The 114,461-nt window shown below is 44.4% G+C and overlaps 4 protein-coding genes and 3 non-coding genes across 7 annotated transcripts; 1 reads left to right on the forward strand and 6 right to left on the reverse strand.

Annotated features, from left to right (window-relative positions):
* Positions 1–2,130: 2,130 nt before the first annotated feature.
* On the forward strand, positions 2,131–6,633 carry LOC149366400 (uncharacterized). Its single transcript, XM_089550554.1, has 4 exons — positions 2,131–2,274; positions 2,624–2,833; positions 2,926–3,139; positions 6,181–6,633. The coding sequence occupies exons 1-3, from the start codon at positions 2,230–2,232 to the stop codon at positions 3,037–3,039; spliced, it is 369 nt and encodes a 122-aa protein (XP_089406680.1). The 5' UTR covers positions 2,131–2,229; the 3' UTR covers positions 3,040–3,139; positions 6,181–6,633.
* A 10,548-nt stretch (positions 6,634–17,181) lies between these two features.
* Positions 17,182–26,290, reverse strand: LOC149366401 (uncharacterized). The gene is made up of 2 exons (XM_089550544.1): positions 21,935–26,290; positions 17,182–17,566 (listed from the first exon to the last, which is right to left on the reverse strand). Exons 1-2 carry the CDS (start codon positions 22,467–22,469, stop codon positions 17,553–17,555), a joined length of 549 nt encoding a protein of 182 aa, XP_089406670.1. The 5' UTR covers positions 22,470–26,290; the 3' UTR covers positions 17,182–17,552.
* Positions 26,291–37,357: 11,067 nt separating this feature from the next.
* On the reverse strand, positions 37,358–70,121 carry LOC149366402 (uncharacterized). The gene is made up of 3 exons (XM_089550694.1): positions 65,080–70,121; positions 52,714–53,062; positions 37,358–41,372 (listed from the first exon to the last, which is right to left on the reverse strand). The coding sequence occupies exons 1-3, from the start codon at positions 65,682–65,684 to the stop codon at positions 40,863–40,865; spliced, it is 1,464 nt and encodes a 487-aa protein (XP_089406820.1). The 5' UTR covers positions 65,685–70,121; the 3' UTR covers positions 37,358–40,862.
* A 7,465-nt stretch (positions 70,122–77,586) lies between these two features.
* LOC149366403 (uncharacterized) lies at positions 77,587–84,492 on the reverse strand. Its single transcript, XM_089550564.1, has 2 exons — positions 79,189–84,492; positions 77,587–79,087 (listed from the first exon to the last, which is right to left on the reverse strand). The coding sequence occupies exons 1-2, from the start codon at positions 79,243–79,245 to the stop codon at positions 78,494–78,496; spliced, it is 651 nt and encodes a 216-aa protein (XP_089406690.1). The 5' UTR covers positions 79,246–84,492; the 3' UTR covers positions 77,587–78,493.
* On the reverse strand, positions 83,945–84,018 carry TRNAN-GUU (transfer RNA asparagine (anticodon GUU)). The gene has a single exon. It is a non-coding gene; the product is annotated as a tRNA-Asn (tRNA).
* A 288-nt stretch (positions 84,493–84,780) lies between the features above and the next one.
* On the reverse strand, positions 84,781–84,854 carry TRNAN-GUU (transfer RNA asparagine (anticodon GUU)). The gene has a single exon. It is a non-coding gene; the product is annotated as a tRNA-Asn (tRNA).
* A 207-nt stretch (positions 84,855–85,061) lies between these two features.
* Positions 85,062–85,135, reverse strand: TRNAN-GUU (transfer RNA asparagine (anticodon GUU)). The gene has a single exon. It is a non-coding gene; the product is annotated as a tRNA-Asn (tRNA).
* Between the last annotated feature and the right edge of the window lie 29,326 nt (positions 85,136–114,461).

Genomic DNA, 114,461 nt, shown 5'->3' on the forward strand with positions numbered 1-114,461 from the left:
TTCACGTGGGTAGTTTAGACCACAAATAGTGCCTTTTTGGTCCTAACCTACCGCCTTCCCCATCGCCGGCCATTGGGTGCCTTCCCCTGCAAAAATTTCTGTCGACGCCCTTGCCTAGAGCACTGCAGCTTTTCCCATTTATCCTTTACATACGTTTTCCCCAGAAAATTGCAAGCAGCAATGTGATGCCACAAACAAATACATGCACAAGGAATGCAACAATGACTGAAAGAAAGCCGCAGCAAGGCACATTTACCCCGAACGAGTAAGACAGAACGCTTGCAGAATAATGGAATAGCTTGAATCTAACTTTCTTAAGCAGCCATATGGGTGCATTCTGGTGCATATTAATGAGTAATTACTCTCTAATTGGAATATATTCCAGTTTCAGGGTTCACACTAAATGCATTGGACTATGGTCAACACATTAGGATCAAAGGATACACGGTTTAACAGGATACGAGCATCAACCTATGGGTCTCCTGATGTTGACAGCAGTTCCCCTTGGAAGATTCTCCAGGCATTTTGCAGTCCTCGTCTTCTCAACATCCTTTATGAATAAACACCTGTGAGATGCAGTCCAAATCCGATGGAAGTGTAGCATGAGTTTGTTCTAGCTGGGTGCAGACTATTAAAGCGCTTAATTGTTAATGCTTGAATGATTCTATAACAGCAGAGTGCGGTGGTTTCTTTGAAATCAATATTGACATGCTCTTTTTTTCAACAAGTGGGCGCGATCAGTAGGCTACAAATACCCCCATCTACATCACCTACATCGGGCCCCAGAATATACAGCAGCGCTTCACGCACGGTATCACAGTTTCTCGGGTGTCTAGGCGCATATGAACCATACCTTTTATGGCTACAATAGTCCTCGAGAAAGCAAACACACCACGACAATTGGAGAATTGCACTCACACAGCGATTAAAGGCAGAATGGACCGCATAAACCTCAGAACGAAGTAAATGACGCATCGACTGCAGTAACACCCGCCAGAGCTGAAAGCAGCTACGAAAGGCTCTCTCACAACTGTGTCAGCAAGACTGTCACATAAGAACACAGAGATCCATTCAATTTTTAGCTGCTAGCCAGTGCAAATCGGCACCTTAGCACTTGTTGCGTTTACTTACCCGTGGGTGCACGCGACGAATTATCCACTTCGAACGGCAAAGTACTTCAACCTACATCAAAGGTAACTGATTTAACTCTGGTCACCCGAGTAGCTTTTACTGCGGCAAAATGATTTGCAGCTGTGGCTAGACATTTCCAAAGCTTTGGCTTTGCTCCGACAGGTAAAATCGCCAACGAGTCGGAAACCCGCCAAGCACGCGCAAAGACAAAGCACGATTTCTATATGACATGCTGCGGTTTGACATGCAGTGAGCCGCATGAAGCCAGACAAGCAGTATAATCACAAAAAAAAGACGTGTTTGAGCAGCACAAATTTGCAAACGCCCGAGTTTACTTTCCATATAACAGCACCTGGTCGCACTCGAGGTTGTTGCCATTGTTGATGCTCATGGCGATGCAGCTTTCTTTTCTACGTCATCCTTGCCAGCATTTTGCCAATGTGGCTTGGCTTATGGTGTTTAACGTCCCAAAGCGACTTAGCGAGTTGTTCTAGTAACGTTGATATTAACTCTATGAAAGACGCCGTAGTGAAGTCTCAGGTAAAGGTGGGCGTCGAGACGTCGGCGCGCCGCCAACGACGTTTTGACTCGGCGTGCCACCGCGGCTCACAGCCATCGTTTGGTCATTGAAACCGAAACCAAAACAGCATGTACAAGAAATTCAATTATAAATTATTTAGCGCACCAATGCGAATGCCACGCGGTGGTCCATGTACTCTAATGTCTAATGCACCATTTAACAGCAGAAAACATGCACTTAAATTTGTGCCTATAGTCCTTTAACAGCCTCCAGTGATCCGGCAGACGGGCTGACCCCAGGAACCATAGAGTTAATATAACCAGCCAGGAACCTTCCCGCTTCAGCCGGGAGCACCTTTCTCTCCCAATCTAGCGCCGCGCTTTGACAAGCCTTCGCACAAACACACGCACACACACGATGCCACGTGGCACTGAACATGCTCGGGCGCGTCGTGCGGCGCCGCGTTGAAAGGAGCCCCGGCCTTCGGTGCGTTCAGAGCACGCTGCGCGCGTCTTCCCATCAATCGCCATTACGACTTGAGGGCTGTCGACAGTGTGGTTGCAGGTGGAAACGGCGATATGTGTGAAGACTGCATCAGCGCTGGAGATGCATCTTGCAGCGAGGTAGGAATTTCTGGCCCTGATGTGTTTAAGATGCTGGTTGGAAGTTTTTCGCATTATTCCGCTGCATTCGAAAGTGAAATGTAGTTTTGTTTGGAAACATTTTGGGCACTTAACATACCTTACTGGGGGAAAGCACAAGATAGCTGGAACTGACTCCTACTGTGAAAGCTGTTTGGCTAAGTCATCAGAGGAGGACGACTCAAAGCCTTAAAGCGCTTTTTATTCTTTATGGAACTACTTTACTAGGCCGTACTGCCATTTCATTGTGAGAATTTTAATATACACCTGTTTCCTCCACAGCTGCAAGGTAAAACGCTACGCTATTACAGTAAGCACGTCGAACATGCAGAGACACTTGATGGACGCTCACAAGCTACAAGACGACTGCAAGAAGGGGGCAGCCAACACAGCCGCGACAGTTAAGGATGATTTCCAGATGGTTCCCAGGTGCAAGACAACAAGTACATTGTCAAGAAAGAGCTTGCTCACCAGAGATTCTGTCCTTTTGATCGCCAGAGACCTGCTGCCTTTTAACATAGTGAAGGAAGAGGGGTTTCAGGTGGGTTATGACTATAACGCAGTCTAAGCATTTGCATTTCTTTTGTGATATTATAAGTGTGAACACAGAGTTAGTTTATTTCTCTTCTGTAGGATTTCTTTATAAAATATGGAGTGATCAGAGAGCAAGAGCTCCCTGACCGAACGACCTTGTTGAGGGCAGCCCTGGATGATGTGTACCGTATCGTGTCATGCACGGACAAGTGAAGAAGATGGTTACTGAGGGGTCGAGGTTCTGTGCCGTATCTGTGGACCGACAGCTACAGGAGGCGAGCCTACATCACGTTCACTTGTCACCATATTGACGGTATGTTTAGCATGCTGTTTTTAGAGTACTGATAGCAACAAGCGCGTGCCTGTACCCATGTGTCAACTTGCAGCGCGTGCTTGCCCTATACTTTTCTAAAGTTCTTATTTTCTTTAAAATTGCGTGAGCTTTTGAGAACAAGGCTAATACAGAAAAAAAGCCCTCATGCTTCGTTCTTGCTTCTATATTGAAGCCCGTATGCTTCATTCTTGCTTCTATCTTGTTAACATACATTTATCACGTCACAAAAGCATTATGATTGCATTAATACTGGGCAAATGTAGCGAACGCTGAAAAAATGGTCAACTTTAATTGGGAGGAGAGAGGGCCGGGTTCTGACAGAGAGTGACAGAAATGAGAAGAGGCCAATTCATGTAAGAATCCTGAATTAGAATATTTTTATCTTATCCGAAGAAGATAGCGTTGAATATATATATATATCCGAAGAAGATAGCCTCGATGTTGCCGCCTACCTTCAATGGGCCGAAGAAGCTCGAAGACTCTCCCGATTATGGACCAAAGACCAGCAGCGGACCGACGCCGGATGCTACAACCTACGACAACGCAGAGAGCTTTGGAAAGAAAAATGATGGATGTAACGGTAAAGGACCGGAAGTGGGCAGTTTGTCTGAGAAAACAAATGCGAGTTAATGACATTCTAGTCGAAATCAAGAGGAAGAAATGGGCTTGGGCAGGGCATGTAATGTGAAGGCAAGATGACCGCTGGTCCTTGAGCATAACGAAGTGGATTCCAAGAAAAGGCAACCATAGCAGGGGGCGGCAGAAAGGTGGGAAGATGAAATTAAGAAGTTTGCGGGGATACGGTGGTCGCAACTGGCAAAGGACAGGGTTAATTGGAAAGACGTGGCCGATGCTTTTGCCCCGCAGTGGGCGTAGTCAGGCTGATGATGATGCTGAACTTGCCCAGTCTACATTTCTGCTTCTTCAGCAAACTTCTTCTACAAGAATCCCTCTGTTCTCCGGCCCTCCAGCCCAAGGACAACTGTGCTACGAGCAGCGTCGTCGTCACTACTGTCAAGATGTCTCAACCTCTCATGTTGCACTTCTGCATAACGAGGATAAGCGAGCAAACTTGTTTCTTGTGACTATCGACAGGTGGCCATTTAGTCTTTTATTGTTTTCAAATACTGAAGGCCGTTCTTTGCCAAGACGAAAACGCCAAACGTGCAGACATGCACACACAAATTATTTTAAGTGTTCTCGATCCAGAAAGAAGGAGATGCTTGCACTCACATTCCATTTATAGCACTGAGAAAAAAAGGAAAACAGGTTTCTTGGAGGGTTGGTCAAATATTTAGGGGAATCCCCCAAGGTGGAGTACTGCTTGGTTTTGTTTTATTTCTTTGACCCGTTGACCGCGTATACACTCCATCTAAGCATGGGTTAATTCACGATTTGTATTTATTTTTACTTCTGTGTATTCTAGCACCATACTTTTCATCCTATAAATTTAAAAATGCAATAGAGCGATCAGTTGTTAGTCAGCGCATGTCCGTGTCATGTATGTGTCATGTCCGCAATGTGCTTTCACTGCCACCATGTGTAAAGGCAGCTGCATTGTCAAGCTGCCTAAAGCATAAGCCCAAAGCATCCTTGTAATTTGAATCGATGACAAGAAAATTTGATTGATTTGGTCACAAAACATGCAAACTGTTACAGCACACATTTAAAACTAATAAAACACTCTCAAGCAGCAAGTAAACTAAAAATAAGCAGAGCATATCATCACGAGGCTGGGCTTTGCTTCCCTGCTCTTGCATCACAATGATAGAGCCACAATGCAAGCATGGAGAGAACAATAAGACAGCATGCTTCTCTGGTGGTATGACACTCAGAAAAGAGCACAGAACTTCTTGGACATCATTACGTCAATTCGTTAGCTAGTGCCAAGCGTTTTAGTATAAAACATATGCACGTTGTAACAACACCAAGAAATTGTTTTCTTCTTCAAAAGCTCCTTTTTTGGACTAAGGCATCAGAAATTATGTAATACATATAGATCCACAAATTTTAGACTTGCTGCTAAAAACCTCATTCTAGAAAGTGATTTATTTTATTTATTTAAACATTTGTCTAAAAGAAACAGCAATGTTGGACAGATGAGGGAACACAAAAATGAATGCACTCATAAAAATAAGAAATAAAAAGGGGGCGAGAAATGATTATTGTGACGTACCTGAAAAAACATCCAGGTTTTGTGAAACATATTCACCTATTGGCTTTCAGAGTTAAATGAAGTCCTGCTCACAAGAATATATCATCTTCTTGAACTGCAACCAGAATTCATGCACACCATTCAACACACTGAAACTAGTAAAATGATGACATCTGCACATGTCACAATTTAAGTCCTGTTCATGACAGCAGCAGTTTGCTTAGTTCAGGTTTCTTACAGAGGAGGGAAAGCAACCAAAGAATTGCCCCATGCTGATGCACTTTGAAATCATGGAAATTTGCATATTTTATCCCAACCTGACCAATTAAAATATGAGACTGGTTAGCCAGCAATTATTTCGGTATCTAAAGTTGGGACAACGCATGAAAATGTTAAGGAACTGTGGTTTTTGAAGCATGTTGACTTTTTTCATGGCGTTTTAAATGGTGTTTTTCTTTGAATGCCAATATGCAGAACTGACACTGATACGGTTTTTCACTTTTATGTGTTCGCACATGCCTTGCAAGGACTGATCTCTGTTTAAAGACCATGGGGCAGAGGTGGCACTCGAAAGGATTCTCACCCGTGTGGATGCGAAGGTGTGCCACCAGATTGCTTCTTTTAGCAAAGCTGTTCCCACAGTGATCACACTTGCATGGACGCTCACCCGTGTGGGTACGGATGTGTTTGACCAAGTGAGACTTCTGTACACATCTCAATCCACAGTGGTCACACTGGTAGCGACAGTCACTGGTGTGGAGGTGATGGTGCTGTTCTAAGTAGCTTTTCTTCATGAAGCCCTTACTGCAGTGGCTACAATGATACAACTGCTTGTTCCCATGTCCATCCTGGTGGTTTTCAACAGTGTTACAAAGACTTGGCATAGAGTGCTGCATATGGGTGTTGTCATCCTGCAAGTTTTCCCCAGGCAGCACACCCTGGTCAGGATCAGCTTTGACCAGGCCTGCACCAATGAAAGACAGGGAGTTTTCAATGGAATACTGAACAAGACATGTCAAAGCTCATTTGGTAACGTGACCAGACACCTGTATATCTAGAAGGCAACGTACGAGCCAATAGGTTGACCCTGAAAAAAAAAAGTTTTTTTTTGAACAAAATTTTCTATTCCTATATTTGTATGGAGGGATAATGTTTTAACTTCTGAAGGAATACTGAGAGCAATGAGCATACTCTGCAGCAAACCTAAGAGCCAGAGCGGTAAGGCAAAGTGTTCGCATCATTGGCAGGACACTTGCAAGTCATGCTGAAGAGAATTTCATCAATAAAAGAAAGTCAAAGAACTTTGATCAATGACACAGTACACTGCTAATGACTGCATTCCCTCTGTCTATTAAAGCTTTAAACTTAATTACCCTGCACATTTCACGGAAACCTTGTTCACGCTGGTGGACAAAAACTGCTGAAGGACTTGTTTCCTGTCTAGAAATGTAGCCAAGTGTTCAATAGTGAGTTCGAAATAGTCTGTTAAGACCAAAATCAAAGTAATTAGCAGAAATTCACTTTTACACATTACACCATCTCGGGTATCATTTGAGAGAGTACATGTCTGGGAGCCACCATGTTGAATGGTTTATCGTACTAAAAAAGCAAGTCACTCCACAGCTTTTCTGCAGAAATTGGGAGGGAGCAATTTTCTTTGTGCAGCCGCACAAAAAGACAACAGTCCCCGACTCAAAGTTTGATGGGGGTTGATAGCACCATCTCGAAATGCAACGAATACATAGTCAAAACATACACATCAGTTTTGAATCTAACAGAAAAAAAACTCAAAATAAATGCTTTCCTAATCAATCTAGCATGATATGGCCGGCTGCTCTGAAAAAAAAAATCAGGAACAAAAGTCAGGTCACAGTCAAAAACTACATGGACACAACCAAATAAGCATGAATCATTAATATTAAGGGAAGCACTACCAGGCTGGACAATTTTTTCTTACAGCAGATAGAATCAGAAGCATATACATGCACTGCAAGCTCCTGTACACATCAGGTCAAAAAAATTCAGGTTGAAGAGGCAGTCTACAAACTTCTTTCAACAAAATTTTTTGTGGATATCAAAAATTTCTTTCTCAAATGAACGAACATCCAGCTGTAGCACTGAAGAACAGAGCAGAACAATTTAAAGCCTAATATGTTCCACATGGCAGTCTCACTTGCTCGTGGCAGATTGCTTCTGTGAACCCTGATATCAGAGAGCGGACAGGGATATCGGAAAGTAGCCAATGTAGTCAGTGCAGTGACTATGCAACTTACGGACACGATGGGACACACTTCTTGGATGGTCAGCACTGTGCACCACATGACCCCCGTGCAGGTGTGGTATTTTGTTTCTTTTTACTTTTATTTTTGAGCAGCCAGCGCCATCTCGAAAAGGTTTCCGAATTGTCGGTCAGGTGTGGATGGTGGAAAAGCTAAAGAGGTGTGAGACCCGTGTGGGTGTTGACCGGAGTGGATGGGAAAGGTTGTATCTCCTAAAAACAAGATATAGCTGTTGTCCTCCAGTGTGCATCTTATAATTGTTTATTATTGCTCTTAGGAGAGCCTGATACTCTGTACCATTTGCAAATAAAATATTTTGAGTTTCACTATTGGTTTCCATTATGTGCTATGTATTTTTAATGAATGCAAAGTTTAAAATTTGTTTGATTTTCCAGTGCCTGCTTTTCTTGTGTTGGCTCGTATCGTTTTGTCCGCCCACATATTCACCTCGTAATCTAACCACGGCCACGGCCACGGTGCTTACTCTGCCCATGAGACGTTCAGCGCCTTGAAGTGGGCAAACGTGCCTCAAGAGGCTACAGCTGTAATACAACCTCAGTGGTAGCCTTCACTAATGCAATTCTAATGCCACCTGTAAAACAGAGGAGCACCCTTGTATTTAAAACCGCAGACGAATGCATAGCAGAATATGACTCATTTGTGAGAATGCATTTACAGTAGGCATTCTCTCTAGAAGCCAGCAATCTTCTAGAAAGATATACATTTTAGCTGCCCATGTGCAAAATGAATGGGAAGTCAACTTTTGAATCGTTTCCCCTTCATAAATGTGTGTGTGCCTAGGTGACATGGCATGCTAATTTGAATGCACATGTTCTCAGCAACGCACTGCAAAGCCAATTGAAAGGTGTCCGAAGCCTCCACAGAGAGCTGCATATCTGTCAGCAGAGCATTTGCCATAGTGTTGTGACCACAATGCAGAGATTGTGATATGAAAGCTATTACAGTTGGAAGGATGATGCGATTTGCAGCAAGCTCGCTATGTAATTCCAATATAAGTTAAGACATCAATGATGACCACCTCACCAAAAAGAAAGAAAGCAGACAAACTAGCAAAAGCAAAGAATAACAAAATCTTGAAATTACTGCGAACGTGCAACGCATTTGAGCCCAATAGAATCCATCAGCCGCACTGACGATTCGAAAAACATTTTCGAGAATGGAGGAAAAACAACTCATGAGAGAGCAAGAACTCACACGGCCAGCCTTCGCAAGCCAAGCGCTTATAAAGTAGTTCCCTCCACCAAGTTTTGCTCTCATTCCAATTTCGGTGCTGGCAGGTTTTAGTGTACGCATCTACGCAGCCCATTGTGCAAGCGTCTACAGCAGTGAGGTTGGTCTACAGTTAGTCTGCCACAGTGGTCCGTGCATGCGTGTGCTTAGCAGCGATAGATATCACTCTCCTTTTCACTTTTTATGACTGATCTTGAAGTTTGTCACCAGATGCTCCCTCCCGAGTTTTTTTTTCCTTCGTGTTTTCTAGAGGCAGTGCTGGCTACCCAAAAATAAAAATTAAAAAATGGTGGATGACTTAGCGTGGTCAGGACACGCTAATTAGATGTGCTAATGCCCATATATGCGGAAGTGGTCATTCTCTGCATTCACAGATAGCTGGGAATCCTCATACCACTACTGGTGCAGTGCCTAAGCGATGCGCCACTTTCCTTGCGATGGCAGGTGCTGTCACCGGTGGGGTTACCAAGGCCCAACTTGCTCTTCTCGAGCAACCTCTCACGACCGATCATTAACTGAACTGCCATCCGCCACGGTGTGCAGTCTGCTCACAATCCAGTGGTCAGGTTGTGACCATGTCACATGACCTGGGTGGCCCACCTTGGCCAGGTTGCCCTCAACCCGGTGGGCAGAGGGACACCACAGTCAACGGCTGAGTGGCGGAATGGAAGATCTTGCGTCAATGCACTAAAACAAGCGTAAAAGCTGACAGCTACAATGGGGGCCACGTAATGCGCACTGCCCGATACTCTGAAAAGTCTCTCCCAGGCACGATGCACTGTGCGTCACATAGGTACGAGTTACATTGTATTTTAACTATTGTTACCACACTGTACTGCTGGTGACTGCTTTTTCTGTCTCACCGTGACCATCTGTTATCTAGTTAGTGTAATCTGCATTTTGTCAAGTTTACTCTTGAGCGGCTTTTATTCCCATACACCTGACATGTTTGCAAGCATGCTTGTTTGAAATAAATTCAGTTCAATTCATTCATTAACTGAGATGCATAACTTGTATTAAATCTACAGTTGAGAGCACTAGGGTGGTTATATATATATATATATTGCCACGTAACAATATACTATCAATAAAACAACATTGGCAACATCCATCACAGATGCCAGTATCACCTTTTTCGGTCAGCCGTCCCACTGATGGCAGCACCACTGCAAGCATAGCAGCATGGTCGGCTGTGTGATTTGTTCTTTTTTTCAAAAACATTTTAAAAGATGAGCAATCAAGCTTAAAGAATAAAAGTCGCTGCAGTTTACTGAAAGAGCAAATAACCACGCTGCATTAATTTTATATAAACTAAAATACCTGTGTCTGTAGGAAGCTAGGGCATAATCAGGAAATGCTGTACATTTACTACAGGCGCACACCACGCTAGCCGTAACGAGAGAACGCAGCTTGGTGCTACCATCCGATCGGACCCAAATTTCTTTTCCAATTTAAGATACATAATGTTGTGCATAAATCACAAGATCTGTCGATGTTATTGCCACCAAAGGGCAAAATCTACCACACCGATACTTTTACGCTCAGTTTTGATAAAACGTCCCTTCAAGATTCATCCCAGAATACACAACAGCATAACAATAAAATGTAACAGAATTTCAGGGCTCATTTTGCAAAAAGATAGCACATAGTAGCACAAATAAAACAATAAGCAGCAAAATAATGAGACAAAAGAAATAAATTGTAAGATGGCAGAACCATAGTGAAAAGCCAAGACTCAAACTGGAGAGACAACAGCACAGAAAGCGAGATAAAGTGTGATCAACAAAAAAACAGGCACATAACAGGCAATTTTTTTATTCCTCTACATGTTTTTTTGTTACTGTTAATTACAGAGGAATTTAGAGAAAAAAGTGCAACTTGCATTGCAGTGTGCTGAATCTCAAGGTTTCCTACGACTTGTGCTTCACTCATGTACAATATCATACGTAGAATGTTCACGATATACACTGTTCATGTTGCAATTCTGTGCTCTTTGCGATAACTAGGTAGGGTATGCTACGCCCAAATTAGTGCACTGCCACCACAGTCCAAGATCACTGGATACGCCATTTCATAAACATCAAGCCGTTCCGCCGGCAAATTCTGGTTACAGAGGTTTTCGAAGATTCGCCTTCAGGTAGCGTGTGTATTTTGCTAGCCAATATTGGTTTCAATGCCTGCAAAATGAAGGAGAGCATACAACTTGATTATAATAAAAACCAACAGTCGGTCACAAGCTGCAGCACTTCGTTAAAGGGACAGTCTGCTCGCTTTTATTAATTTTTTTTTTATGAAAGAGCAAGCTCTTTGTTGTATGAGCAAATACGAGGCTGTGGCACTGAGAAACACAGCAGATTAATTTAAAACCTAATTTTTTCATACGGTAGTCTATCTCATGGTAGATGGTAAACCTTGACATTGGGCACGCAATATGTAGTTGATACAGTAACTATATGCAACTTTGTGGACATGACTGCACCACCGCTTAGAGGCCGTGCAGTGGCAATGACAGGTGCGGTGGTTTTGAAATTAATATCGATAAACCAGTACACCTGATACCATCACAGACACCGGAAAGCACTTTTGCCAGCAGGAGAACAGAGCCAGTGGCAGCATTGTAGCAGTCATCATTTCTAAATATGTTACAAGAGATGATGAGAAAGCATAGAAAGAAAGAATAATCGTGCATAATTAAACCATCCTGGAAATGGTAACAAGTTGCAAGAGGAAAAAATTACCCTTTCTGAAGTTTTTCCAGAAAAAATATATCACCTATATGTGTTCAAGGGCAGCACCCATGATTGGGCCACTTCCATGAACTTGGGAGCCAACAATAATAAAACAGCTGAAATCAACTGTTCTACACGTGTGCATGCATTTGCCGAGGTGCTGTCAGATGACGACAGTTGCGTGTTTCTATCATCATAGCAATTTTTCAGAATGCATGGCTGTGGAGGTGAGTGCTATGATTTTCATCTATTTATTTATAATATTCATAATAATATTCATTCATTGATTTATTTATTTGCGCTTCATCTTAAGCCCTCCGTTTTGATAATCTGCCACAAGTGCCGGTTTCCAGTGCAAAATAGATGCTAGACAGTGCATGATGTAGCTGTCAAGCTCAGAGTTGTAGAATGCACCGAACTGCATGGAAAGCCACTGAGTGCTTGACGAACTGTCTCTTGACTGATGGCAAGATTCAGATGCCTCTACTCCGAATGATTGGCAACGGCCAACCACAAACTGACGCCAACCAGACGACTTAAAAGAACGTCACTTGAGCTCGTGTTCTCCTGCCTGCCTCATGCGAGTTCAATTGATCTTTTATGACACAGCCATCGTTCAACTGTTACAACTGAAATACGAGAAAAGTTTATTTACTATCTATTCAGCTGGCATTGGTGAATTCCATGTAGTGAAAGATGTATTCTGCTGTCTTGCGCACTATTCAAAAGAGAAAACATATGCCCAAAAATTTGCTCTCTGAAATCCATCATGTGCAACAGTAGGCATAAAAGTCTTTTCTGCTGCCATGGCATCTAAAGAAGCACAGAAATGAATTTGGTAGGAGGGATAAAATGTTTGGTTGGAAACTATTTCGACTCTCCACTGGGACCTGTTACTTTATTCAGCTTACCTCTTAAGGTCCGATTTCCACAGTTTTACAGAGGAAAGATGTAGCATACAGTGAAAAATTAAATAAAAGTGACAAAAAGCACAATAAAATATGGCAGATTAAATGAAGTGTGCAAAGCCTGAACACAAAACATATGAGAATGAGAGAAACAAATTAACAGGTGCAGCAGTCTAAACCGTGCAAGCAAACCGAAAAGAACAAGGAATTTAGTTTCTAAACGCAATAACAAAATCTGAAGGTATAAAAGGACGCCAATAATTTAGAAATGAAATGAACAGAACAGTTTATTCTTATAAAGCCACTTAAATCCAGCAATGTTCCTCACACACAGTTCAGATTAGTAGACACATGCTGGCACACAAACATGATGAAGAAAGAAGTAACAAACAAAATGAATTTTAATATCACTACATATTCAATCGTGAAATTTGAATGCACTGGTTAAGTGGCAATGTGTGATGGTATCTGCTCCCTTAGGTGATACTGTGAGGCATAAATGTGCAAGGAAAGGAAGACGAACAACAGATGGTGCACTGAACTTTGTGCGGCTGGCCGAAGATGACTGAAAAAAAGAGCGGTGGAGTAATGAGTGGAACAGTAATTGATGTCTATGTGTTAGCATGTCATAAAAGTTTACAGCAATAAGAAAAGCCTTCTAATGCAGCAGGTTTTTTTTAACCTTTTGACATATGATGTGAGCAGTCTCAAAAAATAAAATGTGCAGCACGCTTCTGCAAGCAGTGAGTATTCACTTGAGGTAGGCCTGGTGTGGATTCCAAATGACAAATGTGCACTGAAACTGTAGGCGAATTAGGGCGACTTAGGCAAGTTTCTTAAAATGTGCAGAGCCCTGTTTGAGGTTTTATTCTGCGAGGCCAATTGAGTGGTTAGCGTAAGTAGATACAGAAGCACTTACAATTAAAAGTGAACCTTGTAACAAACACTAACAAAGAGAATTACCAGGTTAATATGGTCATGCATTATTTGTTCAGTTTCTGTAAAGAGAAGAGAGATGCAAAATATGACATGATACAACTTATAGTGAAAGTTTTCTGTCTCTGTGTGGCACAAAAGTTTCCGAGCACAAGAAATCTTGAACCACATTCATCTGAAAATTTGAATTGCCGGTTCCAGAATTATGTTCAAATATCAGTCTAGTGCTATCTCCGGGACAAAAGGTTGTGAGCAAGGCACGCTGCCTAATAAGGGTGGCTTAGGAATGCCTATTAGCTTCTTATTACATATGCAAAATTTTGGCTCTCTAGGTGTGACGATTCTCAAGAAAAATGTAGGGCATATACATCCCACTGCCCTGTGAAAGCACCTAAAAAAGTGGGTCTTATGTGTCCCACTGACCATTGAAAGACAGCGGCTTCTTGAAAAAAAAAAAGCATTTTTAACATCTGATGTGAACTAAGTGCAAACATTCAACAACAAATGAGAGAACATAAAAATCCTACTTTCTATGACAAAATAGTCAAGATATGTTCATGCAACATCCACTTGCTACCGACATTCCCTGGCTTCGACAGAATGACTCAGCAAAATTAGATGTTCAAAAAACAGTGCTGGCATAATTATAATCTTCCAGCAAAGGACATGCCATGATGCAAAGTGGAACCAGCGAAAACGGACGCTTGACAAGACAGAGGAGGCACACACGTATACAACGTCGCTGGTGTTGTGTGCCTCCTCCATCCTGTCCAGCATCCATTTTCGTTGGTTTCACCTTCTGTGCATTATGAACCAACTACAGTCATACAACTCAAGAACGAATTGGCAGATACCCTTCAAAGGAGACCCTCCAGGCAGTCCCGTTGTTCAATTTTCATGACACAACGGTTAATCCGATTAAGCCGTGGTTAATGCCCTTTCATCTGTCACCCCCTGCGATTTCACACTAGCAGCTCAAAGGGAATTAACCACGACGTCATCAGAATCAGCCGACGCTATTGACTGGGGAGCCCCCTTTGAGGGTCATTTGCCACTTCGTTCCTGAGTTGTATTCGACCATCGCCCAACATTTCATGCTCTTGGACGTGCCGTGACAACGTGCAATTGTATTTAACTTCAAGCCTCTGGTTTTCTGGCATCGAGTTGATCTATGATTGAGAAGAGTTGTTAAATGGTAGTAGTGTGCGTTCAAGGGTTGGCACCTCACAAACCCTCGAAGCCTTCTTCCGGGTCTTTTTTTTTTTTTGTTTGGTTCTGGCGAACGTTATAACAGTGCACGAGACAGACTCCGACAGGTGCGACTCTCAATTCTGGCCATCTTTATTTAAAAAACAAAAAGGAAATAAGTAAAACACATGGAGAAATGCCCACCGCTGCCACTTTCTTAAAACTGCCGGGCACATTAGAAAATTGCAAATGTCCTTTAAACCATATCTGAGCCACAAGTCCTTTGAGCCAAAAATAAAGGAACAAGAAGAGCGTGAATACAGAACAAAACGTGTTGCTGTTCAAATTCTGTAGAAATAGTACTACCGCTGAAATAGAATCTTTAACCGGCACAGCGCAGGCTTTAGATGCGATGAAAGCTACAAAACATAAATCTATACTCAGTACTAAAGGTCTGCACGGGCCGGTATTTACACTCTTTAGACTGGGTCTGGCCCAACCTGCCACCACTTAGGTCAGGACCCGAACACAATCCGCTATAGATTTGTAATGACAGGCCCGGCCTGGCCTGGCAAGTCCCGGTGTTCATTCGGACAGCTCGTACAGGTCTGTCTGCTTTTCATGATGAAACTTCACTCTTGAAAGAAAAGTAGAGAGAAACATGAAGCAGTAAACAAACACCTGTGTAGCAGCTGAAAAAGTTGTTTGAAACAAGAAGCGCAACCACGGATTTGTACCAGCAACGAGTGCCTACTCAAGCTGGCCCAACCAAAGAAATATTGGGTAACAAAATGAGCATTCCTTGCCATCCTTTCCAGTGGCTCGGGAGGCGACACTTATTTCTAAAAACGACGGCTTTAGCACAAGCGTAACCTGTTCCCCTCATAAGCACAGTAGGGTGCTTATATAGCCTAGAGTATGAGCGCATTGTCACGGACTTTGGGTTTGATTCAGCTAGCGGGTCAGGGGAGCAGCAGATAAACAGCGTTTTTGCTTCGAGGTGCACACAGCTTTACTTACGTGGCGAGGAGACTTCGTACAGGAGTGAGAAATATGGAATCATATCATTCTGATATAAAGAGAATGCTCCCCTTTCAGCTGGGCTGGCAGCTTTATAAAGTCTAAACTATCCCAGCCCTCTCCCAATTAGAGGAAATCGCAGCCTCAAAGACCACATCCACATGGGTTACTCAAAGGTTGTCTGAAAATGTACAGTACATTCAGTCTTTCACGTTTTCGTAGGTCACGAACGCAGACGATGTACCATTCTACACAAATAGAAAGCATCTACCCTTAAACAATGCAGCGCACAAAAGAACTGTGCACATATGCAGGGTTGTAGCTGGTTAGCTGGACAGTAAAGGCCTTTCCCTACGGGACATTTCAGAGCCTTCTCTTGTCAACTATCCAACTGACTACCCATAGTTAACCGGGCTTCTGCTGATGGCAACGGCTTTCTCAGTATTTCGGGTTATAGATGCACATGTGGGCACATGTTAGGTAAGGCTGTTGGGTGGGTTTCATTGCAGAAAATAATAAAAAATGGGGATGTGGTGTTATTCTGAATTGTGTGCAACTGTGGTAATGTGGCACATGTACACATCTTGTCATCCCATGCCGGTACATAAGGAAGACGGAAATAAACACGACAGTGTTCTGCCTCTCGGCTCCACGTTAGCATGTCTGATTGTTCCCATAAGTTGCGCCATGCCCTAGACATGACATATCGTGCCAAAATCCTTTCTAAAACACATGCAACACATGCAAGCGGAATGGTTTTTTTAAATACGTGTATGTGATGCCAGTGGGAGAATATTGTTAAAACAAAAGCAGAAAAGCTTGATTGGGCAACCACAAGCTGGCGCTAGAACTATCAAAGTAATCGATGCAGTAGCTTTAGGCTCACAACTCAAAACATCACAATGAAAAAAAGTAAAACATACTGTATTTACATGATTGCAAGTCAACTGATATGCAAGTAGACCACACCCCGATATCGCAGGTCGGCAAAAAAAAGAAACTAGGTGTTGCTTGAAGGTGCTGTGAAGAGGAATCTGAACTCGTCTTTTTGCCACGGGAACTCGATCTACACGTTCCGAGCATTCTTAGAAACTTTGACTTATTGCCCTGTGCGGCCTATTTCCTTAATTAAATCGAATTAACGTCCGGCTCCTGCCTTTTTTTCTGAATTCTTCCCTGTACAGTGGGCGGAGTCGACCAACGCGTAGAGTGCCTTTCATCCAGTCCCGTGGCGGCTTGCCACTCTGCCATCGGCGGAGTAATACGCAGTAATCCGTAGAAGCAAATAGTCCGCGCGTATTTTTATTTTTGCGGGCTTATTTTGTGGCTATATTATCTGCGAATTAAACTATATAGTCACGGAGACATAAAAAACAAAATAAAGCGAAAGCAAAGCCTCCACGGAGCTGGCTGAAAGGCACTCCACACGTTGGTCGACTCCGCCCACCGTACGGGGAGAATTAAAAAAATAAAGGTGGGAGCCAGACGCTACTTCAATTTAATTAGGGAAATCGGCCACAAAGGGCAATAAGTCGAAGTTTCTAAGAATGCTCGGAACGTGTAGATCGAGTTCCCGCAGCAAAAAGACGAGTTCAGATTCCTCTTCAGTGCACCTTTAAGCTTCGCCTTTAAAGGGGCTCTGACACACCTTTGATAAGAGCACATCAACTCGCTCAATAATTGCACTGTGTTGTCATGAAAATCTGAGCAAAATAATACACTTCTATAGGCTGCAGAGGGCCCAAAATCTGGCAAGCCCTCCTTGGCAACTTTTTCGTGCTCGCACCCTCCTCTGTCGCTCGCACATGCGTAAACAAGTTGAGAGGTGGCTGTGGTTAGGTTCTTTCAGACAGGCAGCTATCGTGGCTGAAGCCGATAAGCTGCATAGCTGCGGCGGGTCAGGAAGCTCTGCTCCTGGTGGTGGGGTCACTGGAGGAGCGCTGACATTCCAGCATGCGAAAGATGATGAGACGAGAGGGAAAGGAGCAATGATGCTGAAGTTCAAATTTTCACTACAGACAACTCAGCTTCTACCAGCGCATTTAAAAAAATTCTTGCTGGACAATAATCATAAAGCGGCGTGCTTTAACATTCGAGGCATTCCATGACCTTATTAGAGCCCCTTTCAGAGTAGAACGCGATAGTGTTATTCAGCCACCGCCGCTTATCGTCAGCCGCTAGTGGGCACCTTCCAAAACGAAAATGTATTAGTCACTGGACTACTCGTCCACATTTGCATGCTTGCACCATCGTCCACACCAGCGCTGCTGTCGTCATCACTGCTGCGGTCCTGCAGCACATCGTTCTAATGTCGTTGTCCACCAAAATCCCCCACTTAGCAAACAACCACAGCACGCCGTCGTCTCACAAAATCCTGCACTTTGAAAATAGCCGCACCACGACACCACGTGGAACCGCAGAAAATATTGCCTCACTGCAGCCGCCAAACTTGTGTCACCCGTTCCGAGATGTCAAACTGGCGTCCCGGCGCACAGTTCATTTTTTCGGTGCAAAGAATGACAGCCATCTTGAATGTAGCCGCGAACTAGCGCCGGACACTTACCAGACCCGGGGCACCAATGAAGATAGACGAAATTCTACATTAATAACTGGTAAAATGCTGCCAGCAGCCGTCAAATGCGTGAGCGGCGTCAGCTCTGTCATCAGCTACCAAAACAACCCTCAGAAGCACTGCCGTTCCGAGTGGCAGCACTTCTTTTCCCTCCATGAACGGTGCAACCACGATTCAAACAGCGGCCCATCCATCAACTATCGACACTCTCTTGAGTGCCGAGTGTGCATTTGAAATTAAACAAGAAAAAATGAAAAATCCTTTAACTGAATGCTACTGGGCAGAGACATGGAGCAAACATCAAATTGCAACCACGCTATAACATTGCTCATATTCATTTGTCTTGCCTTTATTTTTTATTTATGATGCCCAGCTGCGGTTTCGACTGCAAGTGGACCGCTGAACTTCGGATTTTCAAATAAAAAAAGTGAAGGTCGACCTACAATCGCACAACTACAGTATGTGTCCCGTTTTCCCACAAAGGAACAAATGTTCTGCATTTAAAAAGAAGGAAATGCTTGCGTTGTTTGTGCTAGTTTTTGTTTTGGTCTCAGCCATATCTCCTCTGTATCTGAGCCAGGGTTAATCCGTGATTTGTATTTGTGTCTAAATCACCTGTGTATGTTTGGGCCATCTTTCAAACCATAAATTTCAGAACACTGTAAGTAAAGTGATCAGTTGTTAGTCAGCACATGTCTATGTCTTGTCCGTAATGTGCTTTTGCTGCCAACATGTGCAAAGGCAGTTGCTTTGCCAAGATGCCAATAGCTTCAACTTTCTGCAGGCACTCCATCCTTGTGCATTGTATGAATGAAAAGAAAATTTTATTGATCTCGTCACAAATGCTGGAAACTACAACACACAACTACTACTGACAGAACAATCTAAAGCAGCAAGTAAATAATTTGCAAACTAACCAGCATCAAGAAAAAAACTAATGTTATATTGGAGCTCAAAGTTGAGAGAGTGACAGAATCCCGTTGTGGGGGGGTTACATTTGAAAACAAAGACACCAAACAGCAAAAAAAGATCTTTCTTGACATACCAGCTGCCAGCATGGGGGCTGCGTTCGCAATGAAGATATCGTAAAAAGTGGTTTATTTTAAAAAGCCTTAAAAAATATCACCAGAAGGAGCATGTGCATAAAGGGTCTAGATTTCCATCGTTTCGAATCAGCTTGTGTGATGTGTTCTGCATATGGTTAGAGATTCCATATGCAGCCGTGATGCTGTCATTTTTTTTCTTGCAACGATCCTTGCCTTGTGCAATCAGTCTTTTGGCCATCCATTACTGAGTGCTGCTTAAGCATTGTTATGAATGCTTTTATTTTTCACATCATGAGGGTACTGCTGCAATCGCTTTTTATAGCATCTTGATTCCTCCAAGTACATTCGGTTACGGTTTATGCAGGGGACTGCGTCTTTGCTGTGAACAACAACCCTGTGCTGGGAGCAGAAACATCAAGAAAGACCTTTTTTGGCTGGTTGGTGTCTCTGTTTTCCAAAGTATTAAAGCTCACAACACACAGCTATGTCTTCAAAAGGATGGAGTAAATGTTCCTTAAAGGGACACTGAGAAGAAATTGAAGATGGCTTATATCTAATCTATAGAATACCAACTTGTAAACACGAAAACACCACTCTTTTTGATAATAGAGCTCTTGTAAGGTAGAAAAGAGCAAGACCTAAAATACAGGAATCGCCGCCACAGACCAATCTCGCAAGTACAAGCATGATGATGAAATAAGAGAAAAGGCTCCACAGGTCTCAGAGGCTGGCAAACGTGCATGAAGGATAGGTTTTTGATCGATACTGAAGTATACAAGTTTTGTTTCAAGCCACTAAAGCACTTTTATCCAGGAGGAAGACAGAAAAAAGACAACTTGAATGTTGAAAGTCAAAGAAAGCCTGAAATTAGAGGCGATACAGGCGGCCAGCTCAGTTCTGGTTTGCTATGGCGTGCATCATGGCTATGCGTTCTGCGTGCCCATATGGTTTTATTATGCATCTTGTTTTAAAAGGGAAGACCAGCAAGTGCTCCTTGGACGAAGTTCGTGCAATGGCATGCAACTGTGACAAGAAAAAAGACCTATGTGTAGCCAATGTTCATCGTGCCTCTGCATTAGCAAACGCACCATTCGGTGCATTTGCTTCGTCAAAGTAACAAGACACTAGCCTGCATAACCAACCTTATAAGGATTATTATGACAGAATTTCAATATGCCCACGCGTACCAGTTGCTACACATCAGTCGTGACGGTGACTCGATGGTGACAGCGATGCTGCCGACTCCTCACTACTAGGACTTCCTTGCAAGACTTACCAGCGCAGCCCTCCGCCTCAGCCCTGTGTGGGGTTGAGCTTGCTAAACACATGCCTCGGTTCTCTGCGGAAACTTCGTAGCCGGAATTAGGAAAGGGATCCATCATAACGTTGGTGAAAACATAAATGAAGAGACGACGGGTGATAGATGCCTTCAAGGTCAGGCCGGCAGTGGTTTTCATTTCGGCTGCAGCGCTCCCGCAGCCAGCAGTCACGGAGTCACTGTTCTCCTATTTCATCATCAGAGGATCCTGAGTCTGAACTGTAGCAGCAGGAAAAAGGTTTTCAACTTCGAATCCAAAGCTCTTGGCAATAAATGTACCTTTCACTCCAGGACAAATGGCAACAATGCTACAAAGTGTCGAACTATCGAATTTTACTGACAGAAAAAATTTGATAGCATCATCCTCAGTGTCCCTCATTGGTTTTCAACAAACGGAACTCCACAAGCTTTTATAAATAGTAATAATTTTTATGTCAATGGTCTACTTATGTCAATATTTATGTCAATGCAGTTGCCAAAGCAAGTTCACTTGAATTTCCATAACCACAACACAATATGCAAGGGCTTGCTATAGAAATGCTTAAATACCTCGAAACCATTACCACAAAATGGACTGAGAACAACAACTGCTGTTGAGACAGTGATGATTTTCCTCCAAATCTACAGCATATTTGTAAAGACTGACAATGCTGAAAACATAATTTGCAATGAAAACATGCCACATGCAAAGATAGCGGATTTTTGGACAAAAGTTAATGCACAGGAATCTAGTGCAGTAAAGCATTCATTTTTTAAAACCAGGAGAGTGCTCCAAAGACTTGCAAAAAAAAGCAAGCAATGTTTATCATCAGGAGCCTGGGCATTGTTTCTCTGCTCTTTTGTCCCAATAATAAAGCCACAACGCAAGGATGGAAGCAATAATAAAACAGCATGCCTCTCTGGTGGCATTACATTCACTTTAAAAAAAAACACAAAACTGCTCTGATGTGAGTATGTCAGTTTGCAACCTAGTGCCAAGCACTGCAGTCACTGTTCACACACATCACTCAATGCACTGAAACTAAACTAGTAAAGTACCAGCCTGGTATAATCAGGTTTATTATGAAGGAAAAGAAACTGAAGAATTGCTTTGTACTTTGAAGGCAGGTAAAGTCGCATATTTTTTCCCCAAAACAGCAACATAAAACTGAGAAAGATTAGCTAGCAACTGTATTGACATTCTTCAACGAACTGTGATATTTGAAGCATGTTTCCTGATTTGATGCAGCTTTAAACTGTACTTTTCTTTAAGCGGCACTGTGCACAACTCACACTGAATTGGATTTTCTCTTGTGGGCTCGCACATGCTTTGCAAGGTTTGAACTCCGTGTAAAGACCATTGGGCAGAGATGGCATTTGTATGGACGCTCACCCGTGTGGGTGCGAAGATGTCGCACTAGGTGACCCCTTCTAGCAAACTCGCGCCTGCAGTGGTCACACTTGTATGGACGTTCACCCGTGTGAGTACGAAGATGCTCCACCAGGCTGTTCTTCGCAGCAAAGCTGCTCCCGCAGTGGTCACACTTGTGAGGACGCTCGCCCGTGTGGGTGCGAACATGCTCAATCAGGTGCCTCCTTCGAGCAAAGCTGCTCTCGCAGTGGTCACACTTGTATGGGCGCTCACCCATGTGGGTACTAACATGCGCAATCAGGTTCCTCCTTCGAGCAAAGCTGCTCTCGCAGAGGTCACACTTGTATGGGCGCTCACCCGTGTGAGTACGAAGATGCTCCACCAGGGTGGCCTTCACAGTAAAGCTCTTCCCACAGTGGTCGCACTGGAACGGACGGTCACACGTTTTGGTGACAAGGTGCGACTCTTGGGGGCTTTCCTTCATGAAGCTTCCACTGCAGAGGGAGGACGTGTGCAGCTGCTTACTGGTGTTTTCCCCAGGCGAGACTCTGAGCATGCGATCAGCTGCGACCAGGCCTGCACCAAGAAAATCAAGAGTATTTATAGTGTGTTACAGCCCGTCTGGAGGGGCGGCCAGTAACCTGTAAGTGAAGAAGGCAATCTTACACAACATTTAGGCTAACATTTCATTTGAGGAAAATGAGTTGTTCGTGAAAAAAAGTTTTTAAACCGCACTTATAAATTGCCATGGATTTGGACGAATTATGTCTTAGTTTTTGAACAATTACTGGGCATACTCTGCAGCCAACTTAAGAGTCAGAGCAAATTAGACAAAGTGCTCATATAATGCCTGGCTTCTTGGGAGGGATCGCGTAAGTCTGTGCAAGTTCTTCACAAATTAGAGAATGTCTGTGAGCTTTCAGTCATGACACAGTACACTGCTAATAAGTGATTTAATTTGGCTATTAAATCTTCAATGTTCATTTCCCGGCATCTTGCAAATAAACCTTGAACAAACTATTGGAGAAGAACCGCTAGAAGACTGATTCCCTTTCGCTAAATGTAGCCAAATGCTCTATATCTAAGCTGACCTGTCATGACAGAAAACAACACAGTAATTAGCCCATTCGCCTCTGCACACAGCACCATCTCGGGTATCATTTTACAGTGTGCATGTCTGGCAGCTACCATAATCAGTTTATTGCACCAACAAAGCATGAACCTCTTCAGCTGTTCTGCGAACGTCGTAAGCAATTTTTTCCTGTAGCCTAAAAAAACAAGGCTTCGTGACTAAAAATAGCTGCAGGTTGATATCACCAAACTGAATTCTAGTGAAAAAATAATTATAACATACACAGGAGTTCTGAATGTTAAGAGAGCAAAATAAAAAATCAATAACGAAAACAAAACATCTATACTAAACCTAGCATAATCAGGCGCGATGGTCACAAAAAGTAAATTCAAAACTGAAGCAGTCACATTGCAAACCATAAGGATAAAACCAGTACTGTCAGCAGTGACACCAATGTAATACATAGCACTAAAGTAAGCATGAATCAATATCAAGCCAAAATGAATCAGACTAGATAATATTTTCTAACACCAAATAGAATCAGAAGCACATGCACTACAAGCTCCTGTAGACAACAGGTAAAACACTGCAGATTTAAATTCACCCGAAAACATCTGACAGCATAACAAGAAGTTATTACTACAGCTTTTTAGTGCTCAAGTTATAAGGACTTTGCTCGCAGAAGAATACAGAAAACAATAAGCCATAAAATCATGAGACATGGAAGCTCACAGGGCAGTAGAACCACAATGAAAACCGAGAGCTACACTGGTGAGTCTAAAGCACAAAAAGCAAGGCCAAGTATGATGCACAAAAAGCACAGCCACACAAACACAGCCACTTTTCTACTGCAGGTATTTTTTTCTTTTACTGTGTACTCTCCAGCTTGTACTCTGTTCAGAAAAAGGTATACAGAACAAAGAACATAGAGAAGTGCATTTGTAATGTGTAAGATAACAAGGTTTCCTCTGCACTCAAGCACGAAATCATACATAGATTGTTTCACAATATCCACTGTTAATGATGCAATGATGGTTGGTTGATGTATCAAGTTTGACGTCGCAAAAGAACTAAGGCTATGAGGAGTACCGTAGTGGAGGGGTTCTGGTAATTAAGACCACCTGGGGTTCATTAACGTGCACAGACATCGCAATGTACATGGGCCTCCTAACATTTTGCCTGCATCAAAATGCGACCACCTCGGCTGGGATCGAACCCACATCTTTCGGATGAGCAGCCGAGCAACGTAACCACTGACACTGTGGCTCGTTGTTGCAATGATGGTTGTGGTCTAGGCGTCAACAAGGCAGGGACTAATACGGCTCATTCTGATGCACCACCAGAACAGTATGGGTTCACTGGCTATGCTATTTCACGTTAAGAACATCAGGCAGTTCATCCTGAAAATGCTGGAAGCAGTGGTTTTGGAAGATGGTCCTTTGGGCAGCTTGTGTACACGTGGGTTGCCAGTATTGGTTTCAATGCCTGCAAAATGAAACAGAGCAGAGAAGTCGATTAGAACAGGCACTGCAAGCTGCAGTATTTTGTTAAAGAGATAGCCTGCTGACTTTCACTTATTCTTTTTTGTAGCAATCGAGAGCTCCTTGTCCAGATAAGCAAATCTACACTTTGGCTCTGTGATACGCAGCAGAACCATTTGAAATCGAATATTTTCATTATCATAGTCTCGTTTTCTCATGGCAGACTGTGTCCAAAAACCCCAACATCACGGAGAGAATATACACGTATAGTAACTCTATGTAACTGTGGATCCGACTAGCGTGCCAAGCAGCATGCAGTGGCAGTAATGAGTGTGACATTATATGAGATGCACGAATTTTATCAAACTACAGTTAAAAACACTAAAGCTGTCTTAAAGACACTACAAATAAATTAATGCTGCTGAAATTGCCGCGAATCATCATACTGCGTGTTTATTGATGCTCAAAGCCGCCAATGCGCAGCTTCATCATTTTGTCTGTGATGCGAGATGCCACCGGATATATGTTGATTAATCACAACCACACGGAACTGCTTCCACATTTTTCCAGATTGTTGTAGTTACCTTTGGTTCCTAAGCTCAAATGTTACTTGCAAAGCTTTAAATTGAGTGTGCACAAGACCTGCAGTCGTTCTGGTCGACAAACGCCAAGCAGGCTTGTTGCTACGCTGCCACCGAATCATTCAGTTCTTTGAGGGCACAGATCTGGCCAGCCAAGTTCCGTTTGGAAGCGTTTTGCCGACATCTTCCTCATCGGACTGCCGTTCCCACTATGTGACAATATCTAAAAACAGATACCAGCAACTGCTTCTGCCAACAGCAGCGCGACACCACCGGCAGTAAATGGCGGCAGTCTGTCTCTTTGAAAATGTTAGAAGAAATGACAAGAAAGTATGGCTAAGCCATGCTATAAATGCTGACTATTTGCAAGAGAAAAAGTAAAAACGTCCAAGCTTCTTCTAGAAAAATTAACAAAAATATAGCCATTTACTACTCTGAGTCCTATTCATAAAGTGTAGCATATTGACTCAAGTTGCACACAAACATTTTAAACTAGCAAAGAACAGACATACACATATTCATATAAAATTACTAACGACAAAAAGAAATTACAACACAACTGCATCTTAAATCATGAAATATGGATGCCTTGAATCCTTGGATGGATGAAAATGTAGAACTGCAGAGTTAACAACACAACAGCTGCAACAGGTCAGTTTTAATGCGACAGAGTTCAGGGCATCGTGTCACAGAAAAGCAGCATCATTGTTGACGTCACTGGTTGTGAGTAAAAAATTCATGAAAAATCCACAGAGAAGCAACCTAAGTCACGTGAAACCATCATAACCTGTCTATCAGATTGCAAGCAAACTGCCCACCATGGCAAGTAGCAGTTTAATTATTGATTGGTCACAAGCGGTTGCTTGGGAAAAGCAACTAGGGTTGTACAATACCCACCAGTGGCGACACCTGCCATCGCAGAGCAGTGTCGCATTGTTTAACCACTGCACTAGGAGAGGTATGAGGACTCCCAGGGGTTTATGAATGTTAAGTAGAGCATCACCACATCTCCATATACGGGCATTAACCTATCAACACTATCAGGCCATATACCCTTTAGGCGGATCTTAAGTGTCTCCTCCAGCTTTAGTGCGAAACCACCACTCCATGCGTACTAACCCCCAGCAAGAACTTAGTCTTGTGCGGAGGAGGGCGTCGTGCCACCTAGTGCATGTAACCTTGTGGCATCATCACAGCCGCCGAGGTGGCTCTGTGGTTACGGCGCTTGGCTGCTGACCTGAAAGACGCGAGTTTGATCCCGGCCACGGTGGTCACATTTCGATGGAGATGAAATTCTACAGGCCAGTGTACTGCACGGTATCAGTGCACATTAAAGAACTGCAGATGGTCAAAATTTCTGGAGCCCTTCACTACGGCATGCCTCATAGTCTGAGTCACTTTGGGACGTTAAACCCGATAAACCAAACCAAACCACAACCTGCCCACCGGATTGTGAGTAAACTGACCACCGCGGCAGGTGGAAGTTATGATTTATGGGGGTTTAATATCCAAAAGTGATTCAGGCTATGATGGACGCTGTATTGAAAAGCTCCGGAATTTTCAACCACCTAGTTATTTACCATGCATTGATTCGCACAGCAAATAGGCCTCTAGAATTTTGCCTCCATCAAAATTCAACCACCACAGCAGGGATCAAACCCGGGCCTTTCGGGTCAGCAGCCGAGGCCCATAACCGCTGTGCCACTGCGGTGGCTGGCAGGTGGCAGTTAAATAATTTATTGGTCGCAAGCGGTTGCTCAGAAAGAGCTACATGGTCGCACAGTCACTACCGTGGAGGGGCTTATCACTTAACCGCTGCACCACTGCACTAGTATTAGTATCAAGACTCCCCACAATCTATGAAGTTAGTAGACGATGACCGATTCTGCATATATGGACATTAACCCAGTAAAGCTGTCACGTATTAAGTGTACCCTCCAACTGAAGCATAAACACATGCTTTTGCACATCTACTCAGCTTAATTAAGTTAAACCCCTACCACTTTATTTAGTGCTGGAGATTGAATATCCTAGAGCCATGGGCGCCTAGAGGGAGGGTTGCCCCCCTCCCGAATTTTGGAAATTATGTATGCACTAGCAGAAAACAACTACACAGCTTGATTAGCATGCTTAGGTGATAGTAACTTTTCGTACTTTCTTTATTAAGATTAATTCTTTATTAATTAATTCATTTTATTCATTAATTTATTCATTAATTTATTCAGCACTGGGTTGCTGTTTCTAATTTTTGTTTCATGTGGGTAGTTTAGACTACAAATAGTGCCTTTTTGGTCCTAACCTACCGCCTCCACTATCGCCGGCCATTGGGTGCCTTCCCCTGCAAAAATTTCTGTGGACGCCCTTGCCTAGACAACTGCAGCCTTTCCCATTTATCCTTTACATACGTTTTCCCCAGAAAATTGCAAGCAGCAATGTGATGCCACAAACTAATACATGCACAAGGAATGCAACAATGACTGAAAGAAAGCCGCAGCAAGGCACATTTACCCCGAACGAGTAAGACAGAACGCTTGCAGAATAATGGAATAGCTTGAATCTAACTTTCTTAAGCAGCCATACAGGTGCATTCTGGTGCATATTAATGAGTAATTACTCTCTAGCTTGAATATATTCCTGTTTCAGGGTTCACCCCGAATACGCTGGACTACGGTCAACACATTCAGTTCAAAGGATACACGGTTTTACAGGATACGAGCATCAACCTATGGGTCTCTTGACGTTGGCAGCACTTCCCCTTGGAAGATTCTCCTGGCAATTTGCAATCCTCATCTTCTCAGTCCTCATCTTCTCAGCATCATTTATGACACCTGTGAGATGCAGTCCAAATGAGATGCAGCCCGAATCCGATGGAAGTGTATCATGAGTTTGTTCTAGCTGGGTGCAGACTATTAAAGCGCTTAATTGTTAATGCTTGAATGATTCTATAACAGCAGAGTGCGGTGGTTTCTTTGCCACACACACAAAAAAAGAATCAAAATTGATATGCTTGTTTTTTCCACTTGTCGGCGCGATCAGTTGGCTAAAAGTACCGCCACCTGCACCACCTACATCGAGCCCCAGAATAGACAGCAGCGCTTCACGCACGGTATCAGTTTCTCAGGTGTCTAGGCGCATATGAACCATATCTTTCATGGCTACAATAGTCCTCGAGAAAGCAAACACACCACGACAATCGGAGAATTGCACTCACTCAGCGATTAAAGGCAGAATGGACCGCATAAACCTCAGAACGAAGTAAATGGCGCATCGACTTTAGTCACGCCCGCTAGAGCTGAAAGCAGCTACGAAAAGCTCTCTAACGACAGTGTCAGCAAGACTGTCACAGAAGAACAGAGATGCATTTAATTTTCAGCTGCTAGCCAGTGCAAATCGGCACCTTAGCACTTGTTGCGTTTACTTGCACGCGGGTGCACGCGATGAATTCTCCACTTCGAATGGCAAAGTACTTCAACCTGCACCAAAGTTAACTGCTTTAACACTGGTTACCCGAGTAGCTTTGACTGCGCAAAATGATTTGCATCTGTGGCTAGACATTTGCAAAGCTTCGGCTTTGCTCCGACCGGTAAAAGCGCCGAGTCGGAAAAGCGCCATGCACGCGCAAAGACAAAACACGACTTCAATATCACATGCTGCGGCTTGACATGCGTTGAGCCACATAAAGCCAGACCAGCAGTATAATCACAAAAAAAGACGTATTTGAGGAGCACAAATTTGCAAACGCCTGAGTTTACTTGCCATATGACAGCACCTGGCCGCACTCGTTGTTGTTGCCATTGTTGATGCGCATAGCGATGCAGCTTTTTTTTTATGTCAACCTGGATGGATGGATGATAATGGCTTATTTTTTGTACCGGGCGGTAGTTTTCGCCACCTAGCTGATACTTCCCCCATTGTTAATTTATTTTTATTTTCCCTTTCTTTCCCTTTCGCTCTTACAATGTCTAGTCTGGCTATCTTTTCCCCTCCAAATTCACCCCTCCCTTGATTTCCGCCACCAATCCTCCAACCTCCCCTTCGTAACCGTGCAGTTCAACAGTTAACTTTCATGCAGGTTTGAGGTTCTTTCCATTCGAAGCCAGCTAAGTTGCTAAAAACTGAATGGATCTCTGTGTTCTTCTGTGACTCTAGCTGACACAGTCGTGAGTGGGCTTTCCGTAACTGCTTGCAGCTCTAGAGGGCGTAGCCACAGGTATTCGATGCGCCATTCACCTTATTCTAAGGTTTATGCCATCCATATATTCTGTTTTTATAATCGCAAAACGATTCTCCGATTGTGGTGGTGTATGCTTTCGTGAGGTGATTCGCAAAATTTAGTACATCAATATCACCAAATACTGTATATGGCAGCAACAAAAAATACTCTTTTCACCTTCAAGCAACATCGAATTCTCTGTACTATAATTGCTGCTAAACTCGGGAAGAAAAATTTTCCAAACACTCATGGTATTGAGCTCTGCCAGATTCGTTTCAGCGGAAGAGAATCAAGGCAAGTAAAGTTTGCGAGCACGTGACAGCGACACGTTGATCAGGAGGAACTAAAAGCTCCACAGCCTGATCCATGCCCAAAATAATATCCGACGCTTTCCCCAGTATCAATCCTTCATTCTTCGTGCACAAATACTGCAAGTTGAAGAACGTGCTGTAGGCCACCGGTGAAGTCGCCCTAGGGAAAATTTGGCCCATGAAATCTGCCAGCTGGCTGCCAGTTTCCATTGAACTCGTTGGGTCACAATGGTCACAGCTAAAGCGGTGTTGGATCACACACTACACAAAAGTTGGGCAATAATTTACATGTTAGTAAATTTACATGTTAGTAAAGGGCTCCAGAAATTTCGACCATCTGGAGTTCTTTCGCACAGAACACGGGCCTCTAGAATTTCGCCTCCTTTGAAATTTTACTGCCACGGCCGGGATCAAACCCTCGTCTTACGGGTCTGTAGCCGAGCACCATAACCACTGAGCCACTGCGGCGGACCTAACTAACATCCTCTGTGTACAGGTATGTCTAATCACCATTTTGCTCTTTTTCAACCATCAAGAACATGTGGATTCCAAACTAAATTAGCAACACCACCTAAATAATGCTGCCACCCCACAGAGGTGTATGATTTCAGCCTTCTGCATGCAGTGTTGAGCATACTTCACTCGAATTCTCCGGTAGTTGTGCTTTTTGTTTTCACGTCACATGAGGTTGCAGTATAGACTCACTTTCTCTCTCACACACACGCACGCACGCACGCACGCACACACACACACACACACACACACACCATAAAAAAACATGGTTGTTTTTTCTTCTCCTTTCTAATTCATTATGTTTGAGTGAAAATAATCATGCACTATTAATTTAAAAAAAATAGAAACATTGAGTCACTCTTGCCTTTTGTTGTGTGCACTAGCGCGCACGCACGCACGCGCACACACACACACAATCACACACACAGATACTGGTAATTAAAACAGGCTTAAAAGTTTTGCTGTTCACAATGCAGCCTTCCCCATTAGTGATGAACCAACTTGCCCAACGAGACGGCTAATGAAGAGGGCTCAACTTAGGTTAAGGACAATGCAATGAGTTATGGAAAGAAAAATGATGGGTGTAACATAACGAGACCAGGTGTGGGCAGATTGGCTGAGAGAACAAACACGGGATAATGAGATCCTAGTCGAATTCAGGAGGAAGAAATTGGCATGGGCAGGGCATGTAATGCGAAGGCAAGATAACCGCAGGTCCTTAAGGGTAACATAGTGGATTTCAAGAGAAAACAACCGTAGCAGGGGGCGGTAGAAAGTTTGCGGGGATTCAGTGGCCGCAACTGGCAAAGGACAGTTGGAGAGACGTGGGAGAGGCCACTGCCCCGCAGTGGGCGTAGTCAGGCTGATCACGATGATGACCTTGCCCAGTCTACATCCCTGCTGCTTCAGCAAACTTCTTCTACAAGAATCTCTGTTATCTGGCTGTCCGGCCCAAGCACAACTCAGCCATCAGCAGCATCATCCTCACTACTTTCAAGACGTCTCAACCTCTCGTCTTGTACTTCTGCACAACGAGTATAAGTGAACACACTTGTTCTTTGAAACGATCAACAGGTAGCCATTTGGTGATTCACTATTCCCAAATACTGAACGCCATTCCTTGCCAAGACGAAGACGCCGAATGTGCAGACGTGTGCACACAAATTATTTTAAGTGTTCTCGATCCATAAAGAAGGAAATGCTTGCACTCACATTCCATGCATAACACAGAGAAAAAAGAAAGACGGGTCTGTTGGAGGGCTGGTCAAATATTTAGGGGAATCCCCGAAGGCAGAGACTGCTTGTTTTTGTTTTAGTTCTTTGCCCCATTGAACGCGTATACGCTCCATCTAAGCACGGGTTAATTCATGATTTCTATTTCTTTTTAGTTCTTCTGTGTATTCTAGCACCATATTTTTCAGCCTATAAATTTGAACACGCAATAAATAGAGCAATCGGTCGTTAGTCAGCGCACGTTTGTGTCATGTCTGTAATGTACTTTCACTGCCACCATGTGTAAAGGCAGCAGCATTGTCAAGCTGCCCAAAGCATAAGCTTTCTGCGTGTACTCCTTCCTTGTACTTTCAATAGATGACAAAACTTTATTGATTTGGTCACAAATCCTGGAAACCGTTACAGCACACAATTACACTGATAAAGCACTCTCAAGCAGCAAGTAAACCAAAAATAAGCATAGTATATCATCAAAAGGCTGGGCTTTGCTTCCCTGCTCTTGCATCGCATTGATAGAGCCACAACACAAGCATGGAAAGAACAATAAGACAGCATGCTTCTCTGGTGGTATGGCACTCAGAAAAGAACACAGAACTTCTCGGACATTAGTATGTCAGTTTGTTAGCCAGCGCCACACATTCTAGTACAAAACATATGCACATTGTAACAACACCGAGACCTTGTTTTCTTCTCCTTCAAAAGCTTTTTTTTTATTAAGGCATAAGAAATTATGCGAGTACTTCATATCGATGCACAAATTTTATATTTGCTGCTAAGAACCTCATTCCGGAAAGTGATTTATTTTATTTCTTTAAACAATTGTCTGAAAGAAATGGCAAAGTTGAACAGATGAGGGGACACAGAAATGAATGCACAGATAAAAATAAGAAATAGAAAGGGTGCGAGAAAATATTATTGTGACGCACCTGAAAAAACACCCAGGTTTTATGAACCATATTTACCTATTGGCTATTTCAGCAGAGTTAAACGAAGTCCTGCTCACAAGAATATATGATCTTCTTGAACTGCAACCAGAATTCATGCACGTCACTCAACACACTGAAACTAGTAAAATGATGACATCTGCACATGCCACAATTTAAGTCCCGTTCATGACAGCAGCAGTTTGCTTGGTTCAGGTTTCTTACAGTCGAGGGAAAACAAACCGAAGAATTGCCCCATGCCGACCCTCTTTAAAATCATGTAAATTTGAATAATGTATCACAACCTGACCCATTAAAAGTGAGACAGGTTAGCCAGCAACTATTTCGGTATCTAAAGTTGGGAAAACGCATGAAAACTTTAAGGAACAGTGGTTTTTGAAGAATGTTGACTTTTTTCATGGCGTTTTAGACGGTATTTTTCTTTGAACGCCGATGTGCAGAACTCACACTGATATGGTTTCTCACTCTTATGGGCTTGCACATGCCTTGCAAGGTTTGAACTCTGTGTAAAGGCCATGGGGCAGAGCTGGCACTGGAATGGCTTCTCACCCGTGTGGGTGCGAAGGTGGGTCACCAGATGGCCTCTTTCAGCAAAGCTGTTCCCACAGTAGTCGCATTTGTATGGACGCTCACCCGTGTGGGTACGGATGTGTGTGACCAAGTCACACTTTTGTACACATCTCTTTCCACAGTGGTCACACTGGTAGCGATGGTCACCGGTGTGGAGGCGAAGGTGCAGTTCTAGGTGGCTTTTCTTCATGAAGCCCTTACTGCAGTGGCTACAGTGATACAACTGCTTGTTCACATGTCCATCCTGGTGGTTCCCAACAGTGTTACAAAGAGTTGGCATAGAGTGCTGCATACGGGTGTTGTCATCCTGCATGTTTTCCCCAGGCGGCACACCCTGGTCAGGATCAGCTTTGACCAGGCCTGCATCAATGAAAGACAGGGAGTTTTCAATGGAATGCGGAATAAGACATGTCACAGTTCATTTGGTATGGAGGGATAATGTTTTAGCTTCTGAAGAATTACTGAGAGCAATGAGCATACTCTGCAGGAAACTTAAGAGCCAGAGCTGCTTAGACAAAGTGCTCGTATCATCGGCAGGAAACTTGCAAGTAATGCTGAAGAGAATTTCATCAATAAATAAAGTCAATAAGCTTTGATCAAACCCACAGTACACTCCTAATGACTGTATTCCTCCTGTCTGCTGAAGCTTTAAAATTAATTACTCTGCACATTTCAAGGAAACCTTGTTCACGCTGCTGGAGAAAAACTGCCGAAGGACTACTTCCCTGCCTAGAAACGTAGCCAAGTGTTCAATAGTGAGTTTGAGATAATCTGTTATGACCAAAAATAAAGTAGTACCTAGCAAAAAATTCTTCAAGCATACCACGAAGGTTGTCTGTGTGCTTTGTTTTTTCAAAAACATTTTAAAAGATGAGCAATCAAGCTTAAAGAATAAAAGTCACTGTAATTTACTGAAAGAGCACATAACTGCACTGCCTTAATTTTATATAAACTAAAATACCTGTGTCTACAGGAAGCTGGGGCATAATCAGGAAATGCCGGATATTTACTAAAAGCGTATACCATATCAGACGCGACGAGAGAACACAGCTTGATGCGGACCTGAATTTCTTTTCCAATTTAAAATACATAAAGTTGTGCCTAAACCACAAGTTCTGCATATATTACTGCCACCAACAGACAAAATCTACCACGCTGATACTTTTACGCTCAGCTTTGACAAATGTCCCTTCAAGATTAATCCCAGAATCTAAAACAGCATAACAGTAAAATGTAACTGATTTTGAGAGTTCATTTTGCAAGGAAATAGCACACAGAAGCACAAATAAAATAATAAGCAGCAAAATAATGAGACAAAAATACTGAATTCCAGGACGACAGAACCACAGTGAAAAGCCAGGACTCAAACTGGAGAGACAACAGCACAGAAAGTAAGATGAAGTGTGACGCGCAAAAGACACAGGCACATAAAGGGCAATTTTTCTAATCCCCTCCATGTTTTTTCATTGCTGCTAATTACAGAGGAGTTCAGAGAAAAAGTGCAACTTGCACTGCAGTGTGCTGGATCACAAGGTATCCTATGACTCGTGCTGCACTCATGTACAATGTCAGAAGTGGAATGTTTCACGATATACATTGTTCATGTTGCAATGCTGTGCTCTTTACGCTAACAAGGACGGGTATGCTATGCCCAAATTTTTACATCGCCACCACGATCCAAGATCACTGGATATGCCATTTCTTAACCGTCAAGATGTTCCACCGGCAAATGCGGGTAGCAGAGGTTTTCGAAGATTCGCCTTCAAGTAGATTGTGCACTCTTTGGCTTGGCATTACTGGTTCAAATGCCTGAAAAGTGAAAGAGAGCAAGAAACTTGATTATCATAAGAACCGACGGTCGCAGGCTGCAGCACTCTGTTAAAGGGCTAGTCTGCTCGCTTCTATTTTTTTTTTTATGAAAGGCAAATGCTTCTTTGTTGTATAAGCGAATACGTGGCTGTGGCACTGAGACTCGCAGCAGGTTAATTTAATACCGCATTTTTTTCATACGGTACTCTATCTCATGGCAAATGGTGTCCATAAACCTCGACATTGGGCACGCATGATGTAGTTGATAGAGCAACTATATTCAACTTTGAGGACATGACTGCACCCTTGCTTAGAGGTTGTACAGTGGCAATGATGAGTGTGGTGGTTTTGAAATTAATATCAATAAACAGCACACCTGATACCATCACAGACACCAGCAAGCACTTTTTCCAGCAGGAGCGCAGAGCCAGTGGCAGTATTGTAGCAGTCATCATTTCTAAAAATGTTACAAGAGATGATGAGAAAGCAAGGAAAGCATAATCGTGCATGGTTAAGCTATCCTAGCAATGGTGACAAGTAGCAAGAGAAATAAATTAGCCCGTCTGAAGTTTTTCCAGTAAAAATATACCGCATATATGTGGTCAAGAGGCACACCCATGAATGGGCGACTTCCCCGAACTGAGAGCCAATAATACCAGAAAAATAAAAAAGAAATCAACTGTTCTACACGTGTGCATGCATTCTTTGAGGTGCTGTCAGATGACGACAGATGCCTGTTTCTATCATTACAACCGTTTTTCAACATGCATGGCTACTGAGGTGAGTGCTATGATCTTCATTTGTGCTGCATCTTGAGCCATGCGTTTTGCCAATCTGCCACAAGTGACGGTTTCCGGTGCGAAATAGATGCTTTACAGTGTATGATGGCATCAGCCAGGGTTCTGCTTATGGCGACGGCTTTGTTGGTACTTCAGGTTATAGACGCACATATGGGCATGTTAGGTCAGGCGGTTGGGGGGTGTCATTGCAAAAAAAAAATAATGAAACAGGGGATGTGGTGTTATTCCGACTAGTGTGCAACCGTGGTAATGTGGCACATGTACACATCTTGTCATCCCATGCCGGCACATAAGGAAGGTGAAAATAAACACAACAGTGTTCCGCCTCTCAGCTCTCAGTCAGCGTGTCCATTTGCTCCTATAAGTTGCGCCATACCCTGGACACGACACATCGTGCCAATATCCTTTCTAAAACACGTGCAACACATGCAAGCGGAACGGTTTGTTTGAGATACGTGTATGTGATGCCACCGGGTGAATATTGTTAAAACAAAAGCAGAAAAGCTTCTTTGGACATCCACAAGGTGGCGCTAGAAATATCAAAGCAATGGATGCAGGAGTTCTAGGCTCACAACTCCAAACATGGCAAAAAAAAAAAAGTTGCACGTACCGTATTCGCTTGATCATAAGTTGACTCACTGGTAACTTAACTCGACCCCCCCCCCCCCCCCTCATATCACAGCTTGGTAAAAAAAGAAACTTGGTGGTTGCTTAAGCTTCGCCTTTAAAGCGGCTCTGCAACACCTTTCGAGAAGAGCACATCAGCTCGCTCAATAACTGCACTGTGTTGTCATGAAAACCTAAGCGAAATAATGCACTTCTACAGGCCGCAGAGGACCCACAATCACACACAAAAGTTGACGAGCCCTTATCGGCAACTTTTTCTTGCTCGCACCCTCCTCCGTGGCTCGCACCTGCATACACAAGTTGAGAGGCAGCTATTCGTTAGACTCTTTCAGACGTGAGGCAGCCACCGTGGCTGCGGCCAATAAGCCGCGTAGCTGCGGCGGGTCAGGAAGCTCTACTCCCGGCAGAGGGGCCACTGGAGGAGCACCGACGCTCCAGCGTGCAAAAAATGAGGAGAAGAGAGAAAGGCGCGATGACGCTGAAGTTCAAATTTTCACTACAGATAGCTCAGCTTCAGCGAAGCCCATTTAAAAAATCCTTGCTGGACAATATTGGTAAAGCGGCGTGCTTTAACATGCCAGGCACACAGCGACCTTATTGGAGCCCCTTTCAGAGCCCCTTTAAGAGTAGAATGCGATAGCATTATCCGGACGCCGCCTCTTAACGTCAGACGCTAGTGGGCACTTTCCAAAACGAAAAGGTATTAGTCACTGGACTACTCCTGGAGTAAGCGCTGTGTCCCCTCTGTGTCATTTTTTGTTAGCGCCTGGATTTTTCACACTGGACTACTCGTCAACATTTTTAAGCTTGTGCCATCGTCCTCGCTAGCTCTGCCGTCGTCATCTTTGCTGCGGTCCCGCAGCACATCGTTCTAACGTCGTTAACCACCAAACAACCACAGCACGTCGTCATTCCACGAAATTCCTCACTTTGCAAAACAGCCACGCCACAACACTGTGTGGAACAGCTGAAAATTTTGCCTCATTGCAACATCGCACCTGTACCACCCATTCCGAGACGTCGAACTGCTGGCCACGGCGCACGGTTGTTCATTTCTTCAGCGTAAAGAATGACAGCTTTCTTGAATGTAGCCGTGAATGAGAACTGGACACATATTGGACTCGAAGCACAAATGACGACAGACGAAACCGTACATAACCGGTAAAACGTTGCCAGCAGCCATCAAATGCGTGAGCAGTGTCAAGTCTTCTATCAGCTACAAAAACACTCCTCAGAAGCACTGGTTCCGAGTGGCGGCGCGACTTTTTCCCCTCCATGAATGGTGCAACCACGATTGGAGCAGCGGGCCATCATGATCCATCAACTATCGATACTCCCTTGAGTGCCAAGTGTGCAGTTGAAAGAAAAAAAAAATAAAAATCCTTTAACTGAATTCTACTGGGCAGAGTCGTGGAGCAAACCTGAAATTGCAACCACGCTATAGCATTGTCTTGCCTTTATTTATGGTGCCCAACTGTGGTTTCGATTGCAAGTGGAGCACCCCACTTCGGATTTTCAAATGAAAAAAGTGAAGGTCAACCTACAATCGCGCAAATACAGTACGTGCCCCGTTTTCCCACGAAGGGTCAAGTGTTGTGGATCTAAAAAGAAGGAAATGCTTGCATTCACACCCCACCGAATAACACTGAAAAAAGACGAAGACAGGTTTCTTGGAGGGAAGTGCGTTTTTGTTTTAGTTTAGGTCACCCTCAGCCATATCTCCACTCCATCTGAGGCAGCGTTAATCCGTGATTTGTATTTGTTTCTAAATCAGCTGTGTATTTTAGTTTCATCTTTCAGGCCGTCAACTTCAAATCACTATAAATAAAGCGATCAGTTGTTAGTCAGCAAATGTCCATATCATGTTCGTAATGTGCTTTCGCTGCCAACATGTGTAAAGGTAGTTGCTTCACAAAGATGCCGATGGCTTCAGCTGTCTGCAGGCACTCTATCCTTGTGCTTTGTATGGATGAAAACAAATATTTATTGATTTGGTCACAAATGCTGCAAGCTACTACAACACACAATTACTACTTACAGAACGCTCAAAAGCAGCAAGTAAACCGTTTGCGAACTGACCAGCACCGCGAAAAAAGCTGATGTAGTACTGTAGATCAATTTGAGAGTGTGACAGAATCCCATTCGCGAAGGGGTGGGGAGGTGTTACATTTGAAAACAGAGACACCAACCAGTAAAAAGAGATCCTTTTTGACATTTCAGCTGCATGGTGGCCGCATTCACAATGAAGACATCACCAAAGAGGTTTATTTTAAATAGATTTAAAAAATCACCGGAAGGAGCATGTGTATATCGGGTTTAGATTTGCGTCATTTCATATCAGCTTGTGTGCTGTGTTCTGTATATATTGTTAGAGATTCCATGTGCAGTAGTGATGTTATCATTTTTTTGCTTGCAACAATCCTTGCCTTGTCTCAGTCAATCTCGTGGCCATTCATCACTCGGTGCTGATGAAGCGTTATTAAGAATGCTTTTATTTTTCACATGACGAGCATGCTGCTGCAAATGCTTTTTGCAGCATCTTGATTCTTCCAAGTAAACTCAGTTGCGGTTTATGCAAGAGACTGCATCTTTGCTGTGAACAAGGGCCCCGTGCTGGGAGTAGGTATGTCAAGAAAGACCTTTTTTGGCTGGTTGGTGTCTCTGTTCTCCAAAGCATTAAAGCTCACAACACATACTAGGATGGAGTAAATAAATGTTCATTAAAGGGACACTGAGAAGTAAAATGAAGTTGGCTTGTATCGATAGAATACCAGCAACTAAACACAAAAACACCTCTTTCTGAAAACAAAGAAAGCTCTTGTAAGGTAGAAAAGAGCAAGAACTAAAATACAGGTTTTGCTGCCACAGACCAATCTCGCAAGTACAAGCGTGATGATGAAACAGGAAAAAAAGGCACCACAGATCTCTGAGGCTAATAAACGTACATGAAGGGTATGCATTTGATCCATACTAAAGTATACAAGTTTTGTTTCAAGCCACTAGTGCACTCTTATCACAGGAGAAAGAGAGAAAAAAGACAACCTGAATGCTGAAAATCAAGGAAAGCCGGAAATTAGAGGCACATCAAGGCGGCCGGCTAAGTTTTGGTATTCTTTGGGGCGCTTTGCGGCTATGCGTTCTGCGTGCCCGTATAGTTTTATTACGCACCTCGATTTACAAGGAGAGAGCAGCAAGTGCTCCTCGGCCGGATTTCGAGCAATGACACGCAACTGCGACAAGGAAAAGAGCTATGTGCAGCCAATGTTCAACGTGCCTCCATGTTAGCAAATACACCGCTCAGCGTGTTCGCTTCACTAACGTACCAAGACACTAGGGTGCATAAGCAGCCCTATAAGGAGTATTATTACAGAATTTCAATATGCCTGCACATACCAGTTGCTACACACCACTCGTGACGGTGGCTCAGTGGCGACAGCGATGCTGCCCACTCCTCGGAGCTAGGACTTTCTTGCAAGACTTGCCGCCTCAGCCCTCAAAAGCATCGCGTGCTGTGAGGGGTTGAGGTTGCTGAATGCATGACGCAGTTCCTTACGAGAACTTCGTTGCCAAAATTGGGAAAAGGGTCCATCGTAACATTGGTGCAAACGTAAATGAAGCAACAACAGGTGATCGATTCCTTCAACGTCAGGCCGACAGTAGTTGTCATTTCGGCTGGTACGCCCCCCGCCGCCAGCAGTCACGGAGTCACTGTTCTCCTACTTTGTCATCAGAGACTCCCGAGAATCGCAGAGGCAGGAAAAACGTTTTAAACTTCGAATCCAAAACTCTTGGCAATAAATGCATCTTTCACTCCAGGACAAGCGGCAGCAAAGCTACAAATGCCAAACTATCGGATTTCACTAACACAAAAAATTTGATAGCATTGTCCCGAGTGTCCCTCAGTGGTTTTTAACAAATGAAACTCCACAAGCTTTTATAAATTGCAATTATTTTTATGTCAGCGGTCAGTTTATATCAATTTTTGTCAATGTAGTTGCCAAAGCAAGTTCACTTGAGTTTCCATAACCACAACACAATCTGCAAGCGCTTGCTGCAGAAATGCTTAAATACCTCGAAACCATTACCATAAAATAGAATGAGAGCAACTGCTGTTGAGACGGTGATGGTTTTCCTTCGAAGCTACAGCATGTTTGTCAAGATTTACAATGCTGAGCCCATAATTAGTAATAAAAACATGCCACATGCAAAGATAGCAGGTTATTTGACAAAAGTTAATGCACAGGAATCTAGTGCAGTAAAGCATTCATTTTTAAAAGCGAAACCAAGAGACTACTCTAAAGAGCTGCAAACAAAAGCGAGCAATGTTCATCATCTGGAGCCTGGGCTTTGTTTCTCGGCTCTTTTGTCCCAATAATACAGCCACAACACAAGCATGGAAGGAATAACAAAAAAGCATGCTTCTCTGGTGGCATTACATTTGCTTTTAAAAGAACACAGAACTACTCTCATGTTGTATGTCAGTTTACAAGTTAGTGCCAAACACTGTAACCACAGTTCGTGTGCATCACCCAATGGGCTTAAACTAAGCTAGTAAAGTACCAGCCTGGCATGTTCAGGTTTCTTATGGAGAAGGAAAAGAAACCAAAGAATTTCTCTGTACTATGAAGGCAGGTAAATTCGCATATTTTTTCCCTAACGTAGCAAATTAAAAAGTGAGACAGGTTAGCTAGCAATGGTATTGAGATGATGCTGAGAAAAGGCATCCGAACTCCAATGAACTGTGGCATTTGAATCATGTTTCCTGCTTTCATGTACCTTTACACTGTGCTTTTCTTTAAACGACATTGTGCACAGCTGACACCGAAACGGTTTTTCTCTTGTGGGCACGCACATGCTTTACAAGGTGTGAACTCTGTGTGAAGACCATGGGGCAGAGCTGGCACTTGTATGGACGCTCACCCGTATGGGTGCGAAGGTGTCGCACTAGATGACCCTTTTCAGCAAATTTGCGCCCGCAGTGGTCACACTTGTATGGGCGTTCACCCGTGTGCGTGCGAAGATGTGTCACCAGGTTGGCCTTGAGAGCAAACCTGGTCTCACAATGGTTACACTTGTATGGACGCTCACCCGTATGGGTGCGAAGGTGTCGCACTAGATGACCCTTTTCAGCAAGTTTGCGCCCGCAGTGGTCACACTTGTATGGGCGTTCACCCGTGTGCGTGCGAAGATGTGTCACCAGGGTGGCCTTGAGAGCAAACCTGCTCTCACAATGGTCACACTTGTATGGACGCTCACCAGTGTGGGTACGGATGTGTCTTACAAAGTCATGCTTTCTTGCAAAGCTCTTTACACAGTGTTCACATTGGAAGGGATGGTCAACTGTTTGGGCACGAAGGTGCGGTTCTACAGGGTTTTTCTGCATGAAGGTCCGACTGCAGTGGGACGACTGGTGCAGCTGCTTACTGGTGTTTTCCGCAGGTCGTACTCTGAACTTGGGATCAGCAGTGGCCAGGCCTGCACCAAGAAAATGAGAGTATTTACAGCATGTCACAGCCCGTTTGGAGGGGCAGCCAGTAACCTATAAATGAAGAAGGCAATCTTACACAACATTTATCTAACATTTCATTTCAAGGTCAATGAGTTGTTCCTCAAGAAAAAAAATGTTTTTAAACCGAATTTCCTGGTACTCGTAAATTAGCCTGGAGTTGGACAGATAATGTATTAGCTTTCAAACAATTACTTGTCATACTCTGCAGACAACTTAATAGTCAGAGCAACTAAGATAAAGTGTGCTCGTAAATGCCTGGCCTCTTGGGAGGGATCTTGCTAGTCTGGCCAAATTTTTCACGAATTACAGAATGCCTGTGAGCTTTCACTCGTGATGCAGTACACTGCTGATGAGTGCATTCCTTTTGTCTATTAAAGGTTGAACGTTCACTACCCTGCATGTTGCAGATAAACCTTGAGCAAACTGCTGGAGAAAAACTGCTGGACGACTGATTCCCTTTTACTAAATGCAGCCAAATGCTCAATATTATATTTGAGCAGAGCTGTCGCGACCGAAAATAACGTGATCAGCACATTTGCTTCTGTGCACTGCACCACATCGCGTATAATCTCACAGTGTGCAGGTCTGGCAGCTACCGTGATAGGTTTATTGTACCAACAAAGCATGAACCTCTTCAGCTGTTCTGCAAACATCATAAGCAAACAATTTTCTTTCTGTAGCCTCAAGCAAAAAAAAAAGAACAAGGCTCCGTGACTAAAAATATCTGTAGCTTGATATTACCAAACTGAACTGCAATGAATAAATAAAAACATACACAGCAGTTCTGAATGTTAAGACAGCAAAATAAAAAAAAAGCAATTAAGAAAACAAAGAACTATACTCAATCTTGCGTAATCAGACCCGGTGATCACAAAAAATAAACTAAGAACAGAAACACTCACATCGCACACCACAAGCACAAAACCAACTCTGCCAGCAGGGTCACCAATGTAGTCCATAGCACTAAAATAAGCATGAACCATTAATATCAAACCAAAATGAATCAGACTAGATAATATTTCCTAACACCAAATAGAATCAGAAGCACACGCACTACAAGCTCCTGTAGAGATCAGGTATAACACTATAGATTAAAAATCACCTGAAAACATCTGACAGCATAAGAAAAAGTTATTGCTACAGCTATTCTGAGCTCAACCGATAAGGGCGTTGTATGCAGAAGAATGCAGAAAACAATAAGCCATAAAATCATGAGCTAACAGGGCAGTAGAACCACAATGAAACCAAGAGCTAAACTGGCGAGACTAGAGCAGAAAAAGCAAGACCAAGTATGATGCACAAAAGGCACATCCACACAAACACAGGCGCTTTTCTTCAGGTATTTTTTTTTCCTTTGCCGTGTACTTTCCAGATTGTGTACTCTATTCAGAAAAAGCTACACAGAACAAAGAACATAGAGAAGTGCATTTGTACAGCAATGTGTAAGATAACAAGGTTTCCTCTGCACTCGCACACGATGTCATACATAGAATGTTTCACAATATCCACTGTTAATGATGCAATGACGGTAGGTTGGTGTATCAAGTTTGATGTCACCAAAGAACTAAGGCTATGAGGGGCACTGTAGTGGAGAGGTTCTGGTAATTAGACCACGTGGGGCTCGTTAATGTGCATTGACATCGCAAAGTATATGGGCCTCCCAACATTTTGCCCCCATCAAAATGTGACCACCTCAGCTGGGATCAAACCCGCATCTTTCGGGTGAGCAGCCGAGCAGCGTAACCACTGAGACACCGTGGCTCATTGCTGCAGTGATGGTTGTGGTCTACGCGTTAAAAAGTCAGGGACGAATACGGCCCATTTTCATGCACCGCCACCACAGTCTTAGATCACTGGCTATGCTGCTATTTCACGTTATGAACATCAGGCAGTTCATCCTGAAAATGCTGGAAGCACTGTTTTTGGAAGATGGTTCTTTGGGCAGCTTGTGTACTCATTGGTCGCCAGTATTGGTATCGATGCCTGCAAAATGAAACGGAGCAGAGAAGTTGATTAGAATAAGCAGTGCAAGCTGCAGTATTTTGCTGAAGAGATGGCCTGCTGACTTTCATCAACTTATTATTTTCTGCAGCAATTGAGAGCTGCTTGTCCAAATAAGCAAATCTACACTGTTGCTCTGTGATACGCAGCAGAAGCATTTGAAATCAAATATTTTCATATCATAGTCTCGTTTTCTCATGGCAGACTGTGTCTAAAACCCCCCTATCAAGGACTGGATATACACGTATAGTATGTAACTATGTGGACCCGACTGCTGTGCCACCCAGGCACCATGCAGTGGCAGTAATGAGTGTCACATTACATGAGATGCACGAGTGTTATCAAAACTACAGTGTAAAACACTAAGGCGGTCTTAAAGATGCTATAACTGAATATATACTCCTGATATTACCGCGAATCATCTTACTGTGAGCTTACTGATGCTCAAAACCGCCGGTACGCAGCTTTATCATTTTGGCTGTGACACGAGATGCGACTGGAAATATGTCGATTGATTACGGCCACGCGGAACTGCTTCCACACTTTTCCAGATTGTTGTAGTTTCTTTTGGTTGCTTAGTTCAAATGTTCCTTGCAAAGTTTTAAATTGAGTGCATACAAGAGCTGCAGTCATTTTGTTCAACAACCGCCAAGCAGGCTTGTTGCTACGCTGCCACCAGATACCAGCAACTGATTCTGCCAACAGCAATGCGACATCGCTGGCAGTAAGTGGCGGCAGTCCGTCCTTTTGAAAGTGCTAGAAGAAATGACAAGAAAGCACAGCTACGCCATGCTTGAAATGCTGACTCGTTGCAAAAGAAAAAATAAAGACGTCCAAGCTTCTTCAAGAAGAAATAAAAAAATGTAGCTATTTCCTACTTCGAGTACGACTCTTAAAGAGTAGCATACTGACTCAAGTTGCTCACAAACACTTTAAACTAGCAAAGAACACACGTACAGATGTTCACATAAATATTGCAAACAAGTAACAAAAATAAATTCCAACACCATTGTGTCTTAAATCATGAAATAAGGATGCCTTGCATGCCTGAATGCATGAAAATATAGAATTTCAGAGTTCACAACACAACGGCTGCAACAGGTCAGTTTTAATGCGACAATGTTAAGGGCATCGTGTCACAGAAAAGCCAGCAGCACTGTCAGCGTCACTGGTTGCGAGTAAAAAATCCATGAAAAATCCCCAGAGAAGCAACCTAGGTCACGCGACCTTGTGACACTATCATAACCTGCCTACCGGGTCACGAGTTGGTCATGATTGGTCATGAGAAGTTGCTCGGGAATAGCAACCAGGGTCGCACAAGCCCCACCGGTGGCGACACCTGCCATCGCAGAGAAGTGCCGCATTGTTTACCCACCCCACTAGGAGAGGTATGAGGACTCCCAGGGGTTTATGAATGTAACGTAGAGCATCTCCACATCCCCATCTATAGCCATTAACACATCATTGCTATCAGGTCATATACCCTTTAGGCAGACCTTGAGTGTCTCCTCCAGCTTCAGTGCAAAACCACTGCTCCATACGTACTAACCCCTAGCAAGAACCTTGTTTTCTGCAGAAGAGGGTGTCTCGTCACATAGTTTACGTAACCTTGTGGCATCATCACAACCTGCCTACCCAATTGTGAGTAAATTGACCACCATGGAGGTGGCAGTTATGGTTTATGGGAGTTTAACGTCCCAAAGTGACCGTGGTTATGAGGGATGCTGCAGTGAAGGGCTCTGGAAATTTCAACCACTGGGGTTCCTTACCATGCACTGACTCCTACAGCAAACAGGCCTCTAGAATTTTGCCTCCCTCAAAATTCAGCCGCCACGGCCGGGAACAAACCTGCATCTTTCGGGCCAGCAGCCAAGCCCCATAACCACTGTGTCACTGCGGCGGCTGGCAGGTGGCAGATAATGATTGGTCGTGAGAGGTTGCTCAGGAAGAGCAACATGGCCGCACAATCCCTACCGGTGGCTGTGATAGAAATAGCCACCTGACAGTGGAGCGGCGCATCGCTTAACTGCTGCTCCGCTGCACTATTATTATGAGGACTCACCACAGCCTATGAATGTTAAGTAGACAATGACCAATTCTACACATATGGTAATTAACCCAGTAAAGCAATCGCGTCATACCCTTAAGGAGGAGCTTAAGTGTAACCTCCCATTTAAGAATAAACACATGGTTTTGCACACTTACTCAGCTTACCTATGATAAACCCCTACCACTTTGGTGTTGGACACTGAATATCCTAGAACCATGGGCGTCTGGAGGGAGGTGGGGGCAAGGGGGCTGGTGCCCCCCCTCCTGGAATGTCGGATAATTTTTATGCACTAGCAGAAAACAACTACACAGCCTGATTAGCATGCTTTGGTGATTGTAACTTTTCGAATTTTGATTATTAAGATTAATTCTTGCTCCCTATTAAAATCCAACGCATGTTCTCCAAGCTTAGCACTAATTTGCTCTTTCTAATTTTCATTTCATGTGGGTAGTTTAGCCCACAAATAGTGTCTTTTTGGTGCTAATTCGGTGCATCCCCCATCCCCAGTCATTCGGTGCCCTCCACTGCAAAAAGTTCTGCGGACGCCCTTGCCCAGAGCACTGCAGCTTTTGCCATTTATCCTTTACATACGTTTTCACCAGAAAGTTGGAAGCAGCAGTGTGCTGCCACAAAAAAATACAGGCATAAGCAATGCAACAATGACTGAAAGAAAGCTGCAGAACGGCACATTCACCCCGAACGAATAAGGCAGGGAATTGCAAAATAATAGAATAGCTAGAATCTAACTTTCTGAAGCAGCCATACGGGTGCATTCTCGTGGATATTAACAAGTAATTACTCGCTAACTGGAATATATTCCAGTTTCAGGGTTTGCACTAAATACATTGCACAATGGTCAACACATTCAGATCAAAGGATACACGGTTTTACAGGATACGAGCATCAACCTATGGGTCTCCTGACGTTGGCAGCGGTTCCCCTTAGAAGATTCTCCTGGAAATTAGCAGTTCTCGTCTTTTCAACATGATCTATGACACCTGTGAGATGGAAAAAAAGAAAGCAGCCCAAATGAAAATAATGTCCCAAAGCCACAAAGCATTGTTACGTTATGTGCATTTAACAATAGTAACATGAATGACACGAGGACATGTCAAAGGGAAGATAAACAAAGCAATGGAAGAGTGTCAAGAGTTTGTCCTTGCTCAGTGCAGACCATTCAAACGCTTAAATGTTAATCCTTCAATGATTCTATAACAGCAGAGTGCGGTGGCTTCACTGCCACAAAAAAAAAAATTAAAATTGATATCCTCTTTCTTTCCACTTGTCGGCACGATCAGTTGGCTACAAGTACCGCCACTTGCATCACCTACATCGGGCCCCAGAATAGACGGCAGCGCTTCACGCACGGTGTCACAGTTTCTCGGGTGTCTAGGCACATATGAACCATACCTTTTTATGGCTACACTAGTCCTCGAGAAAGCAAACACACCACGACAATCGGAGAATTGCACTCACTCAGCGATTAAAGGCAGAATGGACCGCATGAACCTCAGAACCAAGTAAATGGCGCGCCGACTGTAGTCACGCCCGCTAGAGCTGAAAGCAGCTACGAAAAGCTCTCTCACGACTGTGTCAGGAAGACTGTCACATACGAACACAGAGATCCATTCAATTTTTAGCGGCTAGCCAGTGCAAATCGGTACCTTAGCACTTGTTGCGTTTAATTGCACGCGATGAATTCTCCACTTCGAATGGCAAAGTACTTCAACCTGCATCAAGGTTAACTGCTTTAACTCTGGTTACCCGAATAGCTTCGACTGCAGCAAAATGATTTGCACTTGTGGCTAGACATTTGCAAAGCTTTGGCTTTGCTCCGACTGGTAAAAGCGCCAACGGGTCGGAAACCCGCCAAGCACGCGCAAAGCAAAGCACGATTTCTATATGACATGCTGCGGCTTGACATGCATTGAGCCGCATGAAGCCTGACCAGCAGTATAATCACAAAAAAAGACGTATTTGAGGAGCACAAATTTGCAAACGCCCGAGTTTACTTGCCATATGACAGCACCTGGTCGCACTCGTTGTTGTTGCCATTGTTGATGCTCATAGCGATGCAGCTTTCTTTTCTACGTCAACCTTGCCCAACGGTTTCTATGCGGCTTGGCTTGGCTTAAAATGTTTACTTGAAGGAATTGGTGAGCGCTAAAAAACACGGAAAAAGGAACGAACACACAGGACGATGCGCTTAAAACAAGCGCTTAAGGCCAATCTCCATGGAAACATCGGAGGCGCACCAGCGCAGCGCTTACGCGCCCAGCGCCACACCGCGACAAGCGCCGAAAAACACATGCAACTCGATGGCCTGTCGCGGCTACCGCGTGCTCGGCGAAGCTAACGGCGCGAAGGGCAGTATCGGATGCCGAGAGAACTGCGTTCTCTGATTGGTTACACCGACCGCAAACCAGCGAGTCACTTCCGGCGCCGGCGCGAGCGAGGCGCGAATATCTGACATGGACAGATATTTGCCAAGCGCCAGCGCCGGCTCGCGTCGGCGCGTCGCGCATGCACAGTCCGGCTCCGGCGTACGCTGGTACGCGTAGGCGCTGCGTTCGTGCGCCTCGGATGCGCCCATGGAGATGGGCCTTTACACAAGCGCTTACAGGACGACAAGCGCTTCGTCCTGTGTGTTCGTCCCTTTTTCCGTGTTTTTTAGCGCTCACCAATTCCTTCAAGTATGTATTTCCAACTAGCCCCAGTAGTAGCTCTTTTGTCTTAAAATGTTTCATGTCCCAAAGCGCTACTCAGGCTATGAGACACGCTGTAGTTACCGTAGTGGAGGGCTCCAGAAGTTTCGACCATACCTGGGGTTAACGTGCACTGACCTGGCACAGAACTTGGGCCTCTAGAATTTAACCTCCATCGAAATTCGACGTCCGTGGTTGGGCTCGAACCTGCATCTTTCGGGTCAGCAGGCGAGCACCGCGGCGGTCACTGACTGAACATGTAAACCGTGTGTAATTTATTACCCAGCTTACGTAATGTATAATCCAACAATGCTTTAGATGTGACCCAACCAGGAAATTGTAAACTGTCAGCCGGCTTGCAGATTTCACGGGCCAAATAGACGAAACACGAGAAAGGAAAATATCTACGCGGTGGAAGGTTACGTTCCTCATCTCTCAGTGCCTGTGCACGAAGGGCGAAGGATTGATACCGGGAAAAGCGTCAAATTGCTTTTCGTACGGATCAGGCCGTGGAGTTTTTAGTTCCTTATGATCAACCACATGCCACTGTCACGTTGTCGCAAGGTTTTTTTACCTTTCTCATACGATGAAACGGATCCGGTTAAGGATATCATGATCGTTTGGAGAATTAGTACTAAGCATCGGATGTTGCTTGAAAGCGAAGCGAGTATTTCTTGCTCCCGTCTGCTGCCCAGCCACATACAGTATTTGTAATGTTCACATAATTTTAAGGAATCAGCTTCCCTCACAAATTTTTAATTCCCGGGTCATGAATACATGTTTGAATCGAGCTGCGACGCCTTCCAGTTTATAGAAATATTATGTTATCTTGAATCATTATGGCAACTATTTCCCTCCTCGATAGATTTCACACTTTAGCTTTGCAGTGGCAGCCGAGTTTTTGTTTTTCCTTCATGGCTGTGAGCATCAACAATGGCAACAAATTACAGTGCATGCCGTAGTTGTACATGCGATCATGCGTTTGCTGCCATGGCAAGCAAGCTCAGGCATTTGCAACTTTGTGCTTGGCAGATCCGTCCTTTATTGTGTTTATGCTGCAGATCTGGCTTAATTCATGCGACTCAATGCATGCATGTCAAGCCGCAGCAATGTGTCATAATGAAATCGTGCTTTGCCTCTGCTTGGTGGGTTTGACCCGTTTGCGCTTTTACCAATCGGAGCAAAGCTCCGCAAATGTCTAGCGAAGATGCAAATCATTTTGCCGCGGTCGAGGCTATATATCTGGGTAACCGTGCAGTTAAGCAGTTAACTTTCATACAGGTTTGAGGTACTTTCCATTCAAAGCCAGCTAAGTTGCTAAAAACTGAATGGATCTCTGTGTTCGTCTCTCACTCTAGCTGACACAGTCGTGAGTGGGCTTTCCGTAACTGCTTGCAGCTCTAGCGGGCGTGGCTACAGCTAGTCGATGCACAGCTTACTTTGTTCTGAGATTTATGCCATCCATATATTGTTTTTATAATCGCAAAACGATCCTCTGATTGTCGTGGCGTATGCTTTCGTGAGGCGATTCGAAAAATTTAGTACATGAATATTACGAAATATAGTATGTGGCAGCAACAACAAATAATCGTTTCACCTTAAAGCAACGTCAAATTCTCTGTACTATACTTGCTGCTAAACTCAGGAAGAACAATTTTCCAAACGCTCATGGTATTGCGCTCTGCCAGATTCGTTTCAGGGGAAGAGAATTAAAGGCAAGTAAAGTTTGCGACCACTTGACAGCGACATGCTGATCAGGAGGAACTAAAAGCTCCACAGCCTTATCCGTGCCCAAAACAATATCCGATGCTTTCCCCAGTATCAATCCATCATTCTTCGTGCACAAATACTGCAAGTTGAAGAACGTGCTGTAGGCCACCGGCGCAGGTGCCGTAGGGAAAATTTGGCCCGTGAAATCTGCAAGCTGGCTGCCAGTTTCCATTGAACTTGTTGGGCCACAACGGTCACAGCTAAAGCGATGTTCGATCATACACTACACAAAAGTTGGGCAATAATTTACATGTTAGTGAGCACACTGGAAAATGTTAGAATCATGGCTGGGATACTGGCATGGTTAACACAGAAAAGAAAGCTGCATCGTGGTGAACATCAACAAAACAAGAAAGCAATTGGAGCATGAGAGCAGTGCTGTCATTGCAGACCACAACTGCAAACTCAAGCATTTGCAAATTTGTGCTCGACAAATCAGTCTTTATGCCGTAGTGAAGGGCTCCAGAAATTACGACCATCTGGGGTTCTTTCGCACAGAACACGGGCCCCTAGAATTTCGCCTCCTTTGAAATTTTACTGACACGGCTGGGATCAAACCCTAGCATTACGGGTCTGTAGCCAAGCACCATAACCACTGAGCCACCGCGGCGGACCTAACATCCTCTGTGTACAGGTGTGTCTAATCACCATTTTACTCTTTTTCAACCATCAAGAACATGTGGATTCCAAACTAAATTAGCAACACCCCCTAAATAATGCTGCCACCCCACAGAGGTGTGTGATTTCAGCCTTCTGCATGCAATGTGTTGAGCATACTTCATTGGAATTCTCCGGTAGTTCAGTGCTTTTTGTTTTCATGTCACATGAGGTTGCGGTATAAAGACTCACTTTCAAATACACACACACTCCATAAAAAAACATGGTTGTTTTCTGTCCTGCTTTCTAATTCATTATGTTTGAGCGACAATAACCATGCACTATTAATTTAAAAAAAATAGAAACATTGAGTCACTCTTGCCTTTTGTCGTGTGCACTCACACGCTTGCGCGCACACACACACACATACTGATAATTAAAACTGGCTTAAAAGTTTTGCTGTTCAGACTGCAGTGATCCCCATTGGTGATGAACCAACTTGCCCAACGTGGAGGCTAATCAAGAGGGTTCAGTTTAAGTCAGGGACAACGCAACGAGCTATGGAAAGAAAAATGATGGGTGTAACGTTAAGAGACCAGATGTGGGCAGATTGCCTGAGAGAACAAATGCGGAGCTAATGACATCCTAGTCGAAATCAAGAGGAAGAAATGGGCTTGGGCAGTGCATGTAATGCAAAGGCAAGATAACCGCTGGTCATTGAGGGTAACGGTGTTAATTCCATTACAAGACAACCATAGCAGGGGGCGGCAGAAAGTTTTCGGGGATACAGTGGCGACAACTGGCAAAGGACAGGGTTAATTGGAGAGACGTGGGAAAGGCCTTTGGGTGTAGTCAGGCTGATGATGATGATGAATTTTTCCAGTCTACATTACTGCTGCTTTAGCAAACTTCTTCTACAAGAATCTCTGTTATCTGGCTCTCTGGCCCAAGCACAACTGAGCCATCAGCAGCATCATCCTCACTACTGTCAAGACGTCTCAGCCTCTCGTCTACACTTCTGTATAACAAGGCTAAGTGAACACACTTGTTCCTTGAAACGATGAACAGGTAGCCATTTGGTCACTCACTGTTCCGAAATACTGAAAACCATTCCTTGCCAAGACGAAGACGCCGAATGTGCAGACGTTTGCACACAAATTATTTTAAGTGTTCACGATCCATAAAGAAGGAAATGCTTACATTCACATTCCATTCATAACACAGAGAAAAAAGGAAAACAGGTTTCCCTTTCACAGGTTCCCCTGCCAAACATTTTATATAAAACATACGCACATTGTAACAACACCGACAACTTGTTTTCTTCTCTTTCAAAAGCTTCTTTTTTTTTATTATGGCACAAGAAATTATGCGAGTAATCAATATAGATGCACAAATTTTAGACTTGCTGCTAAAAACCTCATTCCAGAAAGTGATTTATTTTATTTATTTAAACATTTGTCTAAAAGAAACGGCAAAGTTGAAAAGATGAGGGGACATTGAAATGAAGGCACAGATAAAAATTAGAAAAAGAAAGGGTGGGAGAAATGATTATTGTGAGTGACGCACCTGAAAAAACATCCAGGTTTTATGAACCATATTTACCTATTGGCTATTTCTGCAGAGTTAAACGAAGTCCTGCTCACACGAATATATCATCTTCTTGAACTGCAACCAGAATTCATGCACGTCATTCAACACACTGAAACTAGTAAAATGATGACATCTGCACATGCCACAATTTAAGTCCCATTCCTGACAGCAGCAGTTTGCTTAGTTCAGGTTCTTTACAGTGGAGGGAAAACAACCGAAGAATTGCCCCATGCCGATGCACTTTAAAATCATGTAAATTTGCATATTTTATCCCAACCTGACCCATTAAAATGTGAGACTGGTTAGCCAGCAATTATTTCGGTATCTAAAGTTGGGAAAACGCATGAAAACTTTAAGGAACTGTGGTTTGTGAGGCATGTTGACTTTTTTCATGGCGTTTTAAATTGTGTTTTTCTTTGAATGCCGACGTGCAGAACTGACATTGATATGGTTTCTCACTCTTATGGGCTTGCACATGCCTTGCAAGGTTAGAACTCTGTGTAAAGGCCATGGGGCAGAGCTGGCACTGGAATGGCTTCTCACCCGTGTGGGTGCGAAGGTGTGTCACCAGATTGCTTCTTTGAGCAAAGCTGTTCCCACAGTGGTCACATTTGTATGGACGCTCACCCGTGTGGGTACGGATGTGTCTGTCCAAGTCACACTTTTGTACACATTTCAATCCACAGTGGTCACACCGGTAGCGATAGTCATCGGTGTGGAGGCGAAGGTGCTGTTCCAGGTGGCTTTTCTTCATGAAGCCCTTACTGCAGTGGCTGCAATGATGCAGCTGCTTGTTCGCATATCCATCCTGGTGGTTCCCAAGAGTGTTGCAAAGACTTGGCACAGAGTGCTGCATACGGGTGTTGTCATCCTGCAAGTTTTCCCCAGGCGGCACACCCTGGTCAGGATCAGCTTTAACCAGGCCTGCACCAATGAAAGACAGGGAGTTTTGAATGGAATGCTGAACATTAAAACATGTCATAGCTCGTTTGGTAATGTGACCAGAAACCTGTATACCTAAGAGGCAACGTACGAGCCAATCGTTGATCCTGAAAAAAAAACTTTTTTTAAACAAAATTTTCGGTTCATATATTTATATGGAGGAATAATGTTCCAGTTTCTGAAGAATTACTGAGAGCAATGAGCATACTCTACAGGAAAATTAAGAGCCAGAGCTGCTTAGACAAAGTGTTCGTATCGGCAGGAAACTTGCATGTCATGCTGAAGAGAATTTCATCAATAAAAAAAGGTCAAAGAGCTTTGATCGAACACAGAGCACACTGCTAATGACTGCATTCCTTCTGTCTGTTAAAGCTTTAAACTTAATTACCCTGCACATTTCATGGAAACCTTGTTCACGCTAAAAGACTTGTTCCTTGTCTAGAAACGTAGCCAAGTGTTTAATAGTGAGTTCGAGATAATCTGTTATGAATAAAAATAAAGTAACTAGCAAAAAATTCTGCAAGCATACAAAAAAAGGTTGACTGTGTGATTTGTTTCTTCAAAAACATTTTAAAAGATGAGCAATCAAGCTTAACGAATAAAAGCCACAGCAATTTACTGAAAGAGCAAATAACTGCACTGCCTTAATTTTATATAAACTAAAATATCTGTGTCTGCAAGAAGCTGGGGCATAATCAGGAAATGCAGGATATTTACTAAAAGCGTATACCATATCAGACGCGACGAGAGAACACAGCTTGGTGCTACCATCCACTTGGACCTGAATTTCTTATCCAATTTAAGATACACAAAGTTGTGCTCAAACCCCCAGTTGTGCGGATGTTATTGTCACCAAGAGACAAAATCTACCAAGCCAATACTTTTGCACTTAGCTTTGACAAATGTCCCTTCAAGATTCATCCAAGAATATACAACTGCATAACAGTAAAATGTAACTGATTTTCAGAGCTAACTTTGCAAAAAGATAGGACACAGTTGTGCAAATAAAACAATAAGCAGCAAAATAATGAGACAAAAGAACTAAATTGTATGATGGCAGAACCACAGTGAAAAGCCAAGACACAAACTGGAGAGGCAACAGCACAGAAAGCAAGCTGAAATGTGATGCGCAAAAGACACAGGCACATAACGGGCAATTTTTGTAATCCCCTCCATGTTTTTTCATTGCTGTTAATTACAGAGGAATTTAGAGAAAAAGTGCAACGTGCACTGCACTGTGCTGGATCACAAGGTATCCTATGACTCGTGCTGAACTCATGTACAATATCAGACGTGGAATGTTTAATGGTATACATTGTTCATGTTGCAATGCTGTGCTCTTTGCGATAACTAGGCAGGGTATGCTACGCCCAAATTAGTGCACTGCCACCACAGTCCGAGATCACTGGATGTGCCATTTCATAAACATCCTGCTGTTCCACCGGCAAATGCTTGTAGGAGAGGTTTTCGAAGATCTACCTTCAGGTAGCTGGTGTACTCTTTGGCTTGCCAATACTGCTTTCAAAGCCTGCAGAATAAAAGAGAGCAAACAACTTGATTATCATAACAACCGACGGTCGGTCGCAAGCTGCTGCAATTCGTTAAAGAGACAGTCTGCTCGCTTTTATTAATTTTTTTTTTATGAAAAAGAATGCTTTTTGTTGTATAATACGAATACGAGGCTGTGGCACTGAGAAACACTGCAGATTAATTTAATACCTCACTTTTTTCATACAGTACTCTAACTATCTCATGGCAGATGGTGTCCTTAAACCTCGACAGTAGACAGGCAATATGTAATCAATATAGTAACTATATGCAGCTTTGTGGACATGACCGCACCACTGCTTAGAGGCCGTGCAGTGGCAATGACGAGTGTGGTGGTTTTTAAATTAATATCAATAAAACAGTACACCTGATACCATCACAGACAGCAGCAAGCACTTTTGCCAGCAGGAGCGCAGAGCCAGTGGCAGCATTGTAGCAGTCATCATTTCTAAAAATGTTACGAGATGATCAGCAAGCATGGAAAGCATAATCGTGCATTGCTGAGCTATCCTAGAAATGGTGACAAGTTGCAAGAGAAAAAAATTAGCCGTCTGAAGTTTTTCCAGAAAAATATACCGCCTATATGTGGTCAAGGGTAGCACCCATGAATGGGCCACTTCCATGAACTTGGGAGCCAATGACAATAAAAAAAAATTTAAAAAGTTGAAATCATCAACTGTTCTACACGTGTGCATGCACTCGCCGAGGTGTTGTCAGATGATGACAGTTGCGTATTACTATCATTAGGTAATTTTTCAGCATGTATGGCTGAGGAGGTGAGTGCTATGATTTTCATTTATTTATTTACATACAATATTCATATTAATATTCATTCATTTATTTATTTATTTGTGCTCCATCTTGAGTCCTCCGCTTTGCCAATCTGCGACAAGTGCCAGTATCCGGTGCGAAATAGATGCTTGACAGTGTACGATGCAGCTGTCCACCTTAGAGTGGTCGAATACGCCAAACTACATGGAAAACCGCTGGATGTTTGACAAACTGTCTGTGGACTGAAGGCAGGATTCAGATTACTCTACTCCGAGTGGTTGTCAACGGCCAAACACAAACTGACGCCAACTAGACGACTTAAAAGAACGTCACGTCAGCTCATGTTCTCCTGCCTGCCTCACAAGAGTTCAAATCATCTTTTATGACACAGCCATTGTTCAGCTGTTACCACCTAAATAATATGGGAAAAGTTCATTTACTAATTATTCAGCTGGCATTGGTGAATTCCATGTAGTGAAACATGTATCCTCCTGTCTTGCGAACTATTCAAAAGAAAAAACATATGCCCGAAAATTTGCTCTCTCTACTCCATCATGTGCAACAGTAGGCATAAAAAATCCTTTCTGCTGCCAAGGCATCTAAAGAAGCACGGAAACGAATTTGGTCGGAGGGAGAGATTCTTCGGTTGGAAACTATTTCGACTCTCCACTGGGACCTGTTATTATCAAGCTTACCTCTTAAGGTCCGATTGCCAATGTTTTACAGAGCAAAGATGTAGCACACAGTGCAAAATTAAACAAGAATGACAAAAAGCGCAGTCCAATATGGCAGATTAAATGAAGTGTGCAAGGCCTCAACACCAAACATACGACAATGAGAGCAACAAATTAACAGCTGCAGCGGTCTAAACAGTGTAGGCAATTTAAAAAGAACGAGGAACTGGGCTTCTATATGCAATAACAAAATTGGAAGGTATAAAAAGACAACAATAATTTATAAATGAAATGAACAAATACAGGACAGTTTATTCTTATAAAGCTATTTAAATCCAGCAATGTTCCTCACACACAGTTCAGATTAGTACACACATGCAGGCACTCAAATATGCGTAAGAAAGAAGTAACAAACAAAATGAATTTAAATATCACTACATTTTCAATCGTGAAATTTGCATGCACAGGTTAAGTGGCAATGTGCGATGGTAATTTCCTCCCATAGGTAATACTGCGAGGCATAAATGGGCAAGGAAAGGAAGATGAACAACAGATGCTGCACTGAACTTTGTGCGGCTGGCCGAAGATGACTGAAAAAAATGGTGGAGTAACGAATGGTATGGTAACTGATGCTTATGTGTTAGCATTAATCATGAATGTTTACAGCAATAAAAAAAGTCTTCAAATACAGCAGGTTTTTTTTAATCCAGTGACATTGGATGTGAGCAGTCTCAGAAAATTAAATGTGCAGCACAGTTTTGCAAACACCGAGTATTCACTATGAGGTAGAACCTGGTGTGGATTCCAAATGAAAAATGCGCACTCAAATTGTAGACTAATTAGGGCGATTTAAACAAGTTTCTTAAAATGTGCAGAGTCCTGTTTGAGGTGCTGTTCTGCGAGGCCAATTGAGTGGTTTCCATAAGTGGATACAGAGGCACTTACAAGTACAAGTGAACCTTGTAACAAACACTAACACAGTGAATTACCAGGCTAAAAGCAAGGCTTGTTAGGTCCATGCTTTATTTGTTCAGTTTCTGTAAAGAAGAGACATGCAAAATATGACATGATACAACTTATAGTGAAAGTTGTCTGTATCTGTGTAACGCCTATTAGCTTCTTAAGAAATATGCAAAATTTAAGCTCTCTAGGTGTAACGATTCTCAAGAAAAAAGTGGGGCATATGCATCCCACTTCCCTGTGAAAGCACCTGAAAAAGTGGGTCTTATGTGTCCCAATTGCCATTGAAAGACACGGCTTCATGAAAAAAAAATGAATTTTTAACATCTGATTTGAACTAAACGTAGGCATAGAACAACAAATGAGCGAACATACAAAACCCTACTTTCTATAACAAAATAGTCAAGATATGTTCATGCTACATCCACTTGCTAGCGACATTCCCTAGCTTCGACAGAATGGCTCAGCAAAATTAGATGTTCGAAGAAAAGTGCTGGCATAATTAAATCTTCCAACAAAGGACACGCCATGACACACAGAAAGTGGAACAGCGAAAACGGAACTTGACAGGACAGAGAAGGCACACACGTACACAACGTCGCTGGTGTTGTGTGTGTGCCTCCTCTGTCCTGCATCCATTTCCGTTGCTTTCACCTTTTGTGCTTTATGAACCAACTATATTCACATACAACTTAAGAGCCAAGCAGCAAACACTACTCAAAGGAGACCTTCCAGCCAATGGTGTTGTTCGATTTTCATGACACAGCACTTAATCTGATTAAGCTGTGGTTAATTCCCTTTCATCTGTCAACCCCTGCGATTCCACACTAGCAGGCCAAAGGGAATTAACCACTACGTCATGAGAATCGGTCAACGCTACTCATTGGATAGCCCCATTTGGGGGTCATTTGCCACTTCGTTCTTGAGTTGTATTCGACCACAGCCCAGCATTTCATGCTCTTGGACGTGTCATGACATGGTGCGATTGTGTCATGAAGCTTCTGCTTTCTAGCACAGAGCTTCTGCTTTTCTGGCACAGAGTTTATCTGTGACTGAGAAGAGTTGTTAAATGGCAGTCGTCTGCATTCAAGGGTCGGCACCATGCAAACCGTGAAGCCTTCTTCGGGGTCTTTTTCTTGTTCGGATCTGGCGAACGTTATAACAGTACACGACACAGGCTCCGACAGGTGCAACTCTCGCTTAACGGAATGCATAAAGCTACTTCATCTCAGCTGGCCACGTTTATTTACAAAAAAAAGGAAATAAGTGAAACACATTGAGCAACGTCCACCGCTGTCACTTTCAGTTTCTCAAAAGTGCTGGTCAGAATAGAAAATTGTGAATGTCCTCTTAACCATATCGGGGTCACGAGTCCTTTGAGCCAAAAATAAAGGAATATGGAGGCCGTGAATACAGAACGAGAAAACGTTGCTGTTCAAAAGCTGCAGAAAAAGACTAGAACTGAAAGGGAATCTTTAACTGGCATGACAAACGCTTTAGATGCGAGGAAAGATACAAGAAATAGCTTTATACTCGGTGCTAAAGGTTTACACAGGCCGTTATTTAGGCTGGGTCTGGCCCAACTCACCGTTAGTTCGGTCAGGACCTCAGCACGGTCCGCTAATGACAGGCGTGGCCTAGCCTGGCCCGGTGCTCATTTGGTCAGCCCGTAAAGGTCCGTCTGCATTTCATGACAAAACTTCACTCTTGAAAGGAAAAATAGGGAGAAACAACAAGCAGTAAACAAACACTTGTGTAGCAGCTGAAAGAGTTGTTGGAAACAAGAAGCGAAACCATGGATTCATACCAGTGACGAGTGCCTAGTCAAGCTGCGCACAACTGAAGAAATCGGGTTACGAAATGAGCACTGCTTGCCATCCTTTTCACTGGCTCATGAGGCAATACTTATTTCTAAAACAACGGCTTTAGCGCAAGCATAACCTGTTCCCCTCATAAGCACACTAGGATGCTTCTACAGCGTCATAGTCGACTATGAGCGCATTGTCATGGTCTTTGGGTTTGATTCAGCGAGCGGGTGCACACAGCTTTACTTACAGGCGAGGAGACTTCATACAGCAGTGAGAAATATGGAATCGTATCATTCTGACATAAGGAGAATGCTCCCGTTTTGAGATGGGCTGGCAGCTTTATACAGTCCAAATGATACCAGCCCTCTTTATAAAATCAGAGGAATTCACAGCCTCAAGGACCACATCCACGTGGGTCACACAAAGGTTGTCCGAAAACACAAAGTGCCTTCACTTATTCAGCTTTACGTAGGTCACAAACACAGACGATATACCATTTTACACAAATGGAAAGCATCGACTGTTCAACAATGCAACATGCAAAAGAACTGTGCGCATGGGTATGTAGCTAGGTAGATGGACGGTAATGGCCTTTTCCTATGGGACGCTGTAGAGCCTTTTCTCGTTGACTGTCTGACTCACCGCGGTCAGCCAGGCTTCTGCTGATGGCGACGGCTTTCTCGGTATTTCGGGTTACAGATGTGCATATGGGCACATGCTAGGTCAGGCTGTTGGGGGGTTTTAATTGCAGAAAAATAATAAAAAAGGGGGATGTGGTGTTATTCTGACTTGTGTGCAACCGTGGTAACGTGACACATGTACACATCTTGTCATCCCATGCCGGTACATAAGGAAGGCGAAAATAAACATGACAGTGTTCTGCCTCTTGGCTCTCAGTCAGCGTGTCCGATTGCTCCCATAAGTTGCGTCATGCCCTAGACATGACATATCGTGCCAAAATCCTTTCGAAAAAATGTGCAACACATGCAAGCGGAACGGTTTGTTTGAGATAAGTGTATGTGATGCCACCGGGTGAATATTGTTAAAACAAAAGCAGAAAAGCTTCTTAGGACATCCACAAGCTGGCGCTAGAAATATCAAAGCAATCAATGCAGTAGTTCTAGGCTCACAACTCAAAACATCGCAATGAAAAAAAGTAGGACATACCGTATTTAAATAATTGTAAGTCAACTCACATGTAAGTCGACTCTCTCCCTATATCGCAGGTCGGCAAAATAAGAAACTTGGTGGTTGCTTAAGCTTTGCCTTTAAAGGGGCTCTGAAACACCTTCCGAGAAGAGCACATTAACTCAATAACTGCACTGTGTTGTCATGAAAACCTGAGTGAAACGATACACTTCTACAGACCGCAGATGATCCACAATCACGCACCAAAGTTGGCGAGAATTCCCGGCAACTTTTTCATGCTCGCACCCTCCTCTGTCGCTCACAACTGCGTATACAAGTTGAGAGATGGCTATTGGTTAGTTTCTTTCCAACGTCAGGCAGCTACCGCGGATGGCAGTTGCAAGTGGGCACTTTCCAAGACGAAAATGCATTAGTCACTGGACAACTCGTCCACATTTACATGCTTGCAGCATCGTCCACACTACCACTGCTGTCATCATCGCTTCTGCGGCCCTGCAGCACATCGTTCTAATGTCGTTGTCCAGCAAAATCCCCCACTTCGCAAACGACCACAGCACGCATAAAATCCTGCACTTTGCAAACAGCCGCACCACGACACCACATGGAACAGAAATTTTTGCCTCAATGCAGCCACCACACCTGCATCAGCCATTCCAACACGTTGAACTGCTGGCCCTGGCGCACAGTTGTTCATTTCTTTGGCTTAAAGAATGACAGCCTTCTTGAATGTAGCCGTGATTGAGCACTGGACACATACCGGACCCGAAGCACAAATGACGAGACAAAACATCACATTCATCATCATCATCATCAGCCTGACTACACCCACTGCAGGGCAAAGGCCTCTCCCATGTCTCTCCAATTAACCCTGTCCTTTGTCAGTTGCAGCCACTGTATCCCCGCAAACTTCTTAATCTCATCCACCCACCTAACTTTCTGCCGTCCCCTGCTACATTTGCTTTCTCTTGGAATCCACTCCGTTACCCTTAAGGACCAGCGGTTATCTTGCCTTCGCATTACATGCCCTGCCCAAGCCCATTTCATCCTCTTGATTTCAACTAAGATGTCATTAACCCGCGTTTGTTCCCTCACCCACTCCGCCCGCTTTCAATCTCTTAACGTTACACCTATCATTTTCCTTTCCATAGCTCGCTGCGTTGTTCTTAACTTAAGCTGAACCCTCTTTGTTCATAACATTACATTAATAACTGGTAAAACATTGCCAGCAGCCATCAAATGCGTGAGCGGAGTCAGCTCTTCCATCAGCTACCAAAACACTCCCCAGAAGCACTGCCGTTCCGTGTGGCAGCGCAACTTTCTTCTCTCCATGAATGGTGCAACCACAATTCGAACAGCGGCCCATCCATGAACTATCGACACTCCCTTAACGCCGAGTGCACAGTTGAAAGTAAAAAAAAGAATGAAAAATGAAAAATCCTTTAACGGATTGCTACTGGGCAGAGTCGTGGAGCAAACAAATTTGCAACCACGCGATAGCATTCCGGATATCTCATTTGTCTTGCTTTTATTTATTTATGGTGCCCAGCTTTAGTTTCGATTGTAAGTCAACCCTCCACTTCATATTTGCAAATGAAAAAGAAAAGGCCGACCTACAATCGCGCAAATACAGTATCTGTCCTGCGTCCCACAAAGGGTTCAAGTGTTCTGGATCTAAAAAGAAAGGAATGCTTGTGTTCACACCCCACCGATAACACTGAAAAACAAAGAAAACAGGTCTTGGAGGGAAGTGCTAGGTTTTGTTTTGCTTTAGATCGCTCTCAGCTATTTCTCCGCTACACCTCAGCCAGGGCTAATCCGCGATTTGTATTTGTTCCTAAATCATCTGCGTATTTTAGTGCCATCTTTCAGTCCATAAATTTCAAAACACAATAAATAAAGCGATCAGTTGTGAATCAGCACATATCCATGTCATGTCCGTAATATGCTTTCGCTGCTATCATGTGTAAAGGCAGTTTGTTTGCCAAGATGCCGATAGCTTCAGCTTTTTGCAGGCACTCCATCCTTGTGCTTTGTATGGATGAAAAGAAAAATTTATTGATTTCGTCACAAATGCTGCAAACTACTACAACACACAATTATTAATGTCAAAACCCTCCAAAGCAGCAAGTAAACCATTTGCGAACAAACCAGCATCACGGAAAAAGCTGATGTAGTATTGTAGTTCAAATCCCGTTCGGGGAGAACGGGGTGGGGGGGGGGGAGTGCATTTGAAGACAAAGACACAAACCACGCCTGAAATTTCAGCTGCCAGCATGGGGGCCGTGCTCACAATGAAGACATCACCAAAAGTGGTTTATTGTAAATAGCCTTGAAAAATCACCAGGAGCATGTGCATATCGGGTCTAGACTTCTGTGGTTTCAAATCAGTTTGTGTGATGTGTTCTGCATATGTTTAGCGATTTCATAGACAGCAACTGTGATTTTTTTACTTGCAACGATCTTCCTTGTTGCAATCAGTGTTTTGGCCATCCATTACTAGGTGCTGCTTAAGTGCTGCTAAGAATAATTTTATTTTTCACAACATGAGCTCATTACTGCAATTGCTTTTTGTAGCATCCCGATTCCTCCAAGTAAACTCAGTTGTGGTTTTTGAGGAGACTGCGTCTTAGCTGTCAACAAGGACCCCGTGCTGGGAGAAGAAACGTCAAGAAAGACCTTTTGTGTTGCTTGGTGTCTCTCTTTTCCAAAGTATTAAAGCTCACAACACATAGCTGAGTCTTTAAAAGAATGGAGCAAATATTCCTTAAAGGGACACTGAGTAGAAAATGAAGTTGGCTTGTATCGATAAAATACCAGCAAGTAAACACAAAAACACCGCTCTTTCTGAAAACAAAAAAAAGCTCTTGTAAGGTGGAAAACAGCAAAAACTAAATATCAGCTGTCACCGCCACAGAACAATCTCGCAAGTACAAGTGTGACGATGAAATAGGAGAAAAGGCACAACAACTCTCTGAGGCTGACAAACGTGCACGAAGGGTGCATGTTTGATCCATATTAAAGTATACAAGTTTTGTTTCAAGCCACTAGTGCACTTTTATCACAGGAGGAAGACGGAAAAAAGAAAACCTGAATGCTGAAAGTCAAAGAAAGCCTGCAATTAGCAGCGCATCAAGGCAGCCAGCTGAGTTTTGGTATGCTTTGGGGTGCTTCGCAGCTATGCGTTTTGTGTGTCGTATGGTTTTATTATGCACCGCAATTTAAGAGGGCAGAGCAGCAAGTGCTCCTTGAATGAAGTTGGTGCAATGGTACACAATGGCGTGTTCGCTTTGTCAAAGTACGAAGACACTAGGCTGCGTAACTATCTCTATGAGGACTATACTTACAGAATTTCAATATGCCCGCACATACCAGTTGCTACACATCAGTCGTGGTGGTGGCTCGGTGGTGACGGCGATGCTGCCGACTCCTCAGCGCTAGGACTTTCTAACAAGACTTGCCACCTCAGCCCTCTAAAGTATTGCGTGCTGTGTGAGGTTGAGGTCGCTGACCGCATGCCTCAATTCTTTGCAAGACCTTCATTGCCAGAATCGGGAAAGGGCTCCATCATAATGTTGGTGCAAACATAAACAAAGTGACAACAGGTGATAGAGGCCTGCAACATCAAGTCGGCAGTAGTTTTCATTTCGGCTGCTGCGCTTCCGCAGCCAGCAGTCACAGAGTCGCTGTTCTCCTACTTCGTCATCAGAGACTCTCGAGTCTGAATTGCAGCAGCGGGAAAAAAGTTTTCAACTTCGAATCCAAAACTCTTCGCAATAAATGCACCTTTCACTTCAGGACAAATGGCAGCAAAGCTACAGTGTGGAACTACCGGATTTTACTAACAAAAGAAAAAATTTGATGGCATCGTCCTCAGTGTCCCTCATTGGTTTTCAACAAATTACACTCCACAAGCTTTTATAAATTGCAATAGTGTTTATGTCAATGGTCAACTTAAGTAAATTATTAAGTCAACGTAGTCATCAAGGAAAGTTTACTCGAGTTTCCATAACCACAACATAATATGCAAGGGTTTGCTGTGAAATGCTTAAATACCTAGAAACCATTGTCATATAATGGAATGAGAACAACAACTCCTCTTGGGACAGTGATTATTTGCCTCCAAATCTGCAGCATGTTTCTCAAGAATAACAGTGCTGAGGACATAATTTGCAATAAAAACATGCCACATGCAGATAGGCATTCTCAAGAATAACAATGGTGAGGACATAATTTGCAATAAAAGCATGCCACATGCAAAGATATCCAATTATTTGACAAAAGATTACGCACAGGAATCTCGTGCAGTAAAGCATTTATTTTTTAAAATTTAAACCAAGAGATTAAAAACCTGCAAACAAAAGCCAGCATTGTTTATCATCAGGAGCCTGGGCTTGGTTTCTCGCCTCTTTTGCCCCAATAATGCAGCCACAACACAATCATGGAAGGAATAATAAATAGCATGCTTCTCTGGTGGCATTACATTCGCTTTTAAAAGAAACAGAACTGCTCTGATGTGAGTATGCCAGTTTGCAAACTAGTGCCAAGCACTGTAACCACAGTTCGCACACATCACCAATGCGCTGAAACTAGTAAAGTACCAGCCTGGTAAGTTCAGGCTTCGTGTGGAGGAAGAAAAGAAACCGAAGAATTGCTGTGCCGATGTACCTTGAAGGCAGGTAAATTCGCATTTTTTTTTCCAACATAGCAAATTAAGAGTCAGACAGGTTAGCTAGCAATAGTATTAACATATTGTTGGGAAAAGGTATCAAAACTTCAACGAACTGTGACATTTGAAGCATGTCCTGCTTTCATGTAGCTTGAAACTGTGCTTTCCTTTAAACGGCACTCTGCACAGCTCACACCGAAATGGTTTTTCTCTTATGGGATTGCATATGCTTTACAAGGCCTGATCTCTGTTTAAAGGCCATGGGGCAGAGCTGGCACTGGTATGGTCTCTCACCCGTGTGGATGCGAAGGTGTGTCACCAATGAGTTCTTTACAGCAAAGCTGCTCTCGCAGTGCTCACACTTGTATGGACGCTCACCCGTGTGAGTACGAAAGTGTACTACCAGGTTTTGCTTCAGAGCAAAGCTGCTCTCACAGTGGTCACACTTGTATGAACGCTCACCCGTGTGAGTATGAAGGTGTGCCACCAGGTGCTGCCTCAGAGCAAAGCTGCTCTCACAGTGGTCACACTTGTGTGGACGCTCACCCGTGTGAGTACAAAGGTGTCTCAACAGGTGTTGCCTCAGAGCAAAGCTCCTCTCACAGTGGTCACACTTGTATGGACGCTCACCCGTGTGAGTACGAAGGTGTCTCACCAGGCTCCGCCTCACAGCAAAGCTGCTCTCACAGTGGTCACACTTGTATGGACGCTCACCCGTGTGAGTACGAAGATGCTCTACGAGGGTGGCCTTGATAGCAAAGCTCTGCCCGCAGTGGTCGCACGGGAATGGACGGTCACACGTTTGGCTTTTCTTCATGAAACTCTGACTACAGTGCGAGGACTGGCGTAGCTGCTTACTGATGTCTTCCCCAGGCATCACACTGAGGTTTGGACCAGCTGTGACCAGGCCTGCGTCAAGAAAATCAGAGTATTTATAGCTTGTTGCAGCCTGTTTGGAGGGGCAGCCAGTAACCTATAAATGAAGAAGGCAATCTTACACAACATTTAGGCTAACATTTCATTTCAGGGTCAATGAGTTGTTCCTCAAAAAAAAAAAGTTTTTAAACCAGGTTTCCTGGTACTTATAAATTTGCATGGAGTTCGAGGGATAATGTCCTAGCTTTCAAACAATTACTTGGGATACTCTGCAGACAACTTAAAAATGAAAGCAACTTAGACAAAGTGCTCGTATAATGCCTGGCTTCTTGGAAGGCATCTAGCAAGTCTGTGTAAGTTTTTCAGAAATTAAAGAATATCTCTGAGCTCCGACTCGTGACACTGTACACTACTGATGAGTGCATTACTTTTGTCTATTAAAGCTTTAAAATTCATTACCCTGCATGTTGCACATAACCCTTGAGCAAACTGCTGGATGACCGATTACCTTTCACTAAATGTAGCGAAATGCTCAATACCTACATCTGAGCTGATCTGTCACGACCGAAAACAACATGGTAATCAGCGCATTCGCCTCTGCAGACTGCCCCATCTTGGGTATCATTTCACAGTAGGCACGTCTGGCAGCTACCACAATATATTGTACCAACAAAGCATGAACCTCTTCAGCTATTCTGCGAACACCATAAGCAAACAATTTTTTTCCTGTAGCCACAAAAAAAAACAGGGCTTCGTGACTAAAAATATCTGCAGGTTGATATTACCAAACCGAAATGCAGTGAATAAATAATTAAAACATACACAGCAGTTCTGAATGTTAAGATAGCAAAATAAACAAAAGCAATCAAGAAAACAAGACATCTATACTCAATCTAGCATAATCAGGCCCGGTGATAACAAAAAATAAATTCAGAACAGAAGCAGTCACATTGCAAACCACAAGGACAAAACCAACTCTGTCAGTAGTGTCACCAATGTAACATATAGCACTTAAATAAGCATTAATCATTAATATCAAGCTAAAATGAACCATTCTAGATAACATTAACCTAACAGCAAATAGAATCAGAAGCACAAGTAATGCAAGCTTCTGCAGACATCATTTAAAATAGTACAGATTAATATTCATCCCAGAATATCTGACAGTATAACAAAGTTATTACTACTGCTTTTCAGAGCTCAATTTATAAGGACGTTATATGTAGAAGAATGCAGAAAACAATAAGCCATAAAATCATGAGACATGGAAGCTCACAGGGCAGTAGAACCACAATGGAAACCGAGAGCTAAACTGGTGAGACTAGAGCACAAAAAGCAAGACGAAGTATGATGCACAAAAGGCACATCCATACAGACAGGCGCTTTTCTACTGCAGGTATTCTTTTTCTGTGTACTCTCTGCCTTGTGTACTCTGTTCAGAAAAAGCTACAGAGAACAATTGTACAGCAATGTGTAAGATAACAAGGTTTCTCTGCACTCATGCACGATGTCATACATAGAATGTTACACAATATCCACTGTTAATGATGCAATGATGGTTGGTTGGTTTATCAGGTTTGACGCCGCAAAGCAACTGAGGCTATGAAGGGCACCGTAGTGGATGGATTCCAGTAATTAAGACCACCTGGGGTTCGTTAACGTGCACTGATATCACAAAGTGCATGGGCCTCCTAACATTTTGCCTCGATCAAAATGTGACCACCTCGGCCAGAATCCAGTCCACATCTTTCATCGAGTGAGCAGCCGAGCAATGTAACCACTGAGACACCACAGCTTGTAGTTGCAATGATGGCTGTGGTCTAGGCACCCACAAGGCAGGGACTAATACGGCCCCTTTTCATGCACTATCGCCACAGTCTGAGATCACTGGCTATGCTGCTATTTGAGGTTATGAACATCAGACAGTTCATCCTAAAAATGCTCGAAGCCGTTTTTGGAAGATGGTTCTTTGGGCAGCTTGTGTACTCATTGGTTGCCGATAGTGGTTTCGATGCCTGCAAAATGAAACAGAGCAGAGAAGTTGATTAGAATAAGCACTGCAAGCTGCAAGTTGCACCATTTTGTTAAACAGACAGCCTGCTGACTTTCATCAACTTAATTTTTTCTGCAGCAATTGAGAGCTCCTTATCCGAATAAGCAAGTCTACGCTGTGGCTGTGCAATACGCAGCAGAAGCATCTGAATTCGTATATTTTCATATCGTAGTCTCGTTTTTTCATGGCAGACTGTGTCTAAAAACCCCCCATCAAGGACAGAATATACACTTATAGTAACTTCATGCAACTGTGGACCCGACTGCTGTGCCACCCAGGCAGCATGCAGTGGCAGTAATGAGTGTCACATTATATGAGATGCCCGAGTGTTATCAAAACTACAGTTGAAAACACTAAGGCAGTCTTAAAAATACTATAACTAAATTAATACTGCTCATATTGCCGCAAATCATACTGTGTTTGTTGATGTTCAAAACTGCCGGTACGCAGCTTGATCATTTTGTCTGAGATGCGACCGGACATATCTCGATTGATCACAGCCACGCAGAACCGCTTAAACATTTTTCCAGATTGTTGTTTCTTTTGGTTCCTTAGTTCAAATGTTCCTTGCAAAGCTTTAAATTGAGTGCGCACAAGAGCTGCAGCAATTCTGTTCGACAACCGCCAAGCAGGCTTGTTACTACACAGCCACCGAGACACTCAGTTCTTTGTGGGCACAGATCTGCGCAGTCAAGTGTCGTTTGGAAGCATTTTGCTGACTTCTTGATCATTGGACTGCTGTTAACACTACAAGACAGTATCTATGAATAGATACCAGCAACCACTTCTGCCAACAGCAGCGCTACACCACTGGCAGTAAGTGACAGCAGTCTGTCTTTTCGAAAATGTTCAAATAAATGACGAGAAAGCAAGGCTAAGCCATGCTATAAATGTTGACTAGTTTCAAGAGAAAAAGTAAAAACGTCCAAGCTTCTTCTAGAAAAAATAAAAATATAGCTACTTACTACTCAGAGTACTACTCTTAAAGATTAGCATACTGACCCAAGTGACTCAGGTTGGTCACAAACATTTTAAACTAGCAAAGAAGACACATACACATATTCACATAAATATTGCAAACAAGTAACAAAAAATGAATTGCAACACCACTATATCTTAAATCATGAAATATGGATGCCTTGCATGCCTGGATGAATGAAAATATAGAAATGCAGAGTTCACAAGACAACAGCTGCCACAGGTCAATTTTAATGAGACGGAGTTCAGGGCATCGTGTCACAGAAAAGCGAGCATCGTTGTCGGCATCACTGGTTGCAAGTAAAAAGTCCATGAGAAATCCCCAGAGAAGCAACCTCAGCCACAAAACCTTGTGACACTATCATAACCTGCCTACCGGATCGCGAGTTTTAATCAATGACTGGTCATGAGAAGCTGCTTGGGAATAGCAACCAGGGTCGCACAAGCCCCACCGGTGGCCACACCTGCCATAGCTGAGCTGTGTTGCATTGTTTAACGACTGCACCAGGAGAGGTATTGAGGGCTCCCAGTGGTTTATGAATGTAATGTAGAGCATCACCACATCCCATATATGGCCATTAACACATCAATGCTATCAGGTCATATACCCTTTAGGCGGATCTTAATTGTCTCCTCCAGCTTTAGTGCAAAACCATCTCTCCATACGTACCAACCCCTAGCAAGAACCTTGTCTTCTGCAGAAGAGGGTGTCGCGTCACATAGTTTACGTAACCTTGTGGCGTCATCACAACCTGCCTACCCGATTGTGAGTAAACTGACCACCACGTAGGTGGCAGTTATGATTTATGGGAGTTTAACGTCCCAAAGTGACTCAGACTATGAGAGATGCTGTAGTGAAGAGCTCCGGAAATTTCAACCACCTGGGGTTCCTTACCATGCACTGACTCCTACAGCAAACAGGCCTCTAGAATTTCGCCTCCACCAAAATTCAACCGCCACGGCCGGGATTGAACCTGCATCTTTCGGGCCAGTGGGCGAACGCGATAACCACTGAGCCACAGCGGCAGGTGGCAGTTAAATTAATGATGGGTCGCGAGAGGTTGATCAGGAAGAACAACATGGCTGCACAATCCCAAATGGTGGCTGTGATAGAAATAGCCACGTGCCAGTGGAGCGGCGCATCGCTTAAATGCTGCTCCATTGCACTAGTATCAGTATCAGGACCCACCAGTCTATGAATGTTAAGTAGACGATGACTGATTCTGCATATATGGGCAATAACCCAGTAAAGCTGTCGCGTCATACCCTTAAGGCACAGCTTAAGAGTCCCCTCTGATTGAAGAATGAACACATGCTTTTGCTCATCCACCCAGCTTAACTATGATAAACCACCACTACCACTTTAGTGTTGGACACGGAATATCCTGTAACAATGGGCATCTGGAGGGGGGGGGGGGGGGGGGGCAAGGGAGACTGGTGCCCCCCCGGGCCCTCCTGGAATGTCGCATATTTTTTATGCACTAGCAGAAAACAACTACACAGCCTGATTAGCACGCTTTGGTGGTTGAAACTTTTTGCATTTTCATTATTAAAGGTACGCTGAAGAGGAATCTGAACTCTTTTTTTTTGCCGCAGGAACTCGATCCACACATTCTGAGCATTCTTAGAAACTTCGACTTATTGCCCTGTGTAGCCGATTTCCCTAATTAAATCAAATTATCGTCCGGCTCCCGCCTTTATTTCTTTAATTCTCCCCGTACGGTAGGCGGAGTCGACCAACGTGTGGAGTGCCTTTCAGTCCGCTTCGTGGAGGCTTTGCTTTCCCTTTATTTTGTTTTTTAGGTTACCGTGAATAAATAGTTACATTCGCAGATAATATAGCCACAAAATAAGCCCGCAGAAATAAAAATACGCGCGGACTATTTGCTTCTACGGATTACGACGTATTACTCCGCTAATGGCAGAGTGGCAAGCCGCCACGGGACTGGGTGAATGGCACTCCACGCGTTGGCCGACTCCTATCATCGTACGGGGAGAATTCAAAGCATAAAGGCGGGAGCCAGACGTTAATTCGATTTAATTAGGGAAATCGGCCACACAGGGCAGTCATTCGAAGTTTCTAAGAATGCTCGGAACATGTAGGTCGATTTTGCGCGGCAAAAAGACGAGTTCAGATTCCTCTTCACTGCACCTTTAAGATTAATTCTTTGTTCATTAATAAAATCCAGTGCATATTCTCCAAGCCTAGATCTAATTTACTGTTTCTAATTTTTGTTTCATGTGGGTGGTTTCGACTTATAGTGCCTTTTTGGTGCTAATCTACCGCCTCCCCCATCCCTGGCCATTGGGTGCCCTCCCCTGCAAAAGTTCTGCAGACGCCCTTGCCCAGAGCACTGCAGCTTTTGCCATTTCTCCTTTACATTCATTTTCCCCAGAAAGTTGCAAGCAGCAATGTTATGCCATAAAGAAATACATGCATAAACAATACAACAATGACTGAAAGAAAGCTGCAGAAAGGCACATTCACCGCGAACGAGTAAGGCAGGGCACTTGCAAAATAATGGAATAGCTTGAATCTAACTTTCTGAAGCAGCCATATGGGTGCATTCTGGTGCATACTAATAAGTATTACTCTCTAACTGGAATATATTCCAGTTTCAGGGTTTGCCCTGAATACATTGGACTACGGTCAACAAATTTAGATCAAAGGATACATGGTTTTACAGGATACAAGCATCCACCTATGGGTCTCCTGACATTGGCAGCGGTTCCCCATGGAAGATTCTCCTGGCAATTAGCAGTCCTTGTCTTTTTAACGTGATTTATGACACCTGTGAGATGGAAAAAAGAAAGCAGCCCCAATGAAAATAATGTCCCAAAGCCACAATCAGCACTGCTAAGCATGCATTTAACAATAACAACATGAATGCCACGAGGACATGTCAAAGGGAAGATAAATAATGCAATGGAAGAGTGTCAAGAGTTTGTCCTTGTTCGGGGCAGACTATTAAAACGCTTAATTGTCCATTCTTGAATGATTCTATAACAACAGACTGCAGTGGTTTCTTTGCCACCAAAAAAAAAAATTAAAATTGATATGCTCTTTTTTTTTAACTTGTCGGCGCGATCAGTTGGCTACAAGTACAGCCATCTGTATCACCTACATCGGGCCCCAGAATAGACAGCAGCGCTTCACGCAAGGTGTCACAGTTTCTCGGGCGTCTAGGCGCGTATGAACCATACCTTTCATGGCTACAATAGTCCTCGAGGAAGCAAACACACCACGACAATCGGAGAATTGCACTCACTCAGCGATTAAAGGCAGAATGGACTGCATGAACCTCGGAACAAAGTAAATGGCACATCGACTGTAGTCACACACGCTAGAGCTGAAAGCAGCTACAAAAAGCTCTATCACGACTGTGTCAGCAAAACTGTCACATAAGAACACAGAGATCCATTCAATTTTTAGCGGCTAGCCAGTGCAAATCGCCATCTTAGCACTTGTCGCGTTTACTTGCCCGCGGGTGCACGCGATGAATTATCCACTTCGAATGGCAAAGTACTTCAACCTGCATCAAAGTTAACTGCTTTAACTCTGGTTACCCGAGTAGCTTTGACTGCGGTAAAATGATTTGCATCTGTGGCTAGACATTCTGCAACTGGTAAAAGCGCCAACGAATCGGAAACCCGCCAAGCACACGCAAAGACAAAGCACGATATCTATATCACATGCTGCGGCTTGAAATGCTTTGAGCCGCATGAAGCCAGAACAGCAGTATAATCACAAAAAAAGACGTATTTGAGGAGCACAAAATTGCAAACGCCTGAGTTTACGTGCCATATAACAGCACCTGGTCGCACTCGAAGTTGTTGCCATTGTTGATACTTATGGCGATGCAGCTTTCTTTTCTACGTCAAAACCTTGCCAGCATTTTGGCAATGTGGCTTGGCTTGGCTTAAGATGTTTAACGTCCCAAAGCGACTCAGGCTAAGAGAGACGCCGTAGTGGAGGGCTCCACAAATTTGGACCCGCCTGGGGTTCTTTAACGTGCCCTGACATGGCACAGAACTAGGGCCACTATTATCGCCTCCATCGAAATTCGACCGCCGCGGCCGGGCTCGAACCCGCGTCTTTCGGGTCAGCAGGCGAGCACCATAACCACTGAGCCACCGCGGCGGTCACTGAACATGTTAACCGTGTCTAATTTATTACCCGGCTTATCTAATGTATGATCCAACAGTGCTTTAGATGTGACCCAACCAGTAAATTGAAAACTGTCAGCCGGCTTGCAGCTTTCACGGGCCAAATAGGCGAACACGAGAAAAGAAAATATCAGCGCTGTGGATGGTTGCGTTCCTCATCTCAGTGCATGTGCGCGAAGGATTGATACCGGGGAAAGCGTCAAACTGCTTTTCGTACGGATCAGGCTGCGGAGTTTTTAGTTCCTCGTGATCAACCACATGCCGCTGTCACGTTGTCGCAAGCTTTTCTTACCTTTCTCTTACAATAAAACGGATCCGGTAGAGCTTGATATCATGAGCGTTTGGAGAATTAGTACGAAGGATCCGCTGTTGCTTGAAAGCGAAACGAGTATTTCTTGCTCTCGACTGCTGTCCAGCCACATAGCGGCTGTGTTATCTTTCTCTACCTTGTTGTCCTTGTTGTTTTTTTAGCGCTACTACTATGTCCTCTCAATCCAAACATGAACTAGTGGAGCTTTCTGCCTTAAATACCACAAATTTTTCATTCCCGAGTCATGAATACATGTCCGAATTGAGCTGCTACGCCATGTAGATTACAGAAATAATATGACATTATCTTGAATCATTATGGCAACTATTTCCCTCGTCGATAGTTTTCCCAATTTAGCTTTGCACTGGCAGCCGAGTTTTTGTTTTTCCTTCATGGCTGTGAGCATCAACAATGGAAACAAATTAGAGTGCATGCTCTAGTACTACGTGTGATCATGCGAGTGCTGCCATGGCAAGTAAACTCAGGCATTTGTAAATCTGTGCTCGACAGATCCATCCTTTTTTGTGTTTATGCTGCAGGTCTGGCTTCATGCGACTCATTGCATGCATGTCAAGCTGCAGCAATGTGTCATAATGAAATCTTGCTTTGCCTTTGCTTAGCGGGTTTGACCCGTTCACGCTTTTACCAATTGGAGCAAGCTCCGCAGATGTCAAGCCACAGATGCAAATCATTTAGCCGCAGCCGAGGCTATGTATCCGGGTAGCCACACAGTTAAGCAGCTAACGTTCATGCAGGATTGAGGTACTTTCCATTCGATGCCAGCCAAACTCTCTTTGTTCTGTGACTCTAGCTGACACAATCATGAGTGGGCTTTCCGTAACTGCTTGCAGCTCTAGCGGGCATGGCTACAGGTATTGGATGTGCCATTTACTTTGTTCTGAGGTTTATGCCCTCCATATATTCTGTTTTTATAATCGCAAAACGATTCACTGATTGTCCTGGTGTTTGCTTTCCTGAGGTGATTCGCAAAATTATGTACATCAATATTACCAAATACTGTATGTAGCAGCAACAAGAAATACTCGTTTCACCTTAAAGCAACATCGAATTCTCTGTACTATAATTGCTGCTAAACTCAGGAAGAACAATTTTCCAAACGCTCATGGTATTGAGCTCTACCAGATTCGTTTCAGTGGAAGAGAACTAAGGCAAGTAAAGTTTGCGAGCACGTGACAGCGACACGTTCATCAGGAGGAACTAAAAACTCCACAGCCTGATCCGTGAGCACAACAATACCTGACACTTTCCCTAGTATCAATCCTTCGTTCTTCGTGCACAAATACTGCAAGTTGAAGAACGCACTGTAGGCCACCGGTGAAGGCGCCGTAGGGAAAATTTGGCCTGTGAAATCTGCAAGATGGCTGCCAGTTTCCATTGAACTGCTTTGGTCAGAACAGTCACAGCTAAAGCGGTGTTGGATCATACATTACACAAAAGCTGGGCAATAATTTACATGTTGAGTGAGCACACTGGAAAATGCTCGGATCATGGCTGGGATGCTCGCATGGTTAACACAGAAAAGAAAGCTGCATCGTGGTGCACATCAACAAAAGAAGAAAGCATTCGGAGCATGAGAGCAGTGCTGTCATTGCAAACCACGACAGCATACTCAAGCATTTGCAAATTAGTGCTCGACAGATCCGTCTTTATGCCGTAGTGAAAGGCTCCGGAAATTTCGACCACCTAGTCGCACAGAAATCGGGTCTCTAGAATTTCGCTTCCATTGAAATTTTACTGCTGCGGCTGGGGTCCAACCATCGTCTTTCGGGTCTGCAGCCGAGCACCACAACCACTGAGCCACCACGGCGGACCTAACATCCCCTGTGTACCGGTGTGTCTAATCACCATTTTACTCTTTTTCAACCATAAAGAACACGTGGATTCCAAACTAAATTAGAAACGCCACCTAAATAATCCTGCAACCCCACAGAGGTGTATGATTTCAGCATTCTGCATGCAATGTGTTGACAATGTGTTGTAATACTTCACTGGAATACTCCGGTAGTGCAGAGCTTTGTTTTCATGTCACATGAGGTTCGGTATAAAGACTCACTTTCATGCACACACACACACTTCATAAAAAACATGGTTGTTTTTTCTCAGGCTTTCTAATTCATTATGTTTCAGCGACAATAATCATGCACCATTAATTAAAAAAAAAACAGACATTCAGTCACTCTTGCCTTTTTTCGTGAGCACTGCGAGCACGCACGAACTCGCGCGCGCGCGCAGACACAGACACATATATAATGGTAATTAAAACACGTTTAAAGGTTTTGCTGTTCACAATGCAGCCATCCCCATTAGTGATGAACCAACTTGCCCAACGTGGAGGCTAATGAAGAGGGTACAGCTTAAGTTAAGGACAACGCACCGAGCTATGGAAACAAAAATGATGGGTGTAACGTTAAGAGACCAGATATGGGCAGATTGGCTGAGAGAACAAACGCGGGCTAATGACATCCTAGTCGAAATCAAGAGGAAGAAATGGGCTTGAGCAGGGCATGTAATGCAAAGGCAAGATAACCGCAGGTCCTTAAGGGTAACGGAGAGGATTCCAAGAGAAAACAACCGTAGCAGGGGGCGGCAGAAAGTTTGCGGGGATACAGTGGCCGCAACTGGCAAAGGACCGGGTTAATTGGAGAGACGTGCCTCGTGGTGGGCGTAGTCAGGCTGATCACGATGATGAATTTGCCTAGGCTACATCCCTGCTGCTTCAGCAAACTTCTTCTACAAGAATCTCTCTGTTACCTGGCTCTCTGGCCCAAGCACAACTGTGAGGACTCTGTGAGATTGCAGGTCTTATTTTAAACAAACACAAAAGTACAAACAATAAACGAGGCGGCTTTTATCGGAAAGGAAACCAATTTCAGTATGAGAGCGAAGAAAAGGAAAAGGAACAAGAGAGCAACGCAACAACACACGGGAAAAACACACGGGGGAACAGAACAAAGCGCTTACGAAAAATGCAGAAAAAAAGAGTCAAAGAGGAAAGTCACACTACTTGTCTTATTCGAGCAACGAGCGGAGAGGACTGGCTGGGTGTCGGGCAGTCAAGGAGTCTCTTGGCGTTCCAACGTCGATGCAATGCTACCGCAGCGTCAGCGTTCGTGGGCTCCCAGCACGGTTCCCAGGTCTGGTATCCCGGAAAAGTCACGTAGGCGCCAGAGGCGGCCTGAGTGGAGCAGCTGACGGATGGACGGAGAAGAGTGGCGCCTGGGCCTGGTGGTTGAGGCTCTCGACGATGGATGTCCAGGTCTGGTGGCCCGGACGTCTGCGGCTAAGGCCCAAGCCCAGAACTCGGGGAGCCAGCAGAACTCGTCCACGTCCGTCGCCCACCGCGCTCTTCTCTTCTCTGCCCCGTAATCCTCTTCGACCTCTCCCGGCGTACCCCTCCGCACGCGCTCCTCGTGCTTTGTCTTCTTCTCCTCACGAACGCCGCTGGGTGGCGCTATCTCCTTACAACAACTAAGCCATCAGCAGCATCATCCTCACTACTGTCAAGACGTCTCAACCTCTCGTCTTACACTTCTGCACAACGAGGATAAGTGAGCACACTTGTTCTTTGAAACGATCAACAGGTAGCCATTTGGTCATTCACTGTTGCCAAATACTGAAAAGGCCGCCGCGGTGGCTCAGTGGCTATGGTGCTCGGCTACTGACCCGAAAGACGTGGGTTCGATCCCGGCCGCGGCGGCTGGAATTTGGAGGAGAAATTCTAGAGGCCCGTGTACTGTGCGATGTCAGTGCACGTTAAAGAACCCCAGGTGGTCGAAATTTCCGGAGCCCTCCACTACGGCGTCTCTCATAGCCTTAGTCGCTTTGGGACGTTAAACCCCATAAACCAAACCAAACCATTCCTTGCCAAGACGAAGACGCCAAATGTGCAGACGTGTGCACACAAATTATTTTAAGTGTTCGCGATCAATAAAGAAGGAAATGCTTACATTCACATTCCATTCATAACACAGAGAAAAAAGGAAAACAGGTCTCTTGGAGGGTTGGTCAAATATTTAGGGGAATCCCCGAAGGCGGAGACTGCTTGTTTTTGTTTAGGTTTTTTGACCCGTTGACCACGTATACGCTCTCCATCTAAGCACGGGCTAATTCATGATTTGTATTTCTTTTTAGTTCTTCTGTGTATTCTAGCACCATATTTTTTAGCCTATAAATTTGAACACACAATAAATAGACCAATCGGTCGTTAGTCAGCGCATGTTCGTGCCATGTCCGTAATATACTTTCACTGCCACCATGTGTAAAGGAAGCAGCATTGTCAAGCTGCCCAAAGCATAAGCTTTCTGTGGGTACTCCATCCTTGTACTTTGAATGGATGACAAGAAAATTTTATTGATTTGGTCACAAATCCTGGAAATCGTTGAAGCACGCAATTACACTGATAAAGCACTCTCAAGCAGGAAGTAAACCAATAATAACCATAGTATATCATCACGAAGCTGGGCTTTGCTTCCGTGCTCTTGTATCACAATGATAGAGTTACAATGCAAGCATGGAAAGAACAATAAGACAGCATGCTTCTGTGGTGGTATGACACTCAGAAAAGAACACAGAACTTCTCGGACATTACAATGTCAGTCTGTTAGCCAGCGCCAAACATTTTAGTACAAAACATAGGCACATTGTAACAACACGGAGACCTTGTTTTCGTCTCCTTCAAAAGCTTTTTTTTTATTAAGGCCTAAGAAATTATGTCAGTATTCCATACCGCAGCACAAATTTTAGACTTGCTGCTAAAAACCTCATTCCAGAAAGTGATTCACGTTACTGCTTTAAACATTTGTCTGAAAGAAATGGCAAAGTTGAACAGATCAGGGGACACAGAAATGAATGCACTGATAAAAATGAGAAATAGAAAGGGTGTGAGAAATTATTATTGTGACGCACCTGAAAAAACAACCAGGTTTTATGAACCATTTTTACCTATTGGCTATTTTTTCAGAGTTAAAAAAAGTCCTGCTCAAAAGAATATATCATCTTCTTGAACTGCAACCAGAATTTATGCACGTCATTCAACACACTGAAACTAGTAAAATGATGACATCTGCACGTGCCACAATTCAAGTCCCGTTCATGACAGCAGCAGTTTGCTTAGTTCAGGTTTCTTATAGAGGAGGGAAAGCAACCGAAGAATTGCCGCATGCCGATCCACTTTAAAATCATGTAAATTTGCACATTTTATCCTAACCTGATCCATTAAAATGTGAGGCTGGTTAGCCAGCAATTATTTCGGTATCTCAAGTTGGGAAAACGCATCAAAACTTTAAGGAACTGTGGTTTTTGAAGCGTGTTGACTTTTTTCATGGCGTTTTAAATGGCGTTTTTCTTTGAACGCTGATGTGCAGAACTGACAGTGATATGGTTTCTCACTCTTATGGGCGCGCACATGCCTTGCAAGGTTTGAACTGTTTGTAAAGGCCATGGGGCAGAGCTGGCACTCGAATGGTTTCTCGCCCGTGTGGGTGCGAACGTGCGTCACCAGAGTTCCTCTTTCGGCAAAGCTGTTCCCACAGTGGTCACACTTGTATGGACGCTCACCAGTGTGGGTGCGAATGTGATGCATCAGAGTGGTCTTGAAAGCAAAGGTGCTCTCACAGTAGTCACACTTGAATGGACGCTCACCCGTGTGGGTGCGAAAGTGTGCCACCAGGGTGGTCTTGAAAGCAAAACTGAGCCCGCAGTGGTCACACTTGTATGGGCGCTCACCCGTGTGGGAACGAAGGTGTACAGTCAGGTTCCTTCGTCGAACAAAGCTGCTTTCACAATGGTCACACTTGTACGGACGCTCGCCCGTGTGATTACGAAGATGCTCCACGAGGGTGGCCTTGATAGCAAAGCTCTTCCCGCAGTGGTCACACTGGAAGGGATGGTCACACGTTTTGGTGAGAAGGTGCGACTCTTGGGGGCTTTTCTTCATAAAACTCCGACTACAGTAGGACGACTGGTGCAACTGCTTACTGGTGGTTTCGCCAGGCGAGACTCTGAGGTTGGAATCAGCTGTGACCAGGCCTGCATCAAGAAAATTAGAATATTTACAGCGTGTTACAGCCTGTTTGGAGGGGCAGCCAGTAACCTGTAAATGAAGAAGGCAATCTTACACAACATTTAGGCTAATAGTTCCATTCAGCGTCAATGACTTGTTCATCAAAAAAAAAAGTTGAAACCAAATTTTCTGGTACTTATAAGTTAGCATGGAGTTGGAGGGATAATGTCTTAGCTTTTGAACAATTACTCGGCATACTCTGCAGCCAGGTTAAGAGTCAGAGCTACTTAGAAAAACTGCTCGTATAATGCCTGGCTTCTGGGATGGATCTTGCAAGTCTGTGCTAGTTTTTCACGAATTACAGAATGTGTGAGCTTTCATTCGTAACACAGTACACTGTTCATAAGTGCCTTCCTTTTATCTATTAAAGCTTCAAAGTTAATTACCCTGCATGTTGCAAGAATACCTTGAGCAAACTGCAGGAGAAAAACTGCTGGACGAGTGATTCCCTTTCACCAAATGTAGCCAAATCCTCAATATATATATCTCAGCTGACCTGTCACGACTGAAAACAACATAGTAATAGCACATTCGCCTCTGCACACCGCACTATTTCGGGTATGATTTCATAGCGTGCACGTCTGGCAGCTGCAATGATAAGTTTATTGTACCAACAAAGCACGAACCCCCTCAGCTGTTCTGCGAACATCATAAGCAAACAATTTTCTTTCTGTAGCCTCAAAAAAAAAACAAGGCTTCGTGACAAAAAATATCTGCAGGTTGATATTCATATGAATTGATATGAATATGATATTCATATGAATATGTATTCGCCCCTCCTGCTTGGGCCTACTGTAGGCCTGCAGTATGTTCTAAATAAATAAATAAATAACTAAATCATACACAGCAGTTCTGAATGTTAAGACAGCAAAATAAAAAAAGCAATTAAGAAAACGAAACATCTATACTCAATCTAGCATAATCAGGTCCAGTGATCACAAAAATAAATTCAGAACAGAAGCAGTCACATCGCAAACCACAAGGACAAAACCAACTCTGCCAGCAGTGTAACCAATGTAATCCAAAGTTCTAAAATAAGCATGAATCATTAATATAAACCAAAATGCATCAGACTAGATAATATTTTCCAACACCAAATGGAATCAGAAGCACGCACTACAAGCTCCTATAGGGATGAGGTAAAACACTGCAGAGTAAAATTCACCTGAAAACTTCTGACAGCATAACAAAAAGTCAATACTACTGCTTTTCAGAGCTCAATTTATAAGGACGTTGTATGCAGAAGAATACGGAAAACAATAAGCCATAAAACCATGAGACATGGAAGCTCACACGGCGGTAGAACCACAATGGAAACTGAGAGTTAAACTGGTGAGACTAGAGCACAAAAAGCAAGACCAAGCATGATTCACAAGACACATGCACACCAAGAGAGGCACTTTTTCTACTGCAGGTGTTTTTTTTTGCGTACTCTCTAGTTTGTGTACTGTGTTCAGAAAAAGCTACACAGAACAAAGAACATAGAGAAGTGCATTTGTACAGCAATGTGTAAGATAACAAGGTTTTCTCGGCACTCACGCACGATGTCATACACAGAATGTTTCACAATATAAACTGTTAATGATGCAACAATGGTTGGTTGGCTTATCAGGCTTGCCGTCGCAAAGCAACTGAGGATATGAGGGGCATCGTAGTGGAGGGGTTCCAGAAATTAAGACCACCTGGGGTTCGTTAACGTGCACTGACATCACAATGTACATGGGCCTCCCAACATTTCACCTCCATGAAAATGCGACCACCTCGGCCGGGATCAAACGCACATCTTTCGAGTGAGCAGCCGAGCAACGTAACCACTGAAACACCTTGGCTCGTTGCGATGATGGTTGCGTTCTAGGCATTAAGAAGGCAGGGGCCCATTTTCATGCTCTACCACCACAGTCTTAGATCACTGGCTATGCTGCTATTTCACGTTATGAACATCAGGCAGTTCATCCTGAAAATGCTGGAAGCACTGTTTTTGAAGATGGTTCTTTGGGCAGCTTGTGTACTCATTGGTTGCCAATGTTGGTTTTGATGCCTGCAAAATGAAACAGAGCAGAGAAGTTGATTAGAATAAGCACTGCAACCTGCAGTATTTTGTTAAAGAGATAGCCTGCTGACTTTCATCAACTTATTCTTTTCTGCAGCAATTGAGAGCTCCTTGTCCAAATAAGCAAATCTACACGGTGGCTCTGTGATACGCAGCAGAAGCATTTGAAATCGAAAATTTTCATATCATAGTCTCGTTTTCTCATGGCAGACTATATCTAAAACCTCAACATCGAGGACTGAATATACACGTATAGTATGTAACTCTGCAGACCCAACTCTTGAAACACAATCTTGAAACACAATCATCTGAAAATTTGAATTGCCTGTTCTGGAATTATGTCCGAATATCAGTATAGTGCTACAGGGTGCATGCTGGTTTACAGCCATGAAATTCAAGGATTTTCAAGGACTTCCAAGGACCCCCGACATTTTCTTTCAAGGACTTAGCAACACAGCATTTTATTAAAGAAACATTTCTTACATCTCACGTATCTAGCATTTATTACACAACAGACTTTTAACGTCAAAAATAGACCTCTCTAGTGCCGTTTGCCAGTAAAGAGATGCTAGTAAGGGCGGTAACTGCGATACCAACAAATTTCTGTCGTTTCTACCCGCAGCTGCACCTCACATCTGTCCTGCGTCTGCAAGCTTCGCTGTTGAAAGCGTTGTGAACTTGACCACATCTTTATTTTATTATAAGCTGATGGATCTGACATCTAGCCGTACCAAAAGCAGACCTTTCATTCAGCTCTGGCCACTTTAGACGCACTGTCAGCTGCGGTTTCGGTGCGAAACAGGCTAGGCCTAGCAACGACTACGGCGGCCAAGCAGCAGCGTAGTCCGCCCCCAGACGTGCCTGCGCACGGCATCATTTCGAAAACATTGGCACCTGAGCCAGCATGCTCAGTATTTGCTCGAAATCATTCTAATAACAAAGCTGTTTCAACTTTTCTGGCGCGAACTTTATGTATGTACAGCGGGCCAAGCGGTGCTCGATCCCTGTTGCCTGTATGAAGGAAAATTTCCTGCATGGCGGCATAGCTGTGGGCAACGCTGAAGCTCCTATAACTTCACTTTTTCATGGTGGACAGAAAATTTTACAGAATGGCTTTAGGTGAATCCTGTGTTGCGTTAGTGTTCCTGTATATTATCTCTGTGGGAGCATATACAGGAACACTACGTTGCGTTAGCAGAGCGACGCACACATGCTTGCTGTGTGCCGGTGAACTGCTTGCGTCGCAACTGCATTGACTCCCTTTGCTTACGGCACGCCAGGTTCCATGCCCAAACCGCGTTCGCACTGTGTCTCTTTTTGCTTCGCACCCAAACCTTGCTCTTGGGGCAGGTTACGGAGTGACGGAAGCCATGTGCAGCGTCGGGCGGAGACAGTGGGGCTTCGTCTGCGTTTATGCAGAGCTCTTGCCAAAGGGACGGTGATCAAAGCTGCAGAGGTGTTCTGGTGCAGTCGCCTCCAACAAGATAATTTGTGAAAAAAGAAAACTTAAAAGATACTGGCGTTTTCCACGGCCGTCTCCCTCATCACACCAGAATTCAAGGGTTTTCAAGGACCCCACAAAAATTCCCTGACTCTCAAGGCCCTTGAAAACACTTCTTCCAAATTCAAGGGTTTTCAAGGTTTTCAAGGACCCGCATGGACCCTGGTGCTAACTCTGGGACAAAAGGTTGTGAGCAAGGCACGCTTCCTTATAAGGCTGGCTTAGCAATGCCTATTAGATTCTTATGAAATATGCAAAATTTTGGCTCTCTAGGTGTGACGATTCTCAAGAAAAATGTAGGGCATATACATCCCACTGCCCTGTGAAAACACCTGAAAAAGTGGGTCTTATGTGTCCCACTGACCACTGAAAGACAGCGGCTTCATGAAAAAAAAAGGGTTCAGGGTTTATGGGGTTTAACGTCCCAAAGCGACTAAGGCTATGAGAGACGCCGTAGTGGAGGGCTCCGGAAATTTCGACCACCTGGGGTTCTTTAACGCGCACTGACATCGCACAGTACATGGGCTTCTAGAATTTCTCCTCCAAAGAAATTCTAGCCGCCGCGGCCAGGATCAAACCCACGTCTTTTGGGTCAGCAGCCGAGCACCATAGCCACTGAGCCACCGCGGCGGCGGCAAGTTTATAGTAGGGCGAGAGCGAATTGATCGATAACTCGAAGTGGGAACAGTGTTGGTCAAATGTTTAGGGGAATCCCCCAAGGTAGAGTAGATTTGTAATAAGGGAGTAATTACTCATTGACATCCACCCGAGCGCAGCCATACGGCTACAAAGGAAAGCTATACAGCTTTCTCAGAAACTTCGTAGTTAAAGAAAAATTCGTCCTGGTCCGGGGTTCAAACCCGGGACCACCGCTTCACCGGAGCAGTGGCTCTACCAACTGAGCTAACCGGGACGGCAAGCTTATGGTAGGGCGAGACCGAATTGATCAATAACTCGAAGTGGGAACAGTGTTGGTCAAATGTTTAGGGGAATCCACCAAGGTGGAGTAGATTTGTAATAAGGGAGTAATTACTCATTGACATCAACCCGTGCGCAGCCATACGGCTACAAAGGAAAGCTATACAGCTTTCTCAGAAACTTCATAGTTAAAGAAAAATTCGTCCTGGTCCGGGGTTCGAACCCGGGACCACTGCTTCAACGAAGCAGTCGCTCTACCAACTGAGCTAACTGGGACGGCAAGCTTATGGTAGGGCGAGAGCGAATTGATCAATAACTCGAAGTGGGAACAGTGTTGGTCAAATGTTTAGGGGAATCCACCAAGGTGGAGTAGATTTGTAATAAGGGAGTAATTACTCATTGACATCAACCCGTGCGCAGCCATATGGCTACAAAGGAAAGCAATACAGCTTTCTCAGAAACTTCATAGTTAAAGAAAAATTCGTCCTGGTCCGGGGTTCGAACCCGTGACCACTGCTTCAACGGAGGAGTCGCTCTACCAACTGAGCTAACCGGGACGGCAAGCTTATGGTAGGGCGAGAGCGAATTGATCAATAACTCGAAGTGGGAACAGTGTTGGTCAAATGTTTAGGGGAATCCACCAAGGTGGAGTAGATTTGTAATAAGGGAGTAATTACTCATTGACATCAACCCGTGCGCAGCCATACGGCTACAAAGGAAAGCTATACAGCTTTCTCAGAAACTTCATAGTTAAAGAAAAATTCGTCCTGGTCCGATCCCGTGACCACTGCTTCAACGGAGCAGTCGCTCTACCAACTGAGCTAACCGGGACGGCAAGCTTATGGTAGGGCGAGAGCGAATTGATCAATAACTCGAAGTGGGAACAGTGTTGTTCAAATGTTTAGGGGAATCCACCAAGGTGGAGTAGATTTGTAATAAGGGAGTAATTACTCATTGACATCAACCCGTGCGCAGCCATACGGCTACAAAGGAAAGCTATACAGCTTTCTCAGAAACTTCATAGTTAAAGAAAAATTCGTCCTGGTCCGGGGTTCGAACCCGTGACCACTGCTTCAACGGAGCAGTCGCTCTACCAACTGAGCTAACCGGGACGGCAAGCTTATGGTAGGGCGAGAGCGAATTGATCAATAACTCGAAGTGGGAACAGTGTTGGTCAAATGTTTAGGGGAATCCACCAAGGTGGAGTAGATTTGTAATAAGGGAGTAATTACTCATTGACATCAACCCGTGCGCAGCCATACGGCTACAAAGGAAAGCTATACAGCTTTCTCAGAAACTTCATAGTTAAAGAAAAATTCGTCCTGGTCCGGGGTTCGAACCCGTGACCACTGCTTCAACGGAGCAGTCGCTCTACCAACTGAGCTAACCGGGACGGCAAGCTTATGGTAGGGCGAGAGCGAATTGATCAATAACTCGAAGTGGGAACAGTGTTGGTCAAATGTTTAGGGGAATCCACCAAGGTGGAGTAGATTTGTAATAAGGGAGTAATTACTCATTGACATCCACCCGAGCGCAGCCATATGGCTAGAACAGCAGTGCGACATCGCTGGCAGTAAGTGGCGGCAGTCTGTCTTTTTGAAAATATTAGAAGAAATGACGAAGATGTAACATTATCACTACCGCTCAATATGGGTTTCGTAAAAATAGATCGACTGAGTTAGCTCTCCTTGCTCAGAAAGAATTCATACTAAAACATTTTGAAGCCAAAAACATGGTACTTGGTTTATTTTTAGATTTTTCAAAGGCGTTTGACCTTGATAATCACTCTGTGCTGCTTAAAAAATTAGACCACTACGGTATTAGTGGCATAGCCCATATGCTGATTTCCTCATACTTGCGACATAGATCTCAGTTTGTTAGTATTGCCGGTGAATGCTCCCAGTTGAAAGCGGTAGCTTCTGGCGTTCCGCAAGGGAGCATTTTGGGTCCGTTTCTTTTTGTTCTTTATATTAATGATATTGTTCGCATCGATAGCACTGCTAAGTACATAATTTATGCAGATGACACTGTAGCGCCCGGCGACGCTATAAAGCGCCGGCGCTGAGATCGGCGTTCCCGCGCTAGAGGAAAATAAAGATGAACAGCGCGTGCTGGGCGCGCACGCCCGGCACGGGCAGTCCGGAACTAGAAGCCTGCCACGCTGGTCGTCTCTGTCTGGCGCTCCGCTGCGACCCCGCAAAATCCTCAACAGTGGTGACCCGGACGTCTGTTTTTTTCGGGTACTTCAATGGCTGATCTCGCAAATCGAGCTAATAAAACCTTAAAAGAAATAAATACTTGGACTGCTGATAATCACTTAAGAATTAACGTTAGTAAAACTGCAGCCGTCATATTCTACCCACGCCACAAACACTTTGAACTTCCTCTAATTGAACTAAACAATACCAGAATAGAATTTGTGCAGTCTGTGAAAACTGGGCGTTTACTTTGCAGCAGATATGTCGTGGAATGACCATATTAATTACCTCGTTCAGAAACTTTCCAGAACAGTTGGTATCATGCGCCGCCATTGCTTTAATTTTCCTACGTCAGTCAACATGTTACTTTATCACTCTTTGTTCTCTTCCATAGCCAGCTACGGATGTATGGTGTGGGCAACAACAACAGCTGAAAATATTAACAAACTCACTGTCTTACAAAAACGTATTATACGCATTGCATGTAAAGTGCCGTATTTCTTCCACACTGCGAGCCTTTTCCACCGACACAACGTCATTCCAATGAAATCCATGTATAACTATAGGCTGTGCTACAAATATAAATTCGCCATAATGAAAAATGATGACTTCTTACTTACACTTGCTAGGTTAGAGCAAAGCAGAACTGTGTATGATACCCGCGCAGCAGAACCTTGGAATGTTAAGAAATGCCGCACAAACTATGGCAAACAAATGTTGCAGCATACCTTACCGACACTTCTGAACCAGTTGTACTGACACAAGAATCTTGATGTCTCTAATATTTCTCTGAAAGAATTGCCCCAAATATTCGTGTAGTTCATTTTTTTCTTGCTATTACCATTTTGAGTGCACCTGTCAGTTCTGCTGTCCTCTATTTTCTCCTCCCTGTGTTTGCCTTTATAGTCCCTTTGACCTAATATAGTTCTTTTTTTCTCCTCCCTGTGTTTGCCTTTATAGTCCCTTTGACCTAATATAGTTCTTTTTTCTTTTACACGCAGAATGTACTGCTTACTGAACGTACATGTGTCATTCTATGTACAGAACGTACGAGTTTTTTTTGTTTTCTTACAATTTGTTTGATGTCCTATTCCGCCGCCGTCAATGCTGCACTGTAAGAGGAAGCCAGGACCTCTCAAGCTGTCTATACAGCTTTTTCCCTGGCTGTCCTCGCAACACCCAGTTGCGGAAATAAACCTTCAAACCAAACCAAACCAAACCAAAGCATGGTTAAGCCATGATAGAAATGCCGACAAGTTGCAAGGAAGAAAGTAAAAACATCCAAGCTTCTTTTAGAAAAAATAACAAAAATATAGCTGATTGGGTTGGTCGGTTTATGGGGTTTAACGTCCCAAAGCAACTCAGGCTATGAGAGACGCCGTAGCATACTGACTCAAGCGACTCAAGTTGCTCACAAACATTTTAAACTAGCAAGAACACACATACACATATTCACATAAATATTGCAACTCTATGCAACTCTGTGGACCCGACTGCTGTGCCAGCCAGGCAGCATGCAGTGGCAGGAGTGAGTGTCACATTACATGAGATGCACGAGTTCTATCGAAACTAGAGTTAAAAACACTAAGGCAGTCAAAAAAATTAATACTGCTGATATTGCCACGAATCATCATACTATGTGTTTGTGGATGCTCAAAGCCACGAGTATGCAGCTTTATCATTTTGTTTGTGACGCGAGATGCGACCGGACATGTCTTGATTAATCATAGCCACACGGAACTGCTTCCACATTTTTCTAGATTGTTGTGGTTATCTTTGGTTCCTTAGCTCAAAGGTTTCTTTCAAAGCTTTAGATTGAGTGTTCACAAGAGCTGCAGTCCTTCTGTTTGACAAACGCCAAGCAGGCTTGTTGCTACACAGCCACCGAATTATTCAGTCCTTTGTGGGCACAGATCTGGCCAGTGAAGTTACGTTTCGAAGCATTTTGCTGACTTCTTGCTCATCAGACTGGCATTACCACTTTGTGACAATATCTAAACATAGATACCAGCAACCGCTTCTGCCAACAGCAGCGTGACACCACTACCAGTAAGTGGTAGCAGTCTCTCTTTTTGAAAATGTTAGAAGAAATGACAAGAAAGCATGGCTAAGCCATGCTACAAATGCTGACTCGTTGCAAGAGAAAAAGTAAAAACGTCCAAGCTTCTTCAAGAAGAATAATAAAAATATAGTTATTTCCTACTCTGAGTACAGCTCTTAAAGAGTAGCATACTGACTCAAGTTGCTCAAAAACATTTTAAACTAGCAAAGAACACACATATACATATTCACATAAATATTGCAAATAGGTAATAAAAAATAAATTCCAACACCATTGCATCTTAACTCATGAAATATGGATGCCTTGCATGCCTGAATGCATGAAAATGTGGAACTACAGAGTTCACAAGACAACAGTTATAACAGGTCAATTTTAATGCGACAATGTTAAGGGCATCGTGTCACAGAAAAGCCAGCATCGTTGTCAGCATCACTGGCTGCGAGTAAAAAAATGCATGAGAAATCCCCAGAGAAGCAACCTCAGTCACGTGACCTTGTGACACCATCATAACCTGCCTACCAGATCGCGAGCAAACTGCCCACCGTGGCAGGTGGCAGTTTAATCAATGACTGGTCATGAGAAGTTGCTTGGGAATAGCAACCAGGGTTGCAGAAGCACCACCAGTGGTGACACCTGTCATCGTAGAGTAGTGTCGCATTGTTTAACCACTGCACTAGGAGAGGTATGAGGACTTAGAGGTGTTTATGAATGTAAAGTAGAGCATCACCGCATCCCCATATATGGCCACTAACACAACAATGCTATCAGGTCATATACCCTTTAGGCGGATCTTAAGTCTAATGCAAAATCACCACTCCATACGTACCAATCCCTAGCAAGAACCTTGTCTTGAGTGGAGGAGAGCGTTGGGCCACCTAGTTCACGTAACCTTGTGGCATCATCACAACCTGCCTACCGGATTGTGAGTAAACTGACCACCATGCCGGTGGCAGTTATGTTTTATGGGAGTTTAACATCACAAACCGACTCAGGCTATGAGGGGTGCTGCATTGAAGGGCTCCGGAAATTTTGGATATTTTTTATGCACTACCAGAAAACAACTACACAGCCTGATTAGCACGCTTTGGTGATTGTAACTTTTCGCATTTTGATAATTAAGATCAATTCTCTGTTCACTAATGAAATCCAATGTTGTATGTTCTGAAAGCACAGCACTAATTTGCTGTTTCTGATTTTTGTTTCATGTATGTAGTTTAGACCTCAAATAGTGCCTTTTTGGTGCTAACCTACTGCCTCCCCATCCACGGCCATCGGGTGCCCTCCCCTGCAAAAAAGTTCTGCGGACGCCCTTGCTCAGAGCACTGCAGCTTTTGCTATTTCTCCTTTACATATGCTTTCCCCAGAAAGTTGAAAGCAGCAATGTGATGCCACAAAAAAATACAGGCATAAACAATGCAACAACGACTGAAAGAAAGCTGCAGAAAGGCACATTCACGCCAAACGAGTAAGGCAGAACACTTGTAGAATAATGGAATAGCTAGAATCTAACTTTCTGAAGCAGCCATAGGGGTCATACCTCGGCACCAATAGAGGTGGCTCAGTCACACTCACACTCATGGCCACTCGCATTCACATCCACTCATTCACACTCCCATTCATGACCACTCGCACTGACACTCTCATCCACTCGCACTGACACTCTCGTCCACTCGCACTCACAACAACTCACTCACACTCACAATCACTCACTCACATTCACACCAGTGGCGGTCCTAAGGGGGCAGTTGCGGAGGGGGCAGTTGCGGCCCGCCCCCCCCCCCCCAAAAGCCTTTGCACATTTTCCCAAACGTCCGTTTTTGGGCTCTCGTACGGCGAGATGCGATTTTTGACGTTAAATGGAAAGCTTTTTCATCTCTGATGCGTCAAGTAGTCCCCTACTGTACGTTCACCACCATGTTGGCCGCTGCCTTATTTCATACAACTATATGTTCTACAGGTTTATTTATTTATTTATTTATTTTAGTACCTCAAGACCCCAAACAAGGGGCATTACATGAGGGGTGGGTTGTACAGAAATATAAACAAAAAACAAACATATTCTGCAGAATGCAAACATCAAGGTTCAAAATACAAATGAAACATGCAAACAGCTCAGAAAATGAAAATGCAAAGCGCTCAAATGCTTTCGAATACAAAAGAAAACACAAGACAAGAATAAAAGGCAGGAAGAAGCGCTGAACGGTGGGTAAGAATTCAGTAACGGATTAGACAACAGTAAAAACCGCATAGTAAAACAAAGTGCAATAGGTCAACGTTAGAGGGGAAAGGTACACGAAAACCTAAAATATGCCTAAAGATTTAAGTTTATCTTTGAATGCAAGCGTGTCTTCTATTATTACAGCGGCATTGGGAAGACCGTTCCATTATTTTGCTGTTCGGATGAAGAAAGACTGCGCAACTGTTTGTGTTTTTGGGCAGGGGTATGACACCTGTTGACTGTTTTTATGACGAGCTGAAAACAGGGAGTGTTTTGTGACGTAGATGCTTAAAAGAAATGAATAGTAGAAATGATGAAAAAGGGCTAAACTGGCTAGTTTTCGACGGTGCTTTAATAATGGCAAGCTGGATCGGTTCTTCAGATCGGTTACACTTATGGAGGATGAATAATCGGAATGAACAAATCTAATGGCGTGATTTTGATAGTTGCTATGCTCTCAGAAAGGTATTTATTCCTCATGTGGGTTTCAAATGGCGGCTGCATATTCTAATTTTGGGCGCATTAATGTGGTGTAGGCTAATAATTTTACATGTGCTGGGGCACACTTCATTGCGCGTTGAAGATAGCCAAGGGATCGGCTGGACGCTGCAGTGATGTGGTTAATAAGTGTTGACCACGTAAGATTGTCAGACAGGTGTAATCCAAGACATTTGTATTCTTTAGTAGCATGTAAGCGAGAACCGCAGATAAAGTAGCTATGTGGCATTAAGTTGGAGCGTCTATGGAAACGCATGACCTTACACTTAGCAATATTTAAAGATATTTGCCATTTTTCACACCAGTTTCCTACTGCTAGTAAGTCACGTTGTAAGCTAATACAGTCTTACTACAGTATTAGTTGTTCAGGTTGGTAGTTACACGAGTGCAATTCATACGTGATTTCACAAGCGCTGAAGTCCTGTGTGCGCTGGAAATTTTCCAACATGCTGTAACAACTTGCTCGGATGTCAATTTTTCATACATGACTGTCGAGGTATCGCGGTCCTGCCGTGCCCTTACAGTTACTTTTGCGCTTCATGACTGGCACTATCATTCAATTTGAAATATTGAAAGATAAATGTATCTGTTTTGTTTGTGTGTTTCATGGGGGTTTAATGTCCCAAAGCGACTCAGGTTATGAGGGACGCCATAACGAAGGGCTCCGGAAATTTCCACCGCCTGGGGTTCTTTAACGTGCACTGACATCGCACAGTACACAGGCAGCTAGAATTTTTCCTCGATCGAAATTCGACCGCCACGTAAATATATATGAATTATATAAGTTAATGGTTATGTGAGCAATAATCATATATAAATCATAAATAGATACGAATTACATGAGTATTGTTCACGTAACCATTAGCATTCAAAGCATAAGTTATGGTACAACATTTTATCGTTCGCCATTGATTTTCCAACAAAGAAGCGCACAAAAATTGTTGTACAAATAGAGTGCAAAAATTAAACTGTTCTATTTTTTTTTTCTTTTTCGGTATGCGGAAGTCCGTCCGTCCGCCCCCCCCCCCCCCCCCTAGAACCAATCGCTGGGACCGCCCCTGATTCATACTCATGACCACTCGCACTCACAACCACTCACTACACTCGTGACCGCTCATACTCACACTCATGTCCGCTCACTCTCATTCACGTTCACTCACTCTTTCATTGTTTGATAACAATGGATGGGATGAGAGATTTACAGCAGCGGCCGACTGCCCTCGTGACTCCCCTAGCATAGCCTGAGTCGGTAAGATGGGGTGGTGAGCCACCCAGGCTTCGTTGGGCTATTTGGCCAATTTTCACAGCTTCCATGCTCAAAGGAAGTGGTCACTCATCACGCATACTCCATGCACCGAATGTTGCGCGCGTGTGCTCCCAGGATTGCTGCCGAGACGATGAGTGCCTGTTCAGTGTCAGCTAAGATGCTTAGACACGTTTTTTAACTGTGTCCATAGGCGGGCGCAGGGTTCTCCATGAGAATGAGCCAAGTTTCAGCGCAGTGCTCCCCACCCCCAACCTTCTCACCTAGGCACTTATGGATATAACGGAGTGCAAAGGTGAGGAATGATTATAAAACATTTATTTCCATGAGATGTAATTTCAAAACATACAAGATATTATTCAGCAGTAGTATTTATTTTAATCTGTAACATCGGCAGAGGAATATATGGTATAGAGAGGATAAGCTGCTGGTTTCTTCACACTCAAAATGTGAACAAAGGGAGGGGAAAGCCTCAGGGTGCTTGCCGGCATTTCCACAAGAGGTCTTGTCTTCACCCAGACGAAGACAGCCCTCTTGTTGAAACCTCCGCAAGCACACTGAGGCTTTCCCTCCCTTGTTCAACACGCGAGTACCGGCAGAGGAAGGCAGTCACTGCGTCGCTGAAGCATCAATGTAACATCGCGCTTCCGGAGTAATTTCCATTCTCTCTAGACCTCAGAAAATGTGACAGATTTGTTTTTTGTCACTGTCACTGCAACAAAGAACCTGGAATGCCTGCCTCAAAATGACTTGGGAACTAAACAGTTCTTGGAACGCAAAATCATGGGTCTTCGGCCGCTAGAAAACCTGATTGGCCATAGCACTGCACTGTAAACAATGACGGAACAGATCCGACAGAGTAAATGTATGGCGCAGACTTGGCGATTAGGAGGCTTAGACAATGGGCAGGGGGGGGGGGGGGGGGGCATCCTTTTCCTTTGTGCGTGCACATATGACGGTGTCTAAGTCACAGTACTGAGCTTGCCTTGACGATAGTCTTGGATGGTGTCTAATTACGGACATTTCGTCTTCCTTGACAACGAAGTTCCGTGACTCTGCATGAACACATTGGAGTCAAGTGGAGACTATGAATACTGCCACATATCATTGTAATGTTTGTTCGTTCACGCTCAAAGCTGCAGGAAAGGGTTGTTATCACTTTTGTTCGTGACGCGAGAAGCGACCAGACTACTCTTGACTGATCGCAGCCATGAAAGGCTGCATCTAGGTTTTTCTAGATTACTGTAGATGATCTTGTCCTGTTATTTGGAAGTTTCCTTGCCGCCTTTAAATTGAGCGATGCCGCGAGAGGCGGACATTCGTAGTTCGACGACCGACGAGCACGTTTGTTGCTTACGCCGCCGCCGAGTGATTCAGTTATTTTGGCGGGCGCAACTCAGCCCAAATAAAGAGCTTAGTTTCCAAGACTGGCTGGTGTCTTCCTGACCACTGGACTGCCGTCACTACAACGTGACATCTGGTGGAGGTGCTGGGTAGCCTCCCATGTTCCGGACACCCCCTACAAGTCGTGACGCCAGAACTTTGAGTCATCTACTGCAGGACCTGAGTCCAGTCCACCGCGCAAGCCGACGCCTGCAAGGGGACGAACCTGAGTTCGGGATTCTGCCGGACCCTACCCGGAAGCGAAAGCCAGCAACAACGTCTACCATGAGCTTGCCCCAGACGATGACTCCAATCATTCTTCAGCAGCCCCGGGTGCCACCAACCTTCGACGCTTCGCCTGGCGCCGACCCCGAAGAATGGCTGGAGCAGTTCGACCATGTGGCTATCTTCAACAACTGGGACGATGCCACGAAACTTAGGTATGTGTTCTTCGCCTTGGAGGGACCAGCAAAAGTCTGGTTTGAGAATGAGGAAGCTAACCTCACGAACTGGGAAACCTTCAAGGAGCAGCTTCTAAAGACCTTCACGAACGTCGTGCGAAAGGAGAGAGCCCAGCAGCTGCTACAGTCTCGCATACAACACCCAAACGAGACCGTTGCTGTGTACACTGAGGAAATGAAGCGTCTCTTCCGGCGTACCGACGCAAACATGAAGGAAGAAGAAAAAGTAAAGCTGCTCATGCGAGGAGTTAAAGAGCAGCTCTTTGCCGGCCTCGTCCGCAACCCACCAAAAACTGTCGCGAAATTTGTAGAAGAGGCATCCACGATGGAAAAAACTCTTGATGCCAGAGCCCGCCAGTATGACCGCCAGCAGCGCGTTTTCCCAGCAAGCTGCCTGGACACCGCTAACAGCAATGACCTGCGGGAGGTTATACGTCAAGTTGTGCGAGAGGAGCTCCGACGATTGCTTCCAACGGGAACGCAGCCCTAACTTTCATCGCTCACTGACGTCATCCGGGACGAGGTTCAACAGGCCTTGGGTGTGACGCCGACACCCATGCAGCCTCTGCAGCCCCCAGCCATGACTTACGCCGCAGCTGTGCGCCGTCCTGCACCTCGACGACGGGACCCAAGCCCCTATCGCCCTCAGCCAGCTGCGTTGGACCGCCGCCCACTCGCCCCAACCCGCCCGTCCTACGAGCGACGCGCGCAGCCGAGGAAATGCGACGAGTGGAGAACTCCCGACCAGCGCCGCCCACTATGTTTCCACTGTGGCGAAGCCGGTCACGTCCTCTGGCACTGCCCATACAGAAGACTGGGCATCGAAGGGTTCTCTTACGACGCTCCACGACCCCGACCCGGCCAGCGACCATCCGAAATCGAGGAGTTTTTGCGTCGGGAAGAATGCTCACCGCCCAGCCGCCTATCACGTTCCCCGTCGCCTTCGTCTCCGCGCTTTGTATCTCCTAGCCGAGGCTATGCAGTGCGCGGACGCTCCCCCAGCCCCCGAAGGTTAAACTGAATAAAGCAGCCTCTGGAGGTGAGGTTGCTTCCGAGCGGAAGTACAAAGATTCTCCATCGACGAAAATCAAAGTCCATGCCTCAACTACGACGACAACATTGACGACAACACCGACAAGGATGACGACGACGCGGTCAGACTTGAAACTTTTACCGCTGCCCAGTGAAGTAACGTCAGAGCACGCCCACCGCAGCCTCACTACTCGACGAAGCCGAGATCGGACGCCGAAGACAACGTACAATACGAGAACGCGAATAAGTGACCTTGAAGTTACGGTCGACGGTGACGCGGTTACTGCCTTGGTCGACACTGGAGCTGACTACTCTGTCATGAGTGGCCCACTCGCTGTCCGGCTCAGGAAGGTAACAACTTGGGATGGCCGCTGATCCGCACCACAGGTGGTAACCTGATTACACTGTCAGGACGCTGCACCGCGAGAGTTACTGTAAATGGGAGAACCTATGCGACAACCTTCCTGATCCTACAGCAATGCTCGCGAGACGTGATTTTGGGAATGGACTTCCTGAATGAACATCGAGCAATCATCGACCTTCGATCTAAGTCGATCAAGCTTTCCACGGACAAAGCCATACCTGTTGCGACGAGCGCGACTCATAACGTTGCCTTAAACGTCCTCGACGAAGCATTGAGCGTGCTGCCCCGATCAAGTTTCCTCGCCTGCATAGGTACTGGAGACATCGAAAATGCCGAAGGCGTCATCGAGGGGAACACCCAGTTACTCCTGGATCGAGGATTGGGCGTCGCAAAGGGAGTCGCTGAAATCCGAAATGGCCAAGCCCAGGTGCTGCTAACCAACTTCACCGAAGAATACCGGCATCTGAACAAAGGTACGACGATTGCCTTTCTCGACGAGCTGCCAGACATCAGAGACATATTTGCCCTCCCCGACCAACCCGCAGAACCATCTGACCAAGGCCATCAACCCACGTTCCACATCAACCCGGCATTACCCCGGAGCAGACAAGACCAAATACGCAGTCTTCTTCAAAGGTACAGCGATTGCTTTTCATCAGCACCGAATGTGCGACAAACCCGGCTTGCCAAGCACCGCACTGTAACAGACGAACACGCCCGACCACTCACTGCGGCAGAGCCCCTACCGCGTGTCGCCGATAGAACGCTAAGCTATCCGCAAGCAAGTAGAGGAAATGCTACATGACGACGTCATCCAGCCATCAAGAAGCCCCTGGGCAGCACCAGTTGTCCTAGTGAAAAAGAAAGACGGCACCCTACGCTTCTGCGTCGATTACCGCAGCCTGAACAGCATTACGAAGAAGGATGTCTACCCCTCCCCCGCATTGACGACACATTGGATCGGCTATGCAATGCTAAATACTTCTCATCGATGGACCTGAAGAGCGGCTACTGGCAAATTGAAGTCGACGAAAGAGATCGCGAGCAGACTGCGTTCATCACACCAGACGGACTCTTCGAGTTCAAGGTGATGCCATTCGGCCTCTGCTCTGCCCCAGCGACGTTCCAGCGAGTAATAAATATGGTGCTCGCAGGCTTGAAGTGGCAAATTTGTCTAGTCTACTTAGATGACATTGTTATCTTCTCCTCAAGCTTTGAAGACGATCTCAGAAGGCTTCAGATAGTGCTGGAAACAATCAAGTCTTCAGGACTAACACTGAAACCAGAGAAGTGCCACTTTGCCTACGAGGAGCTCCTGTTCGTTGGTCACGTCGTAAGCAAGGATGGAGTTCGCCCAGACCCTCAGAAGACTTCTGCCATCGCAGAGTTTCCACAGCCTAATGACAAGAAAGCTATACGCAGATTCCTTCGATTGTGCGCTTATTACCGGCGATTCGTCAAAGACTTTTCACGTATCGCTGAACCTTTGACCCAACTTACCAAGGCTGACGTGCCTTTTAAATGGGAAAGGCCGCAAGAGGAAGCTTTCAAAGAGCTGAAGCGCCGCTTACAGTCCCCTCCTGTGCTCGGGCACTTTGATGAAAACGCCGAAACTGAAATCCATACCGATGCAAGCAGTGTGGGCTTAGGAGCGGTCCTCGTTCAGAAAAATGGAAGACAGGAGAAAGTTATCGCGTGCGCTAGCCGTTCACTGTCGAAAGCAGGCCAACTATTCGACCACCGAGAAAGAATGTTTCGCGATTATTTGGGCCACGTCGAAATTTTGCCCCTACCTGTACGGACGACCATTCAAGGTTGTGAGCGATCACCATGCTCTGTGCTGGCTAGCCAATTTGAAAGATCCCTCCGGCCGCCTTGCTCGTTGGAGCCTGCGCCTTCAAGAATTCGACATAACTGTAGTCTACAAATCTGGCCGCAAGCATTCCAACGCAGACTGCTTGTCGCGAGCCCCCGTCGACGCAGCACCGGAAGAGGAAGACGGCGACGCTTTCTTAGGACCGGTAAGTGCCAGCAGTTTCGCGCAGCAGCAGCGCTCGGATCCTGAGTTGCAAAGCCTAGTTGATTACCTGCAAGGCAAGACCGCATCGCCTCCCCGAGGGTTCAAGCGCCAACTGTCGTCCTTCATCTTTCACAATAATGTCCTCCTGAAGAACTTCGCGGCCAACAGGACAGTGCATCTTCTTGTCGTGCCCAAAAATCTCAGGCAAGAAATTATGCAGGCATGTCATGTTGAACCGACTGCGGGGCATCTCGGGATTGCTCGCACGTTGCACCGCATCCAGGAGAAGTACTATTGGCCGCGGCTAGCTTCCGACGTTTCCCATTACGTGAAAACGTGCCGCGAGTGTCAGCGACGCAAAAAGCCTCCGACTAGACCAGCCGGGCTCCTGAACCCCATACCACCGCCAACTAAGCCCTTTCAGCAAATGGGGATGGACCTCCTTGGCCCCTTTCCGACTTCGTCATCAGGTAACAAGTGGATCATTGTGGCCACCGACTACATGACCCGCTACGCCGAAGCAAAAGCGTTGCCTAGTGGTACCGCAACAGTAGTCACAAAATTTTTTCTCGAACAAATTCTCCTGCGACACGGCGCCCCCGAAGTGCTCATTACAGACAGAGGAACGGCATTTACAGCGGAGCTGACGCAAGCCATTTTAAACTACAGCCAGACAAGCCATCGGAGGAAAACTGCCTATCATCCACAAACCAACGGACTCACAGAGTGTCTGAACAAGACCATCGCGGACATGCTCTCCATGTACATCGACGCCGAACACAAGACGTGGGACTCCATTCTGCCCTGCGTGATCTTCGCCTATAATATTGCCGTCCAGGAGACAACCAGGTTTACCCCATTCCAGCTGGTATACGGCAGGAAGCACATGACAACACTCGACGCAATGCTCCTGCACGTTTCCGACTAAGACAACCTCGACGTCGCCGCCTACCTTCATCGCGCCGAGGAAGCCCGAAGACTTGCGCGGCTTCGCATTCAAGACCAGCAGCACACCAACGCCCGACGCTACAATCTGCGCCGACGAGACACACATTACAAGCCAGGTGATCGTGTTTGGATATGGACGCCAGTTCGCCACCGTGGATTGAGTGAAAAGTTGCTGCGACGCTACTTTGGCCCGTACAGGGTTGTCCGTCGCATCGGTGACCTCGACTATGAAGTCATCCCCGACGGCACGACAGCATCTCAGCGACGCCGCACACGCTCGGAAGTCGTACATATCGTACGCCTGAAGCCATATTATGAACGCTAAAGGACTCGAAGTTTTCATTCTCCGTGTTTATTTTCATTTAGAGCATCGAGACGATGCTTCTTCGGAAGGGGGGTAATGCCACGTATCATTGTAATGTTTGTTTGTTCACGCTCAAGGCCGCAGGAAAGGGTTGTTATCACTTTTGTTCGTGACGCGAGAAGCGACCAGACTAATCTCGATTGATCGCGGCCATGAAAGGCTGCATCTAGGTTTTTCTAGATTACTGTAGATGATCTTGTCCTGTTATCTGGAAGTTTCCTTGCCGCCTTTAAATTGAGCGATGCCGCGAGAGGCGGACATTCGTAGTTCGACGACCGACGAGCACGTTTGTTGCTTACGCCGCCGCCGAGTGATTCAGTTATTTTGGCGGGCGCAAGTCAGCCCAAATAAAGAGCTTAGTTTCCAAGACTGGCTGGTGTCTTCCTGACCACTGGACTGCCGTCACTACAACGTGACAATACTTTTTGCGGCATGGAAAATGGAGCATGTTTTTCAAACGATCGAGTGATTTCCTCAAGGAAAAGAAAATGGCTGGAATGGGCAGCAAGTAGAGGATTTCCCCGCGTAATAGCGATGCTAGGGGAAGTTGCCATTAGGAGTCCATTTACAAAACCTCCTAAGCTACTATGTGTGACCGATCTGTGGACATGTCTACAATGCACAACGTTTTCTGCATTGCACTTAATCCCTTTCTGAAGGAGGTTTTACAAACCGGCGCGGTGTTTTTGAGGCCAGTGCATGCGGAAACGACGTGCGCATCCACTTGGCAATAGGGCTGCTTACATTGCACCTGATTATTATCCAACGTCGTTCACGGAAGAATGCGTATGCAGGTAACTTGTGAGCCATTTTGTAGTGCACGCCTTTCTGAAACGATCGGACTTTACTGGGAAAAAGCGCTATCCAGAAGTTCTTAGAGGAAATCGTAGTATCCGGTTCAAAGGATACCTCATGCTGTCGAGATATCAGTGTGGGTAGGATTGCTGAAATCGATGTGTGCAAACAGAAGTTAATCCACTTACTTCACTGAAAACATGAAAAATAAACAAAATCGCATTTCACAAGCTCATTTCGATTTCACTCCCCCAGTGGCAAAAATTAGGAGCCAGAAATCAGAACCACGCCTTGCACACATACATGGAAGCTTGTATGCAGTTGTTGACTTGCCAGGGCAGCCCCCACCCGCTAAAATTGCCGCCGACGGAGCTCCGCTTATATGACGCTGACGGGAGCCTTTTCATTACCACAAAAAAAAACTTTTTTGAGGGGACTTCGGGTGAGCGTGGAAGAGCTAAATTTTGAACTCTTTTCCGTTCTACGGGCACTGTCCAGTGCCGAACATGCCGGCACCCTTCGACCTGTTTATGAAAAGCTCCTGGCCTTCCTTCCACCCGCCACCGTTTTCTGTTCTCCTCTGGTCACATTTTTGGCTGTGGCGCCCGTCGAACGGTTTATTATTCGCTGCCTTATCGGAATTGGCTGTTTGAACTGCAGCACTCGCTTGCATGATAATTTTAGGCGAAACGAAACTGTCACTCTATCTTGATTCTTATTAGCTTTCATTCGCTTGTACTGCTTTTCTTTTGTAGTTTCTTTTCTAGCGAAATGGTGACAATAGTCAGAGACATTCTATTTTATATCCCTTTCTCGAGTTCATAAAAATTAAGCTTGAACTGTGCGTCCAACCAAAAAAAAGAAAGGTGGGGCCAATTTGGTTGCCACCTCATATACAGAGCCGAAAATCGCCGCATGTTTCATCACAGTTGAGTTTCCCTATCAATCTGGTGGAGGGGAATTTCGTTGATGATTATTGAAAGGTGCTTGACGTCTTGCAGATTCGGTATTGCTCAATCACGTTGCTAGAGGACACTTCTGGATAGGTTAACTTTTTATTAACAAGTAATAAAACAAAGAAAGGTACAAGCAAGGAGGAAACTTATTTAGGTTTGACTGACTCGTAGTTTTAAGTGACGAAAACAGCCCTCCGTCCTGCCAAAATAGCTGTTTTTAAAACCTATGTCCCCGCCCTCGGTGGGGTCAGTAAACAATCCGGTAACCCCACAAACATCAACCCAATAAATCATTGGGAAAGGAAAATGTCACCAATTAACAATTGGGAAAGGACAACACAGCCAATGAATAATTTTGGAAAGAAGATTACTCATCTCGACAAACATTGTGCAAATACGTACACTTTCCACCATCAAAATTTCTGAGCATCCTCCCTCCCTCCCGCGAGTGTCGCAAACATTCTCGCTTTCCCACGGTGCAGGTTGTTTCAACCTCTGGTCACCATCTGTTCAGTACCCTCACTTACAAACTGTCTTCATGCCTGCAGCTAGCATGGCAATGTCCTGTTGACCACACCTCAAGCTGACAACGCGAGCCGCCATAGACATGGGACAAAAGCCACGCGATGCGGATCCGCCTTTCCGCAAGAACGTGCATAATGGGATGCGACCTGATGTAAGCGTTCCCAGAGAGGGCTTGACCTTTTGCAGTAATCTCGGAATCCTCCGCTGTCCGGCTGCCCTTATCCAGTTGGGTGGCGAGTGTGACTCACCCCCTTCTCTGCAGTTGTGCGGAGGGCAGGAAAAAAAAAACTCAGTGGACATTTCTTTATCACGAACCCGGACTCGGCAAACAATGCACAAGTAATACTCTTGTTTCGGCGAGTTGATTCATCTTTGAACTGGTATGTGCTGGTGCAAAGATGACGGGACACAACAAAGTGTGTTCCTTTGTTGTGACCCGTCTTCTTCACGCAAGTATGTACCGGTTCAAACAATGCTCAGCACCGTGACCTTCACTACCACCATCGGCACGAAACAATCTTTTCTGGCGCAAATTAAAACATAAAATATTACCATTTTGGATATCTTCTTGGGCGTCAAAGGCATCACCATGTCTGATACTATGCATAAAAAAAAATAAAAACCACATGTTTGATTTGCGATGCTGGGCGCCTTCAGGTACATGATAGAAACAAGAACCCTCTGGCGTTGCCGAAAAGCGCACTTGGTTATCGCGTCGTTTTCGGACCTGAGCTGAGCTTGTGCAGTTGAATAGCTGGGCCAAGTAGGTCAGGTTTTCGCGTGCGTCCGCGCCAATCAACAAATTACGGCCGGAGCAGAGCTCTGCAATGAGCACACCTGTGCTCAGAAAAAAACCTGAGTCCACTGCAGCACTCGAGATCCCATCTTACGGTAGTTATTGCCAAGAAGCGGACGGTCGTTGTTTCAACAGTAAGCATTGCAACTCTTGTGTATATGTGATCGAGCCGTGCAGGGAGCGTGGCAAGATACACCTGTCTATATTGCCAGGACTGGAAATGTGAAATTCCATAAAGGATCTCAAAAAACTCGTAGCAGCTCACTGCATCTGCGAAGCGTCTGCACCCGTGCCAATGGTGAACTACAAATGCAACGAAAGATTGCCGTTCCCGTGCCAGCGGAATCCTCTGCTTCGGTTGTCCAAAGACACCGGCATGATGCCTCGAGCGCCATCAGTAGTGAATATTGGCTTCCCTCAGCTGTTAACAACATGAGCATAGCTAAGAAGGTATCGCTGTCGCGAAACATACGCGACCGACTTCGCTGTCGCGTCCACCCACCACTCGCATCCACTCAATGCCACTCACGTCCAATCATCAATCATGTCCACTCACCACTCACCTCTACTCACGCTCACAACCACTCACTCGCACTCACACTCGTGACCACCCACACTCACATACACTCACTCGCATTCACACTCACGTCCACTCACACTCACAACCCCTCACTCACACTCACAGACATGAGTGTGAGCGAGGCGATATGAGTGCACTAATGAGTGAGTGTGCCGACCTATGATAGGGGTGCATTCTGGAAGATAATAACAAATAATTACACTCTAACTGGCATATATTCCAGTTTCATGGTTCCCCAAAAATATATTGGACTATGGTCAACACATTCAAATCAAAGGATACACGGTTTTACAGGATACGAGCATCAACCTATGGGTCTCCTGACGTTGGCAGCGGTTCCCCTTGGATGATTCTCCTCGCAATTTGCAGTCATCTTTTCAACATCATTTATGAGACCTGTGAGATGGAACACAGCAAAGCAGACCAAATGAAAATAGTGTCCCACAGCCACAATCAGCATTGTTAAGCTACGTGCATTTAACAATAGCAACATGAATGCCACGAGGACATGTCAAAGGGAAGAAAATGCGATGGAAGAGTGTAAAGAGTTTGTCCTTGCTCGGTGCAGACTATTAAAACGCTTAGTTGTTAATTCTTAAATGATTCTATAACAGCAGACTGCTGTGGTTTCTTTGCCACAAAAAAAATTAAAATTGATATGCTCTTTTTTTTTTTTAACTTGTCGGCGCGATCAGTTGGCTACAAGTACCGCCACCTGTATCACCTATATCGGGCCCCAGAATAGACAGCAGCGCTTTAAGCACGGTATCACAGTTTCTCGAGTGTCTAGGCACATGTGAACCATACCTTTTATGGCTACAATAGTCCTCGAGAAAGCAAACACACCACGACAATCGCAGAATTGCACTCACTCAGCGATTAAAGGCAGAACATAAACCTCGGAACACAGTAGATGGCGCATCGACTTTAGTCAGATCCGCTAGAGTTGAAAGCAGCTACGAAAAGCTCTATCACGACTGCGTCAGCAAAACTGTCACATAAGAACACAGAGATCCATTCAATTTTTAGCGGCTAGTCAGTGCAAATCGCCACCTTAGCACTTGTTGCGTTTACTTGCACGCGGGCGCACGCGATGAATTATCCACTTCGAATGGCAAAGTACATCAACCTGCATCAAAGTCAACTGCCTTAACTCTGGTTACCTGAGTAGCTTTGACTGCGGCAAAACGATTTGCATCTGTGGCTAAACATTTGCAAAGCTTTGGCTTTGCTCCGACCGGCAAAAGCGCCAACGAGTCGGAAAACCGCCATGCACGCGCGAAGACAAAACACGATTTCTATATGACATGCTGCGGCTTGACATGCATCCAGACCGGCAGTATAAACACAGAAAACACGTATTTGTGACGCACAAATTTGCGAACGCCCTGAGTTTACTTGCCATGACAGCAGCTGGTCGCCTTCGTATTTGGTTGCACAGCGTTGTTGAATGGGTGGATGGATGATAATGGCTTTACCACGGGCGGCAGCTTGCGCCACCTAGCCTATACTTCCCCCATTGTTAATTGATTTTTCTTTTCCCTTTCTTTCAATCTCGCTCTTACAATGTCTAGTTTGGATACCTTTTCCTCTCCAAATTCACCGCTCCCTTGATTTCCTCCACCAATCTTACAACCACCCCTTCGTCAATGTCACGCCCATCCCATCCACTCACCAGTCCTCCCCAGCAAATCCAAGCGCTGTCCCTATGTCTGTTGCTGTCCTTGCGCACCTCAGAACTATAGTGAACTAGTACTCAGAACCAAGTGCTCAATGGTCTCCGTTTCCGTTTTACAAGCAGAGCACAAAATATCCCCTTCTTGAAATTTGGACCTATACGTTTTTTTTACGAGAGTCCCTGTCCTAGCCTCAAAAAGCAATTAACTGCCCCAGGAATTATCAAATAACCGCTCTTTTTTTATGTCCCGTTTTCGTGTCCTACATATACCTAGCGCCGATTTTTCTTGCATTCTTTCTTTCGACATCTTTCTTTTTGTCTCCTTTACCTCCGCTTTCACGCTAGTATTTTGTTGCGTCCCAATGCCCTCGCCCGTAAATACTTCATTCTTTGCTTTCGGGTTCTATTTGTCTATTTTGTGTTAATACTATTCATGTATAGATACTACACCTTTTTTGCCCACCTTGTTTCCTGCTTTCCGAATCTCGAACGACGCCCAGCCCATATCTCCCTGGACTCCCTCATTCAGTGTGTTCCCATGGGCTCCCAAAGCTAGCCTTCCTACACTTCTTTGTCTGACCTCTAAACTTGACTGTATTTCTGATTTCATGCACCGGAATGCATTTCCAAATGTGAGGAAACGTTGATGTGAGGCCCGGTACCATGATTCTCTTATATATACCACTCTAACCACCTCATACCTATTATAGTTCCATAGTGCTCTATGTTTCATAACAGGGCCATTCTTTTTACCTACACTGGTTACACTAGTGTAGCCAGTGTATCATAATTTTATAATACACTTGCTACGCTAGTGTAACCAGTGTAGGTAAAAAAAAATGACCCTAATGTCTTAATTCCTTTTTGCTATCCTTTAGAATCCTCTGATGCACTTCCAGATATTTTTTCCCTTCACTTAGCCATCTGGCAACTTATAAGTTCTCACATGGTCTATCATAGTGTCCTGTATTTCTAGTGGGTCTCCCCTCTCATCATTATATACCATTATCCCTGACTTCTCTCTACTGAATTAGAGTCCTAGCTTGTTGCCCTCCTCACCACAGATCTTAATCAGTTCCTGCAGCCTATCTCGCTTGTCTGCTGACCTTCATGCATATACTCACGTCAACTCCGACCCTACTCTCATCCAACCTCTTTTCCATTGGACTCACGTATACCAAAAAAAGTAGGGGTGATAGTGGGCAGCCCTGTCTTAGCCCTCTTTTAATTTTAGCTGGTTTTGTAGTTTCTCCCTCCCATGTTACTACCACCTCATTGTCTGAATACACACGTTGTAGAAAGTCAACCAGATTTCTATCGGCACCATATCTCTTCAATTGGTCCCAAAGTTTTTCCTGATTCACATTGTCATATGCCCCCTTAATGTCTAAAAATACCATCCATAGAGGCCTCTGACTTGCCTCAGCTATCTCTTATACACTGCGTTATGACAAATAGATTGTCCTCCAACCGTCTGTCCTTTCGGAAACCGTTCTGCAACTCTCCCAAGATCTTCTCATTCTCTGCCCATCCTTCCATTCTCATTTTCACCATCTGCATTGCTAGCCTGTAAATAACTGATGTGACCGTAATTGATCGGTAGGATTTAATGTTGTCCGTGTTTCCCTTGCCTTTGTATATTAGTCTCATCCTGCTTGCTTTCCAGTCTTTTGAAATGTCTCCTACCTCTCCTCCCTCTACTACTTTTTCAATGATCTGTCGTACTTTCAATTTGCTTTTTTCGCCTGGTATGGTAATTAATCTCATAGGTATGCCGTCTGGTCCTGTCGCTGTTCCGATGGGAACCTTGCCTTCTATTCTGTCCCAGTCCCCTGCTGCTCTCTCCCTAGGCTCTTCCTCCCCTGTCCCATTGCTGTCCCTGCTCTCCCCCAGTCCATCCGCCACAGGCTCTGCAAATGCTGCTTCGATTGTTTGTCTGATAAATTCTTGTGCTTCCTCTCACTCTACCCTTTTTCCATCCTGTGTGGTCAGAGTGTGTTGGATGCCCTCTTCCCTTGTAGTCTTATGTGCTCCCAAAACCTCTTTGCAGCATTCCTATCTTTCTTATTTACCTCCATCATCCACTGGACTCCTGCCTTTCCTATTTTGGCTTGGACTAATGCCGCTGCCTCCCTTTTGCTCTCAAGGTATCCATTCCATTTTGCATCCAGTTTGTCTGGTGGGGCCCCCTTTTTCTTTGCAAATCTGTGTTCCCTGGATGCCTCCTGTGGTCGCGCTATGGCTGCCTTCACTTCCCTGTCTTACCAGCTTTTTGGTGTGTGTCTTCCCTTTCTTCTTCCCTTTTTGCTTAGGGCCTTCTCTAACTCCCCTTGAAAAACCCCCACTAGGGCATCATATGTCCACTCCCTATCCGGCTGCCTGGATACTATGTCTTCAATGTGTCCAGACACTTCCTGCAGTTGTGCATCAGTGAGGTTATGTTTGCTTTCCCTCCCTTGAATTCCTACCGCTGGTATTGCACTACCAAATGTTTTTTTGATTCTTCTGTGGTCGCTTCCCAGGCTTTTCATACCTTCTTCATCAATTTTCATGTCCCCTAACCTGTCATACAGTTTGTGTGACATAAGGCAATAGTCAATAGTTGAGTGCGAATTATTTCTTACCCTTGTTACTTTCCCGTCACATTTTATTTCCGTATTAACCATTACTAGATCATGGGCATCGCAGAATTCTCCTAACATCTTCCCCGTTGCATCTGTAGCTCCGTCAAAGTATTCCAAGTGAGCATTCACATCTCCCAAGATGATTATTTCCCGATGCGAGCCTAAGTCCCTGATGTCTTTAGACATACATTCGAAATGCCCTTTATTCTCCTCACTCGACTCACTCCCTCTTTTAAGGTATACAAACCCTGTTATTGTTCTTAGAACTGCACAGTGGGGAGTCTCTCTTACCCTTTCCCAATCTTGCTTCTTTACTAATGCCCCTAGGCCTCCACCTTTACAGTCTTTCTCTTTTCTGTTACACCCTATCCAAGTGTAACCTGCAATGTGTGGCGGTTCTTCCATGTCTCTCAGGTGAGTTCCCGCAACCCCATATACCCCAATGTCTTCAGATTTTAGTTGTTCTTCGATTTCGTCCCATTTAATTCGACTTCTTCCCCCTTGCATGTTAATGAACCCAACACTGAGAGGTTGCTTCCTTTTCGTTCGCCATGCCCTTGTCCTGCCCCCCCCCCCCCTCCTTTCACATTTGCTGCCTACTCCTTGGCCTGCAGGGGTATCCTACGTGCCTGCAAAAAAGCCAGTGCCCTACGGCCCACCCTCTTCCCAACCTGCCATCCCGCTGGTTTGGCGTAATGGATGCCATCAGGGTAGAATGGAGGAGAGTTCCTGTCTCCGTAAATCACCCGGTTTACATCCATCACGTCGCACCTGAGGGACTTTCCCAGCTCTCTGATTACTGAGTTGGCCCTCATAACCTTGCCAGCATTTTGGCAATGTGGCTTAGCTTATGGTGTTTAATGTCCCAAAGCGACTCAGGATACTAAGGCTATGGGAGACGCCGTAGTGGAGGGCTCCAGAAATTTTGACCACCTGAGGTTCTTTAACGTGCACAGACATGGCACAGAACTCGGGCCTCTAGAATTTCACCTCCATCGAAACTCGACCACCACGACCAGGCTCAAACCCGCGTTTTTTGGGTCAGCAGGCGACCACCATAACCACTGAGCCACCGCGGTGGTCACTGAACGTGTAAACCGTGTGTAAATGGTTGGTTGGTTTATGGGGTTTAACGTCCCAAAGCGACTAAGGCTATGAGAGACGCCGTAGTGGAGGGCTCCAGAAATTTCGACCACCTGGGGTTCTTTAACGTGCACTGACATCGCACAGTACACGGGCCTCGAATTTCTCCTCCAAAGAAATTCAGCCGCCGCGGCCGGGATCGAACCCGCGTCTTTCGGGCCAGCAGCCGAGCACCATAGCCACTGAGCCACCGCGGCGGCCGTGTGTAAATGTGTAATTTATTACCCAGCTTACGTAATGTATGATCCAACAGTGCTTTAGATGTGTCCCAACCAGTAAATTGAAACTGGCAGCCGGCTTGCAAATTTCACGGGAAAAATAGGCGAAACACGAGAAAAGAAAATATCAACGTGGTGGATGGTTGCGTTCCTCATCTGTCAGTGCGTGTGTGCAAAGGAATGATACCGGGGAAAGCGTCGGGTTGCTTTTCGTATGAATCAGGCCGCGGAGTCTTTAGTTCCTCATGATCAACCACATGCCGCTGTCACGTAGTCGCAAGCTTTTCTTCCTTTCTCTTATGATGAAACGGATCCGGTAAAGCTTGATATCATGAGTGTTCGGAGAATTAGTACGAAGGATCGGATGTTGCTTGAAAGCGAAACGAGTATTTCTTGCTCTCGACTGCTGTCCAGCCACATACAGTATTTGTAACGTTCACATAATTTTACGGAATCAGCTTACCCACAAATTTTTAATTCCCGGGTCATGAATACATGTCTGAATCGAGCTGCGATACCATGAAGTTTACAGAAATATTATGTTATCTTGAATCATTATGGCAACTATTTCCCTCGTCGATAGTTTTCACACTTTAGCTTTGCACCGACAGCCGAGTTTTTGATTTTCCTTCATGGCTGCGAGCATCAACAATGGAAACAAATTAGAGTGCATGCTCTAGTACTACGTGCGATCATGTGAGTGCTGCCTTCGCAAGCAAACTTGGGCATTTGCAACTTTGTGCTCTGCAGATCCGTCCTTTTTTGTGTTTATGCTGCAGATCTGGCTTCATGCGACTCAATGCATGAATGTCAAGCCGGAGCAATGTGTCATAATGAAATTGTGCTTTGCCTCTGCTTAGCGGGTTTGACCCGTTTGCGCTTTTACCAATTGGAGCAAGCTCCGCAGATGTCTAGCCACAGATGCAAATCATTTTGCCGCGGTCGAGGCTATATATCTGGGTAACCGTGCAGTTAAGCAGTTAACTTTCATGCAGGATTGAGGTACATTCCATTCGATGCCAGCCAAGCTCTCTTTGTTCTTCTGTGACTCTAGCTGACAAAATCGTGAGTGGGCTTTCCGTAACTTCTTGCAGCTCTAGCGGGCGAGGCTACAGCTAGTTGATGCACCGTTTACTTTGTTTTGAGGTTTATGCCATCCATATATTGTTTTTATAATCGCAAAATGAAACTCCGATTGTCGTGGCGTATGCTTTCGTGAGGTGATTCGAAAAATTTAGTACATGAATATTACGAAATATAGTATGTGGAAGCAACAAATAATCGTTTCACCTTAAAGCAACATCAAATTCTCTGTACTATAATTGCTGCTAAACTCGGGAAGAACAATTTTCCAAACGCTCATGGTATTGCGCTCTGCCAGATTCGTTTCAGGGGAAGAGAATTAAAGGCAAGTAAAGTTTGCGAACACTTGACAGCGACATGCTGATCAGGAGGAACTAAAAGCTCCACAGCCTTATCCGTGCCCAAAACAATATCCGACACTTTCCCCAGTATCAATCCTTCATTCCTCATGCACAAATACTGCAAGTTGAAGAACGTGCTGTAGGCCACCGGTGAAGTCGCCCTAGGAAAAATTTGGCCCATGAAATCTGCCAGCTGGCAGCCAGTTTCCATTGAACTCGTTGGGTCACAATGGTCACAGCTAAAGCGATGTTGGATCACACACTACACAAAAGTTGGGCAATAATTTACATGTTAGTGAGCACACTGGAAAACATTAGGATCATGGCTGGGATGCTGGCATGGTTAACACAGAAAAGAAAGCTGTAATGTGGTGAACATGAACAAAACAAGAAAGCAATTGGAGCAAGAGAGCAGTGCTGTCATTGCAAACCACAACTGCAAACTCAAGCTTTTGCAAATTTGTGCTCAACAAATCAGTCTTTATGCCGTAGTGAAGGGCTCCAGAAATTTCGACCATCTGGAGTTCTTTCGCACAGAATACGGGCCTCTAGAATTTCGCCTCCTTTGAAATTTTACTGCCACGGCCGGGATCAAACCCTCGTCTTACGGGTCTGTAGCCGAGCACCATAACCACTGAGCCACTGCGGCGGACCTAACTAACATGCTCTGTGTACAGGTATGTCTAATCACCATTTTGCTCTTTTTCAACCATCAAGAACATGTGGATTCCAAACTAAATTAGCAACACCACATAAATAATGCTGCCACCCCACAGAGGTGTACGATTTCAGCCTTCTGCATGAAAAGTGTTGAGCATACTTCACTCGAATTCTCCGGTTGTTGTGCTTTTTGTTTTTACGTCACATGAGGTTGCAGTATAGACACACTTTCTCTCTCTCACACACACACACACACACCATAAAAAAACATGGTTGTTTTTTCTTCTCCTTTCTAATTCATTATGTTTGAGTGACAATAATCATGCACTATTAATTTTAAAAAAATAGAAACATTGAGTCACTCTTGCCTTTTGTTGTGTGCACTAGCACACACACACACACACACACACACACACACACACACATACTGGTAATTAAAACAGGCTTAAAAGCTTTGCTGTTCACAATGCAGCCTTTCCCATTAGTGATGAACCAACTTGCCCAACGAGACGGCTAATGAAGAGGGCTCAACTTAGGTTAAGGACAATGCAATGAGTTATGGAAAGAAAAATGACGGGTGTAACATAACGAGACCAGGTGTGGGCAGATTGGCTGAGAGAACAAATGCGGGATAATGACATCCTAGTCGAATTCAGGAGGAAGAAATGGGCTCGGGCAGTGCATGTAATGCGAAGGCAAGATGACCGCTGGTGCTTAAGGGTAACGAAGTGGATTTCAAGAGAAAACAACCGTAGCAAGGGGCGGTAGAAAGTTTGCGGGGATTCAGTGGCTGCAATTGGCAAAGGACAGTTGGAGAGACGTGGGAGAGGCCACTGCCCCGCAGTGGGCGTAGTCAGGCTGATGATGATGATGACCTTGCCCAGTCTACATTCCTGCTACTTCAGCAAACTTCTTCTACAAGAATCTTTGTTATCTGGCTCTCTGGCCCAAGCACAACTGTGCCATCAGCAGCATCATCCTCACTACTTTCAAGACGTCTCAACCTCTCGTCTTACACTTCTGCACAACGAGGATAAGTGAACACACTTGTTCTTTGAAACGATCAACAGATAGCCATTTGGTGATTCACTATTCCCAAATACTGAACGCCATTCCTTGCCAAGACGAAGACGCCGAATGTGCAGACGTGTGCACACAAATTATTTTAAGTGTTCTCGATCCATAAAGAATGAAACGCATTCACATTCCATTCATAACACTGAAAAAAAAAAGGAAAACAGGTTTCTTGGAGGGTTGGTCAAATGTTTAGGAGAATCCCCCAAGGTGGAGTACTGCTAGGCTTTGTTTTATTTCTTTTGGCCCATTCTTCTTTACCACATATATGCACCATCTAAGCATGGGTTAATTCATGATTTGTGTTTCTTATTAGTTCTTCTGTGTATTCTAGCACCATACTTTTCAGCCTATAAATTTGAACACGCAATAAATAGAGCAATCGGTGGTTAGTCAGCGCATGTTTGTGTCATGTCTGTAATGTACTTTCACTGCCACCATGTGTAAAGGCAGCAGCATTGTCAAGCTGCCCAAAGCATAAGCTTTCTGCGTGTACTCCTTCCTTGTACTTTCAATGGATGACAAAACTTTATTGATTTGGTCACAAATCCTGGAAACCGTTACAGCACACAATTACACTGATAAAGCACTCCCAAGCAGCAAGTAAACCAAAAATAAGCATAGTATATCATCAAAAGGCTGGGCTTTGCTTCCCTGCTCTTGCATCACATTGATAGAGCCACAACACAAGCATGGAAAGAACAATAAGACAGCATGCTTCTCTGGTGGTATGGCACTCAGAAAAGAACACAGAACTTCTCGGACATTAGTATGTCAGTTTGTTAGCCAGCGCCCCACATTCTAGTACAAAACATATGCACATTGTAACAACACCGAGACCTTGTTTTCTTCTCCTTCAAAAGCTTTTTTTTTTTATTAAGGCATAAGAAATTATGCGAGTACTTCATATCGATGCACAAATTTTAGATTTGCTGCTAAGAACCTCATTCCGGAAAGTGATTTATTTTATTTCTTTAAACATTTGTCTGAAAGAAATGGCAAAGTTGAACAGATGAGGGGACACAGAAATGAATGCACAGATAAAAATAAGAAATAGAAAGGGTGCGAGAAAATATTATTGTGACGAACCTGAAAAAACACCCAGGTTTTATGAACCATATTTACCTATTGGCTATTCTGGCAGAGTTAAACGAAGTCCTGCTCACAAGAATATATGATCTTCTTGAACTGCAACCAGAATTCATGCACGTCATTCAACACACTGAAACTAGTAAAATGATGACATCTGCACATGCCACAATTTAAGTCCCGTTCATGACAGCAGCAGTTTGCTTGGTTCAGCTTTCTTACAGTCGAGAGAAAACAAACCGAAGAATTGCCCCATGCCGACCCTCTTTAAAATCATGTAAATTTGAATAATGTATCACAACCTGACCCATTAAAAGTGAGACAGGTTAGCCAGCAACTATTTCGGTATCTAAAGTTGGGAAAACGCATGAAAACTTTAAGGAACAGTGGTTTTTGAAGAATGTTGACTTTTTTCATGGCGTTTTAGACGGTATTTTTCTTTGAACGCCGATGTGCAGAACTCACACTGATATGGTTTCTCACTCTTATGGGCTTGCACATGCCTTGCAAGGTTAGAACTCTGTGTAAAGGCCATGGGGCAGAGCTGGCACTGGAATGGCTTCTCACCCATGTGGGTGCGAAGGTGGGTCACCAGATGGCCTCTTTCAGCAAAGCTGTTCCCACAGTAGTCGCATTTGTATGGACGCTCGCCCGTGTGGGTACGGATGTGTGTGACCAAGTCACACTTTTGTACACATCTCTTTCCACAGTGGTCACACTGGTAGCGATGGTCACCGGTGTGGAGGCGAAGGTGCAGTTCTAGGTGGCTTTTCTTCATGAAGCCCTTACTGCAGTGGCTACAGTGATGCAACTGCTTGTTCGCATATCCATCCTGGTGGTTCCCAACAGTGTTGCAAAGACTTGGCATAGAGTGCTGCATATGGGTGTCGTCGTCCTGCAAGTTTTCCCCAGGCGGCACACCCTGGTCAGGATCAGCTTTGACCAGGCCTGCATCAATGAAAGACAGGGAGTTTTCAATGGAATGCGGAATAAGACATGTCACAGTTCATTTGGTATGGAGGGATAATGTTTTAGCTTCTGAAGAATTACTGAGAGCAATGAGCATACTCTGCAGGAAACTTAAGAGCCAGAGCTGCTTAGACAAAGTGCTCGTATCATCGGCAGGAAACTTGCAAGTAATGCTAAGAGAATTTCATCAATAAATAAAGTCAATAAGCTTTGATCAAACCCACAGTACACTCCTAATGACTGTATTCCTCCTGTCTGCTGAAGCTTTAAAATTAATTACTCTGCACATTTCAAGGAAACCTTGTTCACATTGCTGGAGAAAAACTGCCGAAGGACTTCTTCCCTGCCTAGAAACGTAGCCAAGTGTTCAATAGTGAGTTCGAGATAATCTGTTATGACCAAAAATAAAGTAGTACCTAGCAAAAAATTCTTCAAGCATACCACCAAGGTCGTCTGTGTGCTTTGTTTTTTCAAAAACATTTTAAAAGATGAACAATCAAGCTTAAAGAATAAAAGTCACTGTAATTTACTGCAAGAGCAAATAACTGCACTGCCTTAATTTTATATAAACTAAAATACCTGTGTCTACAGGAAGCTGGGGCATAATCAGGAAATGCAGGACATTTACTAAAAGCGTATACCATATCAGACGCGACGAGAGAACACAGCTTGCTGCGGACCTGAATTTCTTTTCCAATTTAAAATACATAAAGTTGTGCCTAAACCACAAGTTCTGCATATATTACTGCCACCAACGGACAAAATTTACCACGCTGATACTTTTACGCTCAGCTTTGACAAATGTCCCTTCAAGATTAATCCCAGAATCTAAAATAGCATAACAGTAAAATGTAACTGATTTTGAGAGTTCATTTTGCAAAGAAATAGCACACAGAAGCACAAATAAAATAATAAGCAGCAAAATAATGAGACAAAAGAACTGAATTCCAGGACGACAGAACCACAGTGAAAAGCCAGGACTCAAACTGGAGAGACAACAGCACAGAAAGCAAGATAAAATGTGACGCGCAAAAGACACAGGCACATAACGGGCAATTTTTCTAATCCCCTCCATGTTTTTTCATTGCTGTTAATTACAGAGGAGTTCAGAGAAAAAGTGCAACTTGCACTGCAGTGTGCTGGATCACAAGGTATCCTATGACTCGTGCTGCACTCATGTACAATATCAGAAGTGGAATGTTTCACGATATACATTGTTCATGTTGCAATGCTGTGCTCTTTACGCTAACAAGGACGGGTATGCTATGCCCAAATTTTTACATCGCCACCACGATCCAAGATCACTGGATATGCCATTTCTTAACCGTCAAGCTGTTCCACTGGCAAATGCGGGTAGCAGAGGTTTTCGAAGATTC

Source organism: Amblyomma mixtum, chromosome 1, assembly GCF_055824585.1.
Source record: "Amblyomma mixtum isolate Tamu chromosome 1, ASM5582458v1, whole genome shotgun sequence".
NCBI lineage: Eukaryota > Metazoa > Arthropoda > Arachnida > Ixodida > Ixodidae > Amblyomma > Amblyomma mixtum.

Bases quoted from the DNA above. Each gene is read 5' to 3' on its own strand.
- LOC149366402 (XM_089550694.1), bottom strand. From the start codon at position 65,684: ATGCCTGGGGAAGACATCAGTAAGCAGCTACGCCAGTCCTCGCACTGT. The intron at 53,063-65,079 runs GCTCTGCCCCAT...GCATCATTGCAG, and splicing joins GAGAGACCATACCAGTGCCA to CCACTGCAGTAAGGGCTTCA. The intron at 41,373-52,713 runs GCATTCAAAGAA...CACTGTGTAAAG, and splicing joins AATGTCAGTTCTGCACGTCG to AGCTTTGCAAGAAAGCATGA.
- LOC149366401 (XM_089550544.1), bottom strand. From the start codon at position 22,469: ATGCTCAGAGTCTCGCCTGGGGAAAACACCAGTAAGCAGCTGCACACG.
- LOC149366403 (XM_089550564.1), bottom strand. From the start codon at position 79,245: ATGCAGGCCTGGTCACAGCTGATTCCAACCTCAGAGTCTCGCCTGGCG. The intron at 79,088-79,188 runs GTAAGCAGTTGC...CATCCCTTCCAG, and splicing joins CTCGCCTGGCGAAACCACCA to TGTGACCACTGCGGGAAGAG.
- LOC149366400 (XM_089550554.1), top strand. From the start codon at position 2,230: ATGTGTGAAGACTGCATCAGCGCTGGAGATGCATCTTGCAGCGAG. The intron at 2,275-2,623 runs GTAGGAATTTCT...TCGAACATGCAG, and splicing joins GAGATGCATCTTGCAGCGAG to AGACACTTGATGGACGCTCA. The intron at 2,834-2,925 runs GTGGGTTATGAC...TCTCTTCTGTAG, and splicing joins TGAAGGAAGAGGGGTTTCAG to GATTTCTTTATAAAATATGG.